This window comes from Natrix helvetica (assembly GCF_964273705.1).
Source record: "Natrix helvetica genome assembly, chromosome: 2".
Lineage (NCBI taxonomy): Eukaryota > Metazoa > Chordata > Lepidosauria > Squamata > Natricidae > Natrix > Natrix helvetica.
In genome coordinates, this window is record NC_138552.1 from 85032668 (window position 1) to 85154563 (window position 121896).

A 121896-nucleotide genomic window follows, 5' to 3' on the forward strand; every position below is an offset into this window, starting at 1 on the left:
AACTTGGAAACATTCATTGGAGTTTATTGCAAGCTTGGTCAACAAAATGATCTCAGATGGTATGATGTACAAATCACAAGGGTGCATTTCATGGAACATCAGTTCCAGGGCATTCAGTGCTTCTTCTAATTTGATAATTCCAGTTATACACAATTCAAGGCCAGCCAAAGAAACAGGATCTCTATATTTTTTAAAAAATAATTAGAACTGCCCTCAAAATACAATGGGTTCAGTGGTAGGATTAGGGTAAAATCTCCATTCCCTTCCCTCCTCACTCCAGGGCAAGGATACTGTAAAATCTCCATTCCCCTCCCACCCAAATCCAGGGTAAGGATATTGTAAAATCCCCATTCCCTCCCCACTCCGGGGCAAGGATACTGCAAAATCTCATTCCCTCCTCACTCCGGGGCAAGGATACTGTAAAATCTCCCTTCCCTTCCCACCCCAATCCAGGATAAGGATACTGTAAAATTCCCATTCCCTCCCCACTCCAGGGCAAGGATACTGTAAAATCTCATTCCTTCCCACTCCAGGACAAGGATACTGTAAAATCTCCATTCCCTCCCCACCCCAGGGCAAGGATACTGTAAAATTCCCATTCCATCCCCACTCCATGGCAAGGATACTGTAAAATCCCCATTCCATCCCCACCCCACTCCAGGGCAAGGACACTGTAAAATCTCCATTCGCTTCCCATCCCAATCCAGGGAAAGTATACTGTAAAATTCTCATTCGCTTCCCACTCCAAGGCAAGGATACTGTAAAATCCCCATTCCATCCCCACTCCATGGCAAGGATACTGTAAAATCCCCATTCCCTCCCCACCCCACTCCAGGGCAAGGACACTGTAAAATCTCCATTCGCTTCCCATCCCAATCCAGGGAAAGTATACTGTAAAATTCCCATTCGCTTCCCACTCCAAGGCAAGGATACTGTAAAATCCCCATTCGCTCCCCACTCCAGGGCAAGGATACTGTAAAATCCCCATTCGCTCCCCACTCCAGGGCAAGGACACTGTAAAATCTCATTTCTTCCCACTCCAGGGCAAGGATACTGGAAAATCTCCATTCCTTCCCCACCCCAGGGCAAGGATACTGTAAAATTCCCATTCCATCCCCACTCCATGGCAAGGATACTGTAAAATCCCCATTCCCTCCCCACCCCACTCCAGGGCAAGGACACTGTAAAATCTCCATTCGCTTCCCATCCCACTCCAGGGCAAGGACACTGTAAAATCTCCATTCGCTTCCCATCCCAATCCAGGGAAAGTATACTGTAAAATTCCCATTCGCTTCCCACTCCAAGGCAAGGATACTGTAAAATCCCCATTCGCTCCCCACTCCAGGGCAAGGATACTGTAAAATCCCCATTCGCTCCCCACTCCAGGGCAAGGACACTGTAAAATCTCATTTCTTCCCACTCCAGGGCAAGGATACTGGAAAATCTCCATTCCTTCCCCACCCCAGGGCAAGGATACTGTAAAATTCCCATTCCATCCCCACTCCATGGCAAGGATACTGTAAAATCCCCATTCCCTCCCCACCCCACTCCAGGGCAAGGACACTGTAAAATCTCCATTCGCTTCCCATCCCAATCCAGGGAAAGTATACTGTAAAATTCCCATTCGCTTCCCACTCCAAGGCAAGGATACTGTAAAATCCCCACTCCCTCCCCACCCCACTCCAGGGCAAGGACACTGTAAAATCTCCATTCGCTTCCCATCCCAATCCAGGAAAAGTATACTGTAAAATTCCCATTCGCTTCCCACTCCAAGGCAAGAAAACTGTAAAATCCCCATTCGCTCCCCACTCTAGGGCAAGGATACTGTAAAATCCCCATTCGCTCCCCACTCCAGGGCAAGGACACTGTAAAATCTCCATTCGCTTCCCATTCCAATCCAGGGAAAGTATACTGTAAAATTCCCATTTGCTTTCCACTCCAAGGCAAGGATACTGTAAAATCCCCATTCGCTCCCCACTCCAGGGCAAGGATACTGTAAAATCCCCATTCCATCCCCACTCCATGGCAATGATACTGTAAAATCCCCATTCCCTCCCCACCCCACTCCAGGGCAAGGACACTGTAAAATCTCCATTCGCTTCCCATCCCAATCCAGGAAAAGTATACTGTAAAATTCCCATTCGCTTCCCACTCCAAGGCAAGAAAACTGTAAAATCCCCATTCGCTCCCCACTCCAGGGCAAGGATACTGTAAAATCCCCATTCGCTCCCCACTCCAGGGCAAGGACACTGTAAAATCTCCATTCGCTTCCCATTCCAATCCAGGGAAAGTATACTGTAAAATTCCCATTCGCTTCCCACTCCAAGGCAAGGATACTGTAAAATCCCCATTCGCTCCCCACTCCAGGGCAAGGATACTGTAAAATCCCCATTCGCTCCCCACTCCAGGGCAAGGACACTGTAAAATCTCATTTCTTCCCACTCCAGGGCAAGGATACTGGAAAATCTCCATTCCTTCCCCACCCCAGGGCAAGGATACTGTAAAATTCCCATTCCATCCCCACTCCATGGCAAGGATACTGTAAAATCCCCATTCCCTCCCCACCCCACTCCAGGGCAAGGACACTGTAAAATCCCCATTCGCTCCCCACTCCAGGGCAAGGATACTGTAAAATCCCCATTCGCTCCCCACTCCAGGGCAAGGATACTGTAAAATCCGCATTCCCTCCCCACCCCACTAACCTGCTTCCCAGCTCCGTTCTCCTGTGCAGAGCAACAGAAGAACACCTAGCTGATCAGCTAGGACGCCAATCAGCTGGGACTCGGGAAGCAACAACTAGATGGGGGCAGGTCCAGCTAGAGGTGGTATTTGCTGGTTCTCCTAAGTACTCAAAATTTCCACTACCGGTTCTGCTGAACTGGTCAGAACTGGCTGAAAACCACCTCTGAATGAGTTGTGTCAAAGTCAATCATATGTGAAACATGCTTCTGCTGGTTTTCAGGACTCCAGCCTTCCCTAACCCCCCCCAAAAAAAGTGGTATAATTCAGGGTCAGATTATTCAGGAATGATGTTCATATGCTGAACAAATACCTAGCCAGAGGTCAGGGCTGTGCCAACTAATTAACATCTCATCTCATCTCATCAGGTTGGCCTGCTCATTAATGTGCAATACCTGTAGCTTGACTCTTATCATTGACAGATTCTAGAGCTTTCTGAACTTTCAATTAAACTTGTCTTTACTCCTTTACTCATAGCCTGCCCTACTAACATTATGTGACCTGCCAACCATTAGATAATCCTCTTATTTTGTAGTCCCCAGGATACACCCTATAGCCTTAGGACTTTATCTTGCTAGTCTATGGTGATACTTTTTCTCCAGTTTCAGAAGCCAAATCCTATTAAATATCAACAGGTGTCAAGTAAATCAGCTTCTCTGATCATTCACTCCTTTTCCACTTTGCCAAACTCTCTGTTTATTCTATTGCCAAACCTCTGACTCATGCAGATTTCCCTTTTCAAAGTTTGCATATTTACCTACTGTACTCTGTTAGATTCTTGGAAATGGGAATATTTATTGTATGTAGACTTTTGTATTATATGCATATGAAAAAGGGAGGGAGGGAAAAAGTAAGCAAGCAAGCAAGCAATGGTGGGATTCAAATAATTTAACAACCAGTTCTCTGCCCTAATTATTTCTCCCAACAGCCAGCTCAGAAAGTTAACAACCCGTTCTCCCAAAGTGCATCAACAGAGGGATAGAATCAAGATCACGTGAAGTGTTAATACCACTTTATAATGCCTTGGTAAGGCCACACTTGGAATACTGCATTCAGTTTGGTCACCACGATGTAGAAAAGATGTGGAGACTCTAGAAAGAGTGCAAAGAAGAGCAACAAAGATGATTAGGGGACTGGAGGATAAAACATATGAAGAACGGTTGCAGGAACTGGTTATGTCTAGTTTAATGAAAAGAAGGACTAGGGGAGACATGGTAGCAGTGTTCCAATATCTCAGGGGTTGCCACAAAGAAGAGGAAGTCAAGCTATTCTCCAAAGCACCTGAGGGTAGAACAAGAAGCAATGGGTGGAAACTAATCCAGGAGAGAAGCAACTTAGAACTGAGGAGAAAATTCCTGACAGTTAGAACAATTAATCAGTGGAACAGCTTGCCTCCAGAAGTTGTGAATGCCCCAACACTGGAAGTCTTTAAGAAGATGTTGGATAGCCATTTGTCTGAAATGGTATAGGGTTTCCTGCCTAGGTAGGGGGTTGGACTAGAAGACCTCCAAGGTCCCTTCCAACTCTGCTATTGTATTGTATTGGTGCGAATTGGCTGAATCCCACCACCTGAAGGAAGGAAGGAAGGAAATAAGGAAGGAAGGAAATCTGTACACTTTCCTTTCCTCAACATGCAGCTAATATGCTGACTTTTTTCCAAAATATCTTGCAGCCACTGACTGTGGTTGTGGAAAAAATGGCATGTATAATAATAATTTAATACTTAACTCGATGGCATCCCACAGGAGCCTACTTTCAGAGCTCTTGGAGATAAACCGTTGTAGCCTTTCATACCATTTGCATTAATTTCTTAGATACAAGCAAGGGAATGGTTGCAAAATAAACACAGACAAGCTCTGTCTCATTAAGAGTTCATTATGAAATATTTCTCCTCTCTGTTAAATGACTAATGCTTTATTAAAGCATGGCTAATGGCAGAAGCCCAAACATTGGGCTTCAGCCAGTCAAATCTTATCAAAGAAATAAAGTCACCTGCTCAGGAGAACACAGCAAGACATGATTTATTGTGTGGTCTTGGTTGATTGGCCCACTATATGTGGCTTTGAGAGGGGGGAGAAAAAAGTAGGCATTTCATGACTTGCCTTCCTCCAGCTGTGTGACAAAATCAGAAAGGTTACACATCGTTTAGGCATTCACAAAGGCAGTGCAAGTCAATCTTTAGTTTCAGGATATTGAAGGACATTGGGGTCAGTAGAGATCTTCTTAGAGAGGATGGTGTCTCCCATACTGGATTGACAATCAGCAAGTAGATAGATAGGTATCACTTTGGTGGGCACCATCTGGCTATCCTCTGCCCAATGGTTACCAGCTAATCCTTTCAACCAGATGCACCTTGGTGCTTCTACACAAATGTGAGCAAATGGCGTACTCTTCTCATTGTAAATAGAAACAAAGCAGTGACAGCCTCAAAGCTGTGAAGGAGGAAGGGAGGATATGCATCATCTATTTTTCTCAATTCTTCTCCATCTGGCACTGGGGGATTAACACTAACATAACTTAATAAGGCTGGGAAGCACAGCTTTGAAGTTCCTCAAAGTCTTGGCTGCAGCTCCCAATGTTCTGCCTACTAGTTTTTAATTCAACACAATAATATTTAAGTACCTTAAAATTAAATTGATATACAGGTATTCCTCGACCATAATTTAGCCCAAAATTTCTTTTTTTTTTAATACAATTTTTATTTCCAAACAAACATAAACACGCAAAACATATAACATAAAAACCTCTTCAACTACATACAGTGTGTCGATTGGTTATAAAATATTTCTCCGTCCTTTCCATAGTCATCACTTGAGCTTTATCAAAAACCACTTATTGTCAATCAAATATCTTTGTATACTTTATTATTGTACTTCATTTGTTTAATTATCACTATTATTACTTTATCTTATACATAGTACTCAAAGTTTAATTACATTTAACTAAATTTTATTGTGACATTTCCTTTCATCATCCTGTATCCTTCCAGAAATAGTGCAGTCCAATATTTATTTATTTATTTATTTTATTGAACTTATTAGTCGCCCCCTCTCCCCACAGGGACTCGGGGCGACGTACAGAGCAATAATCAAGATAGCACCATATATCGTACAGAGGAGGTAAAAATAAGTCCATAAATAAACATACTTACAAAATTTAAAACCCCAAAAATATTAAACTCTAAAAACTTTAAAACGCAAAATTTCCCGTTATAAAATGACCTGGGGTGGCAAGATTGTAACGTTATGCCAGGCCGGCTTGACAAAACAGGTAGGTCTTCAACTTCATACGGAAGGAGCGAAGGTCGGTTGTTGTCCGGATGTCTGGGGGGGGGGTCATTCCAAAGGGTAGGGCCCACCACAGAGAAGGCCCTACTCCTGGGCATCGCCCTCTGGCGCTCTCTAGAGGACGGCACCCGGAGTAGCCCCACTCTGTGTGAGCGAATGGGTCGCAGGGATGTATGGGGCAGGACGCGATCCCGCAGGTAACTGGGCCCTGTGCCATGGAGCGCTTTGAAGATGGTAACCAGTACCTTGAAGCGCACCCGGTAGGCCACAGGAAGCCAGTGCAGCTCGCGCAGGATAGGTGTTATATGGGAGAATCTCGATCTCCCCATAATAACCCGCGCGGCTGCATTCTGGACCAACCGCAGTCTCCGGGCGCACCTCAAGGGGAGCCCCATGTAGAGAGCGTTACAGTAGTCCAGGCGGGACGTCACCAGCGCATGAGTGACTGTGCGCAAGGCCTCCCGGTCCAAAAGGGGCCGCAACTGGCGCACGTGATCTTCTAAGGTCAGCCGATCATCAAGGAGGACGCCCAAGTTGCGCGCCCCTTCCACCGGGGCTAATTGCTCATCCCCGATGGTCAGCGATGGAGTATGCTGATTGAATCGGGAAGCCGGGAACCACAGCCACTCTGTCTTGGAGGGGTTGAGCCTGAGCCTGTTGTCATCCATCCAGACCCAATATCTCTTTCCATTTGTAGAATCTGTATTCTAAGTGTTTTCTTGGTAAGTCTTATGTGGACTTCTCTTGACAACTTGTTGTTCATTGGCTATCTTAAAAGAATTTGAAACCCTCCATCTGTTCCTTTCATCTGCTTGACTTTTGTTATCACTGGTGCTTCTCCCGAAATTACTCTCATTGTTTCTGCCAAATTTTCTCCCCTTTCTTCATCTATGTTTTGACATCTGAGATAGAGTTCCAGTTAATTGAACTCTCCTTTCCCTCCACACTCGATTTGCTGTAAATGTCAACAATTTTCTTATCACTTTCATATGTCTTTGTTTCATACTTTGTTTCAAAAAAAGAAAAAAACCAAGTTCTGGCTTCCGAATGGCAGATTCAACTTTCTCTTATTCGTATCAAACTTTTTGAACTCTGTCCTCAAATTTCATCGTTGTTTTATAAGTATTCTCAACTCTTCCCTCCGTACTTTCTGTGTTTTGATATTTTGTATTTTGATCTATAAATTCAAGACTCTTTTCAATTCTCTCTGTAGTTATTAAGAGTTTTTGAATTTCTAACATATTTTTTGCAATGTTAGTTCCTTTTCTTCTTCATATTGTGCCATTTTTCCAAGTTATAAACACTGCCAAAACATCCAAGGCTTTTGCTAGGTTTCAAACAAATTCAGTGAAATTTTTTCCACTGACCCTTTCAGTAAACCAAGCCAATAGCTTTGTAATATCAGATGTTGCCAAGCCTCTAGCCACTAGATGGCAGTGTTACATCTTTTTCCTCTGTTCTTTGCCTCTCTTTTCTAAGGTCCGAACTCCGGAGAGAGTTTTTCTCTGGAAAGAGAAAATAAATTGTTTAAAGATTACGATCCGGCTGAGCCTTGCGAGGAAAGAGGCTTTTAATCCACTACTACAAAAAAATGAGAAAAGTATAGAGGAAGTAGGGGGGAAAAAGACCAGTCCAGTTTAAAAGTAAGAGGCATTTGTAAAAAGTCCGTCCATAGAAAACAAACAAATTTAAAGTGGAAAAGATAACACGATAGTTTTAAACCAGGGTAAATTCGCTGCTTATTTCCTTCTGTCTTCAATTTTATTTTAACTCTGAGTCTTTTGGGTTTTCTTCTCTAATAATAAAGATTTTTCTCACCATTTCGGCACACTGTCTCTCTTGTACTGCTTCCGTTTCAGGGGCTTGTCCCAACCTTCTGCAGCCATATTGGCTGCTTCTCGTGTAGCTGGCAAAAAGAGCTTTTTCCTGGATCAATCAGGGGCTTTGCGATGCCCCTGAGATCAGCAGGACATGCCCTTCTCTATCACCATTCCTTCAGAACGGTTTAGATCCAAAAAGGATCATCCAGCAACAGAGATATCGACAGCAATCCTGGAACTCCAAGATTGCATGTTGTGTCATAGCGACGTCAAGCCCTGCCTCCCAGCCTAAAATTTTTATTGTTAAGTGAGACAGTTGTTAAGTGAACTTTTTTCTGCCTCGGTTGTTAAGTAAATCACTGCAGTTGTTAAGTTAGTAACATGATTGTTAAGTTAATCTGATTCTCCATTGCTTGTCAGAAGGTCACAAAAAGTGATCACATGATCCTGGGACACTACAACTGTCATAAATATAAGTCAGTTGTCAAACGTCTGAATTTTGGTCACATGAGATGCTGCAATAGTCAGAACTGAAAAATGGCCATACGTCTCTTTTTCAGTGCCATTGCAACTTCACACAGTCACTAAATAAGCAGTTGTAAGTTGAGGGCTACCAGTAATTATTTTTCCAAGCTCAACCTTGAAAAGCAACTGTGCCCCTTAACATCCCAAATTTGAAAACTACTGAGTGCAAGTAAAACTTAAATAATGATGGGTGTTTGGAGGAACTCCCATAACCTAGTTGTTGGATCTGGGCAACGAGAGACAGACTGCGGACACGAAGTGACTTAACAGCTCTTTATTAGTAGTAATAGTGATCCAGCTTGCTCTGTGGTCGGAGGGTTCCCCTTTTATAGGGATTGGGCATGGCTCTTGACCAATCAGAGGAATACCTGTTTCCCGCTGAAGGAGCGGACCAGAGGGAAGACTTCTCCCGATATATGTTAATATCTAACACCCCTCCCCTCCTAGATGGGACGTTACGGTAGGTGACATAGTCCTTTAGGTAGGTTGGTGTTTGTCTTGCTCGGGAGGAACGTCGTAATTCAGGTTGGGTTGAAGTGTTTGCAGGACTGGGTGCGTGTTGGTTTGAAGTAGTTGCAGGATCGGGTGCTTTTCTTATTTCCTGTTCTGGAGGTCTTTCGCTTTCGTTGCTTGGGCATTCCGGAGTTTGTTCGGCTGCGTTGACTGGGGGTTTCTCAGCTGTGTGCGTGTTGTCCTGTTCCGCGCTTTGCTTGCCGGTGTCGTTGTTTCCTGCGATGGAGTTTTCCTGCGGTTGGCTCTCTGTAGACAGGAAACTTTCGTCTTCATCCCTAATGTTGGAGTGTGCAAGGCGACCCCGAAGTTGATCGATGTGCCTTTTCCAATTCCGCCCATCTTCTAGCTCCAGCAAGTACGATCGAGGACCCGTGATACCAATGACCTTTGCCGGCATCCATAATGTTCCCCCCGTGTAGTTGTGAGCGTATACTGAATCCCCTACTCTGAAAGACCGGACCTTACTTGTAGCGTCTGGGGGAGCCGTGGCAGAGTAATTCGGGTGGAGCCGGTCTAGGTGAGACCGTAGGCGACGGCCCATGAGTAGTTCAGCGGGGCTCCTACCCGTCGTTGCGCTCGGGGTAATGTGTTGAATGAGGAGGTAATGGTCAATGCGTGTTTGCCAATCACCTGGACCCATCCTGGCGAGGGCTTCTTTTGCGAATCGCACCATTCTCTCTGCCTGCCCGTTGGATGCTGGATGGAATGGCGCGATGAGGGCATGCCTGATTCCCAACCCCGCTAAAAATGTTTCAAACTGCATGGCCGTGAATTGGGGCCCGTTATCGGATACTAACAGATCTGGTAGACCATGGGTGGCGAAAAGCCGCCGAAGAACCTTTATGACTGCCTCTGCCGTGGTTGACGTCATTAGGACCACATCTAGCCATTTAGAATAAGCATCTACAACTATGAGGAAGGTTTGGCCCTGGAATGGCCCTGCAAAATCAATGTGTATACGTGACCAGGGTGCCTTGGGTTTCTCCCATTCTGTGGCGGGCGCTTCCGGGGGTGCTGGTCTCGACTCCTGGCATGGGTCGCAAGTGGCCACCCACTCCTCTATTTCTTTGTCCATGTTAGGCCACCACACGTAACTTCTTGCTAACGCTTTCATTCTCACGATCCCCGGGTGACCCATATGCAAAGCATCTAATATATTTTTTCGTAGAACATAAGGAATAACAACTCGATCCCCCCACAACAAACATCCTTGTAATACTGAGAGTTCGTCCTGTTTTGACCAAAACATTTTGAATTCCGGGCCCACATTTTCCTTCGGCCACCCCCTCCATACCCAAGTTTGCACTTGCTTTATTACATTGTCTTTAGAGGAGAACCTTGCAACATCGTAGGACGAAACCGGTCCCGAATCCAAACAGTCAATGAGCAATACCGGTACTTCTGGAGTGGGGTCTGGCAAAATGTCTGGTAATGGGCAACAGCTGAGCACGTCTGCGTGTCCTAGAGTGGAGCCCGGTCGATGAATTAACTTGTAGGAGTACGCAGCCAGGAAAACAGTCCACCTGGTCATGCGTGGAGAAAGGGAGACTGGAGTGGGGCGGTTTCCCGCCAAAAGTCCCAACAGCGGTTTGTGATCTGTGATCAGTTCAAAGTCGCGGCCGTAGAGGTATTCATGGAAACGTTTTACACCAGCTACGGCAGCCAGCGCTTCTCTGTCCATTTGGCTGTAGTTCCTTTCGGCCGATGAAAGAGTTCTAGAGTAGAACGCAATGGGTGCTTCTTTTCCGTCGGGCATCCTGTGGCTGAGGACTGCTCCAACTCCGAAGGGCGATGCGTCGCAGGTCAATACCAGCGGTAGGGTCTGACTGTATTGAACCAGCAGTGAGTCAGCGGTGAGCAGGCGCTTTACCCCGGCGAAAGCTGCAGCTTCGGCTCGTCCCCATCTCCATGGTGCGTTCCTCTGGAGTAGACGGTGTAGTGGCTCAGCAACGGTCGCCTTCTGTCTCAGAAAAACGCTGTAGAAATTAAGTAATCCGAGGAAGGCCTGCAACTCGGTCTGATTTCGTGGTGTGGGGGCGTCCTGGATCGCCTTAATTTTCTTTGAAGTGGGGTGTATTCCCTGACCATCTATTCTATAACCCAGGAATTCTACGCTAGGCACGTTAATTTGGCATTTTTCTTTTTTAAGGCGGAGACCCTTCTCTCTGATTCTGGCCAAAACAGTTCTGACTCTTTTGTTTAATTGCTCCTCATTTGCAGCGGACACCAAGATGTCGTCAAAATAGGGGACGACTCCTGGTATCCCTTGCAACAGTCGTTCCATGACGCTCTGGAACAATCCTGGGGCAATGCTTACGCCAAATTGTAGCCGGTTGCATCTGAATGCTCCTCTATGCGTCACTATAGTTTGGGCCTCCGCTGTGGCGCTATCAACTGGCAGTTGCTGGTAAGCTTGTGCCATGTCTAACTTTGCAAATACCTTTCCTGGTCCCAACGAGTGCAATAAGTGCTGTACTACTGGCACAGGATATGCGCTCTGTTGTAGCGCGACATTAATTGTACACTTATAGTCCGCGCAGATGCGGACTGATCCATCTGGCTTGACTGGGGTCACGATGGGCGTTTCCCAGCGCACGTGATCTACCGGCTCAAGGATTCCTTGCTCCACTAACTTATCTATCTCTTTGTCTATTTTAGGGCGGAGTGCAAAAGGCACTCGTCTCGGTTTAAGTCGGATTGGCGCCACTTTAGGGTCTAAATTGAATGATATTGGTTTACCCACATACTTACCAAGACCGGGGCTGAACACATCCTCGAATTCCTTAAAAATCTGTTCAGCGCTGCTGTTTCTTACGGCGTTGATCCCGGTGACTTCTAACCCCAGGGCTTCAAACCAATCAAGCCCCAGAAGGTTCTGCAATGGCGCGCTGGCGATGGTCACGGGCAGCTGGGCTTCGATGTCCTTGAAACGGATGTGGAATGTGCCTTGGCCCACGATGGGGACTTGGTTCCCCTGGTAGTCTCGTAGCAGGACGTCTGGAGCGTGTAGTTGGCTCTTTCTGAGGCTAGGGATAGCCTGTTTCATGGATGCCCATGAAATGATCGTCAGGGTCGATCCTGTGTCGACTTCTAGCTCGCAGGGTGAGCCCTCCAAGAGGACTGTGACTCTCAGCCTTTTGGGCCGCTTAGGGCGGACTTGATGTATTGTGGTGAGATACGTTCGCAACTCCTCTCTCTGGGTCAACTCTATCTCATCATCTCCATCCTGAAAATACTCTTGTTGAGCGTCTTGATAGAACGCTCTTTCAGCTCTCTGTGTGTATTCTCTCTGGGGATACGCTCGCTCACTTCCTTGTGAGTAATCTCTCTGGGAATACGCTCGTTCAGCTCTTTGGAAATTTTCTCTCTGGGTAAACACTTGTGGATTTCTCTCTGGGCGCCCTTTTTGATTTCGCCAAGCCCCTGGGTTGGGCTTCTGTTGGCGGTACATGGGTGGCTGCCGTGAGGCAGGGACTCCGCTCCGGCACACTCGTGCGATGTGCCCAAGTTTGTTGCAGTGCGAACAAACAACGTTCCTGAACCTGCAAGTAGACCTGGGGTGATTTCCTCCGCAGCTTGCGCAGGGCGGCAAACGGGATCCGGGTCTCCCCCCAGGCCTCAAGTGACTGCTCTGCATCAGGTGACTGTCCTCGAACTCGGGATTTTCGTAGTCGGGGCTTGTGTCCTCGTAGTGAACTCTGGTTTGTCTCGGTGCTGGCTGGCTTGCGCTGGCCCCTCGTTGTATGGTCACCGATGATTTCTCCGCTGATTCTGACGCTCTTGCTTCGTTTAACGCTGATTGTAGGGTTAAATTCGGGTTTGCCAACAGCTTCTTTTGCACAGACATGTCTCTTATTCCACAGATGAGCTGGTCTAAGATGTGCTCATCCAAATCCCTGTATTCACAGTGGGCTGCTGCTTTTCGTAGGGCTGCAACATATTGATTAATGGATTCTCCCGCCCTCTGAGTCCTCATGTTGAATTCCTTTCGGCAGACATGGCGGGAAGGTTTTGGCGCATAATGCGTTTGCAGAGCCTGTTGCAGCGTCGCCCATGAAACTGCTTGTATTGGAGTAGGTGCGGTGAGGTCTCTGGCCGTATTGAAGACTTCTTTTCCGCAGTAGCCGAGGAAGATGTTTTTCTTCCTTGCATCGGTGATCCCCGTGTACTCGTTTGCTTCGAGAAAACACTCGAAGCGAATCATGAAGGCTTCCCATTCGTCGTTTGCTGGGTCGAAAGGAGCGGGGGGAGCGTGCATCGCCATCTTCTCGGTTTGAATTTGCCGCGCTGCGGTGATCTGAGATGGCTGTCGGAATTGCTGCCGAATTCCTGGGCTGGATCAAATCCGGAGATTCTGGAGGTAGCGTTCTTCGTCCTATCTGTCTCTCGATCCCACCTTCGTCGCCAATGTTGGATCTGGGCAACGAGAGACAGACTGCGGACACGAAGTGACTTAACAGCTCTTTATTAGTAGTAATAGTGATCCAGCTTGCTCTGTGGTCGGAGGGTTCCCCTTTTATAGGGATTGGGCATGGCTCTTGACCAATCAGAGGAATACCTGTTTCCCGCTGTAGGAGCGGACCAGAGGGAAGACTTCTCCCGATATATGTTAATATCTAACACTAGTTGGACTACCCAACTTTGTTGGCCTACCCAACTTCATATGTCTTCCTGACTTGCAGTGGCCCACCTAGTCCTAACTGGATATTCTGAAGATTGGGACTGAAGTCTTCTGCTCCACCACCATCCATAAGGTGATAACTTCACTGGAATCCCAAATAATTGTTTCCTGTAAATATGTATGGGGAGCATGATGAGACAGAGCTTGATTCTATGAAATTACACCCAAAAAGATGGTGGCTCCCCCCCCAAAAAAACAACAACATCTTAATGCAGTGTTTCTCACCCTTGGCAACTTTAAGAGTGTGGACTGCAACTCCCAGAATTCCCCAGCCAGAAAATGGAATTCTAGGAGTTAAAGTCCTCATGTCTTAAAGTTGCCAAGATTGAGAAACACTGACTTAACTGCATTAGGGCGAAACTGCACAATAGGAAAAACATAGAAAAAAAGTTATTTCTTGCCTGATATGATATTAAATTAATCCTAAATTTCATTATTCAGAAGGGAGCCCAATGAGAGTCACTTTGCACTTTATTGGAAGTCTGCATTTTGATCCTTCAGGAGAACTAGTTTTCTGCTGCAGTTCTGTCAGAGGCTATTTCTTCTGGAAATTTCTGCCAATTTATGTCTGTGATTTCCTCACCCTTTATTCTGTTTTTTTACCATTATTTTAGAACTGCGGCTTGCTTAAAGAATCAGGGTCTCTTTAGATTATTTTTCATAATAGCATAGGGTGGGGAGAACTGTGTTAATTTGTTCCAGATGTTGCATATGTTGATTTCAGATTGAGATCCAGCTATATTGCCATTTCAAAGTATTTAATTAATGAAGAAAAAGACAGCCAACTTAATTATACCTGAGAATGCAGTGGAGCGTGTATTTTAGTCTTACACTGCTAAGAACGGTAGCTAAAAGTGAGTTGAACTCAAAGAATTATCAGCTGTGAGTCAGAGGTCCTAATTAGTTAAAGGCAATTCAAATAACTGATACCAGAACGACATTTTGTAAATATAATTAAAAGAAAATGTCTGTTTTTGCTTAACACCTCTTGTAAATTAATTATATTATGTTATTTACTCTTTTTCTTTCACTTTTTCACTTTGCAGACAGAGAATGCAATTTATTTACTTGTGTATCAAAATACATTCTTTTAAAAGTATATTTAATTTTGCTTTTATTAAGAAAAATCCAATGTCTTATAAAGTATCTTTTTTATACAAAGTTTTATTGGTTTTTTTATATTTTACAAAGGGGAAAGGTAAGGGAAAAGTTACAAATTTTGGCAGCTGCGAAATACGGTAGATGCACCCCCCCTCCAAACTCATAGTAGACATTTGCATAAAATTCAATATTAAGTAATAACATGTAGTCAGTGTGGTAAATTCAATTGATAATTTCGATCAGTTTATATCAGATGGCTTTTCTTACTCATTTGTGTGATCTGAGCTTTCTTGTTGTCACCCCATCTCCCCCCGCTGGCAGAGCTCCGGCCCCTCCCGTGTCTTGTATGTCTGTTGAAGAGTCATCTGGTTTTTCTAGGAGCAGTTTATTTTTCTCCATAAAGGCCTGCGCCTCTATGGGTGTATAAATCCTAACTCTTGTCTCCTCCCAGAATATTAACATACCTTCAGGCATCAACCATCTAAACCACACCCCCTTCTGGTATAATTTATTCGCCAATTGCGAATAGTGTTTTCTTTTTTCCCTCACTTTCTTGGGGATCTGTTTCAGGATGGTTATCTCCTTATCTTTATATGTCAAGGCTTGCCCCCTTTGTGCATTCAGGATTTCATCTCTTGTACTTTTCCTAAGAAATTTAATGTGTACCTCCCTGGGAACATTGTGTGTTCTAGCATAAGCTGAGTTTACTCTATAAGCCAGGTCTATTTCCCACCCCATCTGTTGTTTCTCCTTCTGAATATACTCAGCCAAAATGTTTGTCATGATGTCCCTTATGTTTTCATCATCTGTCTCCATCACGTTTTGAAATCTAAGATAAAAAGACATTCTCTCAAACTCTATTTTCATTTGTTGGGTGTCAAGTTCTTTGTTTCCCTTCTGCACACCCTCTATCCCCCCCCTCATCTCAGCCGCCCCATCCTCCAAAAGATCCAGTCTCTGTGAGTTCTTATTAATTTTATCCTGGTTCTCTTTAATTTCTTCTTTCATCTCCTTCAGTTGTCTCTTTATTTCCTCTTGTCCCTGTAGAATTTGTTGAAACATTTGATGAAACTCCAGGTCCGTAGATTTAGGTTGCTTGAAGGCTGTTAACGTTGATTGTGTGCTAGGACTGGAGGTTGCAGATGTTGGGGCAGAGGCAGCAAAGCCTGACTTTCCAGGAGGTGGTCTTTTAGATGCCATTGTTTATGAAGTAGAGAGTCCAGTCAGTATAAAGAAGGATCAGTCAGAGGGGTAGAACAGCCAAGAGAGTCCAGGAGACAGAGAGTCCAGGCAGAGGGGGATTTTCTAATCACCCTGGCAGATGAGCAAAAGTTTTTCACTCCAAGGAGCTCAAAGGCAAACAATCAACAAGAGAGTTATCCAGGTAGCACGGAGACAAAGACCGGAAGCCTGAAGTTTGGAAGGTGGAGTCAAGTTTCACATTTCATAAAGACAACGGAAGTGTGCCATCTTGCCCTGCCAGCTTCGGGTTTCGAGGCAACAAATAAAGTTTTCAAAGTTCAAAAATCCCAAAGCTTCCAGGTCTCATTATTTTATAGGTTTAAGTCCGAAAATCCACTTAGTTAGGGTGTGGCATGTCTTATAAAGTATCTTAACATGATGGCAGCTTAATACCATTTTAAATGGCTCAAATGTCATCTTGCATGTTTACACAAAAGTAATTACAATCTTTAATACACAGTTATATATAAATATATTTATATACATGTTTAAATTAAAATGTATGTCAGAAGCAATACTGAAATTCTAAAAACTGGTCTCCTTACTCTTTGTATCCTATGTCTATTTATTTAGCAGTTGATTTTAAATAAGATATAACTTATTTCCTTATATAATAACATATTTAGGATTGCATGGTTTAAATGCAGTTTTTGGATGCACGTTTTCCTAATTTTATTGAATCTATAACCATATTGTGTTTAGTTTCCCTGGAAGACAAAAACATATGGGCTTTTTAAATATTTCTTTCTTTGAGGTGTTAACTAACATAGGTCCGTGTTTATCTTTCCCTAATAGGTAGTTATTTAAGATCAAAATGTGGATTACACTGATGCATGTGTTTAGACTGGTTAAATTCAGTAGAAATATTTTTTTTTCCAAAATGCATGTAGGTATTTTGTGTTTTTCTATCTCTTTTAGGGGTTAAGGGAAAAGCAATAAGTGGTTAATAATGCTATAACAAGAACGAGGAAATGCTGGAAAACCTGGCCACATTTTTTAAAAATAAAATATTTGCCTGGTGCCAGAAAGATATTAGATTTGGTGCCATGTGAGCTTCTGGGAGGAAAATCCAGATAAATGATTCAGCCTCCCAAGTGGTATAGTTCAGTGTGGCTTTAAAATGGGAAGCTGAATGGAGATAAACTGAACAATATTTGAATTCATCTTTCAAGCTGATAAGACATACAGGCTGTCATACAGTAAAGGAAACTGTTCGTGCTTTCACTTGGTGGATTAGTGCTTATTCAAAAATCATTTCATATTTTATAAAATAATGGATAGATGACAATAAAGTCCTAGATCTATCCCAGATGTTTACATTGTATAGTGCAGGAATTGGGTGTGTCTAGTCTAATGGAGGGACATGGGTGGCTCAGTGCTAAGACGCTGAGCTTGTCAATCAGAAAGGTCGGCGGTTTGGCAGTTTGAATCCCTAGGGCCACAAAATGGGATGAGCTCCCATTACTTGTCCCAGCTTCTGCCAACCTAGCAATTCGAAAGCATATAAAAATGCAAGTAGAAAAATAGGAACCACCTTTGGTGGGAAGGTAACAGTGTTCCGTGCACCTTCAGCATTTAGTCATGCCACTCACATGACCATGGAGACATCTTCGGACAGCGCTGGCTCTTCGGCTTTGAAACGGAAATGAGCACAGTCCCCTAGAGTCGGGAACGACTAGCACATATGTGTGAGGGGAACCTTTACCTTTTAGTCTAATGGAAAGAAGGACTAAAGGTGACATGATAACATGTTCCAATATTTGAAGGGCTCCTACAATGACGAGGGGGTCAAACTATTTTCCAAAGCACCAAAAGGTAAGATGAGAAACAATGGTTTTTCATCCAAGGAGAGAAACAATGTAGAACTAAGGAGAAATTTCCTAACAGTGAGAGCAATTAACCATAGAATAGGTTGCCTTCAGAATTTGTGAGTGTTCCATCACTGGAGGCTTTCAAAAAGAGACTGGACAACCATTTGTCTGAAATGGTATAGGGTCTTCTGTTTGAGCAGGGGTTTGGACTAAAAAACTTCTGAGGTCCCTTCCAAGTCTATTATTCTATGTTATTATTCTATGAATCCTTTTGGCTTTAGAGAAGCAAAACTGATTCATTGACATCCTCAATGTAAACATCCTAAATATCCTCACCATCTTTATCATCACCATCACTATCTAATAGAAGATTTCCAGTGCCTAATAAACTCAGAAGCCAATATAATAAATTAGAGAATTCTGTTTGGATTATAGGTGAGATGTTAGGAATTCCTTCAGAACAGTATAACAAAATCAGTGTCTTGCAGACAAATTATAATGATGCCCAAAGGCAAGCAATATAATAAGATAGAAAGTAGCCAGAGCTTTTTTTTTAGCAATCACTTATGAATCAAGGTCCATTTCATCTCTGGACAAGACATTTAAAACAGCTTTTCTCAGTGATGAACTGTACTGGATTTTGCTTGTCAGAACTCTAAGCAATGGTTTAGTGTTCAGCAGATTTGGGAGAACCAAAATTATTTGATGTGACCAAACTTGTTCTCCCATTTTAGCTCATGATTAAAGCATTTTTAAAAACCACACTTAAAAAAACCAACTAAAAAAATTCATAATCCTCTATCCGGCTGACTCATACCAGCTGTTAAATAACTAGATATTTAAGTAAAGCTGAACACCACCTATAATCAAAACCTATAATATAAAATAACCGTTCCCTTCCTGCACTGATTGTTGTGTCTACCATAATTTGATGGATGCTGACAAATTTATTGGATGTTCCTGGATGGTTTTGAGTAATGGTAGACAATGGTTTTAATGATGGCCTTATTCGGCATGGAAATGAATACTTTATTTGAAATCAATATCATTTATTCATTGGATAAATCACCTTTGTACCAAGTGTTCCACATGAACAGCCTACTGAGATAGGCTGAGGGAGTGACCCAAACCAGAGTTTCCATGGCTGAAAGTAGATTTGAATCAGTACATAAATGGTGGACTGTACTAGTTGTTCCTTAGAATCATTGTTCCCAACTCTAGGGGGCGGTGCTCATCTCCATTTCAAAGCCAAAGAGCCAGTACTGTCCGAAAATGTCTCTGTGGTCATGTGGCCAGCATGACTAAATGCCAAAAGCGCAAGAACTCTGTTACCTTCCCACCAAAGATGGTTCCTATTTTTCTACTTGCATTTTTACATGCTTTCAAATTGCTAGGTTAGCAGAAGCTGGGACAGATAACAGGAGCTCACTCCATTACATGAGGCTAGGGATTCGAACCGCTGAATTGCCAATTGATCGACAAGCTCAGCGTCTTAGCCAGTGGTGGAATTCAGCCGGTTCTATCCAGTTCGGGCGAACCAGAGGCAATGGTGGCGGGAGGCTCTGCCCATCCACCTAGACATCATCATGTCCCGTTTTTGACGCTCTCCGCATGCACGGAAGGTCCTGCGCATGCATGGAGGTGGTGTGTGCATGCGAGCAAAGCGAGTGCACATGCACGAGCGCCAGTGACGTGCGGTGAGGTTTATGGCTGATGAGGCACTGACATAGTGGTGGGTTTCAAATTTTTTTAGACTTGTGGACTTCAACTCCCAGAATTCCACAGCCAGGCATGCTCAGTTCCGATTTAAAGTGACAGCATTTGTTTTTCTCCTTTGCGAAAGAAGTTTCCTTCTTTCTTTTTCTTTTTCTTCTCCCTTACCCTCCTTCCTCCCTCTCTCCCTCCCTCCCCTCTCTCTCAAACACACACACACACACACACACACAAAGTTGGATTGGAAGGAAGAGCACCAGTGAGGAGACCACAGGAGGAGGTAGGAAGTCAGCCAAAGAGCCATACTGGAGCACACACACTTCCTCCAGCCCCGCAAGGATCCAGCCCAGCTTCACTGATTACAGGTTTGAAAAGGCAACGTGGCTCTGCTTGCAATCAAACTACACTCTAGGGAGAGCACAAGCGAGCCAGAGTCCTTCCCTCCAGCCTTTGCCCAAAGCCCCGCACCAGGAGGATGAAGTTTGAATTCCTCCCCCTCCCTCCAACCCACACATACCTTTTCCAGATGTTTCAGAGAGGATTTCAACTCTGCTCTTGCCTCAGGTCCTCTGAAGAAGCCCCGCCAAATGAGCACTCTCTACTATGAGGCAGGAGAACTGCATGCCTCACCTACGTCAGGAATTTTTAGGCTTTAACTCTTGCTTAACTCTGCTCGAGTGATCATAAAACGCCTAAAGTCAGACTAGGTGGCATGCAGTTCTCCTGCCTCATAGTAGAGGGCACTTTTTTAGAGGATTTTTTAAACATTTAAGCAGAGTCATCCACGGTGTGGCAGCAACTAACTCAGCCTGACCTCAGCTCTCGCCTTTTTCCTTTTACATTTTTTTTTCTTTTCATGATGACAGTGGTGAGGCTGTGCCTCCCCTGCCTCCCCTGACTGCACGTCACTGGCGAGCGCTCACATTTATGAACCAGTAGCGAAGGTAAGTTGATTTCATCCCTGGTCTTAGCCACTGAGCCACCGCATCCCATATCTAATATTTAAAACACTGTCATACACTGGCTGTCTATAATATTTCATATACTCACAGGATGTGTATATAAAATATAAAATAAATGTCAGGTGCTTCTTTTCTACAGAATCATCAATCTTGTTCAGACATTACCAATGTGCACTAGTTTTACATGCATACTGAATTAATCATAGGATCCAATCTCAGCTGATCACTGGGACCAAAGGTTTATTCTTCCAAGATTTGGGGCTTGTGCTGGAGCCCATCATCAGAGAACTTCTGTCTCTCCAGAACATTTCAGGCACGAGCCCAAAAGCTTGGAAGAATAAAGCTTTGGTCCCAGTGACCAACTAAGATTGAATCCTGCGACATTATCCTGGGACTTGAATATTTTCCTTTACTTGTGAATTAGTATATGGATCTAGGACTGGGACAATGCCCATCACTGACACAACCTAACTGACATTTCCTAAGTGTCTTCCCCCCCTATTTTTCTACCTCATTCTTAGGCTGTTTGACAATTTTGGGGTGTGAATTTGAACTAACTTTGTTTCATACAGAACTTTAAATATAAGCCTTTCAAGGTGGGCCAGACCAGGAAATTGGTTCCATCACATATTTGACTGGGACTCAATTGATTTAGGTTATATTAATGCAATCTTTAAAAACCTGGCTGCGTTTTCCCTTCTCCTCTAGCTTATTACCCAGGTAAAGCCAATCTGAGTTTCTTCCTAATGTTTTCTTTGTTTAAAACATGCTTGTTAGATGTTGTTGGCGCTCTCCGCCCCACTGTACAGTTTCTTCATGGCCAACTCTATGGTTCTCTACATGAAAGTTAACAAACAGCATTTTGAATTGGGCATGCTTCTTACGGTATGACATCATTACAAGTAGGATTCTTCCTGTCTGATCATCAATGTAGCTGCAGCATTTTCTGACCAGCTGAGCTTCATGGAGTGTGTTTATTTGTAGGGGAGGATTGTGTATGGTGGCCATGATTAAACCAGTCCCCCTAAAGCTCAGGGCTTGGAACTTGTTTCCCATTCTTCACAGTCACTGGCTCTGACTCACCTTCTATGGCCTCTGGTGATTCACCTTACTGGAGGCATGGGCAATTCAGTGCACGGCTGGCAGAGGGATCTTTTGGCAGCCTTGCAATGGGTATAAAAGCAAATTAAGTCTCTGTGCAGCAGACTTCTTGTTCCTTTCTTCATTTCCTCCACTTTGCTTGCATCTAGTCTCTATTGCAGTTTTCTCCATTGCAGCAAATCACCCAGATTCTACTCTCATTTTCAAATTCCTTCTTCTCCTCCCACTCTTCCTCCTCACTTATACTTCTGCTATCAATAAACCTGTCCTCTTTCTTCCCTCTATCCCCCTACATAAAAATGCACAACATTTCTAACCAAATCATTGGTGCTAATGCTAAACAACCACACTAGGAACCTTCCTTCCTTCCTTCCTTCCCTCCCTCCTTCCTTTCTTCCTTCCCTTCAGTTGCCAAAGTGATCCTAGGTGGTGCACAAGCATTAAAAGGATAAAGCGAGCACAAAACCAAAATAAAAAAGCATATTAAACTACCATATTGGGAAAGTAAAACACCATTAAAATCAAGTGGCAGTGAGGCTGACCAATCACCCTGACTCTAGGACTTGCTGAAAAAGCTACATTTTGAGCCCTTTCCTAAATGATGGCCGAGTTGAGCTATGCATGCTTTAGGAGGGATGCTTTTCCAAACAGTGGGAGTAGCTGCAGAAAAGGCATTGCCCCAAAGCCACACAAAAGTGACATATTGTGAGCCAGCATGTTCCAGGTGCTGTCTGGAACAGATGGCCAGATAGACAAACATGACTGGAGAAACATAGTCATGGAGATATTAGGAACCTGAGCCAGCATCTTGAACTGTACTATTTCTGAACTGTAAACCACCAAGAGTCATTGACTGAGATGGGCAGCTATAGAAAATGAATGAATGAATCAAGAATGAATGAACCCTGGCTGCATTATGGACCAGTTGTACCTCCTGAGTGATCTTCAGTGTAGAACACCTTGCAAAAATCCCAACATGAGGGAACAAAGACATGAGTGACTTGAGTAGAGCATAAGGGGCACACACAACATGGTTCTGGACAAAAGCCCTCCAGGTCATGGATGCCATTTCCTACTAGTCCAGGAGGACTCCCAAATTGCATTTAAGATCTATCTGTGGAAATGCAATGCCATCAATGTTAAGAAATTTCCAGACTTGAAGGTCCTTTGAATCTACAGCCTCTCAGTCCTGCTAGGATCTTTCGTTTCCATTTATGCTGGTCTGGGGTAATTTAGAGTTCACAAAGGATGAATTTTGCATATATATTGGCTTCTGTGTTTTATTGCTCTCCCTAGGGAAGGTTTTCTTCCTACTTCATTTCTTAATAAACTTGTTTTTGAAACACATGATTTTACATTTTCTGGTCACCTGAGGCCATTTTGGAGAAGCCAAGTTTGTTTAGAAATCATCCACCCATCACTCCAAGTGTTGAAATTTTAATTCTTTGATTCCCAGAGGGGATGGGTGGAGAAAATACCATCAGATAATTTCCCATATCTTGATCATATGTAGAACACACAAAAGGTCCGAGTAGCATAAAGCTCCATTTCCCTGTTACTTTAGAATGCTACATTTGATGGGGAGGCTCAACTAGATGGATGTACCTAAAGAACTGTCAAGCATGGGAAATCAGGAGTCCAGGCAGTTCAAATGAATATAAAGGTTTATTGCAAGTTTAAGCTTTCTACAAGAATCTGAACTACTAACAGTCAAAGCAAATTGATGTAGATAAGAGTCAGCCAAATTCAAGGTGGGCTAGACTTAGATATCTTGTGGACTCAAGACTGATGTTGCATTTGACCCCTCCCTCAAGGCTCAGCCTGGTCATCTCCTATAAGAACACAAAACTAGTGTTCTGGCTCAAGTTAAAGTCCAGCTTGGTTTGCCATTTTGCTTCTCACAGTGGCTGATCATATATTACTAAGTAGCTTGGAAGAAGCAGCTGGAGATACACCTTCTGTTGTTCACCTGCTCCTGGTTTAGTGGCATCCTGCCCCCAATCAAAGCTGATACTAATCCTTCAGACTAATAGAATGTGATAGACGTGTAATCAATGAATGTATTCAATCTTTTTAAAAGCCGTGGTTTGTGGCATGAATTTTGCATGCTATTATGTACTTTGTGAAGAAGTATCTATTTATTTGTTCTAAATCTCCACCCAACCAGCTTCATTGGATCATGTCTGATCCAAAGGTGGTATACTGCTGGTTCACACCAGTTTGCTTGAACCGGTAGTGGTAGAGGCGAGAGGATGGCTGGATTATATAAGGATTATTATATAAATCATCATAGTCAGTTTCATTTTATTCTCTTTATACAAAAATAAAGGTGAGGGAGGTACAAACTGAGACAATGAGATAACTACAAAGATTGGGTGGCATATAAATTTAATCAAACAACAACAACAACAACAACAACAACAACAACAACAACAACAACGTGAAAAAAGTTACCGAAAATGAGAAGGTGAAAATCTTGTGGGATTTTCTAATACAGACAGATCATCATTTGGAACGCAACAGATCAGATATCATGGTTGTAGAGGGCCAAAACATATAATTTATTGACATTGAGGTACCAGGAGATGCCAGAGTCGAAGAAAAAGAACTGGGAAAAAATCATGAAATACTGTGACCTGGCCATCGAAACTACCCGATGAAACATGTAACAGGGATACCCATTGTCATCAGGGCACTTGGTACCATGCCCAAGAATTTTATAAGATACATCAACAAATTGTAGCTTCCTGCAAAAACACCAGCAGAACTGCAAAAAACTGTGCTACTCAGAACATTGTATATTTTAATAAGGTACTTGGTTGATACCTAGGATGCTGGCAGCAACCAGTATCAACCATTAGCACCAGTAAATGATATTTATGACACATTTTTGAATGTTCAGTTGACTGAGTTTCATGTTTAATGAATAAAGTATATAATAAGAATAACAACAACAACAACAACAACAACAACTTTGGACTTGCAAATTAAAGTTGAGAGACTGTGGAAAAAGAAATCATGTGTTCTCCTGATTATAATTGGAGCCCTTGGAGCAATACATAAAGGGCTACCTCAATATTTGGAAATTCTAAAGTTATCGGACTTGAACATTCTGACTCTACAAAAACCACCCTACTTGGAACAGCTTATATCCTCCGTTGTTACCGTAGCAGTTCCTAGGTCCTTGGTAAGGACTTGAGCTGTTGAGCTACCAACCAGCCCCAAAGGCTGTGAATCTTACCAAAGATTTAATAATAATAATAATAATAATAATAATAATAATAATAGACCTCTTGAAGACAACCAAGTCGAAAGCTGAATACAAGAAAGAAGTAACTGAGAAGCAAGCTGAAAATTGGAAAAGCAAAGCCATGCATGGCCAATACTTGAAAAGTGTTGAAGGCAAAGCTGACCAAAAGTTAACTTGAAACGGGTTAAGATCAGGAGTACTGAAAAAAGAAACAGAAGGCTTTATTTTGGCAGCTTAAGAACAAGCCAGCCACAAATTGCATGAAGGCAAAAATTCAATGTGTTACCACCAACAGCAAATGCCGCCTCTGTAATGAGAAAAATGAGACAGTTGACCATTTGATCAGTGGGTGCAGCAAAATTTCACAAACTCACTACCTACAAACACTATGACCGAGTTGCTAAAATCATTCACTGGAAATTGTGCCAGAAGTTTGGATTTGAGTTCAGCAAAAACCACTGGGAACATCAGGTTGAGAAGGTTCTAGAGAATGAAAAAGTCAAGATCTTGTGGTATTTCAGAATTCAGACTGATAAGTCACTTGGCCTACAACACACCTGACATAACAATAGTTGAAAAGAAAAAAGTATGGTTCATTGACATTGCAATACCTGGTGATGCGCGAATTGAAGATAAGCAGCAAGAAAAAATCACAAAGTACCGGGAGTTGCAAATTGAAGTTGAGAGACTGTGGGGAAAAAAATCATGTGTTGTCCCAATTGTAATTGGAGCCCTTGGAGCAATACCTAAAGGGCTACCTCGCTATTTGGAAATTCTAAAGTTATCGGACTTGAACATTCTGATTCTACAAAAAACCACCCTACTTGGAACAACTTATATCCTCCAACGTTACTTTAACAGTTCCTAGGTCCTTGGTTAGAACTCGAGCTGTTGAGCTACCAACCATCCCCAAAGGCTGTGAATCTCACCAAAGATTAAATAATAATAATAAACCAAGTAATATCCAGAACGGCTGCAGTTATAACTGAAGATCTTGGATCAGAAAAAAACAAACAGTTGTGTCATCAATATGGTAGATTAGGTTGGAAAATATGATCGGCATGCTAAGATCAGATGCTAGCAAGATAAAACAGATAAAAGAAAAGAAGCTGAAGAACAAGATCAAAGAAAACCTGATCAAGACATATCATCTAGAAACCAGGAAGATCAAGGAAGCCCTAGAAATAAAAAAAAATCTGCAAACCGTAGCCAAGAAAATCAGCAGAAATGAAGCTCAAATTGTAGTCTACAAGCAGAATCTCCAATCAAAAGTGTTTCTACCAATTCATCAATGAAGAAATTGGAATGAACCGATCAGCATTTAACAAAGAAAAAACAGTACAGTTCTGGGTGCAACTAAGGAACAACTCCAAGAAATACAAGAATGCAGCTTGGAAAAGGAAAAATAAAGTAGAAATGAAAGAATTTGTAATAACAGCAGAAACGATGGAGAAAGGGACAAAGAAGATCAAGAACTGGTCAGCCTAGGTGCAGGTAAACTGCACGGTTTTTGTATAAAACCTCAGAATCCACTCACTGCCAAATAATTTCACCTATTGCAAGGAAGTGAAATGAAAGATTGATTAACATCTGGGGGGGAAAACTCTACCTAACAATGAAAGAGCCAACAAAATGGGCATCTCCAGGCAACTATAAACTAATTATCTGCCTACCAACAACTTTCAATTGCTAACTGGTGTTGTAGGTAATGCAGTCCAACAGCATTTATGTAGTTGAAAACTAGCAAGCAAAGCAGATAACACTAAGCCCTGGCAAAGGCTAAGAAAAGGAAAGTTGAAAAAGAGACAGAGGGGCTAATTCTGGCTGCACAAGAGCTTGCAAAGAAGTTGAAAGAAACAATGCAACAGAGGTGAGTTTCTGCCAGTTCGCAGATTGGGTGAACCAGTAATGGCAGTGGTGGAAGGCTCCGCCTACCCGCCCGGATGCTTCTGTGCAGAAGCTTCTGCGTGAGCACACGAACTGGTAGTAAAATAAATTGAAACCCACCACTGCAGTGGACCATCCAATTAGCTGCTGCAAGAAGTTTGCACAGACTGAATACAAACAACAGCATGACAAAACAGCAACAATGGTGCATTGGAATATCTACAAGAAACACCACTTGCCTGCAAGCAAAAACTGGTGGGACCAGAAAATATATAAGGTAATAGATAGACAAGCAAATGATAAACAAGTATTGTTACCACCACACGCACACACCAGACTTAAGAATTGTTGATAAAAAAAAGAGAGAAAAAAGTCTGAGAGTGAACACTGCAATACTTGCAAACAGTAAAACAGAAAAAAAAAAAACCTGGAGAAAATCACAAAAGACAAAGACCTTCAAATAGAAGCAGAACAACAGTGGTAAAAGAAAACAATGAGAGTACCAACAGAAATAGGCATCTTGGTTACAATCCCAGAATAACTGCAGCAGCACCACTTGAACATCATCGGCATTGACAAAATAACCATCATTCCATTGCAAACGGCATTTTTATTTGGAACCGCTCCCAATACCTTTAGTATTATCAAATCACAACATCTGCCTATCCCAGATCCTTGTGAAAGCCTCAATAGCTGGACAAAAACGCCAAATCCAGTCTCGACATCTGGTCGACTAGGCTACCAACCATAATAATAATGCCAAATCTCTTAGGTTCTGTCACCAGCCCCTTAGAACCGTGATGGTGAACTTATGACACAGGTGGCACACGGAGCCCTCTCTGCGGGCATGCAAGGGGTCGGCCAGCTCAGCTCCATCGCGCATGCATGTGCGTCTCCCGCTGGCCAGCTGAGTTTCGGATCTGTGCCGTGCATGCAGGAGGTGTGCGCACATGCAGGGGGGGCAGTCCAGAACCCCCCGGACCTGTTTTTGGTTCCAGAAGGCTTCAGGGAGGTCTGCTAGGCCCAAAATGGGCCGCAAGGGGGGTATTTCATGCTCATGCACAGGGGAGTGGGTGGTGTCGCATGTGCTGGGGTGGGGGCGATGGGGGGTGTCACCCACACATTGCATTATGTGTTCTTTCGGTACACGAGGACAAAAAGGTTAGCCATCACTGCCTTATAAATACTTCGGATGGCTACAGTGACCTGTCCCTGAAGCAAAAAAACCAGATAGCAAATATCAAACCAGGTTTTTTTTCCCTGCCAGCTCATAAGTAGGTGGAGAGATCTTCGGTCCTATCTAACATACAGGGTCATTGTGTGGACAACAATGGGAGGAAGAGTTCCTTGAAACCAGGTGAAATACAACTACCTTCAGTGTATTGGTGAGGCCACACTTGGAATACTGCATTCAGTTCTGGTCGCCACAATGTAAAAAAGATGTGGAGACTCTGGAGAGAGTGCAGAGAAGAGCAACAAAGATGATTAGGGGACTTGAGACTAAAACATATGAGGAACGGTTGCAGGAACTCGGTATATTCAGCTTAAGAGAAAGAAGGACTAGGGGAGACATGATAGCAGTGTTCCAATATCTCAGGGGTTGCCACAAAGAAGAGGGAGTCAAACTATTCTCCAAGGCACCTGAGGGTAGAACAAGAAGCAATGGGTGGAAACTAATCAAGGAGAGAAGCAACTTAGAACTGAGGAGAAAGTTCCTGACAGTTAGAACAATTAATCAGTGGAACAGCTTGCCTCCAGAAGTTGTGAATGCCCCAACACTGGAAGTCTTTAAGAAGATGTTGGATAGCCATTTGTCTGAAACGGTATAGGGTTTCCTGCCTAGACAGGGGGTTGGACTAGAAGACCTCCAAGGTCCCTTCCAACTCTACTATTGTATTGTATTGTATAGTATTAATAAATCCTATATACCAGCAACAACTCTTAAACCTTTTTTCATTTCTCAGGACAGCATTAAATTCTCTATCCACAAATTGGGGAAGTTCTCTCATTTTCCAATTGCTTTCATTCACATCCAGACCCTCTTATCTAAACTTGCTCCCTTGTACATTCCATCTGCTTTGATCTATTGTGGCTTTCACTTAGCTTTGGAAAATGGTCCTCCCATAACTAAATGGCTTATTACTTTCACATTTTAAGACCAGAGAGAGACAAACTTTTTAAAAGAAAGGGGGGGTTAGAGTGCTACACCTCTGCACAAAACAAAAAGATAGGCATCTACTGTAGCTAGAGATGGATTCATTGAAAATGCTTGCAGATTTAAGAATTCCTTAGAACTTTGCAGTACACAGGCCTGCTCAGTTTTATGAAGACAAAGGATTTACCAAAGGAGGATCCAGTTTCTTAATGTTAAGTGACTGCTGTAATAATTGACAAAAGAAATGCGGGTAAGAGCTGCCTTCAAGCTAGGTAGCTTCTCCTGCAATAAACTACTGCAGATATTTAGGATGCAACCATTGTAAACTCTCTTAGCAGAGAGCTGCTCCCTTTAAAAGCAGTGAATTGCACGGCCTATATTGACACTGCTGTCAGGCCTGTAGTTATGTTCCTTTTAGGATCTTTGGCCTGCCACACTTTTTAAATAAATTCTTATGCTGTTTCATTGGTATAGTAGTTGGGAGGAGGGAATAGAAAGGAGTAGGATTGTGGAATGTATTGTTATGGATTTTCTTAGAAGCTCAAGGTCGTCTTTTGTCTCCGCACCTCGACACCTGGCCGGAAGAAGAGGGGTGTAGATGCCAGCGTGGAAGATGAAGATTGGACCATGTGATGAATTATGGGGTGTGGGGATAGATGATGAACTTTCATCTGGGTGAACCCACAGGATGTACATTAGAGTTGAAATTTCATAGCATAATGCCAACATGTCTGTCTTATTAAATTGGAGCTTTAAGGATAACTTTGCCTTGGAAAATGATTTAATTCTGCATGATATTTGGAACGCTGACAACTGCCTTTACTCACAAACCTACTTATATATCTATTGAAGAAAAAAAAGATGCCTTACTAATCACAGGTGGATGTTCTATGAGTTGAGGTTGTTGGCTTCAATCTACTCCAGGGGTGTCAAACTGAAGGCCCACGGGCCAGATCCAACCCATGGGGTGCTTAAATCTGACTGGTGGGGCCACCCTGGAAACAGTGAAGGACTGACCCACGGTGCTTTTGCCAGCGAAAATAGACCTCGGGAGGACCCCATGCAGAGCTCCCTTTTCGGTTGTGATGGCCTCCTAGAGCTCCGATTTCGCTGGCAGAGGGCTGCAGGACATCGAGCTGGCCACGCCCACTGCAGCCATGCCTACCTCAACCACGTCCACTATGGCCATGCCCACTTGGCTCCACGAGGTCAAACACAACCCTGATGTGGCCCTCAATGAAATCGAGTTTAACACCCCTGATCTATTCCTTCATTATAAGGATTTTTTTTAATGTTTTTTTTCTGCAGTTGTTTATATCATTCTGTCTATGTCATCCCTTTCCATTGTTTCTGGTCTCAGTCTAGCAAAACAGCCAAAATTCTGTTGTGGGTTATTCATATTCATTTAGAACACTGATAATACTACAATGCTAACAATAGCAGCAGTAGTTGCAATTGTAATAGAAGCAATAACTATATATGACTTCATCAAAACTCATCACCAAGAGAGACTACGGGAGAATATCTGGATGAAATAGGAGTGCTAATCTGGATTTACTAGCCACCTGACATCCTTCCTGGTGACATAGTTTAAGAGATTTTGCATTATTATGGTTCATAGCAGAATAACAGAGTTGAAATGGACTTTGGAGATCTTCTATCTAGTCCAACCCCCTGCTCAGACAGGAAACCCTATAACATTTTAAACAAATGGTTTTCCGATCTCTTCTTTAAAATTTCCAGTGTTGGAGCATCCACAACTTCTGGAGGCAAGTCATTCCACCGATTAAGTGCTCTAACTCTCTGAAAATTTATCCTTAGTTCTAGGTTGCTTCTCTCCTTGATTAGTTTCCATCCATTGCTTCTTGTCTTGTCTTCAAGTGCTTTGAAGAAAAGGTAGACTGCTACTACTTTTGAAAAGACTCTTTGTAGAAGCAGGATGTGCCTTCAGGCTGAAAAGGACATTTTATGCATCAGAATAGTCTCTAGGCTGAAGAAGATTTTTGTCCTAATAAATATGCTAAAGTCTGAGGCCTTTGCTTGCTACTATGTTATAGCACTCTGGGCCTGTCCTTATGCAGGCAGAAAGCAATGCCAGCATGAATTTCTAATACACACACCCCTGCCGCCTCCATGGTCTACGTGTATCTTGTCTCCACTGTCTACTCTCCGTCCTGATCAGTCATCTGACTTCCTTCCAAGTGAGCTTCATGGGTTTTCCATACCTTGAGGCTTCCTTGGACAGCATCGAAATAAGGCAGAACTGATGACTGTAAGCTGGCACAGGTAAAAATGACTTAACCCTGTGTTACGTATGGGCTGGGGATGAGATGAAGGCAATAACACGGGGACCCGGCGGGAAAGATACATGTTGCCAGGGCATGTTCATGTTGCGGTTAGATGCAAGTGAGGGCACAACTTTTCATAAAATGCGGTAAGGCTTTTTGGTTGTTGTTGTTTTGTTAAGCATTTGATTCACAGGCAGTTTCCACAGAGAAGTAAACTTTTGGGAGCTCTCTGAAAAAATTAACTTGACATCTCATCTGATGGAGTCTATGATTTTGTTGCCTTGCACCAGAGGCGGTATTCAGCAAGTTCTGACCAGTTCTGGAAAACCGGTAGCAGAAATTTTGAGTAGTTCAGAGAACCGGTAAATACCACCTCTGACTGGCCCTGCCTCCATCTATTCTCTGCCTCCCGAGTCCCAGCTGATTGGGAGGGAATGGGGATTTTGCAGTAACCTTCCCCTGTGACACCCACCAAGCCACGCCCACCAAACCACACCATGCACACCAAGCCACGCCCACAGAACCGGTAGTAAAAAATTTTGAATCCCACCACTGCCTTGCATCTAGGCAAAGAGGCAGAGATTCATATGGCTTTCCCCAACCAGGACCCTTTCAAATAGAATCATAACAACCCTTTATTTTATTTATTTATTTCTTAGATTTTTAGACCGCCCCTCTCCCAGAAAGGGACTCGGGGCGGTGTACAGTCAATACAAATAAAATCAGTCATAATAATAAAATACATTTAAGATACATTTGGAGGGGGAGATAGGCTGTACTAAGAAATAAATATATTCTAATCCTAAAAACATCACAATTAAAACCCCAAACCCAATTAAAATAAAGTAAATCCCCGGGAGGTAAAACTAAGAAAGTGCCAGGCCAGCTGATTGAAATAGGTGAGTCTTTAACTTTTGCCGGAAGGAACGGAGGTCGGTGGTAGTTCGAATGTCTGGGGGGAGGTCATTCCAGAGGGTTGGGCCCATCACAGAGAAGGATCTACTCCTAGGTGTCGCCCGCTGGCATTGCCTAGCAGACGGCACCAGGAGGAGCCCCTCCCTGTGTGAGCGGATAGGTCGCAGGGACGTGTGTGGTAGGATGCGATCCTGCAGATAACTAGGTCCTATGCCATGGAGCGCTTTAAAGATGGTGATCAATACCTTGAAACGCACCCGAAAGGCCACAGGTAGCCAGTGCAGCTCGCGCAGGAGAGGTGTTACGTGGGAGTAACGTGTACTTCCCATAATAACCCGCGCGGCTGCGTTCTGAACTAGCTGCAGTCTCCGGATGCGTCCCAAGGGAAGCCCCATGTAGAGGGCATTGCAGTAGTCCAGGCGAGACGTCACCAGCGCATGAGTGACCGTGCGCAGGGCACTCCGGTCCAGTAGGGGGCGCAATTGGCGCACCAGGCGGATCTGGTGGAACGCCCCCCTTGCCACGGCTGCCACATGGTCCTCCATTGACAGCCGGGCATCGAGGAGGACGCCCAAATTGCGCGCCCGCTCCACGGGGGACAGTTGTTCGCCCCCTATGGCCAGTGATGGAGTCAGCTGGCTGAACCGAGGTGCCGGTACCCACAGCCACTCGGTCTTGGAGGGGTTGAGTTTGAGTCTGTTGTCCCCCATCCAGACCCCGACGGCTTCCAAACACCGGGACATCACTTCGACAGCCTCGTTGGGGTGGTTTGGGGTTGAAATGTACAGCTGAGTATCATCAGCGTAAAGATGGTACTCAACCCCAAAACCACGGATGATCTCACCCAGCGGCTTCACATATGCGTTGAACAGGAGAGGCAAGAGGACCGACCCCTGTGGCACCCCACAAGTGAGTGGCCTCAGGGACGACCTCTGCCCCCCTGTCAACACACATTGCTTCCGGTCGGAGAGGTAGGAGCCGAACCACCGCAAAACGGTGCCTCCGACTCCCATCCCCTCCAACCGGCGCAATAGGATACCATGGTCGATGGTATCAAAAGCCGCCAAGAGGTCTAATAGGACCAGGATAGAGGAACAACCCCTATCTCTGGCCCTCCAGAGATCATCTACCAACGCGACCAAGGCTGTCTCAGTGCTGTGCCCGGGTCGGAAGCCGGACTGGCGTGGGTCTAGATAGTCGGATTCGTCTAGGTGTCGTGGAAATTGCTGCGCCACCACATTCTCAACAACCTTCGCCAAGAAGGGGAGGTTGGAGACTGGATGATAATTAGCTAGCTCCATTGGGTCGAGCGAAGGTCTCTTGAGCAAGGGTCTCACCACCGCCTCTTTCAAGGCGGTTGGTAAGTATCCCTCACCCAATGAGGCATTCACCAGGCCCAGGAGCCAGCCTCGTGTCACCTCCCAGGCTGCCAGTACCAGCCAGGAGGGGCACGGGTCCGTTAAACATGTGGTGGGTCGCAGCCGTCCACACAACCTGTCCAAATCCTCGGGGGCAACAGAGTCAAACTCCTCCCAGAATGGTCTCTCAAGACTCGCTGTTGGCGGCTCATCTGGTCCACTGACGGAGGTCCACCCGCTCCGGATCTGATCGATTTTGTCCTGAAGATATTCCCCAAACTCCTCTGCTCTACCCTGTAAGGGTGTCTCCCACGCCCCCTGCGATAAAAGGGAGCGGGTCACCCTAAACAGGGCGGCAGGGCGGTTATCCGCGGACACAATAAGAGCAGCACAATGTCTACGTTTGGCCGCTCTTATTGCCACAAGGTAAGTCCGCAAATAGGCTCTTACCTGTGTTCGGTCAGATTCGGAGCGTGAGGACCTCCACCTGCTCTCTAGACGTCTCCTGTGGCGCTTCATCACCCTAAGCTCCTCAGTAAACCAAGGAGCCCGGGTGGGTCGATGCCGCAGGAGAGGTCGCAAAGGCGCAACCCGGTCCAAGGCCCCAGTCGTCGCCCTATTCCAGGCAGTCGCCCTATTCCAGGCAGTCACTAGGTCCTCGGAGCGGGAGCGGGACAAGGCTACAGGTATTGGCCCAAGCTCCGTCTGGAATCTATCAGATTCCATCAGGTGCCTGGGGCGGTACCAGTTTATCGAGTCTGGTTCCGCCTCCTCGCGGTGGGGGATAGCGCCAGGGAAGTCCAGCCGGAGGGATGAGTGGTCTGACCATTTATTTTATTTATTTATTTATTATTCGTATTTATAGACCGCCCCCTCTCCCGAAAGGGACTCGGGGCGGTGTACAGTCACTAAAATGCGTTATAAAATACATAAAACAGTTAAATAATTAAATACGTAGGTGGAGGAGGTTACAAGACTGTATATAGAATAATAAATATAGTACATTAAAAACTCTAATAACCCAAAAGTTAAAATATTACCCAAAATTACCCATTAAAATATATCCATCGGGAGGTAAAAACTAAGAATGTGCCAGGCCAGCTAATCGAAACAGGTGAGTCTTTAATTTTTGACGGAAGGAACGGAAGTCAGTGGTAGTTCTAATGTCGGGGGGAGGTCATTCCAGAGGGTTGGGCCCATCACAGAGAAGGTCCTACCCCTAGGCGTCGCCCGCTGGCACTGCCTAGTGGACGGCACCAGTAGTAGTCCCTCCCTGTGAGAGCGGATTGGTCGTAGGGATGTGTGCGGGAGGATACGATCCCGCAGGTAACTGGGTCCTGTGCCATGGAGCGCTTTAAAGATGGTAATCAATACCTTGAAACGCACCCGAAAAACCACAGGTAGCCAGTGCATGACCATGACAGGGGCGTGATGACTAAATCCCCTATTCCCAGGTCACTCGTCCACTGTTCAGATACAAAAATGAGGTCCAGTGTGTGGCCCCCTTCGTGAGTGGGGCCCTGCACTAATTGGGTCAGGTCCATGGCCGTCATGGAAGCCATGAACTCCCGAGCCACCTCGGAAGCCGCTCCCGTTGACGGCAAGTTGAAGTCCCCCATGACCAAAAGTCTGGGAGTCTCAACTGCCGTCGCTGAGATTAGCTCGAGGAGCTCGGGCAGGGCTGCTGATGCATAGCGAGGAGCCAAGTATACAATCAGCAAGCCCCACTGCCTCCCTGGGCCCCAGTTCACACCAAGGGACTCACACCCGGGTATCTGAGGGACAGTGAACTCCCTCGGCTCTAAACATTCCCGCATAACCACCACCACCCCACCACCCTTACCCAGGGCCCGAGGCTGATGGAATGCACGGAAACCCGGTGGGCACATTTCCACGAGGGGTAAACCACCCTCGTGGCCCAGCCAGGTCTCCGTTATCCCTGCAAGGTCTAGCTCCCCCTCTGAAACCCTGTTTTCCAACCAGTAAGATACCAGGAATTTTAATCCCAACACATTGGAGGGTAATGAGATTGGATAGAGCTGCTCTAATATCCTGCTTCCAAGAACATTTGCATACTTCAAATATCTGATTAAAACTGAAATAGGCTTCAGTAGGATTACAACACCTGTCTTTCTCTCTAATTCTTTCCTGCTTTCCTTGCTGCCAAATGGATAAATTAGATGAAGAATTGCTAATTTAAAGTATTTTTTTAAGTTAGCTTAAAAAAAAAAACCTTGGTCTGTGCGATCTCCAAAACCCTCACAATAATTATGTGGTTTGAAGCAAGGGAAATGCGTTAAAATTTTGAACTGATTAGAAGTAGGAATTGGAGAAATTTATTTGGCATTTTGCTATTCTCTTAAAAACAATTTTATTTTGGAAATGAACCTATGAAGTTTATTCTGAACATGAACAGAAGCATTCTCACCTTCCGTATTTGAAGACCTGCTGTTCCCTACCCAGCAGGAAAAAAAATTAGGACGATTGCAAGCTAATTTGGGTTTTTTTAGTAGCTGAAATTTGGAACTCACTCATTCTGTGATCTATTTATCATCAGCTCATCTTATCTTTCTTACAAATCTTTGCCAGTATCACCATATGGTGGCCCCAAATAAGCATCCCGTATATGCGTAAATTTCAATGGCAAAAGGCCACAAAATGCAATTGAATGACATGCTGACATATACTATGACTAGCCATAAAGGGAGGGATGGGCTTTGTTGTGTGTAGGATTTTTTTTAACATTTATTTTTGATTACACATTTTTTCTTTACATATCTCCATCACATATTTAACAGATCTGCGGCATTATTCATATAACTAGAATCAATATTTGACAGATTATATACATTATGTTTTCAAATGTTCTAACCCTATGTACATTTTCAATTCTTATTTCTATTGTCTATCCATTCATACCATTTCTCCCATACCGCATAGTATTCCAAATCATCCTTTCCCTTTAACTCTAATGTGAGTTTGTCCATTTCTGCACAATCAAATATTTTTTGGATTGCTAATCCCTCTTCTTCCAATATTGAGCAAAAGCAATCCTTGCTGCTATTATTATGTGTAATATGAAGTACTTTAACTTTCTATTGTATGTCACCCTAATTATCCTCAGGAGAATCATTTCCGGTTTGAATTCTATTTGACATTGTAGTTAAATCCTGCAGCCAATTCTGTATATTCAGCCAATATCTTTTTGCTTTGGGGCATGACCACCATGACTGAAAGAAGGTATCTTGTTCTTGTTTGCATTTCCAGCATTTTGGGTTTAAATTTGGACACATCGTGGCCAGTCTCGTTGGCGCCAAATGTCAACAGTAAAAGATCTAATATTGATTTTTCCTTATAAGCTACAGATTTCGTGATTGTATTATTTTTGTTCCAAAAATTTTCCCAATCTTGTAATTTTATGTTATGTCCCAAATTTTTGGCCCAGGCAACCATGGGTTCTGTTACAGCGTCCTCTGCCCTAGCAAATTTTAGTAGGTAATTATATAATTTAGTTATTAATTTTCCCTCTGGGCCTACCAACAGTTTATCTAATTGTTGTGGTTGAATATCAAATCCATATTCTTCTGCATCCTTTTCATATCTAGATTGTAACTGTAAATATGGCCACCAGTCAATACATATTCCTTGTTCTTTTAACTCCTGATTGTTTTTGAGTTTCCCTTGGCTATCTAAAATTTCATTGTATCTAAACATTCTACCTATATCTAATGTATTGGAGTAGATCATTGTTTCCATGGTGGATAGACACCCCAGGATCTTAATATAGTGTTTTCTCTTTATGTCCTCCCAAGTTTGTATCAACGCAAACTAGGATTTAATACATGTAGTCCTTGCCGTACGGCCACAATTAAGCTCAATATTTCTATCCCTAAGTAAGAGAGTTGTCAAGTGAAATTTATCCCATTTTACAAACTTTCTTGCCACAGTTGTTAAGTGAGTAACTGCAATTGTTAAGTTAGTAACATGGTTATTAAGTGAAGCTGGCTTCCCCATTGATTCTGCTTGTCAGAAGACTGCAAAGATGATCACATAACTCAGTGGTGGGATTCAGCCAGTTCGCACCATTTTAGGAGAACCGGTTATTAGGTTTCTGAGCAATTTGGTGAACTGGTTGTTGCGAGAAATCATTAGGGCAGAGAATCGGTTGTTAAATTATTTGAATCCTACACTGACATGACCCCAGGAGACTGCAACCATCATAAATATGAGTCAGTTGCCAAATGTCTGAATTTTGATCATGAGTCCTTGGGGATGCTTCAATGGTTGCAAGCGTGAAAAACTGTAATAAGTCACTTTTTCGGTGCTGTTGTAACTTTCAATCAGTCACTAATTGAACTGTTGTAAGTCAACCTGTAATCTAAATGTCTGGACATGCACATAATTACAAGAGCTCCATTTATTGTTCTGACTTTGAAAATGTGTCCTTTTCTTTTCTACAACAAAATGCTCAGCATAGTCATGTCAAAGCAGGGAAGGGGATATCCATAGGATAAGGACTAGACCTAAAATGATATATTTGCGCCATTAATTTCAGTTTCCCCACCCCCCCTTTTGAGGTATTTTAATCCATCAACAGGTAAGGCTCATTCACTCATTTTCTATACTAAACAGTTGACCTAAATACTTTCATAAAACTCCTGCAAGAAAAAAAAAACCCTACCAAACAGGAAAAATTACTGTACCGTGTTTCTGGACATGAAAGGAGCGAATTATTTTACTTCTCTGATGTTGGTTTTCTTTTTAATCTCCATTATGTTCTTCAATCTTTTTGAAATCCTAAATGTTTTCCTTTTCATCTTTCCTCTTTCTCACAAGGTGGGATTTTGTCGTCATTGTTTGGAAGGAGGTTGGTTCATTTTCTTTGTTTTTTGCCTTCTTGGCTGCTCCTGATAGCAGACACACCAAGATAATGCTGTTTTGTCTGACATTACTTTCCAAACCATTGATGACTTAAATAGCCTGACATCTGGGACTACAGTTCGTCTTTATGATACTGTTAGTCTGTTATATTTGTTTTTTAATCTGAATGCTGTATGGAGGAACTATAAGCCCTTCAGAGCTGGGCCAGCAGGATTGGCATATAAACTGAAGTATATAAACAATGTAGAATCATTTTCCTTTGTTCTGGGTGGATTTTGTTTCTTCAAATGGAAATTAGACTCTGGGTAAACCTGAAGTGGTGAGTGTGTGCCCAAGAAATCAGGCAGACAAAAGTAGCAGAATGGTAGAAATCTCAGCGCCATATCTATTTTCTGTCTAGAGGCCACCTAAGCAATATTAACCTCAAAGCACGGGGAAAAAAAACTGATGACAAAGCAAGTTCACGTTAGAATTATTGTTATTATTACATTGACGTAGGGGAAATGTTCTTTAGGCATCATCATACTTCATTCACGGCAATGCCAGCGTTTGCCAATTGGCTCTTTATCCCAATTAATTAAATAAAAAGGATTGCATCTGAGGGTTTTAAGGCTTCGGGAGCAACTTCCTATATATTTTTTATCTGATTAAAGTTACAGGAATGCATCTCAACGGCTGTATGGAGATGTTTGCCTGACCATAATATTTCTGTTAGCAGGCGTAGTTAATGAAGGTCATAAATCTGCACGACGACTACACAAATTGTTAGCTAGCTCGATCAAAGCCTTCTCTTAGTTCTTCACTTATAACATGGATTGTCAAAGATCAGAGGAAGTATCACAGATAATCATGGATACTATCAAGCTGCAGCTCACCATCTTTACCTAACACTGCGATGGCGAACTTATGGCATGCATGCCGGAGAGCCATTTCAACAGGCACATGAAGCCATCACCTGTTGGGTACCATATGGTACCAGAAACTGGCTCCTCTTCTTGTTTCCAGCATGCGGACGTGTGTATGTGAGCATGTGCTCCCCTTTCAGCACGCGGTGCCTAAAGGTTTGCCAACACTGACCTAGCTGGTTCGAGAAACATTTGATACATAATCTTCCGTATCTATGTTCCTTCAGATTTTTTGATAGGACTCATAATGAATACAATTGATAAAAAGTATCTATAGGTAATCCTTGACTTACAACCATTGGTTTAGTGACGGTTTGAAGTTACAGTAGCACTGAAAAAATAGCAATAGCACTTAGACATATATCGCTTCATAGTACTTTACAGCCTCTCTAAGCAGTTTACAGAGTCAGTATATTGCCCCCAACAATTTGGGTCCTCATTTCACCGACTTGGAAGGATGCAAGGCTAAATCAACTTTGAGCTGGGGGCACTCAAACTGCCAAATTGCAGGCAGTCAGTAGTCAACAGAAGTAGCCTGCAGTACTGTGTTCTAACCACTGAGCCACCACAGCTTGTGACCATTTTTCACACTTGCAACTATTGCAGAATCCCCATTGTTACATGATCAAAATTCAGATGCTTGGCAACTGGTTCATATTCATGAAGGCTGCAGTGTCCCAAAGTCATGTGATTGCCTTTTGCAACCTTCTGACAAGCAAGCCCAATGGAGAAGCCAGATTCATTTTACAGCTGTATTATTAATTTAAGAACTGCAGTGATTCACTTAACAACTGTGGCAAGAAACGTCCTAAAATGGGGCAAAACTCACTTAACAGCAGAAATTTTGGCCTCAATTGTCAGCGTAAGTTGAAGATTACCTGTATTAGGAGAATGTATGCATGAAAATGTGCATATGGAAAGAGGAAAAATGTGTTATATGAAGAGAACGTGTTATAATAAAGAAATTACTGGGGAAAGTATGCACAAAAATGCATACAAATGCACTTTTTAAAAAAAATTCAAATTAATGCAGGAAGTTTGGCTTGCTGCCCAGGAAATAGGGGGAATTAGAGTTCATTGCATCTAAAAGCTACGATCAAATCATGGAAGGCTGGGATAGAGGTTCAGGAACTATGGGGTGAGTCATCCTGAGTAGTGAACTGAATTCATTATGAGCAACCTGGTTTCCCATTCTTGACGATGTCTTCTCCCTTCCTCTCCTAAAAGAAACAAGACTTCAGTCTGCTCCGCTATACATATCCAGGCATGTTCTATATATTTATGCAGCAGGGAAGAATCATCATCAGGTTTATAATATTGCTATATAGGGAAGGCTGCAAAGTTGGGATCTGCAAGAATGAGAGTTTGGCCCAAGTTCCGTTTCTCATCCTCTGGTGATATAAATTTTTGACTAGGCACAATTCTGCTTTGAACTGTCTCATAAGCAACCTACTCTGATGTTTAGGGCAATTACATATTTCCTCTGTGTTTTTGTTATTATAACAAATAATAATAATAATGTAAAAAAATATCTGGCTCTTTTCATCTTCAAAGAGATTTGGGAACATTTGGCTTGCTAATCCACATGCTTTTGAAATGTACATGCACAGTATTATTATCCTCATTACATTACCAATGACAAAAGCCAAGGGAGAAAGAGATTTGCCTAAAGACACGCCGTCAAAGGAAATCACGATCAGCTGGGGGATCAAAACATTTGCCAGTTGTTGTAGCTGCTTTGCAGACAGCGGCCTTGTCTGCAACACTTCCTGGGGCTCAAGCTAGAGCCTGAGTCTCAATATGTAACATGGAAGTCTCAGAACAAGAAGTTGCAATCAACTGGCATCAGTTGTCTCAACTTCAAACTCCCAGCTGTCCCAACTTGGCTGGTGGCAAGATCTACAAGATCTGAAAGGAACTAAGCTATCTACTCCAGTGGTGGGTTCCTACCGGTTTCGACTGGTTCGCCCAAACTGGTAGTAGCTTGGCGGTCTGGGTCGCTAGATCCATGTCTACCATGCCTCCGAAGCGGTTTTCCCAGCAGCACTGTAAGTGCTGCCATCTTGTTTTTTTCTTCTGCTTATGTCCACAGCAATTTTACTTGTACTGCGCTTGCACGCCCAGCACGCATCAAGCGTTGCACGTCCCTGAGTGAACCGGCAGTAGACTCTGCCGGAACCCACCCCTAATAAGCTCCTATTTGTAGACACAAGGCTCCTTCTGATAAATCTTTCATGGGCTGTGCAGAACACACATGCATAGTTCTTGCCAAGCTAAACTAACCCATCAGCTAAATCCAATGACTTCCCTAGTGCCTAGTCCACACTTCTGCCGCTTTGAAGTTCCAGATAGGTAGCAAAAGAGGAAAATGATGGAGAAATCGATGAGATATCACATGTGGTCTAATAGACTTGTTTTATCATAAGTTGTGCAGAATTGGGACAGAGCATTACAGTAGAAGACATTCAGATGCACGCAGCCAAATGTAAGACCTTCTCCCTAGAACAAGCAAGATGTAGGCTTCCTGTGACTGATACTTTTCTTATGTAGACTTCACTTGGGATTATAAAATCTGCCTGAAGAATAAAAACAAGACTTCATTTGACGTCATCATGCATTCTCAATATCTCAATATCCAATATCTCAGGGGTTGCCACAAAGAAAATGGAGTCAAACGATTCTCCAAAGCACCCGAAGGTAGGACAAGAAGCAATATAACAGATATAACATAAAACATACACATCATTACATCTTCACTCTTAAGATAAAACATCTAATATGATACAAAGTCTTTCCATATTTTTGGTTTAATAGCTCAACCATAGCGAGAGAAAGTAACTGCTGTCTCATCAGCAGTAGGATTGCTGCCCAAGTTGAGAGTTACTCCCAGCATTGTCACATGCTGATGTGCTTACATTATCCTTGGTGTCCTCGGTAGACTGTATATCCATGTTCAGGTGTTTTGTGTCATCATGCATTTACGCTTCATTTTCCTTGTTATTTGCTTCTTCTGATGAAGTATCAGCGGCAGTGTCTGGACGAAGATGACGCCTGTTTCTTCTCAGTTGCTGTCCACACTTGGTTTCAACTACATATGATTTTGGTGAATTGGCTTCACTGACAATTCGATCAGGTTCCCATGTTCTCCCAGTGACTCTGTGTCTCACAACTTGCCCAGCATACAGTGGACAAAGAGACTTGGTAGATTTATCAAAATACTGTTTTTGCTTTCTCATGTTTATGATCCTCTGAGCCGTTACCCACTCATGTGGGATAGAATAAGGCGGCAGTTTATGCGGTGCAATAGGCACTGTGGTCCTCAGTATTCTCCCCATTAGCAGCTGTGCAGGTGAGTATAAACCCTCAATGGGTGTTGCACGATAATTTAACAGGCTTAAGTACACATCCTGCCCTGGTGATTGTGCTTTCTGTATAATGAATATGGCTATGCCAACATACGTCTCTGCTAGGCCATAGGCCTGTGGGTTTGGGTTTGTGCCTGATTCCCCATTCACGCAGGAAGCATTGGAATTTAGCACATGAGAATTGTGGCCCTTTGTCAGACACAAGTTCTTCACACACTCCATGTCTTGAAAGTATTGTCTTAAAAGCCCATATTAGTGTTGATGCTTTTAGACTTCCCAGCTGCACTAGTTCAAAGTATTTGCTGTAGTAGTCTACTACCACCAGGGAGTGGATGTCTTCAAAATGAAAAATATCTGTAGCCAGCCTCTGCCACGCCCGTGAAGGAGCATTTCATGGTGTAAGAGGTTTTTTCGCATTGTTTTTTTGAAATGTCTGGCAGGTGTCACACTTCTTCACAAGTATCTCAATATCAGAGTCCAAATTAGGCCAATAAACCACCTCCCGTGCTCTGCGCTTACACAGAGTAATGCCCAAATGTCCCTGGTAAATTTGTTCCATTACTTCTGCCTGCTGTGACTTAGGAATAAGAATACAGTCACCCATTAATATGATATCCTCATGAATGGATAGTTCATCTTTCACAGGCCAGAATTCCTGCAGCTCAGCAAACAGCTTCTTGCATTTTTCTGGCCAGCCATTGCACATGACACGAGTTAGTTTCACTAGTACTTTATCCTGTTTGGTATCTTGTCTTACCTTCTCCAGCCATACATCTGCTATTGGCATGTTCACTAGTACTGTATGTACCTGCTGTTCCAACTCCGGTTCATCCCTGGCTTCATATCCTTCTGGAAACACCCTTGACAGGCTATCAGCCATTGGAATTTCCTTTCCAGGCTTATACTTCACTGTGAGATCATACTGCTGTAATTTCATAATCATTTGTTGCAAGAGTGGAGGTGTAGAAGCTAGCGGTTTTTGTAGTATGTACTCTAACGGCTTGTGGTCGGTTTCCACAACTACTGGGCGACCATATATGTATTGGTGAAATTTCTCACATCCATTCACAATGGCCAGCATCTCTTTCTCAATTTGAGCATAATTGGCTTGTGTCATGGTCAGTGCACGTGAAGCATATGCCACAAGATGTCCTTGTTGAGTCAGCAACGCACCTAACCCAAACTGGGATGCATCCACTTGAAGCACAGTGTCAGCATTTACGTCAAAATATTTCAGTATTAGTCATGGATGTTTAGTGATCAGCTTCTTCACTTTGTCAAAAGTCTTTTCCATGTTTGCATCCCAACACCAAATAGCATCCTTCTGGAGCAATGCACGTAGCAGTGCTGTCTGTTGAGCGAGGCTCTGAGAGAATTTGGATAGATAATTGAAAATGCCCAGTGATGTCTCCAGCTCCTTTCTGGAGGTTGGGGCCTTCATGTTAAGAACTGCTGTAATATTCTTTGGATCAGGCTTCAAGCCCTCTTTGGTTAGTAGGTGTCCAAAATATGTGACTTCTTCTTTGCATTTTGTTTGGATTGAGTTTAAGATTTTTCTCACGACATCGATTGAGCAAAGCAGTAAGGTTTCTGTCATGCTCTATGCAATCCTTTCCAAAGACCAACAAATCATCAACTATTACTTCAACAGACCAGCAATTAGTTCGTGTGATTTCTTTTGAAATATTTCTTGTGCAGACACTATACCGAAAGGTACCCTTATGAAGCACCATCGACCCGCAGGGGAGTTGAAAGTGGTGAGGTAACTGCTGGCTTCATCAAGACACAATTGCCAATAACCAGACTAGGCATCTAGTACACTGAACACTGTTGCTCCTGCAAGCTTGTGTGCTATGTCTTCCATGGTGGGGAGTTTGTAGTGTTCTCTCATTATCACTTTGTTCAAATCTCGTGGGTCAATGCATATGCAAATTGCACCTGTGTTCTTCTTCTCCACCACAACCATAGAACTGACCCATTCCAATGGTTCAGTGACCTTCTTTACTACTCTCAGCTTCTCCATCCTAGTGAATTCCTGTCTAACTTTATCCACAAGAGTTAGAGGTATTTTCCTTGGGGCATGAATGACAGGCTGTGCACCCTCTTTTATAGATATGTGGCTTATACCTGGAAGGCACCCCAGGCCCTTGAATAGATCACAGTACTCACGTTTAATGTCAGCCTCCGTCAGACCTCTATGCCCACCATCCACAGTCATTATGATCTTCACAAGTCCAATCTCTTTACTTGTTTTGAGACCTAGTATGGATGGGGCTTGCGTTTCTGTCACAAACAATTGTAAAACTTTTTCAGATCCATTGTAAGGGCATTTTGCATGACAGCGACCCATTACTTTCAGCTTTTCTCCACCATATCCCATTAGTTTCGGTAGGCCCAGAGTCTCTAAGGGGGATTCATTTCTGAGGTGTTCCAAGTATATGTGGCTTGGCACACAATTTACTTGTGCTCCAGTATCTATTTTGAATCTGGCTGGAGTTTTGTTAGCCCCTATCTGTAATGTTACATTTGCTTCATCTGCAAACTGATGTGCTTTCTGTACCGCTGCAAGATATATCGGGGAGCAGCCCGAGTCTGAACTGGCATTGTCATCATTGTCCTCTATGGTGTGTACAGCCTGTGTTTGTGACCTTCCAGTTTGTGAAAACAGTTTATACACCCTAGCAAAGTGTCCTCTTTTCTTGCATTTATTGCATATCTGCCCCCTTGCAGGACAGACACTATTTTTATGGTGCATGTTTCCACAATATCCACAAGCTGCTTCTCTGTTACTTGTCCCAGTGCCATAGGTGCCTTTTGTTTCTTTGTGTGCCCTTTCTTGACTGTATCTACTGCTTTAAGTTTCTATAGCATTGATCTGGTGCTGTGTTCCTTCCAGCACCTGCATGTCCTTTCTTGACATTTCATATGCTCTGGCAATCCTTATGGCTTTCTCAAGATTTAAGTCTTCTTCCTGCAGCAGTTTTTTCCTGAACTTCCTTAAACTTACTGCCCATCAGAATACGGTCTTTAATCATATCTCCAGCATCATAAAAAGCAGAGTCTTTGGCAAGCAAGCGCAGCTGTGTCACCCATTCATCCACAGATTCACCTCCACACTGGTTCCTCTCAAAAACAGTTTTCTTTGCACTATGGAATTTTTCCTTGGGTTGCAATATGCTTCAAACTTTGCAAACAGTACCTCTGTTTTCTTTTTGTCCTCTGCAGTGATCTCCCCACTTGCGTGCCAGGCTCTGCACACATGACGTCCTTTCTGTCTCACACATATCAGAAAGTGTGCTGCTTTCTGCTGATTAGTCCATTTGTCTGCATCAGGTCCTGCAAACACAAGCTCTATCAGCTCCCTCCACTTTGACCAGTTTTCAGATATGTTCCCTGACTCCAAATCCAGGGAAGGAATGTTCTTTGTGTTGCTGTTTGCTGCCATGACTCTTCTCACCCCACTCCTGGTACCATTCTGGTTGTCATCAAAGGTTACCTCAGAATATACGGTCATCTTCAGAGTGAATCTTGATGTGTCAGTGTGATGACTTAACACAATATAAAAGCAGACAGCAAGGAGCTTGAACCAAAGCTTGTCTTTACTCAGCTGCAGCTATCTTACAACAACCTCCTGCCCCCAGATCACATGACTAGAAATGTTAACTGTTTCCTAACCTGCATAAAGAACTGTGCATAACAATTGAACATGAGATATAACATAAAACATACACATCATTACAGTCAGTAATGTTAACTGCTGATTTACAGCTCATTAGAAATCCAAGTTGCTGCAGAAAAGATGAGCAAGCTCTTAACATGCACTGTGAAAATACAGCAGCTGCAGCTCTGAAAACTGGAAGCTGAAGCTCCTGGTAATCATTTTCCAAAGAATGATTCTTTTCAAGCTCAAAATAAAAAAATTTAATATCTCGGGCAGGTTCTTAATATCAACTGTAGAGACTGATAAGAGATGCACACTCATATCAGAGGTGGAATTCACAAAAGAAGGATGTATGTAAAGTTATTAATATGAAAGATGTTTATTGGAATGTAACTATTAATATCATCAATATTAAATGGAGTTTGCTCAGACACTGAAATACACCATGTAAGCTAAGTGGAGAAAGTGGAAGAGAGAAAGGGAGAGGAAAGGAGGGAGAGAGGGTTAGGAGAGAGGGAAGCAGAAGGGAGGAAAAGAGTAGGAGAGAGAGAAGGAGTGGAAAGAGGAGAGAGGAGAAGGAGAGAGGAATGGGAAGTAGAGAAGAGAGGGATGGTAGAGGGAAGAAAGGCAGTATGGAGGAGGAGAGAGGGAGAGGAGGTTGAATAATCATTTATATATTATATAATATGCTGTATGGAAAGCAGAAGAGCAAATGATAATTGTTGTGGGTTGATATTAAGAGGAATTGATATAATATTGGATAATATAAAATAGTCTTGGTTAAGATGTAATGGTATACTTGTGATTACTTGTATGAAAATGAAAAAAAAACTTTTCACAAAAGAAAAAGAGGTGGGATTCACTTACCTTCCCTACTGGTTCACAAATGTGAGTGCGCTCGCTTGTGCCACACATGCACATTGTCTTATGTGTATGTGCAGTGCTTGCGCATTACATCGGGCAAGTGGACAAAGTCTCCTGCAGTCACCGCTTCTGGTTCGCCTGAACCATCTGAACCGTCTGAATTCCAACTCTGACTCATATACTGTACACCCGGACTGTCCAGGTCTTGTCTCAGTATCTTGGGACCTTGATCAAGTACAACTGTAGCAAGGTTGACTGGCCTCTTCCACCCGCAGCTTGGGGGATTTGACACATTTGGTCCTGAATGATGGGACTGTTTGTGGCTAGTGCCGAAGTTGGGAGTCTTTCTGAATTTTAGTTCCTGCTTGAGGAGCAGGTGGCAGCTGTGGTCAGACCCACCCTTTGCACAGACCCACCTTGTCTACCAGTTACTCCATTCTTGCACAGGAAGCCTTTCTTATAGACACTTACCTCTAGGTCATCCTGCCCAGTGGTGGGATGCTGCTGGTTTAACAACCAGTTTGGTGAAGCACATGTGCTTTGCGCATGCGGCCAAAGCACTTGTGCACAGTGCTGAAAATGGAGCATTTAGAAGCTTATCTGCTTACCTTCCAAGTCAGCAATGGTAAGTAGAACAGCGGGGCGGGGGAGAGAATCAGCTGTTCTATGTGATTGAGATGAGCTAGAAAGCAGGAAATAAAGGACAGGGGTGGGTAGGCAGGGCCAACTGATTGTCTGCATTATCGGTTCGCTTAAACCGGTCCAAACCACCTGAATACCACCTCTGATCCTGCCTATGTACTACTGCAGTGGTTCTCAACCTTTCTTTCACCACAGACCACCTTTGAATGCCTTTTATGGCCATGGATCACCAAGATTTAACTCAAGATTTAAATCATAACATTTCTTCAGGCCTTTGTGGGCCCCTTGTGATGATATCACGGCCCCCTGGGGGTCTGTGGACCACAGGTTGAGAGTCAATGGACCATTTTATTGCAATGCATTCTACATGGGGATGTTCTTGAAGGCCACTCAAGTTGGAGTTGATTCATAATAAGGCAGGATGAGCAGTTGAGTGCTCCTGTTTTGCCCAAGTAATATCTCTGCTCCATGAGTTGCATTTATTACTACTTAGGCTTTCAGGTGCAATTCAAGATGGTGGTTATCACCTATAAAGATCTACATGCTAAAAGCCTAGTTAGCAGAAGGATCTTTTGCCTCTTGTGGTTTCTACCCATCCTGTACAATCGAGAGAATTGGCATAATCAATGAGACCAGTGGTAGGATTCAAAAATTTTACTACCGGTTCTGTGGGCATGGCTTGGTGGGCGTGGTGTAACTTGATGGGCTTGGCAGGGGAAGGATGCTGTAAAATCTCCATTTTCACCCCACTCCAGAGGAAGGATGCTATAAAATCTCCATTTTCACCCCACTCCAGGGGAAGGATTCCGTAAAATCTCCATTCCCTCCCCACTCCAGGGGAAGGTTACTGTAAAATCTCCATTCCCTCCTGATGAGCTGGGACTCGGGAGGCAGAGAATAGATGGGGGCAGGGTCAGTCAGAGGTGGTATTTACTGGTTCTCCAAACTACTCAAAATTTCCGCTACTGGTTCCCCAGAACTGGTCAGAACCTGCTGAATACCACCTCCGACTGTTGCCCTGGGATGCCAGTTCTGTCTGATTGTATAGGATACACAGAAACCATGAGAGACAGAAAGTCGTCACTCTCATCTAGCAAGACTCAGAAAGTGCAGCTTCTCTATCACAACACTCACCCTCTGGAACGGCATCTGCCCAGAGATTGGGATCTATCCTTCTCTTAGTGTTATCCCTGGATGATTATTTTCTTTCCTGATGCGGGCAAGTTTCTTGCTAATGTGTAAGCATATAAGCATTTATGTATACTTATAAACACCTACCGTGTACATTAGTATCAGTCTGTTTTCCAAGAACTGCTCCTTTCATTGCCTATAAATCTATAAACAAGCATCGGCAGTCTCAATAAAACTCCAAAGAGTGAACAAATATCTTCCCGCTCCAAATATATTTAAAACAACAACACTTTACTCACTACAGGAAAAACCCTTCTCAAGGAAAATTGAGTATGCTTAGAAAATGTGGAATGACGGATGCTGGAAGTGGAGCAAAAGGGAATGGAGTGCCCCAAACAAAGTCAGACTCACTTTCAACATTTTTTCTAGCCATCCTTTTTGTTGATCCCTTGCATCCAACTAATTCTATTTTTTCGCTCTAAAGAAGCACTCTGTCTGATAGAACTCCCTTTATCTACTATTTCTTTTATGAAAAGATGAAAAAAAATGTGAAAACTATTTGGAGAAACAATTGTAGAATGACGAAGGCTCCATTTACTCATCAAGCAAATTTGCTCCACGTTGCAATCTATGACAAAATTTATGATGCCTCCAAACAGAGATGGAATACAGAGAACAAACTGTACCTGCCAAATCTCATCTTCTGTTAATACTACAGAGTATCAAATAAACAACAAAGAGTCTCATGGCTCCTTAAAGTCTAAGAAATTTATTAAGACTTAATTTTCATGGATTGCAGCCCATTTCACAACTGTTCTTTAAGTTAAGTTATATAATATTTGGGGGGTTCAAATCTCAGTGCAGTATGCCTGCGTTTATTACAAAATCTGCAATAAACTCTATAGATCCATGATAGCGAACCTATGGCATGTGTCCCAGAGGTGGCATGCAGAGCTCTCTCTGTGGACACATGCACCATCGCCACCTGCTGTTTGAGGGCAATGGAGTGCCAGAAAATGGCCCGAAAAATGGTCAGAAAGAAGGCCATTTTCTGGGCCATTTTTGGGGTTGTTTGGGGGGCATTTTGGGAGGCATTTTTCAGGCCATATTCAGACCAAATGTGGTTTGAAAATGGCCCCAGAAATGGCCTGAAAACGGCCCCAAAAACGGCCAAAAACCTGTCATGCGCATGCCGGCCAGCTGGTATTTAGGTTTCCGGTGCTCTGTCATATGTAAATACCAGCTGGCCAGCGATGTGCGTGCCAGAAACCCAAAGACCAGCTGGCTGGTACGTACATTGTGGTCCGGCCAGATAGTCTTTGGGTTCCCAGCCCTCTGGCGCATGCACGGCTTAGTTTAGAAGAACACCTGATGGCCGTGACCAGGGGGGCCTTTTACCAGGTTCGCCTGGTACGTCAGTTGCGCCCCTTCCTGGATCGGGATGCTCTGTGCATAGTCACTCATGGCCTCGTCCTTTCTCGCCTGGACTACTGCAATGCTCTCTACATGGGGCTGCCCTTGAAGAGCACCAGGAGGCTTCAGCTGGTCCAGAATGCGGCCGCGCGGGTTGTCATGGGGGTACCTAGGTGCTCCCATGTTACACCCCTTTTAGGCGGCCTGCACTGGTTGCTGGTTGTTTTCCGGGTGTGATTCAAGGTATTAATTATGACCTTTAAAGCGCTCCATGGCTTAGGCCCAGGGTACCTGCGAGACCACCTACTGCCACCAGTGCGATCCCACAGAGTTGGCCTCCTCAGGGTGCTGTCGGCCAAACAGTGTTGGCTAGCGACCCCCAGGGGGAGAGCCTTCTCTGTGGGAGCGCCTTCCCTCTGGAATGAGCTGCCCCCGGAGCTTCGCATAATCCCTGACCTCCGGTCCTTCCGACGCGCCCTAAAAAGTTGGCTTTTCCAGCAAGCCGGCCTGGCCTGTTAATTTCAACTTATTTTAAATGTATTGTCTTTTAAATTCGGTTTGTTTTTTCGGATATGTATTTAATTTTTTTTTTAACTTTTGGGATGTATGTTTTTTTTAATGTTGTACGCCGCCCTGAGTCCTTTTGGAGAAGGGCGGCATATAAATCCAAATAAACAAACAAACAAACGTATTCCGGTTTGGACACTCAATGCCAAAAAGATTCATCATCACTGCTATAGATGGTGGTAACAAGGTGAGGTAGCTAAGTTTCAACAAAAGACATACACTATATTGTCAAAAGTATTCACTCACCTACCTTTACTCGCATATGGACTTACTGTAAGTGACATCCCATTCCTAATCCATAGGGTTCATATATGACATTGGTCCACCCTTTGCAGCTATAATACCTTCAACTCTTCTGGGAAGGCTGTCCACAAGGTTTAGGAGTGTGTTTATGGGAATTTTTGACCATTCTTCCAGAAGCGCATTTGTGAGGTCACACACTGATGTTGGACGAGTTTACATGGCCTTCCACTTTGTGGCTGAGTTGCTGTCGTTCCCAAACACTTCCACGTTCTTATAATACAGCTAACAGTTGACTGTGGAATATTTAGGAGGGAGGGAATTTCACGACTGGATTTGTTGCACAGGTGGCATCCTATCACAGTTCCACGCTGGAATTCACTGAGCTCCTGGGAGCGACCCATTCTTTCACAAATGTTTGTAAAAACAGTCTGCATGCCTAGGTACTTGATTTTATACACCTGTGGCCATGGAAGTGATTGTTCCAACACCTGATTCTGATTATTTGGATGGGTGAGAGAATGCTTTTGGCAATATAGTGTATTTTGTATCCGCTAAGCATGATAAATTAAGGTTCTAAGAAATCTTTGGAACTGAGATACATATTGTAAGCAGGCTTTCTTCCAATAGATTTTAGAGACAAACTAGTAAATTGCCAATACATTTATAATCAGAGTGCCAAGAAATTCATCATCAGAGTGCTGAAATCAATGAGAAATTTTGAGGAAGTATATTTAAGATATCTCATAACTTCATAGCAGGTCCTGGGACCCCTTTTGCTGATATAGTATCAAAGAAAAAAGAAATGTAATTTGAAACAAAATGTTTAGAGGAGAAGTTCACAGTTCTGCAGACTTTTACTCCAAAGTAATAATAATTTATTAAATTGATATGGCTTCTGATCCCAGATATTCAGAGCAGAAGTAAGTCCCACTATGTTTGGTCTCATTTATTTCCAAAAGTACATATGAGTACATTTATGAACTACAACAATTTACCCTAGTGTACTGACTTCCAGTCAGTTGGGATTACAATTTCCAGAATTTTTTGCCATATATTTAGAGGTCTTCTGGCTGGAGAAAACTATAGAATTATATATTCTAGGAGAATCTAGACAAAGATATGAAAAATAAATTGCTTAAAAAACCCTAAACGATATTATCTAGTCAAGTAAACTAAAGACAAATTATTATACTGCCTTCATTTGTAATACAATGATATGTAAATTCAGTGCCACCTTCAGGAAAATAAACTTATTTATATACAGAGATACATAGCGGATAGTCTTCTGTCCCTGCAAGTTACTGTATTTAAATGTGGCTGCAGGTTGCACTTTCATTCACAAAGTTAATACTTCCAGAATGTTAAAAAGACAGATAATTTTGCATGCATTATGATCTACTGGTTGTAGGAGCAGGGGTGAAATTCAGCAGGTTCTGACAGGTTTGAGAGAACCAGCAGCGGAAACTTTGAGTAGTTCGGAGAACTGGCAAATACCACCTCCAACTGGCCCCAGAGTGGGGTGGGAATGGAGATTTTGCAATATCCTTCTCCCAGGAGTGGGGAAGGAATGGGGATTTTGCAGTATCCTTTCCCTACCACACCCACCAAGCCACACCCACAGAACCAGGTTGTAAAATGTTTTGAATTTCACACTGAGTAGGAGTAGGTAGTAGGAACCTGTTTCATTGGAAACCTGTGATTGTAAAATGCGCAAACATCTACAAGCGTCTGAAAAAGAAAATTGTAGTTTGTAGATCCCTGCAAGCATTGCAAATGTGGCTCTCATTAAAAATATTCTGTTTGGTATGTAAGTCCCACGCAAATTCACAAATCCCTTAGCACTAACCCCTTTGTGTTATATATTGTACCAAAACAATGCAATATATATGCTATTTTTTTAAAAAATGGTTATATGCCAAATCCTATATATGCAGCATACTAGTGGCAAAATCAAGCCCTTTGAAAATGTTCATGAAAGCTTTGATCCATTTTTTAGACTGGAAGCATAAAGGCTGCTAACATGTAGACACATCTTTTAGGAACTACAAATGCATTTTTAAAAAAGTTTGCTATGACAAGCTCCCATAATTTGTTATTTCTTTGTTGAAGAAATTCAAAGCAATATACATTTATGTTTAGTTATTTATCTAGATTTCCCATTTTTAAACTGTTTCTCTCCCTCAGAGATATTCCTTCTTCTCATTAATTCTCATTAAAATAATTTGAGGCAGTAACTGATGAAAGTTACGCAGGGAGCATCCATAGTTTACTTTGGATTTGAACCTGACACCCCCAGAAATCAAACTCTGCTGCATATTTTGCACTGCAATGCCTGGAATCTCTCACTAATAGCAATGCTGCTGAAACTTTCAGTGATGTCTAATGGGTGTTCCTTATTTCTTTGTTAAGCTTCTGAAAACCAATGAATGAGGAAGCTGAATTATTCAAATTTGATCCAATAGAAAATGTCCTCAGATTAAAAGTTGCTCAACATTGACTAGCATATTTTAATTTTTTAGGTTGTGGGAGGGAGGAGTTGCTCTTAATTGAAGTAAAATGTATTTTATTCAGAGCTTATTGAAGGAGGAAATCTTCATTGGCTTGTGCGAAAAAATAATAGAAATAATAGCTGACACCAGGGTCCAGTCCACTCAGCCACAATATCTCACTGGATGATTTGGGGTACATATTTGTCTCCCAGCCCAGCCAATTTTATGGGATGGTGATTGCAGAGAAGAAATGGGAGAGTAATAATCAGTTAAATGCATTTCTAATTGATTATGTGCCATCAAGTCTTTGCCAACTCTTAGTGCTGGCACAGATAGCTTTTACCAGAGGTTTGAATATCACCCAGGTTTTTCTGTCCTATTAAAATCTTTGCCTGCAGGCCGGTCAGCATTTACAGAAATCAGTTTCATTCTGAAGTTTGAATACAGCCAATATGCCAGGACTTGCAGAGGGAACCATCTAGTGGAGTTTGGAGGCAATGCCTATTTCTTTAATAATATGGGAGAACAGGATCTCCCAAAGTCTGAGATGCTATAGAGCAGCGATGGCTAAACGTTTTGTAAAGACATGCCAAAATTGTGTGCCCACACCCACAAATCAATGCTCCCCGCCCACCTGTATATGCTCATGTGACCAGCCCATGCAGTGGGGGAGTTTTCACCTTCCCCAGGCTCCCAAAGCCTGGGGAGGGCGAAAATGGCCTCCCACGGCCCCCTGGAGGCCCTCTGGAAGCCGGAAACAGAAAGTTTCTGAACTTCTGGTTGGCTCCTTGGGTCTGGTTTTTGCCCTCCGCAGTCTCCGGAGGGTTTCCTGAAGCCTGGGGAGGGTGAAAATGTCCCCCCCGGCCCTCCAGAAGGCTGAAAATCAGCTGACCGGTGCCAGAGTTGACAGCTCGTGTGCCCGCAAATATGGCTCCGCATGCCACCTGTGGCACGCATGCCCTAGGTTCACCATCACGGCTATAGAGGTAGTCGACTTACATTTGTTTAGTGATTGTTTAAAGTTACAACAGCACTGGAAAAAAGTGACTTATAACCGTTTTTCACACTTATAACCGTTGTGGCATCCCCACAATCATGTGATCTAAATGTAGATGCTTGGCATGTATTTATGACAGTTGCAGTCATGTGATCCCCTTTTGCAACCTTCGGACAAGCGAAGTTCATGGGGAAGTCAGATTCACTTAACAACCATGTTATTAACTTAATAACTGCAATGACGCACTTAAAAACTGTGGCAAGGAAAGTTATAAAGTGGGGCAAAACTTAATAGCTGTCTTGCTTGGTGTTAGATATTCACACAAGCTACAGTGGTTTCCACTCCAGTCCTCCATTTAGGCGGGAGCCTAGGTTTAAGCTGATTGGTTGAGAGGCCTGACAGCTCCCTATAAAAAGGGAGCTGTCAGACCTCACAGTTGCTGGATTGTACATACTTGTCTGATAATAAAGAGCTGTTGTTGCCTTCAGTCTGGAGTCTGTCCTCTCATTGCCCTGATCCAACACTGGCGACGAAGGTGGGATTGAGAGGCAGATAGGACGAAGAACGAACAACCAGACAATCCAGCAAGTAATCCAGCCCGGAGCATCGGCGCAGCTTCGAGCAGCCATTTTAAAGTGGCAAATTCAAACCACAAAACAAAATGGCCATGCACGCTCCGCCAACTCCGTACGACCCAGTGGCCGAACATTGGGAATCCTACATTCTGAGGTTCGAATGCTTCCTCAAGGCAAACGACCTCATGGGAGTACCGGACTCCCGAAAGAAAAACATGTTCCTGGGCTACTGCGGCCGGGAAGTCTTCGAAACGGCCAAAGACCTGTCAGAGCCAACACCGATCCAGGCAGTAAAATGGACGGCCTTGCAGCAGACACTACAGACGTACTACGTGCCCAAGCCTTCCTGACAGGTCTGCTGACATGAATTTTACATGCGTAACCAAAAAGAAGAAGAATCCATCAATCAATATGTCGCAGCCTTGCGAAAGGCGGCCACATATTGTGACTTCTGTAACCTAGATGACCAGATCCTGGACCGCCTGATCTGTGGAGTGCGGGACATTTCTCTGCAGAAACGCCTGCTAGCAAAATCAAATTTAACTCTGCAGATCGCACTCGACGAGGCCAGAGCATTGGAGTCAGCCGACAGGTCCACGGAAAAACTGCAACGCCAGCACTACGCGCCCCAGACCGCCACCAAACAGGCGCGCGTCCACCATGAAGCCGCAGACCAGGAGACAGATGACAGGGAGTGCGATGACAGCTACTGCATGCGCAGCAGCCGCACGAAGCCGGCGCGAAAATTCGACTCCCATTTGCCGCCGTGCGCAAGCTGCAGAGGGAACCATCCCTGGTCTACCTGCAAATTCCGGGACGCAACCTGCCAGCATTGCGAGAAGGGGCACATCGCAAAAGTGTGCCAGAGCGAAGTCCCTGCCACCACTTGGCAGCCTCAAACACAACGCCAACAGAGGCCCACCCCAGGGGCCTGGCAAAAATACAAAGGGTGCCCATAAAGAGAACCAAGGGAGACAGCCCAGAGAGAGTATTCCCAGAGAGAGTACACCCAGAGAGAACCATTTAGAACCTATCTCACGACAACAGGTCAAGTCCACACACGGCGGCCCAAAAAGCTGAAGCTCACGGTCCTCATTGAGGATGCACCATGCGAGCTAGAAGTCGACACGGGATCGTCATTAACGATCATCTCCTGGCCAACCCTCAAAAAGGCTATTCCTAGCCTCAAGAAGAACCAGCTTCGTACGCCAGACTTCATGCTGCGCGACTACCAGGGGAACTGAGTCCCCATTGTGGGCCAGGGCACCTTCCGGGTCCAATTTAAGAACATCACAGCCCAGCTTCCCGTGACCGTGGCCAGCGCACCGCTGCAAAGCCTCCTAGGGCTTGACTGGTTCGAAGCCCTGGGTCTGGAAGTCACCAGCATCAACGCCATCGCGAACTGCAGTGCCGAGGCAATATTTAAGGAGTTTGAGGATGTCTTCAGTTCCGGCCTTGGTAAGTATGTGGGGACACCAATTTCTTTTAATTTGGACCCCAACATCGCGCCTATCAGGCTGAAACCCAGGAGAGTGCCTTTTGCCCTCCGCCCTAAAATTGATAGGGAAATTGACAAGCTGGTGAGCCAGAGGATCCTAGAACCAGTCGACCATGCTCACTGGGAGACCCCAATAGTGACCCCGGACAAGCCAGATGGGTCAGTTCATATCTGCGCAGACTATAAATGCACAATAAACGTCGCAGTGCAACAAAGTGCCTACCCTGTGCCCATTGTACAGCACCTACTACATTCGCTAGGGCCAGGAAATTTTTTTGCGAAATTAGATATGGCGCAGGCATACCAGCAGTTGCCTGTAGATGGCACCACAGCAGAGGCCCAAACCATCATGACACATAGGGGTGCATTCAAATGCAACTGCCTACAATTCGGAGTTAGTATCGCCCCTGGACTGTTCCAAAGCATCATGGAACAGCTTTTGCAGGGGATACCAAGAGTCGTCCCCTATTTCGACGACATCTTGGTATCGTTTGCAAATGAGGCGCAACTTTTAAAACGTGTTAGGGCCGTTTTGACTAGAATTAGAGAAAAGGTCTCCACCTCAAAAAAGAAAAATGTCAAATTAATGTGCCCAGGGTAGAATTCCTAGGGTACATGATCGATGGTTCTGGGATCCACCCAACATCCCAAAAAGTCAAAGCAATCCAGGACGCCCCTACACCTCGCAATCAGACCGAGTTGCAAGCTTTCCTCGGGCTCCTTAACTTCTACAGCCTCTTTCTCAGACAGAAAGCGACCATCGCTGAACCTCTGCACAGACTTCTAGCGAAAAACACCAAATGGACCTGCGGACGAGCTGAGGCCGCCGCCTTCGCCGGTGTCAAGCGCCTTCTTACTACAGACTCCCTGCTGGTCCAGTACAGCCAAACCCTGCCGCTGGTTTTGACGTGCGACGCTTCACCATTCGGCGTCGGCGCAGTCCACAGCCACAGAATGCCAAATGGCACTGAAGCCCCCATTGCCTTCTACATGCGAACCTTGTCTCCCGCTGAATGGAACTATAGCCAACTGGACAGAGAAGTCTTGGCTGCTGTGGCAGGAGTCAAGCGTTTCCACGAGTACCTCTAAGGCCGCGATTTTGAACTTGTGACGGACCACAAGCTGCTGCTGGGGCTGCTGGCTGGGGACCGACCCACCCCAATGTCATTCTCCCCACACATGACCAGGTGGACTGTTTTCCTGGCTGCCTACACTTACAAATTGGTTCACAGACCTGGCTCCACGCTTGGACACGCTGACGCGTTGAGCCATTGTCCCCTGCCTGAACTGTTGGCCAACCCCACTCCAGAGACCCCGGTCCTCCTAATTGACTGCTTGGACACTGGACCGGTCTCCTCTGTTGATGTTGCCCGCTTTTCAGCGAAGGACAATGCAATTAAGCAAGTGCTTAACTGGGTATAGAGGGGGTGGCCCAAGGGGCCTGTTGGGGCGGAATTTAAAATGTTTTTTTACCAAGCGTGACAAACTGTCGGTCTTAAAAGGTTGTCTACTGTGGGGGGACTGAGTGGTTGTTCCTAACAAACTGCGACGTGCAGTATTAGAGTCATTGCATTGGCTAGGAGCTACGTCTGGTGGCCTAACATGGACAGGGAAATTGAAGAGTGGGTGGCCACTTGCACTCCTTGTCAGGAATCCAGACCAGCTCCCCCAGAGGCGCCCGCTAAGGAGTGGGAGCGCCCTCAGGCACCCTGGTCTAGGGTGCACATAGATTTCGCAGGCCCCGTTCATGGCCAAACATTCCTCATAATTGTGGACGCATATTCGAAATGGTAGAGGCGGTCATCAAGGTGCTACGGAGACTTTTCTCCATGCACAGCCTGCCTGACGTCTTGGTCTCTGACAATGGGCCCCAATTCATGGCCATGCAATTCGAGACCTATCTAGCTAGCCAGGGAATTCGGCATGCCCTAGTCACGCCATTCCATCCGGCCTCGAATGGACAGGCGGAACGAATGGTGCGCTCAGCAAAAGAGGCCCTCGCCAGGATGGGCCCGGGTGATTGGCAAACACGGGTTGATCACTATTTACTAATACAACATATTACTCCTAGCACCACCACCGGGTGAAGCCCCGCTGAGCTTCTTATGGGTCGCCGGCTAAGGTCTCACCTAGACCGGCTACACCCAAATACTTTGCCACATCGCCCCCAGACTCTACCAGCAAGATCAGAAACTTTAGCATAGGGGATTCAGTATACGCCCACAACTATGCAGGGGAAACTCTGTGGATTCCTGCCACGGTGATAGGTATCACCGGGCCTCGCTCTTACCTCTTAGAGCTAGAGGACGATCGAAATTGGAGAAGGCACATTGACCAACTCCGCGGTCGCCTAACCCACTCCAACCTTAGAGCACCAGATGAAACTCTGACGCCAACAGACCAAGGCCCTACCCAAAAAGAGCAACCAGTCACTCCTTCCACAGACTTCTCAAACCCGAAAGAACCGGCAGACTTACCTGAGTTTGTTGCAAGCCCACAGCGAGCCCCGAGCGAGCGAGCTCAAAGGACTCCAGCCGCAGCCTGGGGTAAGTTCCAGCAGTTTCCATCAGAAGGAGCTGAGGAGCACAAGGGTCCCTCCGACCTGCTCCAAGAACCGGTTCAAAGTGAACTGCGCAGGTCTGCCAGAGCTAAGCAAAGACCCGCCTACCTAAAAGACTATGTAACCAATTGGAACGCTCCTACTAATAGGGGAGGGGTGTTAGATATTCACACAAGCTACAGTGGTTTCCACTCCAGTCCTCCATTTAGGCGGGAGCCTAGGTTTAAGCTGATTGGTTGAGAGGCCTGACAGCTCCCTATAAAAGGGGAGCTGTCAGACCTCACAGTTGCTGGATTGTACATACTTGTCTGATAATAAAGAGCTGTTGTTGCCTTCAGTCTAGAGCAGGGGTATCCAAACTTGGGAACTTTAAGACTTGTGGTCTTCAACTCCCAGAATTCCCCAGCCAGGCTGGCTGGGGAATTCTGGGAGTTGAAGTCCACAAGTCTTAAAGTTCCCAAGTTTGGACACCCCTGCTCTAGAGTCTGTCCTCTCATTGCCCTGATCCAACACTTAGCAACAAAAAATTTGGGCTCAGTGTGTTCATATGTCCCTTGACTACTGCACATTTTGGGGGTGGGTGGGAAATAGGCAACAGTTTGTTTTTAAATTACTTAAAAATAGGTGTGGGAGATCTATTTCTATCAATTGGTCAGTAGTACGGGGAGCTCATATGAGAGGTCTAAACTTCAATTCCTTATCCCACTACAGATTAGGGCTGTGATGGCGAACCTATGGCATGTGGGCCACAGCTGGCACGCATAGCTATTTGTCAGGGCACGCAAGGCGTTGTCCTGTAAGCTGGCCAGCATGCATGCATGCGCTGGCCAGCTGACTTTGGCCTTCTTTTGAGGCCATTTTTTGCCCTCTGGAGGCTTCATTGAAGCCTCCAGAGTGTAAAAAACCAGCCCTATGGACAAAGCAGAAATTCAGGAATGGATTTCCAGTTTGCTCGAAGGGCTGTTTTCGCCCTCCAGAGCCTTCAGGGATCTTCAGGAGGCTTCCCTGAAGACTCCAGAGGGCTAAAAACAGCCCTACAAGCAAACAGGAAGTCCATCCCTAAACTTCCGGTTTGTCTGCAGGGCCGGTTTTTCACACTCCGGAGGCTGAAGGGAAGCTCCTGAAGCCTCCAGGAGGCCGGGGGAAGATGTTTTCGCCCTCCACAGGCTCCTATAAAGCCTCTGGAGCCTGGGGAGGGTGAAAAAAGCATGGCAAAAATGGGGGGAGCGCTGATCGTGCGCGCATGCACGCTGGGGTTGTGTGCATAGCATTATGGGTGTGGCATACCCGCGCACAACTCCCCTGAGCTCCTCCCACTTTTGGCACGCGAGCCAAAAAAGGTTCGCCACCACTGGATTAGGGCCTCTAAATGAGTTTTTATTGTACCATGTTCTTCCAATGTTCAGACAGTTGAATAGAAATGGCATTTGTAGATAGAAGCAGCAGTTCCAGAGTTTGACATTCCTTTGAAAAAATCAGATATAATATAATAAAATGCTCTACAAGTAGTCCTCAACTTACAATGGTTTGTTTAGTGACCATTCAAAGTTCCAACAGCACTGAAAAAGGTGCCATATGACCATTTTTCATACAACCGTTGCAACATCCCTATAGACATGTGATAAAAATTCAGATGCTTGGCAACTGGTTCATATTAATGACCAGTGACGTGCGGTGAGGTTTATGACTGGTGAGGCACTGACACAGTGCTGAGTTTCAAATATTTTTAGACTTGTGGACTTCAACTCCCAGAATTCCACAGCCAGGCATGCTCAGTTCCAATTTCTTCTCCTTCCTCCCTCTCTCCCTTCCTCCCCCTCTCTCAAACACACACACACACACACACACACACAAGTTGGATTGGACTATCTCTCCTACCCCTTCCCTCTCTCACTCACTCTCAAACAAACCCCCCCACACACAAAAGTTGGATTGGATATCTTTTCCAGTGGCTTGAAAGCAGCTCCTCTGCCATCCCCCCCATTCCCCTGCTGCCTTTCCCAAACACCTCCACCATTGCAAATGCAGCCTGCTGTCTGGGTGGGAAATGCCTGGAACACAATAAAGCCCACCCACCACCTCCTGCTGGCAGGCTGGGGTGAGAGGAGAGGCAGAGAAGCCGTAGGGGAGCCGATCTGAGCCTTCCAAAAGAAAGAGGCTGGGGGGAAGTGTGTGTACTACAGCATGGCTCTTTGCCTGGCTTCCTGCCTCCTCCTGTGGTCTCCTCAGTGCTCACTTGTGCTCTCCCTCCCCAAGTGTAGTTTGATTGCAGGCGGAGCCACGTTGCCTTTTCAAACTTGTAATCAGTGAAGCTGGGCTAGATTTTTATATAGTTTTATCCAGCTGTGTGTGTGAGAGAGAGAAATGAATGGGGGCTTGGGGAGGAAGTCACTACACTTGGGGAGGGAGAGCACCAGTGAGGAGACCACAGGAGGAGGCAGGAAGCCAGGCAAAGAGCCATGCTGTAGCACACACACTGGCCCCACAACGTGGCTCTGCCTGCAATCAAACTACTCTTGGGGAGGGAGAGCACAAGCGAGCCAGGGTCCTTCCCTCCAGCCTTTGCCCAAAGCCCTGCACAGCACCAGGAGAATGAAGTTTGAATTCCTCCCCCTCCCTCCAACCCACACGTACCTTTTCCAGCTTTTTTTAACAGTTAAGCAGAGTCATCCACGGTGAGGCAGTAACTAGCTCAGCTTTTTCCTTTTACTTTTTTTTCATGATGAGAGTGGTGAGGCTGTGCCTCACTTGCCTCACCTGACTGCACGTCACTGTTAATGACCATTGCTGTGTCCTGGGGTCATGTGACCACGTTTTGTGGCCTTTTGACAAGCAAAGTCAACAGGAAAACCAGATTCACTTAATAACCATGTTACTAATTTAACAACTGCAGTGATTCACTTAACAAATGTAACAAGAAAAGTCCTAAAATGGGGCTAAATTCACATAACAAATGTCTTGCTTAGCCACAGAAATTGTAAGTTAAAGAATACCTGTATTCCATCCCTTTTTTGGGTGGAGACTGGCAGGAAAAGGACATAACGTCTCAAACTGATATTCTGCCTTTTACAGTCACTATGGAAATGTTGAAAGCATGGGCAGCAAAGACACTAATTTTGAGGAAGACAGACACACATGAAGGGAGGATATTATTATTTTTAGTTGTGAAGCATTCTCATATTATAACATTTCCCACTAGGGAGATACGGTTGAAGTGGAGAAGATAGTGATGACACCAGGTAAGATCAGAGATAACTGGATAAGTCCTTTATGTCATAAGGAGTTGAAACAAAAAAATGATTCACTTTAAGACAGCTATTAAAGATAGAGAAGAGGACTTGGAATCAGAAAACCAGCTCCCTTTGGATGATCTTTGGCCAACTCACTTCTTCATACTTTTCCTTTCCTTGAAAGGTTGTCAGAAGACCGTGGCTGGGAGAAGACTGAAAAAAATATTCATGTGAAGAAAGGGACAAGGTATTACAGTGAGTTACAGTTTATCCCTTAACAGAGAAGTTCAAAAAGATAGTGGTACCCAAAAAATACATGAAGAAAATTCTCCAGTTGGCCCTTGACAATCCCTTGAATGGACATATAGACAGGGATTAGATTCTTTATCTAGCCGAGGAAAGATTCTACTGACGGGTCTTAGCTAGAAATAATGCTATTGATGACTACTGATGACAACTGATGTAACAAAAAGGATTATAAAATAAGCCACCCCAAAAATTCCTCTGGTCCTTTCACCATTTACAAAAATGGCATGGATATAGTCATGTCATTTCTGAAAGTGAACAAAGCACATTGATGTATTCCATTTGTATATAACAACAAAATTCAGTATCCTAAGGCAGACAAGCTTGCCAAATTAAATAACTGGTAAACTATCCAAAGTCTTCAGGATGGAAATCCCTGAATTATATTGATAGATCAGGAGACAAGCTTTGGTCATCAATATTAAAACATTTCTAAATTATGTGGGATTAAGAATGTAGGCACTAGTCCACAGGTGTCAAATTTGCCACGTCATGTTGCCATCACATGTTTTGTGACATTTTTCCCATTTGCGGAGCTGGGGGTGGCCGTGGCCTGCGTGTGACGGATACAGCCCATGGCCGCCAATTTGACACCCCTGTACTAGTCCACATCATCCTGAGTTTCCTGCTGCCTACCCTCTGCTTGAATACCTACAGTGAAGATCTTATTATCTATGGAGATTCTCAGTCATCCAGGTCATGGTTGTCTCAAAGGTGATTTTTCAAGAGGCAACGGACATTCTTTATTTTTCCTTGAAGAAAGGAAAGAAACTTCATTCAAGAAACTTCTTCATTTCTTCTTCAGTCTTATCACTTCTCTGGATAATCAGTTCCACTGCCAAGCTGTTCTTGCCATAGGTTTTTGTAATATTTAATGAAAAATTGCCTTCCTGCAGTCTATATCCTTTATTTCATGTACTGTATTTTGAGAGTGATGGGCAACACATATCGTTCAGTTGTTTTGGTCGATACAGTTTCTACGTAAAAAATAGGCTGCTCATACATTGTTGAATAATTTCCTAGTAAACTCCTATCTAAATACTAACCAGATCCAATCCTTTTCAGTATCTCACATCAGTCAAGGTTAGCGATGCCACCTAGCTGTTCCATCCAAAAGCCACATACAATTTTAAATAATTATCTTCCAACAATATGATCATAGGTTGCTATTGCCATCTTCTGGAATTTTTCTGAGTTCCTGCTACAACCATGAGATTTTTGATTCTCCTATTCAAATTCAAATTGTCTGTTTTAATGCTTCTTCCCCCGCCCCGCCCCCAAGAACATAAATAATGTATCAGTGATAAAACAAACTTTATTCAAGAACAGGCTTCCACACCACCAAATTAAAACATTATATTAGATTATCCGAGATGCCCATAAACACTGTACAACGTCCCAACTTCTGTTTGCTTATAAGCTTTCCCTTCATTTTATTCCTGAAATGAATAAAATTCATTGGTCAAAGAAGACACCCTAAAGAAGTCTTGATTAAACCACCCCGAATCTTCGTCGCATATTTGTGAGAGAATTTCTTTCTTTTCCTCTGGAACCGATTTGATCAGAGCCCCAACTGAGCTCAGCAGAAAATCAAAGCCAGGATACGTCCACTGGATTCCTTTTTTCCCCTCCTTTTTCCAAATCGATTTCCCCCACTTGGGCGGCTTTCAACGTGTGCTGGGGTTGGAAATCGGCTCGGCCCGACGAGGACCTCTAATGCAAAGCAAAGAGAGCTCCGTCAAATAATAATAATCATCATCTTTTTATAAAGCGCTGCAAAACCTCCGCCCATTCCCCGCCACCGAAGAAAGAAAACCGGGAAGCGGGGAGGACGGGGGACGGACTCGCGCAACGATATCGGCGCAAGGCGAGACGCTGGGATTTTTTCCCAGATTTTCAGGCTCCCGGCACGAGGGACCATCCCTGGGCGGAGAAGTCGGCACCGCCTCCTTCCTCTTTCTTCAGGCGAACATGGCTGCAGCCGCTGTCTGCTCGGCCGTGAAGGTAAGGCGCCTTTTGCCGTCGTTTTCGTCAAGCGGGGAAAGCCGGATTCGCGCTCCTTCGGCTTTCCCCGTTTGGGGAGGAGGTGGGGGGGGCCTTCAACACCCCCCACCGCGGGGGGGGGGGGATTTCCTCGGGGCTCCCGCGCCGCTGCAAAGAGGCGCCGGCGGGGCCTCGGCACGCGGGAGAAGCTCCGAAAACCGACTCCCCGCACCTTTTGGCCGGCCTAAGAATCAGCGCTTATCTCCGGCGGCGGCGGTGCCTGGCGGCGCGGGAGGAGGTGGGAGGGGGGTACTGTAAAGCTTCCGCTGTCCCGTGCTGCAAACGGGGGAAGCCCGGCTGGACGCTGGAAGATTTACTGCAGAGCAAAGGCGCGCAGGTGTGAGTTGTGTAAACGTTTGTTGCTGCTGCGGGCTGGAAAAGGGGGAAGAGAGCGCGCCTCGATCCCGGGGAGTGAGATTGTGGCAAGAAATCCGGTTTTCGAAAAGGGTTTGTAAGCTTGCCACTGTTGATCTCCTACTCCTGTAATCTCTTTTTTCTCTCCGCTTGTGCTGGACTTTATTCGACCTCTTTCCCCACCCGCTTTGATCCTTCTGCGGCCATTAGGCTGGATTTTCTCCAAATTTTCAGATGAAAGGGCAGGAGATAGATAGATCGTAGGGCTGCCTGCTTGCCTGCCTCCTTCAAGCAAAATGCAACGGGCAGAGAGCTCCTTACCCCCCCCCCCTCCAACCTCTGAAACGGGATCACCCCCAGCGTTGAACTGGAGGCTTTTTGGAAACCTTGGAAAGCAATACGGGTAGTTCTCCACTTACAATAGTTCACTTAATGACCAAAGTTACAACGGCCATGAAAAAAATGACTTGCAACCATTTTTCACACTTAAATGATTGTTGTGGTCACATTCCTGAAAACTGATTCATGTTTATGATGGTTGGATTGTCCCCCACTCATGGGACCCCCTTTTGGTGACCTTCTGACATGCAAAGTCAACAAGGAAACCAGATTCACTTAACAACCATGTTACTAATTTAACAACTGCAGTGATTCGCTTAACAAAGGTGGCGAGACAAGTCGTGGAATGGGGCAGAACTCCCTTAACAAATTTCTTGCTTGGCAATTTTGGGCCTCGATTGTGGTTGTAAGTCGTGGGCTACCTACCTGTACAATGGAAACAAAGCCCTACCTTTGCGATTGAATTCTTTTCCTGCCATTCTGCTAATGCAGAAAGCAGATCTGAATAAAAACAAATCGCTATACAAATACATAAAAACTTATGGTAACAAAAACTAGCACCTATACCTGAACGTGCCTAAACCCGAGTAATTTTCTTGGGTACATACCCTCATGGAAATCTGTTGGCTATTTTGACATATGTATATGATGGCTCTACTGATATTTCCCTATCTTAACCAGGTTCAACCCTGACTAGCTTTTCATAATGTGCAAGATTGCTACCAGCAAAAATTCATTTTTCTATCAATCAGAATAGAGTTGGAAGGGACCTTGGAAGTCTTCTAGTCCATCCTCCTTATACCATTTCAGACAACTGACTGTTCAGTCTCTTCTTAAAAACCTTTAGTGATGAAGCACCCACAACTTCTGAAGGCAAGCTGTTCTGCTGGTTAATTGTCCTCACTGTTAGGAAGTTTCTTCTCACATTTACCAAGGAAGCCGATAGTCTCTTCCTGTTGTTCTTTGTGATCAGACAAAAATGTACTTAGTTAGGCAAGTATGTGGTTTATAGTAGTGAAATCCGCTAGCCTGTCTTATATTACAAGGAAGTCAAAAGACACGTTGTAGAGAGCATTGTCCACCTTGCCAAACTGTAGCTTGATCAGTTAAAGAATCCATAGTTTGATGTTTGGATGGAAGAACATAGATTAAACAAATTTGTCAACCCATGTTCATTCAATAGCAGAGTTGGAAGGGACCTTGGAGGTCTTCTAGTCCAAACCCCTGCCTAGGCAGGAAACCCCATACCGTTCCATACAAATGGCTATCCAACATCTTCTTAAAGACTTCCAGTGTTGGGGCATTCACAACTTCTGGAGGCAAGCTGTTCCACTGATTAATTGTTCTAACTGTCAGGAAATTTCTCCTCAGTTCTAAGTTGCTTCTCTCCTTGATTAGTTTCCACCCATTGCTTCTTGTTCTACACTCATGTGCCTTGGAGAATAGTTTGACTCCCTCTTCTTTGTGGCAACCCCTGAGATATTGGAATACTGCTATCATGTCTCCCCTAATCCTTCTTTTCATTAAACTAGACACACCCAGTTCCTGCAACCATTCTTCATATGTTTTAATCTCCAGTCCCCCTAATCATTTTTGTTGCTCTTCTCTGTACTCTTTCTAGAGTCTCCACATCTTTTCTACATTGTGGCAACCAAAACTGAATGCAGTATTCCAAGTGTGGCCTTACCAAGGCATTATAAAGTGGTATTAACACTTCGCGTGATCTTGATTCTATCCCTCTGTTTATGTAGCCTAGAACTGTGTTAGCTTTTTTTGGCAGCTGCTGCACACTGCTGGCTCATATTTAAATGGTTGTCTCCTAGGACTCCAAGATCCCTCTCACAGTTACTACTATTGAGGAAGGTACCACCTATACTGTACCTGTGCATTTTGTTTTTCTTGCCTAAATGTAGAACCTTACTCTTTTCACCATTGAATTTCATTTTATTAGATAGTGCCCAATGTTCATGTTTGTCAAGATCCTTCTGTATCTTAAGCCTGTCTTCTGTTGGCCATTCCTGCCAGCTTGGTGTCATCTGCAAATTTGATGAGTTCCCCATTTATTCCCTCATCCAAATCATTGATGAAGATGTTGAAGAGTACTGGGCCTAAAACAGAATTTGGGGTACTCCACTGCATACTTCCCTCCATGTAGATGCAGTTCCAATGAGGACTATACGTTGAGTGCGGTTGATCAGCCAATTATGAATCCATCTGGTGGTGATGCTGTCCAACCCACATTCTTCTACTTTATCTAGTAGTAGGTTATGGTCTACCTTATCAAATGCCTTACTGAAGTCCAAGTAAACTATATCGACGACATTCCACTGGTCCACTAATTTTGTCACTGTCAAAGAATGCAATAAGATTAGTCTGGCATGATCTGTTTTTGACAAATCCATGTTAGCTTTTGGCTATTACTTTGTTTAATTCTAGGTGTTTGCTAATTCGTTGCTTGATTATCTTTTCCAGAATCTTTCCTGGCATTGAGGTCAGGCTGATAGGTCTATAGTTTCCTGGATCTATTTTTTTTCCTTTTTTGAAGATGGGAACCACATCAGCTCTTTTCCAGTTCTCTGGCAGTTTCCCGGTGCTCCAGGATCTCTGAAAGATATAGTTCAGTGGTTCTGAGATCTCATCTGCCAGTTCCTTCAGAACCCTGGGGTGTAATCTGTCCGGTCCTGGTGATTTGAACTCGTCTAGGGTAGACAAATGCTCACTTACCATTTTCTTCCCTATTTCAAATTGTGTTCCTAATCTGATATTTGTGGTGCTGTTTTTGATAGGTTGGACTGTTTTATCCCTTTGTTTAAAGACAGATGCAAAAAATGAGTTAAATAGTTATGCTTTCTCCCTGTTGCTTATCATCGTCTTGCCACTTTCTCCCAACAATGGACCAATTGTTTCCTTAACCTTTTCCTTGTTTTTAACGTTGGAAGAAGCTTTTTTTGTTATTTTTTACTTTTGTGGCAAGACTTTCTTCATTGTGAGCCTTGGCCTTCCTCACTTCATCTTTACAGGCTCGGGCTATTTGCTGATATTCTGCCTTAGTTATGTCCCCCTCCTTCCACTTTTTATACTTAACTTTTTTGTCTTTTAATTTATCAGAGAGTTCTTTATGCAGCCATGCTGGTTTCTTTTGGGAGCTGTTATTTTTCTTCTTCATTGGTGTTGTGCTAGACTGAGCTTTTGTAATCTCATTTTTCAAAATTTCCCAAGCTTCTTGAGATGTTTTCCCCCTGAGGATTCTCATCCATGGAATTCCTCCCAAAGCTCTCTCTTAAGTTTATTGAAATTAGCTCTCCTAAAGTATGACTTTGTTCTACTACTTGTGTATGCATAATGTTGAATTCCAATATTGCATGGTCACTTGCCCCCAGGGTTCCTGTGACTTCAACACCTTCTATCATTTCCTGTCTCTTAGTAAGAATTAAGTCTAATATGGCCTCTCCCCTTGTTTCCTTCTCTACTTTTTGGGAAACAAAGTTGTCTGCTAGGTTTGTTAGGAACCTGTTGGATCTTCCACTTGGTGCAGAGTTTGTTTCCCAGTTGATGCCAGGGTAGTTAAAATCCCCCATTACTATTGTGGTGTGCTTCCTACATACCTTGGTTAGCTGACTAGCAAAAAGTTCATATATTTCCTCTGCTTGGTTGGGTGGCCTGTAGTATAGATCTATGGCAATGTCATCCCCGCCCCCCAACCTTTAATATTGACCCAAATGCATTCAAGATAATTCTCATCATTATTGTGCTCTATTTCTGTAGAGATGTGGTTATTTGTTATATATAGTGCAACTCCACCTCCTCTTTTATTTGGTCTATTTCTTTTAAATAATTTAAATCCTTCTAGCTGTATGTTCCATTTGTGGGTTTCATCCCACCAAGTTTCTGTATCTGCCTTCATTTACTTGAATTTCTAATTCACCCTGTTTATTCCTCATACTCTGTGCATTGGTGTATAGATATTTGAGTCCATTTTGATTGACCCCGTGTTTACTGTCTACATAACCTGTGTTATGCCTGACTGCCCCTATTTTCTTGCCATTTGTATGATTCATGCACATGGTATGGCACTCACTATTACATGCTTGGTTTTGCATGACAGCAGGAGTGATAACCTTACCCGCACAAACATCTATGTTACATGCACTGATAACCCTATGAGTTTTAGATTGCTGGGGGCAGAAATGTTCTGTATCAATTAATTCTCTGTCCCCGCTGTTCAGTTTAAATGTTTATCCAGAAAATCTGTGAATTTAATGCCAAGTAACTCAGTCCCTTTCATGGATGGGTGCAAACCATCTCTTTTGTACAGTTTTTCATTAGACCAGCTGCAGGCATCATGACTAATAAAACCAAAGCCTTCTCTTTTACACCACTCCTTTAGCCACATTAAACTCTGCTACACGCTGGCCCTTCCCTTTTTGTTCCTTATATACTGGTAAAACCTCTGAAAAGATAAGCCTACAACCTACACTACTAAGTTCATATCCCAAGCTCTGGAAATCATTCTTCACAGAAAGTACATCTTTTTGGGACAGATCATTTGTGCCAAGATGTATAATAGCATCAACGTCACAGTCTTTACTTACATTCTTGACCATCTTAAGAATACGCCTCTTGTCTCTGCTGGCAGTAGCACCCGGCAGACACCTGACCTCTTTTAAAACCTCCATATCCTTTTCTAAATTTACATCCCTTACGATTGAATCACCAACCAGAAGGTGACTTCTCTTTTTACATACCTTGATCTTCTTATGCGAATGATGTGTGATACCTGGGTCCCCATTTCGCCTTTCCAAAGAAAGTTCTTCATTTTGGACCATGATCCCCTGCTTATTTGAGCCATCATTATCACAACTACCTTGACCTGTCTCTTTAGTGTCCCTATTAAGGTCAGCAAAGGCTCTATATCTGTTATGCTGGGTCACAGCAAAAGCTTTGTGTTTATGGTTCACAGCTCTCACCCAGCCAGATCCCACGGTTGTCCAACTGCTCTTCTCCTGCAGGATCTTTGCAGTAGTTTTTATAACATGAAGTTGCCATGGACTAAAATAGGGCTTCATGGCTTATCTCCCTTTATTGTACAAGTAGTCCTTACTTTACGATCACAATTGAGCCACAAATTTCCATTGCTAAGCAAAGTAGTTGTTAAGTGAACTTTGCCTCATTTTATGACCATTTTGCCACAGTTGTTGATTGAATCTTTGAAGTTGTTAAGTGAATCACACAGTTGTTAAGCAAATATGGAGTCCCTCGTTGACATTGCTTGTTGAAAGCCAGCTGGGAAAGTTAACAAATGGTGATCATTTGACCATGGGGATGCTGCAGTGGTTGTGAAAAGGTTAAAAATGGTCATAAGTCACCTTTTTCAGTAGGTCACTGAACAAATGCCTGTAAGTGGAGGACTACCTGGGATCAAAATGCAGAGTGTCTTATATGGTATTATCTATTTACCGGGAGCAATTAAGTCAGTGATGTTAGAAAATATTTTTGAGGGTAAGACTGCATAATAAAGTTGGTTATATCTGGTTCACCCTTAAAAAACAGAAAAACAATTACTTTGCCAAGCTCATGTCATAAACATTAACTACTGCATGGAAATTTTGAATCAGAGTTTACATAATTCTTATCCCCTCTGCCTATTGCTTTGTGGATTTCTTGTTAAATCAGCACATTAACTATCAAATTCCCATTATGCGATAAGATGTTACACAGAATCCATGGCAAATATCAAAAGACCTTGCCTTCTGTGCTAATGAAAGAAATTATATATAATGTCATAAAAACTATATAGTTAAAAATAGAACAGGGTATTTTTAAAAACTTCTGTAGGATCAATCTCAAATAGGGCTTTGCTTTTTTTAAAAAAAATATGTGTATCACAATCAATGGCCTCTTTACTAATTTGATTTTCAAGCAATGTTTCAGGGAATCTTGCCATTCTTAGACTTCTGCACAGGGACTAGAAAAAAGTAGCCTATCCTCCTTTAAACATACTGTATTTTTCGCCCTATAAGACGCTCCGGAATATAAGACGCACCCAATTTTAAAGGAGGAAAATCTAGAAAAAAAAGATTCTGAACCAAATATTGTAGTAAAATATTTTATATCAACTGTATAAAGTTAACAGCAGTTTAAGAACAATTTTATGCCTGCCCCATTTTTAGATGACCCAGGTGGCTACATTCGGCGTATAAGACGCACCCAGATTTTCACCCTCTTTTTTGGAGTAAAAAAGTGCGTCTTGTAGGGCAAAAAATACGGTAGTTTATTTACTGCTCTTATGTTCTAAGTAAATTTGCAAGTGGGAATTAGGTGCTATAGGATTACTGCACTTCCCTGGAGAAGCATGGGTGGTGGAGAATCCCAGTAATATACAGAGTCAATGATGAGACAACGTGATAGAGTGGTGTTGGCGAATCTTTTCGGCACCGAGTGCCAAACCAGAAGAGCAGCCCCCCAGTGCACATGTGCGCGCCGGGAAAATGATGTTCCAGTTTCCAGCACACGCGCACCCACCCCGGCTACCTGATCTTCCAATTTCTGGCATGCATGCGCGCTAAGACCAGCTAGCCGGCATGCCGGAAACCGGAAGAGCAACGGGTGACAGCTTGCGTGCCCGGAGAGATGGCTCTGGGTGCCACTTCCAGCACGTGTGCCATAGGTTCGCCATCACAGTGATAGAGGATAATTTCCATACCACATGAGTGGGCAATCTTTGGTTTGGAAGTTGGAGCCATGTGCCAGTGATTTGATCCTGAGGGGGTTGCAGGCATGTCGGTCAACCCTACCCACCTCACAAGGTTGTGGATGTAGGGAAAATAGGAGAAGGAAGATATGTTGGTTATGTTCGCCATCTTGAGATATTTCTAAAAATAATAAAGGTGGTATATAAATAAATATTTTGGCCTAGATTTTTAAAAGTTTTATTTTAAGTTGAGTTTTTAGCTTTCTTGAGGGGCAGTTAAGAGACAAGATTTATTGAAATACTCTCATTGTATTCCTTTTCACTGTTTACTTTATTCTTTTACTTTCTTCTGTTTACACACCTTTCATTTTCTTCCTAATTTATTGTAAGCCGCTGAGAGCAACACCATAGTGAGGTAGGCAGCAAATAAATTTAAGAAATTAATAAGGTTTAAGACATCAACTTGCCAAAAGAGCTAGTTGAGTTACGGGTGAAATGCTGTGGACTGGGATTGCCCATTCTATCTCATGTAGTAGAACGATCCAGAAGCTACTTCACTAATATTACATTGGAGCTTTCTCCAGCCTTGGTGCTTCTGGGATGTGTAGATGTTTGACGAATTGAAGTCTACATATCTAGCATGTGTCTGGTTTAGGGAAGACTGCATTAGAGACTTCTAGAAGTTTTTCAGTTTTTAAGAGTAGAGATTTCCTGTTCATTCAACGAAAACATTACCAGCGTTGCTAACTGTATGGCTTCATTGAGCAATCTAGAACCAAGAAAAGAAATAAGGAGGCAGGCCTGTTCCTCTCAGTGTTGTTGTTGAATTATTTGTTCTTCTGGGCTTCTGGCAGCTTACAAAGGAAGTGAGGTTTGCTACCGTGCCTGTTTGGACAAGAATGGCCTACAGAAACTCTTGATGGCCATCTGTTTCTAGTACTTTTCCCATCTGTCCTGCATTGTGATTAAGGGAGTCGCTTAAGGCTAAAGCAGGGTGGGTTTGATTTAAATCACAATTTAAATCACTCGTAAAAAGGCTTGATTTAAATCAACTCGATTTAAATCATAATTTTTAAAAATCAACTCTCATCTCTGTCCCGCAGCAGCTCCTCCTCTGACTTGCTGTTGACTCACTGACAGTTCCAATATTGCAGAATATACAGCCTCATGCTACATAACTAAGCTCCATTTCATGCTGAATGAACTAAATTATTAATGTATCTTAAATAGAAAACTAGATAGATTTTTACTCCAAACGCATTTATTAAAATAAATGTAATAAAAAAAATTTAAAAACTTTTTTTAAAAAAAAACTCATCAATTTTTATCCACCCTGGGCTAAAGAGATGTGTTAGCTAGCCATATCAAAATAAATAAAGCAATAAAGAAATTGTGATGTTAGTGGTACATTCCTGAAGAATTTATCCTTTTATATTGTCTTCTAATCTGTATTTCTTCTTTGGAAGATTGGAATTATCGGAGGGACAGGTCTGGATGATCCTGAGATATTAGAAGGTCGAACAGAGAAATACATTGATACACCATTCGGAAAGGTGTGTATAGCTAACAAAGCCATTTTTGTTTTGTGTGTGTGTATAGTATGCTAAGGGAAAACACCTGAAATAGAGCTATATTTCCAAGAATTCCTCATAGGTTTCTATGAAAAAAAACATCCAGTACCAGTTTGACTGGATTTTTAATACAGCGTGATTAACATTTTCAAGGGTTGAATGAAGAAAGATAAGGAAGTCCTCATAAAACATTATAGTTCTCTGAATGATATCCACCATGTGTTTTTCGGGTGCCCATATTATTTATACTCTCCTGGCAAATGGCTGTGATTTCATGGCAGCTGGCTATGGGTCCACAAATTCAGCTCTCCTTATGTACACGTGAAAAAGGCTTGTACATATTGGGTCTATTTAGTGGAGCAGGTGTATTCACAAAGTGTGACTTCATATAAGTTTCAGATTTATTAGATTTACTCCTCATAGAATATTTCTCATAGAATCAGAGCTCATCCTGCTGTTTAAGGATGATGCAAAATTGTCTTTCCGGAATGTTCTGTACTTTGAATTAGTCCCATACCATTCACTAAGAAACCCAAGCAGTCAGGTCCCAGAATAGCCATTACTGGTTGGTGGCCTGTTGCTATTGATCCTGTAATTCTGCTGTCTCCAACCTTTCTAGCTCGGCAGAGATGGTGGCGTGGCGGGGAGAGGGGATGGTTTCGTGTGCATGTTACTTCTACAAATGCAGCTTTGTGCGTGCGTGCGTGCGTGCTTACCCACCAGTTCTATGGCCCAATTACAAATGGGCTACTGCCCTGCACCAGGATGTGGACCGGGGGGTTGGGGAACCCTGCTGTAATTGTAATATTCTGAAGAATGTACGACATAACTTTGCAGTTGTTTTTTGTACATCAAAGTCTGTCAACCTATTGAGATGTATTTCTGCATATGATTTAATGTGTAGGATTGTAGTGCATAATGGATTTCCACTTCGATTCTGCATTAGTGGCAGTTCAGATTTTTTAAAATTTGTTGGTGGGGTTTTATGATGCTTCTGAAGTATATGTTTGAATGTGTGTTGTTTTTAATTCCAGCCATCAGATGCACTGATTTCAGGAAAGATAAAAAACGTAGACTGTGTGCTTCTATCCAGGTATGTGAAATCCCTTTAAAACACATGAATTAGAGTTGCATTAGAAAATGTGATGTGCCATTTATCATAATCAAGCCAAACCTTGAAGCTTGCTAACTATGCAAATTGGATTGAGAGCTGTTTGGCAGCTAACCGAGGAGCTCTGCAAGAGTTTCCATGTGCCATCATCTCTTCTTGCTTCCTAGAGCAGTGATGGCTAATCTTTTTGTCGTCGCATGCCGAAAGCGCCCGCACCCATAATGCAATGCAACCTGCGCGTGCGTGCACAACCCGCCGCCCCCCACATGCACACATGACGTCTTTGCCCTCCCACATGTGTGCGCATCTCCTGCATGCACCCTGACCCCTTCACATGCACGACACAGACCCAAAAATCAGCTGGACGGCAGGAGGTGTACATGCATGCGTGGTGGAGCTGAGCTGGGGCGACAGCTCGCATGCCCACATAGAGGGCTCTGCGTGCCACCTGCCATAGGTTCGCCATCACAGTCCTAGAGGCTCACCAATCAGGCAGTTGATAGAAGGCATAGTATGGGTGGTGGGAAGTAGCAACTTTCACAATAAATTACATAATCACACAAATTGCCCATCTCGAGGTTGAGGATTATATCAATTACTCATGAAATTCTTCCAAATATAGGATTATATACTTTATTGCACTGAGGACACGATGGTTCCGTGGTTAATGACATTGAGCTTATCAGCTGGAAAGCTGACAATCCAAGACTTGAGCGCCACGTGAAGGGTGAGCTCCCATTCTTTGCCCCAGCTGTGGCCAACTTAGCAGTTTGAGAAGGTGCAATTAGATAAATAGGTACCACTTTGGTGGGAAGGTAACAGTGTTCCCTGCCTCTCAGCGTATAATCATGCTGGCCTCAGGACCATGGAAATTGTCTTCAGATAACAGTGGCTCCCTTGGTTGAGGAACAGAGAGGAATACCACCCCCTAAAGTCGGACATGACTGGATAGGGGAGACCTTTGCTTTACTTTATTGAATGGATTAAGTTTCTTAACTTATTCTTTTTCATTTTCTTATGAGCTTCCTTGTCAAATGAACTGTGATTTGGGATAGAGAAACCTAAGGACTGAAAAAAAAAGTCCCTTATGGGTATAAGCATGATAAAGGCTCTTAGTCCAAACACATTTTTTAAACAAAATCTAATATATGAACCAAGAACCTCATGACCTGCAGCTGATGTCTGCTCATCTGGCCTACAAGGTGAGTAATATAGATAATCTGGACGATTCTGGATTGACCAATCTAGAAGCTTTTCCTTTTTGCTTACTCAAAAAGCTGCTTTTTCCCCCTGTGCTTCAAATTGTAGCTGTAGCATCAAGCACTAATAAGATAGTTGAGGGATTCTGAGAAGGGGCCACCATGTTTAGATCACAGTTTGACTTCTTGTCACCCTGGTCTTGGTGTCCAGTATTCTCCTCAACTCACATTTGAATAAGGTTGGGATAAATTATCCATAGCTCCAATGAAACTCAAAGCCCCCTAAGAAAAGTGCTCTGGGGTATCATTTCAATAAATGATCATTTTCATTGCAATTGTAATGAAGTGGATTGTAATTTTTCTAGCCCACCTCACTTTTTGAATGTGCCTATTGTCCTGTTGCTCAAAAAGGCCAGTTATGAACCTTCAACCTGAAAAAAACCTTCAGCATCTTTAGCTGAAATGCGTCAGAGCAAATCACAATTTGCCATATCGCTTCCTGATTGCAGTGCAGATTTAACTGCCCAAGTAGCTTGTCCCATTTATTATTCTCCATTATTCTATTATGTTTTTAGGTTTAACCAGATTCCTTCTCTCTTTTTTTTTTCCCTAGGCATGGGAGGCATCATTCTATCATGCCAACAAACATCAATTTCCGTGCCAATATGTGGGCACTAAAAGAAGAAGGTTGCACTCATCTATTAGTGACTACTGCCTGTGGCTCATTACGAGAAGAGATTCAGCCTGGAGATCTTGTTATAATTGACCAGTTCATAGACCGGTAAGGAGAGTGGGGGGGTGGAATCTGGTTCTGTATAGAGTTAGAACTAACAGAAATAGAATCAAGTCAAATTTGGCAAGAGATTCTGCTACTTTGATATAATTCCAAAAATCCACTTCTGTCAAATGCATTAAGCACTATTTTTAATCAGTAATGGCAAGCGCATTGTTTTATTCCAATAAGAGAGCCAACCTCTCATGCAGAAGTACATACAGGAAGAGGAGGAGAGATCTCAGGGGATTAAGAAACTGCCATACATTATACCATATCACCACCATATGATGATACTTCACCCCAGAAAAACAATCATCATGCTGCCTGCTTTATTGAAAGACTTCTTGTCCTTTGGCGGTGTTGAAAAAAGATTGCACTATTTGTCTTTCTCCATTGTGGTGGAGATGGCATCCAATTGTCTTTTTCTCCTTCTTAGAGAACAAAATGTCTTGGATAAGTCTATTCTGCTGAGATTTCCCCAGCTCATCTGCCAAGTTTGCAGAAAAGGAAAGTACAAGGGTGGAGAAGCAAGAGATATCTATGGTTAGGAGGAGAGAGTAGGTGGACAACAGAGGGAGAGAGGTTGGAAGCTTTAAAGGCATCAAGATGTTTTGAATTACTTTTTAAAGTAATTGGGAAATTGACCCCTCTTTTTGCACTGTTCTACACTGACTCTTTAATTTACAGTTGTTCATAGATGCAATTTATTTTTAAAAACCCAGACTTTTCTTAATTTACTACTTTTCATAGATGTAATTGATAAAAAATATGAATTATTATTAAGCCAATCACAAGGAAAATGTGTCATATGTCTCTTTAAGGTTTATCCGTTTAGCTTTTAATATATCTGATGCACAGGAAAGATTTCTGCGGTTTTTTTAGCCTAGTTTTCTAAGCTAGGTTAGACCAGCATTCAAGTCACAATACAGACTGTGTATTTTGGTGTTTTAAAGCACATTGATACCATCGCTTGGTCTCTTTTTCCTTCCTTTACTTCTGCACAAAAGGAATTACTGTTGGAGGAGACAGCATGAAGAAGGGGGGGAAATAAAATGAAAAGTGCAATTGACTTATCAGATTTCATTTATTATTAGGTAGAAACAATTACGGTATTTATTAAAGAAACTGGAATGGATCTTGAATGTTTTTATAAAGTGAGCTATTCTATTCTAAAAGCCCAGCTCTACAGACAGTCCTTAGTGCCTGATTTCTTCCACCATTGCCATGGACCCAATTCATGCTTCCTGCAATTCACATACCCAAACCCATCTGTGTCAGGCTCAGCCCAGGAATGACATAGTCATAGAACAATCCAACCAAACGTCAGGTCTTTATTTTCTTACATCATATAGACAGAATCTTACCAGACTAAAGGTATAGTGATGGATTGTGTCTGTGAAGGGAGAGGTGTTGTGATGGACTACAGTGAAGCGGTAGGTTCCCAAGAAGGAGGAGACACATTCTGGAGGGGGAGGGGGAGCGAGGCCAGAGAACAACATAGGTCTGGAACTGCATTGAAGAAAGAAGAGATTTAGGACAGCCATTCCCTAGCTTCTCCTCAATGGAGCTACCCTGGGAGAGTCTAGGCCAGTGATGGCTAACCTTTTTGTCATTGCATGCCGAAAGCATGTGCACACACCCATAATACAATGCACGCGGGCCCCACACACCGAACCCTCCCCCCACATGCATGTGCAACCCACCCGCACACAACCAGATCCCCACGTATGCGCATGTGACCCCTGCACATGTGCCCTGCACATATGCGGCAGAGACATGAAAACCAGCTGGCTGGCGGGAGGTGCATGCGCGGTGGAGCTGAGTTGGATGACAGCGTGTGTGCTCATAGAGAGTGCCATAGGTTTGCCATCACAGGTCTAGGCTGTGGCTGTCTTAAATCTCTTCCTCTTTTTTTCAATCCGAATCCAGACTGTGTTGTCTCTGGTCTCTGCCCCTCCTTGGAATGTGGTCTCTCCTTCCTGGGAACGCACTGTGCTTCACTTTAGTCCATTACTACACCTTCCCCTTCATAGTATCAGGCCTACAGTTATATTCCTTTTTAGGATCTTTGGCCTGGCACACACTCTATTATTTCATTATGCTGTTTCATTAGTGTAGTAATTGGGAGGGGAAATAGAAAGGAGTAGAATTGTGGAATGTGGTGTTGTCATTCTTTTCTAGAAGCCCAAGGTCATCTTTTGTCTCCGCACCTCTGCTTCTGACCGGAACTAGATGGGTGGAAATGCCAGCATGGCCGAAGAAAATTGGACCATGTGATGGATTTACGGGTGTGGGGATAAGATCATGAACTTTCAACTGGGTGGAATCCTAGGAAGCTTTTAGATTTTGGATTTTCCACAGATGTGCCAACATGTCTGTCTTGTTAAATTGGAACTTTAAGGATAGTTCTGCCTTAGACTCTGATTTAATTCTGCATGATATTTGGAACGCTGACACATAGAGCTTTCCATCACCATCTGTCATATTTTCTGCATCCTCTCTTCTGAAAGCCACTGAGTCAACTGGCATCTTATATCCCCAAAACAATCCTATCTCCTTATCCTACTAATATAGATAGTCCTCGACTTACGGCAACAGAGCCCAGAGTTTTTGTTGCTACACGAGGTCCACTTTATAGCCGTTTGCCACAGTTGTTAAGCAAATCGCTGCAGTTGTTTAGTGAATCTGTCCCATTCTCCCCCCCCCCCCAAAAAATTGATTTTAGATGTCAACTTGGCTGAGATTTCGGCTGGAAGAAATGAATTGAATAAATTTCCCAGTATTAAAATACAGGTAATCCTCAATTTACAACAGTTTATTTAGTGAACATTTGAAGTTACAAAGGCACTGAAAAAAGTGACATATTGTTTTTCACACTTACAACCATTGCAGCATCTCCATGTTCATGTGCTTAAAATTCAGATGTTTACCAATTGACTCACATTTATGACCATTGCAGTGTCCCGGGGGTCATGTGATCACCTTTTACGACCTTCTGACAAAGTCAACAGGAAGGACAGATTCACTTAACAACTGTTGTTACTAAATTAACAACTACAGTGATTCACTCAACATCTGTGGCAAGAAAGGCAGTAAAATGGGGCAAAACTCACTTAACAACGGTCTCACTTAGCAACAGAAATTTTGGGCTCAGTTGTGGTCGGAAGTCAAAGGCTACCTATAGCTGGCAGAACTGTTTATAATAGCTAGACTTCATAATATCCAATTTTAAAATCCTGTTTCTAAAAGTTTAACATTTGTGATAGTTTTCTTTTTTCAACTGCTCCTCCAAAGGCTACATTTTGAAGGGAAGTTGATGGGATTCTAGTTTAAAAGTACACATCCCATCACAAGAAATCCAAGCAGAGTTCTTGAGCCACACGCGAGCAACTGATTTAAACATAACTTTGGCTTCTTGAAAATCAAACCATGAGCTGAAATAATTGATTTCCAGGGTAAATGCTAGTTGCTGAAGAAGACTGTAATCCAAGAGTAGCTGTAATCGAATTCGTTTATTGTCACAGCAAGATTTATGCAGCTTTATTAATAAAATAGGCACTGCATCACATTAGTTTTTTGTTGCATGAAGTAGGGTGGTATCTTCATTCCCCCGTCCCACAGTCAATGCTGCAGCTGTACATTGTGCCCCCTCCCTGATGCCCACCGCATGTTAGAACTGCAATTCCCAGAATCCTAGTCATCACGGCCATTGCCAGAGAATTCTGGGAGTTTTAATCCCATTGGAGTGGTCTATCGTTCTATTGCAAGCCTGCATATTTCTCATGTGCCTCATAGTTGCTCAGAACTTTGCAGCAAAGCTATTGAAATGTGTTTCTTACTCATTTAGCAGAGTCATTTGTCAAGAGGCCATATCTTATTGGCAGGAGTGGCAGATGTTCCTGTTCATTCCCTACACATTGCATTATGAGCGGCCATCTGATCCCTTCCAGATGTTTGGATTTAGCAACTATTCCCATTCTTTGCCCTTGGTAGCGCTGACAGGGTTGGTTTGAGTTGAAATTCTGAAGTCTTGGCAGGAGTGCATTGAGGCTATTTTTAGCTACACTCTCCCTTCCCCCCCCCCCCGGGTCCATTTGCTATGTATGTTCACAAATGTATTCAGCTGAATTTTGCTGACCGAACAACATTCTTTGTGCATTTTAGGGCATGACACAGTCTTCATGTTTTTCTTGCTGGTTTTGTTTTACAAATTGAGAAGCATTTTGTTTCTTTCCATCTTTTTTTTTTTTGCTTCTGGTCTACTAATCATCCGTTAAGATGATGGTCTCTTTTCTGTTTAAGGCCTCTTTCTAATTGTGTGTCCGAATATGTTTCACTTTTTTCCCCTAGAAGAAACTATAATTCTGTTACTGTGGTTGTTCAATATAATTTAGGGAGGAAGAATACCTGCTATTACAATCTTCCCAACTGGAAGGATGTGGGTATGTTTTGTTTCCATAATGTCTGGTTTCAGTTGGAAAGTACTGTGTGCCCTGCTTCGCATTCATTTGCCTATGACAATATTATTTCTTCTAACCTTAAGGATACAGGTAGACCCTGACTTAGAACAGTTCGTTTAGTGATTGTTTGAAGCAACAAAAAGTGACTTATGACTGTTTTTCACACTTACGGCCATTGTAGCATCCCCATGGTCACATGATTAAAATTCAGATGCTTGGCAACTGGTTCCTATTTATGACAGTTGCAGTGTCCCATTTTGCAACCTTCTAAAAAGCCAAATCTAGTGGGGAAGCCACAAGATCCTAAACTCTTAACATTATTACCATGTTTCCCCGAAAATAAGACAGGGTCTTGTTTTCTTTTGACCCCTGAAATAAGCGCTTGGCCTTATTTTCGGGGAGGTCTTATTATTTTTGAGGTGCAGGAGGCTGCGAGCGTGGTTACCTCATGGCTGCTGTTGGGTTGCAATATTTTCAGGGAGGGCTTATTTTAGCGCATGAGCTCAAAAGCCCAATTGGGCTTTTTATGCAGGGGGGGGGTCTTATTTTCAGGGAAACAGGGTATGTGATTTATATCATCCTACATTAGCTATATTATATATTTGAGATGCAGCCCAAGACAATTCCTGTTCAATCAAGGCAAGCCAAAAGGATGGACATGCATGATTTACATTATCTTTACTGATTAGTGTTGTTTTTCCTTTGCAGGACAACAAAAAGGCATCTCACTTTCTATGACGGGTCTAATTCCTGCCTCCCAGGAGTGTGCCATGTTTCTATGGCAGAACCTTTCTGTGCCAAAACAAGAGAAGTTAGTAAATCTTATCTTATGGATGTTAGCCCAGGTCGTCCTCAACTTACCACCATTTGTTTAGTAACCGTTCAAACCATTCTAAGTTAAAACAGCACGAGTGACCTATGATTATTTTTCATACTTAGGACCGTTGCAACATCGCCATGGTCACGCCATCAACATTCAAATGCTTGTCAACTGAGTCATGTATATGACGGTTGCAGTGTCCCAAGGTCATGTGATCACCTTTTGCAGCCTTCTTGACAACCAAAGTCAATGGGGAAGCTGGATTCACTGTACGACAGTGTTACTAACTTAACAGCTACAGAGATTCATTTAGTGGCAAGGAAGGTTGTAAAATGAGGGAAATTACCTAAGCAGCTGTCTCACAATAAAAATGTTGGGCTCAATTGTGGTCGTAAGTTGAGGACTACCTGCATAGGATCCAATCTGTGATTGAGCAATGAATATTTTCCCACCATTTTCCTACCAGTCTGTTACTAATACCGTGTTTCCCCGAAAATACGCCAGGGGCTTATTTTCTTTTGCCCCACGAAATATGCCCTTGGGTTTATTATCAGGGAGGGCTTATTGTTTTGGGGCTGCCGGGCGGCTGCTCCCTTGTGAACTGGCTCCCGAAGTGCCGGGCACAGCCTCAGGGGCAAAGCAGCCATGAGATAACCATGCTCACGAGCTGCCGCCCGGCAAATCCCCTCTCCAGCCGGGAAGAGCGCCATTCACTGACCTAGGAGGTAATCCCTAGGGTGCCAATCCATGTGGCGCTCTGCCCGCTCCCCAGCTCCTGCGGCTTTGCACATTCGGGATACCACCTAGGTCAGTGCATGGAGCTCTGCCTGGCTGGAGAAGGGGGTTGCGCGAGCGCCTGTTCCGCTCGCAGCTTCACCAAGCCCTTGCCAGGCTCTCCCAGGCCACCGCCGCTGGCTGCTGCTGCCCGCCGCCCCGCTCCGCTCCGCGCAACTTCAAAACTCGGGGCCGAGTCTTTCAGCATCGGCCGCTCTAGGAGTGCTCTCTATGGTGGGCTGGCTGCCGGACAGGGAATCTTCCAGCAGCCGGCCCACCATAGAGAGCACTCCTAGAGCGGCCGATGCTGAAAGACTCGGCCCCGAGTTTTGAAGTTGCGCGGAGCGGGGCGGCGGCGGGCAGCAGCAGCCAGCGGCGGTGGCCTGGGAGAGCCTGGCAAGGGCTTGGTGAAGCTGCGAGCGGAACAGGCGCTCGCGCAACCCCCTTCTCCAGCCGGGCAGAGCTCCATGCACTGACCTAGGGGGTATCCCGAATGTGCCAAGCCGCAGGAGCTGGGGGATGGGCAGAGCGCCACATGGCTTGGCACCTTAGGGATTACCCCCTAGGTCAGTGAATGGCGCTCTTCCCGGCTGGAGAGGGGATTTGCCGGGCGGCTGCTCGTGGGCATGATTACCTCATGGCTGCTTCGCCCCTGAGGCTGTGCCCGGCTCTTCGGGAGCCAATTCACAAGGGAGCAGCCGCCCGGCAACTCTCCCCTTCGGCCAGGCAGAACGCCACTCCCCAACCTAGCGGTATCCCGAAGGCAGCAAGCAACGTGAGCGCTCCCCCCCCCCGGCTCCTGCGACTTGGTGCTTTCGGAATAACGCTAGGTCAGTGAGCGGTGCTCTGCCTGGCCGGAGGGGGGGTTTATTTTCGGGGGTGGGCTTATATTTTTGCCCACGCGAAAAATGTGGCATGGGTTTAGTTTCGGGACAGGTTGTATTTTCGGGGAAACACGGTATATGCAGTTAGATGGATATTAAATAACACATATAGCCCCCCCTTCTTTGCTGTACACAATCGTGCTAGATGAATTATCTTATTATTTTTCATATGATTGAAAATTGCACTAAAGCTGGTTCTCCCCTTAGTTATTTGTCATCAGAAATTATAGCAGTGAGATAGCTGGGCAGTCAGTAATCTCTAGGTCAGTGTTTCTCAACCTCGACACCTTTAAGATGTGTGGACTTCAGCTCCCAGAACTCCCTCGCTAACCTGCTCTCCAGGGAATTCTGGGAGTTGAACTTCACACATCTTAAAGGTGTCGAGGTTAAGAAACACTGACCTAGAGATTACTGACTGTCCAACTATCTCACTTATGGTTGAGAAATATTGCAGTAAGTAATGTAAGGTTCCCCAAGGTCTTTATGACTATAGTTCTCCCTGTCTCTTCCCCATTTGCCTACCTTGGTTGATTGATTTGGAAAATGTATATTGCCGCCTTCTCACTCATTGTGACAAAAGACGGCTTACAGGAAATAAAAACACAATATAAAAGAAAATAATAATAAGAAATAAAAATAATAAAGTAACCCTCACTCTGGCGTCAACACACACTCACTCATATCAACTATTTAATGGGCTTCATCCCGCTCTGGGTTCCCCAGGCCTCTTCAGGGCCTTCCAAAAGAATGTCAGAGTGGGGGCTAGTCTAATTTCCAGAGGGATCATGTTCCAGAGGGAGGGGGACAGCACGGAGAAGTTCTTCTGGGTCCCACCAGATGTACCTCCTTAGGGAATGGGACTCACAATATTCCTTGCCTCCCCACTCTAGGAGGTCGGGGGGGATGTGATCGGCAAGAGACAGTCCCTCAGATAACCTGGTCCCAAGCTATGAAGGGCTTTAAAGGTGACAACTAGCACCTTGAATTGCACCCAGAAGCAAATCAGCAAGCAGTGCAGCTCCCACAGGATAGGTGGCACATGTGCATACTGAGATCTCCACAAAACCATGTGGGCTGCTGCATTTTGCACCAGCTGGAGCTTCCGGATGCTTTTCAAGGGCAGCCCCATGAAGAGCGCAGTAGTCAAGATGGGAGGTGACTAAGTAGGGATTTGCCAACATTGTAGGTGCTGCCTTTTTTCTGCAAAATCCAGAAGTCTCTTGGAACGACATAGAAAATGCTTTGGGATAGAAGCCAAAGCATTGAATTTGCTATCCTGTACTAAAAGGAGTCTGTGGTCTTAAGCCTTGCAAGAATGAGTCTTAGGAAATGAAAGGCAGGTTAGCCATAGGACATTTTCCATACAGAAATCAGAGCTTCCAAAATAAGGCCTTAAGCACTGAGAGCAAGCTGATCCTCGGCCTTGAAGAAATAGCCTTGCAGAAAAATCAATGGCCATGATATAAGTCAAGAGAGAAGGAAGCAAATAGGGAGAGAACAGATATTTTAATCTTCCCTCTTTCAGAATCCAAATTTTGTCAGAATTGCAAGGTGGGGACAGGGTTGCCTTAACTGCTATAAAGCAAACAATGGATATATCCATCCATGTTTAGATTTTCAGCATGTGGCAATATGATTTACAAACATTTTTGAGCTAGGAAATGAAAATAACGTGAGAATTGCATTTCCTTGAAGAAATCTATGAAGTGATATATATATATATATTGATGATTTAGATCTGGGGTTATGTTACCTGAGCCTTCATGCCTACAAGGGGCCCTAACTGCCTTCCGTGTGTGCCCAGCATCCTTCCAAACAATTTGATCAACCTCAAATTCTCAGAGCAGCAGAAATAGAAGTATGGGGAATAATGCTCACATTTCAATTAAATATCAACTTCCCTTTTTTTTCTTAGCCTCAGCCACTGGATTATTCTATTTCCTAGCGTATCATTTCCAGGTCAGATGAGGCTGCTATTAGCTTGATCGAAAACCAAGTATGTTCCTAGGAGAAATAAAGCAATAACTTCTTTTTAAAGCATTAATCTATTAAGTTAATGTATTTTTGGTTGTTGTTCTCAAGCTGTACTTTGATACTTGAACTTCATCACAGGTCCAGGAAAAAATTGAGATAATAGAGATGACCTTGATATGCCTCATGAGATATTAGTTAATATTTGGAGGGGACTCAAATGACACACACGAACACACACCAGGGGAATAAAGTAGTGGTGGCTTTTTATCTCCCTTGATGATTTCAGGTTCTTCTGGATGTTGCCAAAAAGCTTGGAATCAAGTGCCACTCAAAGGGAACAGTAATTACAGTCGAGGGACCACGTTTTAGTTCTCGGGCTGAAAGCTTGATGTTTCGCAGCTGGGGAGCTGATGTTATCAATATGACGACAGTCCCGGAAGTCATTCTGGCAAAGGAGGCGGGAATCTGCTATGCGAGTATCGCCATGGCAACAGATTACGACTGCTGGAAAGAACATGAGGAAACGGTGAGTGAAAGTTGCTGTTTTCCTTGGGGATATGCGCTTAGCATAGACAAGAAAATTGGAACGATGCTACTTGCCAAATAGCTTGGCTGAGCTGTTCATTTTCTGTATATCTTTCTCCTAAGTTGGTGGAGACAGCGGTCATCCATGGGTTAACTCAGCCAGTAAGCAATAGAACTGAGTCTACCAAAGTGATGTCATCGCCTCTGAGGAGTGTCCTCCCGCTTTTTTAGACTCAGTTCAATCGGAACTGCCTGTGCTAATTGCTCTCTCCCCAACTTTTCTCTCAAGTATTTCTAATTAACTAAACTAAATTGATTTCATTGGCTTAATCTACAAAAGATTGACTTCTAAATTCCTAGGAAAGGACACATCATCATCCATAGCTCCTCTTGGAGCCTGGGTCTCAATTAGCCCCAGGGCTTCTTGGAAGGGACTGCCAGGGTTTATTTGGAGGATTTTAGTCTCCTGACCTCATCGAGGCTTTGCAAGGCTTTCCTGGATACAGTGCTGCCTAGCACTGGCTGTTGGAGGCCCCGCTGAGCGCTGCAGCCTCCGCTGGCTCTCCCTCGCCGCCAGACACCGCCAAACACCGCCGCCATCACCAGGAATGCACCGCTGCTGCCACTACGCACCAACGCTGCTGGCAAGCGCTCCCACCGCCACTAGATCACCGCTGCTGCCCCCAGCATCTTCACAGCTTCTCACCGCCCTCGCTCCTTCTGCAGCCTCGGCTGCCTCGTGGTGCCCGGCCCATAGGCTCTGTAACCTCAGTGGCCATTTTGTTTTGGCGCGAAGAAGCTCCGGTGGCCATTTTGAATCCCTTCTTCAGAACTTCACAATCGTGAGTACAGGCCATGGCCTCCTCTCCTGCCCAGGACCCACAAGTGCCACCAACCACCTTGGCTCCTGCTCCCACCACCGAGCCGCCCTCATCTGGGGCCCATAGGCGCAGGTCTGCTCCGGAGGCTTCCCCCACTGGACCCCCTTCCAAGACTCCCAGGCCTAATCGCAGGAACGCAGCCAATCCATCTTCTCAGGAAGATGGCAATGCCACTCAGGTTCCTCCTAGAAAGGCCAGAGGCAAGTCCAAAAACACAGAATCCCATCTGTTTCAGCCTCAGAGGCCTGTCCGACCTAGCCCTCCTCCTGACCTATCTTCTGATTCGGAGGATGATCTCTTCCCTGCAGCTTCCATTATCCAGCCTGAGGAAGCCAGGGGCGCAGGCCATCTGAGCTATAGTGGGGAGGAATCCGAAGGTGACAGGAGCATCACTCCAGATGGGGAGCCCTTGTACCAGGAGGACATCTACCACCCCATTCCGCCGCCACCGTTCTTACACACCTAGCACAGATGATATCTCTGAGGCCATTGAGCGGGGCATAGCAGCAGACCTTAAGTGCATGACTTCTAACCATTCTACTCCACGCAGGTCTGCTTCTTCTTCTAGCTCCAGGCACAGGAATGGTGATCTCTCGGCCTCTTCATCACACAAGTTACCAGGCACATCCAGCCAGCCATCTGTTTTCGGAGAGGAGGAATGCCCTGCATGGGATTCAGATCTTTTGAAAGACGAGGGCTTCCCCCCGACCCACCTACCTTTATCGGTCTCTTTAAGCCTGCTGTCCTTCGTTCTCTTTTCTTTAAGGCCAAAAAGATCGCTGGCATCCTTTTTCGCCCAGACTCTTCATAGACGTGGTCCAGAACCAATGGGCATTAACAGGTACAGGTCCTCTCCCCAATACCCAATATAGGCACGAAAGGGACGGACGCCCTAAGGTGCAGGTGCCTCAGGGTCTCCTGTATGCCTTCCCTCCCTTCCCCCTGATACAGAGGGTGATCCGGAAAATGATAGAGGAAGAGGCCGAACTCATTCTAATCGCCCCTCATTGGCCGCGCCGACCCTGGTACGCTGACCTGGTCAATCTCTCAGTAGGTCCAGCATGGTGTCTCCCAATGATACCGTTCCTTTTCCATTAGGGCTCCATTCACCATCCCGACCTGCCCTGGCTCTGCCTGACCGCATGTAGGCTGAGCGGGCGGTCTTGAGGGCAGCTAACCTCTCTGAGACTGTAATTCGGACTATTCAGGCTTCTCGCCACCCAGCCACTAACAGAATCCATGAATCAACATGGCAGACTTTTATTACTTGGTGCCTTTCTCGGGATACCAACCCCCTGGGCGCTGCAGTCCCCCAGGTTTTGGAATTTTTACACCAGGGGCTTGATAAGGGACTCTCGCCAAACACTCTGCAGTGACAGGTGTCAACTCCCTCTTCGGAACTCTCACTTCACCAGGATGAGCCTCTTTCCTTGCACCCTCATGTTTGCCGATTCATTAAGGGCGTGTCTAATCTCTGCCCGCCTGTCATACACCAGTTCCCCTCATGGGATCTTGCCAAAGTCCTTGACTTTCTCACGGAATCAGCCTTCGAACTCTCAGGTCTGCCTCTTTGCATCACCTTACACTGAAGAAAACCTTTCTGGTGGCCATCATGTCTGCACGGCGGGTCTAGGAATTGGCGGCTCTTTCCATCTGATCTGACCTGTGTGTATTTCACCCGGACCGTGTGGTCCTTCGCCTTGATCCCACCTTTGTCCCAAAGGTAAATTCGGCCTTTCATCGATCTCTAGACCTCACTCTTCCGAATTTCTGCCCTAATCCCTCCCACAGACTTGAACGCAAATGGCACAAGTTAGACGTGAGACGGGCTCTTAAGATCTATATCGCCAAGACGGCTGCCTTCTGGCGCACCGAAGCTCTCTTCATATCTTTCCATCCCACAAACAAGGGGATTAAGGCTTCTCCCTCTATGATTTGGGGGCTAGATCCGATCTGCCATTTCAAGAGTGTACCTGGCACATCACATCACTCCTCCATCCAACCTCACGGTGCATTCCACACGCAGTGCGGCCACGTCAGCGGTGTGGGCAAGACAGGCCTCGGGGGAGGAGATTTGTAAGGCGGCCACCTGGACTACTCCTACTCCCTTTATCCGCCATTATAAGGCGGGCTTCGGCGGATGCGGCATTTGGAAGGCGTGTCCTGCAACACGTTCTGTCCTCTTCAAGCTCCTAGCTCAGTCTCACTCACTCCCTGGGACAGGCCTAGCTTTGGTACGTCCCATGCATGACCGCTGTCTCCATCAACTTAGGAGAATGGGGCGTTGGTTCTTACCTGATATGCCCCTTCTCTGGGCAGGTGGAGACAGCGGTCATCCCCACCCTTCAGACTCTGACATAGTTCGCAGAGGGACATCCGGGAGGTAGGCTGGAGCATCAGGGGATTGAGAGCAATCGAATAGCGCACAGCAGTCTACTTATCTCCTTCGTCAAGAAAAGCGGGAGGACACTCCTCAGAGGCGATGACATCACTTTGGTAGACTCAGTTCTTTGGTTACTGGCTGAGTTAACCCATGCATGACCACTGTCTCCAGCTGCCCAGAGAAGGGGCGTATCAGGTAAGAACCAACACCCCATTTTTTATATGAGTCCCTCTCAAAAAATACAGATGGAAAAATTACAAATTCTGACAATCTCTGTGGGGTGCAGTTTTTCCCCCACATGTCAACCTTCAGCTTTCCAGATGTGAGAAGAAATTAGTGCATATGACATACTTGTAAATATGTACGCATGTCTTGTACATTGTGGTCGTGTATGTATGCTTGCTACAAACCACACAGCCGGAAAAGAGTAGTGTGCATGTGTGAATTTTTTGACACGGTAAAAGTATAAATAAAGATAGTAAGAAAAAAAAAGGGAACGAAAAGAGAAGAAAACATTTAATTATGTCTTCCACCCTTCTTTTTATAAGTCATTACCATCTTACGCTTGTCCCCATTCTGTTTGGCCTTTTTTTTTAAATTAAAAAGTTTTAGTAGAATTTACAGATATTTCTCCTTCCCTCCCTCCACCCCAACCCTGCCACCCCTCCAACCCTCCCTCCCCCCAACTTCCCAGAGCAAAATACAGGGTATAAACATTTAACAATCATACACTAACATAAGCTAACTAACTATAACATCTTACCTCCCTCTTGTACTTTAACTCTCCTTTTATTAAGCTAAATTTGGATAAACTATAACATTCCTTATTCATTTATAAGCTAATTGAAGTTCCTTAGTCCAATGTTTATTTGAATATAGTCAATCCATCTTCTCCATTCCAACTTGTGTTTCTCCTCTGAATAGTCTTTCCAATATGCTGAAATTTTAGCCGTCTCTGCTAAATTAACTACTTTTAACTTCCAATCTTGAATAGTAAACAATTCTTCCTTCTTCCAGCAATCTTGTTGCCATTATCATATTCAGAATCAAATTAGTCTCTATAATTGTAGTCTGTAATTATACCTAGCAAAAACAACTGAAGAGTGAACTTTATCCTCTTTTTGAAAATATTTTTAAAAATCCACCATACATAATAATACATAGCATCAACACAATCACATTTCCAACATTTAAATTATAAATTGGGATACACACAAACTAACTTTTTAAGATCTAAAGACCGTCTATAAAACATCTTATAAAAACTGTCAAGTTTTAATCTTGCATAAATTTTTCATTTCTTACCCAAATCTTTTCCCATATTCCCATCATTATTAGACAAAATTATCAATACCTTTCTATCATTCTTCCATATTTGCATCTTTTTTTCCTTTTTTAAAAAATCTTGGTATCATTTAAAGAAAAAATAAAAACAAGACTTTCATTTTACTACTATTATCCTTCACAGCAAAAACTATTGTAAATTCTCCCATTTATCCATCTCTATCTATATTTTCTGCCATAAGTCCCTTTTTGGGAGAGGGGCGGTCTAAAAATCTAAGAAATAAATAAATAAATAAATAATGGTCATAATTATACTTATGTAATCTCCCATTTAAAATTGTAATATAGAGTCCTAAGTGGATAACCTTTTTTACTATCTCACATCCTGTTTTTTTCTGATTCTTCTTTGGGATTTATCCTGGGGTTGGTGGATATCCAGCCTTTAGTACATTACTGTAAAAATCTTTTGCCTTCCAAACTGAATTAAGACGATATCTTTCTTCTAAATAATTCACCACCAATCCGGCTGGGGCCTCCCATCTATACTGTATCTGGCGATTTCTAAGTTCATCAACTAGGAATGCATAATCCTTTCTGGATCTTAATATTTTAAAAGGAATTTCCTTTAGTACTGCCACCTCCTGTCCTGCCACCCGTAGTTTGCTTTAGTAAGTCGCTTGTAATATTCCATTCCTTGTTTTCCTGGTAACAAAGTAGATTACAATATCTCTTGGTAGTTGTCTCTGTCTGGCAATCCTTGAATTAACACGATAATTTTTTTCAATCTGCCAATCATATTCTGCTTTTGGTTCACCAATTAACTGAGCGAAAGCTTCTGCAAAGATTTCTTTCAAATTTTCTTGGTTATCTTCTTTCAGGCCTCTTATTCTCAAAGCAAATTCTATCGCTCTGTATTGTATCATTGTAACTTCTGCCTCTGATTTTTCAATCTTGATTTGAATCTCATCAATTTTATTCTCCAAATTCACATTAGACTGAGTAATTTCTTCCACCCTGTCGTCCAATGCTGTTACAAAAGCAAACAAACCCTTAAACGCATCCACTATATCCTCTCTTATTTGTTGATTACGGGTTTGAATTAAGTCCTTAATTTCAGACATTTCATCAGACATATCTTTAAGGGCAGATGTAATTTTTTCTTGCAGAAACAAGGGTTGTGCCTTTAAAGCGCCTTGGAGAGCTTCAAATGTCACTGTTTGTGTATCCGCTAAAGATAATAAAGACTGCAATTTAGGTGGCTGGACCGGGTGACTTCCAGCACTCTTAGAGGCACTTATTTTGATTTGTTTTGAAGGCATTTCCAAATATTCAAATCACACTTTCCAACAACCAAATTATTGAGTCCAAAAAATCCACTTAATCCCCAAACTTGTTAAATCTTATAGCTCATTAGTAAACCAAAACTGTTTTCTTTAATCTTGAGCTCTTAAGTCTTTTAACAACGTTAACAAACACTTAACAAATACTTTCCTTTTAAGTTTCGCTTTGATCACACCCTTTGACTTGCAGACACCATCTTTATTACCCTTTGTTCTCCTCAATCTTCACAGAAGGAAGTGATACTGCATCGGAGTTAAAGTTTATTCTTGCAATTATAATCGCTCCTGTCTTTACTCTGCCTGCTTATTCAATTGTAGATTAAAACATTGATTGCAGGGGTAGTCGTGGCGTTTTGTTTCTGCTGCAGCAGAAGCGTCCCGAGATGCGGAGCCTTGTCAGGCTGCTGGGGGGCTCTCATCCTTCGAGCCCCAGAATTGCTCCTGGGGGTTTATGGGGAGCTCTACCCTTGCCCGACTGCTCTTCTCCCCCTCTTTTCCCGAGGGGAGAGTTTTCAAGCCGCTTGACAGCTGATTTACACTGTTCTAGCAGCTTAAACACGATCACGAGGCTGGCGTTCCCTACGGTGCCACCGGAAGTCACTGTTTGGCCCTTTTTAATTCCCAAACTACCAGTTCAGTTTTTTCCTCCTTCAACAAAAAGACAATGAAGGTTATGCTGTTTTTTCCCTGATTGGTCAGATTCACCATAGATTTGCCATTTCTGTATGTTCAGTTAATTTTATAATTCAGTCTGTGTATGCAATAAGCTTGCTGCTTTGACTGGAGGCCTTCTCAATAGCTGCTCCCTTGATGTGAAACAACTTGTCATCTGAAGCCTGTATGGCTCCATCCTCATGTTCTTTTACAAGTAGATGAAAACATGGTTGTTCCAGAAGGCCTTTGTAATTATTCTTATTTACTGTTTGACTTCTTACACCATATTTTTTGTGTTCTGCTTTTAGTAATGTGCTATTTATTTAACACATTGTGTGTGTGTTGTATTGTGTATAGTTCATACATTCTGGATGCTGCCTAGAATCCAGTTGGTTTCAGGCCATCAGATAAATTTCATAAATAATATACAGGTTGCTTTCGTACATTTAAATAAACAAGCACATTAGAAAAACATAGTCAAAATGGGGGGGGGGGGGAGAGAATTGCACCATTGCACTAAGGTTAATTGCACCAAGGAAGGAAGGAACAAGTCTGGAGGGAAATGAGATGAGAGAATAACAGAAAAGGCAAGAGTATGAGGTCTTTATTAAATAAGGGATTATTAAATAGCATACAAATCCGCCAGGGGAACAGCACCTTCAACAGCTTCTGTTTTTATCCAAAGCTTTACTCCAGCAAGTGTAAGACTAGCTCACTTGCCAATCCACTCTAATTAGTGGATGGGGAAAACCTTAGCTTTCTTTTATTTATGGTAAATTCAGCAAAATAGGTAGTCCTCACCCAAAATCTCTGTTGCTAAGCAAGATGGTTGTAAAGTGAATTTGGCCCCATTTTACGACCTTTCTTGCCACACTTGTTAAGTGAATCACTGCAGTTTTCATATACAGTCTATTTTCCCTTTCCATGTAGACATTTTCATGCATACTTTCTCCTAATACAGGTAGCCCTCCATGGGCAAGTGAAACCAAAAACTGTTGCTAAGTGAGACAGTTGTTAAGTGAGTTTTGCTCCCTTTTATGACCTTTCTTGCCATAGTTGTTAAATCGCTGCAGTTGTTAAGTTAGTATTAACTGTAAAGGGAATCTGGCTTCCCCGTTGACTTTGCTTGTCAGGAGGTCACAAAAGGTGATCACATGACCCCGGGACACAGCAAAGGTCATAAATTTGAGTCAGTTGTTGCCAAATCTCTGGATTTCCAAATCACTAAATGAACTATTGCAACTCAAGGGCTACTTCTGTGCCTTCACTCAATAACCTAGGAGATACGTTGGGATAAGAGATAATAAATAACCTGGATATTACTCAGTGAGCTTCTATGGTTGGGTGTGGACGCATGCACGCTCCCTTTTCGGCACTCGCTGGCAAAAAGATTCGCCATCACTGGCCTATAGCAAGTCTCCAACCTTTCCAGCTCAGTGGTCTGGTGAAGACACCGGAGGAGGAGAGGGGGTGGAGTGTGCACTCTGCCTTCACAAATGCAACTTTGCACACTTGCATGCTCACCCACTACTTCCGCAGCCCAGTTCCAAATGGACCGCAGCCCAGCATTGGGCTGTGGACCAAGGGTTGGGGACCCCTGGTCTATAGAATGTTAGATGTTTTACATACAGTGGTGATGGATGTTGGGAATTGTAGTTCAGCATTATTTGGAATACCTTAGGTGTGCTAGTTAGGTGCAGTTGCAGCCAAGTAAGGTTTGCCCACACCACATACAGGAAGTTACTTGATATTAACAGAATCCTTCTGTTCACAAAAGTACAAATAATCCAGAAAGAAAAATACTTGTGAGTGGGAGGATGATTTTTTTTAAAAAAACAACAACAACAAATATCCAAGGAAAAATTGGCTGCAGAATACACACCTTCTGTTAGGGGAACAGAAATGAAAAATCAATGGAAATGGAACTACAAACTGACTAGGAGTATTCCGAACTTTAAAACTTTGTGTCACTCTCAGCTCTCTCAAACAGTTGTGGATAATTTTAGGCAATCAGTCTTTTTCACAGCTGAAATTAAATTTGGAGGAGAGTATGAAAGTGCTGAACTGCAACTTGGAAAGCAGTTTAATTTTATCTCCTCAGTACTCAGTGCCAGGAAATTTGAGTGGTCTACATACACTGTTTTGGTCATGTCCAGAGTTAATACCGTAATATGATGATCACTGCCTGTATTTTCTACACTTTGTTTTCCTGTGATCATCTTGTGGGTGCATGTATCTGCAGATCACTGGTGAAGTCTAATTTTTTTTTTTAAAAAAAAAAAATCTTCTCATGTAAATCTGTCAGCCTTTAAGAGTCCACATGGGTGAGGATGGAGTCCTTACCATACTAATATTTTTGCTAACACAAGCTAACTATTTATTTTGAAATAATTTCACTGGTAAAGTGACATGGGCAAGTTATTGTCAACCTCATACTTGTAATATAATGATAACATGGACTTTTTTGTAGGGTTCTTTGTAGAATATAGTAAAGAGCTTAAATGTGCTAAAATTGTAACTGGGTTCCATGTTGAGTTCCATTTAAGAAATCTATAATTGAAAAATCGTAAATTACAGCCCTCTCTAAAGGGTTTACAGAGTCAGCATATTGCCCCCAACAATCTGGATCCTCAATTTACCAACCTCGGAAGGATAGAAAACTGAGGCAACCTTGAGCTGGTCTGGATCAAACTCCTGGCAGTGAGCAGTGAGTTAGCCTGCAATATTGCATTCTAACCACTGCATCACTAGAGCTTTATGGAGTATGTGGCGTTCCTTTCTATTTTATCCCCATTTCAATGGCCCTTTGAGGTAGGCTGGGCTCAGAGAGAGTGACTGGCACAAAGTCTCCTAGAAAACTTTTGTACTTGGGGGTACATTTGAATTTGAATTTGCCTGGTCCATGGCCATGCTAACCACTATATGCTGCTTGTCTGAGTTTGTTGCAGAAATCAACTCCAGAAAGCACACACAGGTAACTGATGCAGCAGGATTCATTAATTCCTCTTTATATGTAATATAACACACGAGACATATATACAATATCGAGTGGTTCTTTCAGCGTGGTAGAGAGGAAAGTTGGTTTCAGCGTGGTAGAGAGGAAAGATTGGTTTCAGTTCCAGCAGCAGCCTAGTTTTTAGCTTTAGCACAGACTCAGATCTATAGTACTAAGCCATACCCAAGCTCCCATTGGCTGATTGTTGCTATGGCCTATTCCAGTTCATGAATATATCTACTCTTGACAGTGCTGACTACTATTTATTAGTTACTGGTATACGTGTTTGTGCACAGAACTACATTTTGCCTAACCTTAATCCTATTTAGGTTTTGTTTTTTTACTGTGGCTATTGACTTTTTAAAATAAAATTCTCTTAAATGTGCTTAATATATTAGGCAGGGGTTTTTTTTCCTTTAGAAGGAACTTGCTGAGGATGTTCATAATAAAGTTACTTGTCATTGTGATAAAGAACATTCGCCTGCATCTATCTGAAAACTTTTCTGAATTGCTTTGGTTGAAATTATACTAGAGCATACCTAATGTTTGGCATTATTGTCCTGCATCTCTACACTCTATATTTTGTTTATTGGGATTTATTCTAATGTAAATGGGAATAAGATCAAATCATGAGTGTTCCTGTTGGTGCAAATCAAACACACACACAGGGGTGGGTTCCTGCCGGCATTACTACCGGTTCAGCACACAAAAAAATTTGTTCTGTGCACATGCGTATTTGCACCTTAAAAGGTCTGCGCATGCGCACATTAGAAAAGGAAAAAATATATAACATTTTTCCAATGAAGATTGTTCTGCGCATGTGCAGAACAGAAAATCATGATGGCGTCGCCGAGCATAGAACTGGCTCGAGCAAGTGTCCGGCTGAGTTACTATCTACTCGACCTCTGCTTGCATGCGCGCACACACACAGAGGGATTGATTGATTGATTGATTGATTAGTTGGCTAGTTTAATTTCAATTTCTATGGTAATCCACTCATAAAGGATATGTATGTATGTATGTATGTATGTATGTATGTATTGTTAGGGTGTAACCAACAAGTTGGGTAGACAATATATTGCACCAAGCATGTTATGTATCTTTAAGAGAGGAGCTCTGCTAATTAGTAGATTACAGCATTTAAATTGCAGCTGATGTTGTTGCTCTCTCTCTCTCTCTCTCTTGATTGATGTATGATAACTGCTGTCTAACTGTTACTACTGTTGCTACTACTTACTGTGTGTAAGTTATTTGCTACTTGTATCCAAGTTATCTTGGTAGTATTGGACTGTTTTTTCTGTGTATGACTTTTTGGCTGTGTTTATGGATTTTGCTATATTCTTCAAAAAGTAAAGTTTATTTTGTTACTTTACTATCCATTATTCAGTGTGGTTGCTTTATCTATCGCACGCTGCGTATACTTTACAGGGTTGCTCTGTTATAACCTCGACCTGGGGTTCATTGCTAGTGCTTAATCGCACCAGTACCTAACATGTATGTATGTATGTATGTAATGAATGAATGAATGAATGAATGAATGAATGAATGAATGAATGAATGAATGAATGAAGAAAGCCTAATGATTGTCTTGTTCTTGTAGGTCTCAGTGGACAGAGTTCTAAAGACACTGAAGGAGAACGCAAATAAAGCAACTAGTTTGCTACTCACTGCCATACCTCAGATTGGATCCATGGAATGGTCAGAAACCCATCAGAACTTGAAAGTAATGTGATGTTTCTATTTAATTTATTATTTAAATATATGTGTTTCTTATTTTTAAAAAAGTTTCCAGGATACTCTTAATGAGGGAAGCCCCAGTCCCACTCACCCCCCCAGTGGAAGTAGAATTTATATTGAAAAGCTCTAATGCCATAAAAACTAACTACGGTTGGTACAATACAGGCAGTCCTCAACTTATAACCACAATGGAGCCCAACGTTCTTGTTGCTAAGTGAGGTAGCTGTTAAGTGCACTTTTCCCCATTTTATGACCTTTCTTGCCACAGTTGCTAAGTGAATCATTGCAGTTGTTAGTAACACAGTTAATCTGGCTTGTCCATTGACTTCGCTTGTCAGAAGGCCACAAAAGGTGATCACATGACCCCAAGACAATGCAACCATCATAAATATGAACCAGTTGCCAAGTATCACATGACATTTTTATCACATGACTATGGGGATGTTGCAATGGTCATGAGTGTGGAAAAATGGTCATAGATCACATGTTTCAATACCATAAATTTCAGACAGTCACTAAATGAATGGTTGTAAGCCATAAATTACCTACAATATTAAAACATTGCAGCAGTAACATAGGTAAGATTGATAAAATCTAGAAAATCTAACATTTAGAACATGCTATAGAGTTCTAGTTACACAGTTAAAATCCAGAACAGCCCAATTAAATCTTTAAGAGCAAAACGTCATTCAAATTATTAATTTGGAGGCAGGTATATACAGTTTTTTTTTTTAATGAACTTGAACCTTTACATTAAATAGAGCTCATCAGCTCACCCATCAACGGTGCACTTCCTTGCATTATCAATAAGAAGCTGCCCTAACATATTCAGATGACCTAGACGTCAACTTTAAAAAAAATAAGTTGTGTGATCCAGACATCCACTCCCACCTATTCTTGGACTTGTGGTTTTTGCAATTGCCAAACAGTTTGAAATATATTGATGTTCTAACTCCCTAGAAAACGTTTTAAAAATCCTGGACATTTTGCAGTAGATACAAGTTATAATCCATGCTTACATGCATGCACCTCCATGTGTCCACATCATAATTAAGAACTTTTGTTTAAACACTGAAACAGACAGCTGAAGAATTTCAGAGCCACAGTAGTAAGAGTCTGGGTAAGTAAATACTGATTCCTGAAGCATACAACTAGGCACCAGATCTGTACTGTAGGCCCAAGAAGGACATTCCATGAATTAGTTCAGGGGTCTCAAAACTTAGCAACTTGTAGACTTTAACTCTCAGAATTCCTTAGCTAGCTATGCTGGCTGGCCAGTTCTAGGAGTTGAAGTCCACAAGTCTTAAAGTTGCCAAGTTTGAAAGTCCCTGAAATAGACGGTCTTTAGAACAGAGCTTCCCAACTCTTCTGGCTTTGCGGACCAGTGGGGGGGAGTAGAGGGGATGGTTCCACATAAGAAACAGGCACATGCACCTGCTGCTCGCATAAGTTGGGATGCATGCGTACATTCGCCCACCACTTCCACGGCCTGGTTCTGAACGACTCACAGTCCAGTAGTGGGCTACAGCCCAGGGTTTGGGGACCCATCTTCTAGAAGGTGATAGCTACAAAAGTTTGATATCTCTTATGATGGTACTTGCAACACTGAAGGAATCACCTGGAGAATTTGTATCATGACAAAGGCTATAAAAACTGGAATCAATCCATATCTTATAGATGGCGAATCTACAGTAAAATTGGTGAGGTGACTTCCAAAACATCTAAGCCCTTCTTTGGGCCGTTATTCTTCAACCTGGCTTTATTTGCAGCAAATGTCCAAACAATCAACTATATTTAAATACAAGAGTAAAGTTGTGTAAATCTTAAACTGTACATTCTTTAGCCCAAAAACAAGGAAACTATGTCTCTTACATGTTAAAAGGTAAAGGTTCCCCTTGCACATATGTGCTAGTCGTTCCCGATACTCATCTCCGTTTCAAAGCTGAAGAGCCAGTGCTGTCCGAAGATATCTCCATGGTCATGTGGCTGGCATGACTGAACACCGAAGGCGCACGGAGCGCTGTTATCTTGCCACCAAAGGTGGTCCCTATTTTTCTACTTGCATTTTTACATGTTTTCAAACTGCTGGGTTGGCAGAAGCTGGGACAAGTAATGGGAGCTTACTCCGTTATATGGCACTAGGGATTTGAACCGCCAAACTGCCAACCTGTCTTAGCCACTGAGCCACTGCGTTCCTGGCTTACATGTTGTTAATGTTTTAATCCCAGGTTGTTAACCAGTGGTAAGACATGCCAAGATGTTCTTCAGCAACACTTGGTAAATCTCAAGTTTCCTTTCTGTATTCTAGAAAAAAGAGAGAGTGGCAAGTGTGATTAATATTTATCTCCTCCCCTGGATAAGAAGAAATGTTGTAGATTTGGAACACAAAATATGATATTTTGTAGAGAGAAAACACACTTTAATTGACCTCTTTCCTTACAGATAGTCCTCGAGGTACAACCACAGTTGAGCCCAAAATTCCTTTAAAAAAACATTTTAGATTATAGAATAAAATACAAAAATACAAAATCAAATAGTAAGACGGGGGGGGGGAGAAGGGGGAAGAAAAGGGAGGAGTGGAAGAAAAGGGGGGGAAAGCATTGACGTCCAACTCTCTCTGTTGCAGTAGAACAAAGCATTAACATTGAACCTCAACTTTTTACTTTCCATAATAAACTAGCCATTTCTATAACAACAACAATCCAATCAGTAAAACCCAAAATCAAACTTTCATTTTTTTCCACACCTCAAGCACAAAGTCCAGAAGCGGTTTCCCTGTAGCAACAAAAGTACTTACATTCTTTTATTTGATCAAAATGGTCAATTTAGCCATCTCTGCCAACTTCATCAACTTCTGTAGTCATTCATCCATGGTGGGAGTCACAATGTCTTTCCATTTTTGTGCATACAGTAGTCTTGCTGCCGTCAACATATCTAAGACCAAAAATGTCTATTGCTGAACACTTAACTTCAATCGGTCACTAAATGAATTGTTATAAGTCGAGGTCTGCTTGTATTAGTTTCTGACTCATAGCAATAATGACGTAAAGCACTAATATTGTTGTGTATAAAGCAGGATTCAAGCAACAAAGCCTTCAGATTCTGGGTTAAAGTGAGTTAAGGCTCCTAATTGGCACCCCATAACTTCTGTGCATATTTTGAATGTTATCTTTTACCAAAAATCTGTTGCTGTTTTGTAGTGCTTTTATTTACCTAGATCGTAACTTTGTATAAAACAGTAATTACAAACCTTAAAGAATTGTTTCTTAATGCAGCATTTCCCGCCCCCCTACACCCTTGTTCTGATTCTTGTATTTCAGAATACTGTGCAGTTATCTGTTATGCTACCAAAACATTGAAAACCTAGCAAGCTACAGTACTTGAAGATGAGAAGTTATCCGTCTTTCCTTTTAAAGAATGCCTTGGATGGATGCAGCATTTTTCATTACCATCTGCTAATATGCTTCTTTTGGAATAAGATTTTGCAAAGGCTGAAAAACAGAACATTCAGAGCAGATTTGAAAAGTAATTAATTCTTAAAACTGACATTTCAGACTGTGAACACAATAGCTGATACTTGATAATCATGTTCCACTGATGTGAAAAAGGTTTTTTAAAAAGGGTTATTAGCTCTAATATTCAAATATTCGATCATAACTCAATTCAAAAATGGCAAAATCCATAAAGAGGTATGTTTATATGCCCTTGCTCACCCATCCCAAATGATCACTCCCCAGAGGGGTTATAGTGGTGCATTGCCATTCAGTAGCATTTTTATAATGCAAAGAAATGGTTTTGAATGGGGATTAAATGCATTTTTATTATGCTTTTTAATAGAAAATTACTGACTTTTAAAAAATAAGGGCAATTAGCAGATTGCACTTTTTTGTTTTTAAAGATTTCTTGGCTAAGATTTTCCAAAGTGACATGATACGGTTTTTATGTATTTAGCCCATTGTTAAGAAAATATTTGGTGTTATTACGAATGTCAAATCCGTTTTCTTTTGTGTCTTCAATTTAATATGCTGGACTTCATGAATCAGAATAGAGTAACAGAGTTGGAAGGGACCTTGGAGGTCTTCTAATCCAACCCCCTGCTCAGGCAAGAAATCCTACATAAATTGCTGGATTTATTTTCTTTTTCTACGTTTGTTTTGTTTTAAAGATCTGTGTGGTGGATGGGTAGACATGGTTGATTTATTATGTTTTTAATTGAATGGCTTTGAGGAGGTTTTTGGACAGCAAAACAGCAGGATATGTGGCTTTTGTGTGGAAAAGAAAAAAGACATTTTAAGACCACAAAGGACTCAATCATGAATCCCCCCAGTTGCTAATAGTGAGTGTTGAGTAACTCCATTTCCGTTAGAAGTTTTCTGGTGCCCTTATGGCTGTAGTAGCTCCTCCAAACCAAGTCCACAATGTCACTTCAGAAAAAAATATCCTCTCAGTTTTGCAACTCACTTTTTATTGAAGACTCCAATACACCATTTACTTCTAGCAAAAGCAGCAGAGTAACAGAGTCTAGGTTGGTGATGTTTCTGAGTGTTTGAAGGCATCACAAACCTGTTTGAACAGGCTGCGTACGGCCTCCGATACAATTCTGTCTACCAAGTCATTTGGGACTTGTTTTTTGCTAAATATTTTGAATATTGTGAAGAACAACTACCATGTCTCTGAACAACATATTCACATTATTTGGAATGCTGCTGATGAATGTTTACAATACACACTGTACTGTTGTATCCTTGCAAATTATGCCTTAGTTACGTATGTTAAATATCCCCTTTTCTTTTCTTTTTTTTAAAAAAAAGGATCCAATGCTGCTTTTCTGAAATAAAACTTAATGTAACCTCTTCTGTGTTTTATTGATTTGAAACTAGGCATACCTACTCCTAGGTATTCTTTAGGTTGGTCTGGATGAGCAGAAAAACGATCAGGGTTTTAAAAAAAAAATGGATTCTTGAATTATATAATCATCCTTTCTTCCCATAAATGTCCCCATCAAACAGTTTGAGAGATGTTTCTTAGCCTTCCAATCTTTGGAAATGGAAGTATGACATTTTAAGACTTAAATAGCAATAGCATTTAGACCTTTCTACCACTCCAATAGCGCATATCTTTAGCATCCCTGACAAAACATTCCAGAAAGTTCTCATTTCCTATACCCCAAGAAGCAGAGTAGCAATTGAAAAATGAGAATATTTGTAGTTCAGGGTTGAAATGACTTCAGCTTCACAATTTCTGAAGGCAATACCGTTGCACTGGTTAATTGTCCTCACTGTTAGGAAGTTTCTCCTTCATTCCAGGATGCTTCTCTCCTTGTAGTTTCCATTCATTGTTTCTTGTCTTGCCTTCTGGTGATTTTGGTGGACACCCAAGTAGAGGTAGTTTCCAATTGGGAGATAGCAAGCTGAAGTTGGACAGACGTATCCCCTTTATTACCATATCTCTACTATAGTTAAGGAACTATACCATATCTCTACTATAGTTAAGGAACTATCCCATCCAGTTTGTTGGGGTTTCAACAATAGTAATCGGCATGATAGGGTGGCCTGGGTGACTGATGAGAACATGCCCAACACTTGGGTTATTACTAATAAAAGGTAAACGTTCCCCTTGCATATATGTGCTAGTCGTTCCCGACTCTAGTGGGCGGTGGTCATCTCCATTTCAAAGCCGAAGAGCCAGTGCTGTCCAAAGACGTCTCCGTGGTCATGTGGCCAGTATGACTAAACCCTGAAGGCACGCGAAACGCCGTTACCTTCCCACCAAAGGTGGTCCCTATTTTTCTACTTGCATTTTTACATGCTTTCGAACTGCTAGGTTGGCAGAAGCTGGGACAAGAAACGAGCTCACTCCGTTATGTGGTACTAGGGATTCGAACCACTGAACTGCCGACCTTCTGATTGACAAGCTCAGCGTCTTAGCCGCTGAGCCACCACATCCCTCTAATTACTAATATTACTAATAGCTGTGGTTATATTTAAAGATGCTAACCACAAATTCATTTCCCACCCCGCCTCCAAAATCTCAACACTGGTGCTGCACGATCAAATCAGTCACAACACATCCTGTCCAGCTCATTTTAGAAATTAATTCAACAGCCATGAATGCCAAAAGATAGTTGGATTTGCTAGTCTTTCATCAGCAAAGCTTTCCTTTACCTGGGAAAGATAGTTAAAGAGGGGAACATTTTTTTTAGACTGGTGGATTCACCATTTAAGGGCAGGATACTTAAAAATTTGTTGATGTAGTCAGTAACACCTAATAAAAACCTCTTCACCTAGGATTTAAAAAAAGTTTTCCACTGGTGTATTTTAATAATCTCCACTTCCTTTATTGAGACTTTGTATATAGCTTCGGTATTTTTATTCTGCTGATGGATAGAAATTAAAGCTTGCAATAAGGAAAAAATTCAATATCCACAAAACTGAATCTGGTTTTATTACTGAAACACTCAGTGGAGTGTGTATACATTATCCCATAATGACCTCATGGAGTGGAAGCCCTACTGTTCCACTTGGTTAATTACAAGTACTCATTAAGGCTAATGACTGGGCACTTAGCCAGGACAGATTGCAGTCTTGGGTGACTAGCCCATTTGTTTTTCAAGACCCTGCTTGTTCCATCAGAAGAGTGGACTGTGCAGAAAGCTCACAGAACATTAAGATCTAAATTCAAGGATTTTCCTAAAGCAGAAGTGGCATTATTGATGAAGAGGGTTCCACAGCCAAAGGATAGGTGGAAGATCCCATACTTAAAAGACCAAATGATGTAATAAGACTTTAGCCACTGCCATGGCATTAGTCTTCCGTGTAGGAAAGTCTTCCATTCCTTCAGAAAGCGCACACATGGAAACATTTTGTTTGCATCTTGATAAGGGCAATTCCATAAATCTAATTATAGGTCCTCAAAGAGCCAAGCAGGATAGCCCAATCCCTGTGGAGTAAGTGCCACTGTCTGCATTAGTTGCTAGGCATAGAGTACAAATAATAAGGTAAAGGTTTCCCTCATACATATGTGCTAATCGATCACTAACTCTAGAGGGCGGTGCTCATCTTCGTTTCAAAGCCAAAGAACCAGGGTTATCTGAAGATGTCTGTGATCATGTGGCCGGCATGACTAAATAATGAAGGCACAAGGAATGCTGTTACCTTCCTACCAAAAATGGTCCCTATTTTCCTACTTGCATTTTACATGTTTTCAAACTGCTGGGTTGGCAGAAGCTGGAACAAGTAACAGGAGCTCACTCTGTTATGTGGCACTGGGGATTTGAACCTCCGAACTGCCAACCTTTCTGATTGACAAGCTCAGTGTCTTAGCCACTGAGCCCTGTCTCACATGTTAATGTTTTAATCCCAGGTTGTTAACCAATGGTAAGACATGCCAAGATGTTCTTCAGCAACACTTGGTAAACCTCAAGTTTCTTTTCTGTATTCTAGAAAAAAGAGAGAGTGGCAAGTGTGATTAATATTTATCTCCTCCCCTGGATAAGAAGAAATGTTGTAGATTTGGAACACAAAATATGATATTTTGTAGAGAGAAAACACACTTTAATTGACCTCTTTCCTTACAGATAGTCCTCGAGGTACAACCACAGTTGAGCCCAAAATTCCTTTAAAAAAGCATTTTAGATAATAGAATAAAATACAAAAATACAAAATCAAATAGTAAGATGGGGGGCGAGAAGGGGGAAGAAAAGGGAGGAGGGGAAGAAAAGGGGGGGGGGGAAGCATTGACGTCCAACTCTCTCTGTTGCAGTAGAACAAAGCATTAACATTGAACCTCAACTTTTTACTTTTCCATAATAAACTAGCCATTTCTATAACAACAAATCAATCCAATCAGTAAAACCCAAAATCAAACTTTCATTTTTTTCCACACCTCAAGCACAAAGTCCAGAAGCGGTTTCCCTGTAGCAACAAAAGTACTTACATTCTTTTATTTGATCAAAATGATCAATTTAGCCATCTCTGCCAACTTCATCAACTTCTGTAGTCATTCATCCATGGTGGGAGTCACAATGTCTTTCCATTTTTGTGCATACAGTAGTCTTGCTGCCGTCAACATATCTAAGACCAAAAATGTCTATTGCTGAACACTTAACTTCAATCGGTCACTGAATGAATTCTTGTAAGTCGAGGTCTACCTGTATTGGTTTCTGACTCATAGTAATAATGACGTAAAACACTAATATTGTTGTGTATAAAGCAGGACTCATGCAACAAAGCCTTCAGGTTCTGGTTAAAGTGAATTAAGGCTCCTAATTGGCACCCCATCACTTCTGTGCATATTTTGAATGTTATCTTTTACCAAAAATCTGTTGCTGTTTTGTAGTGCTTTTATTTACCTAGATCCTAACTTTGTATAAAACAGTAATTACAAACCTTAAAGAATTGTTTCTTAATGCAGCATTTCCCCCCACACACACCCTTGTTCTGATTCTTGTATTTCAGAATACTGTGCAGTTATCTGTTATGCTACCAAAACATTGAAAACCTAGCAAGCTACAGTACTTGAAGATGAGAAGTTATCCGTCTTTCCTTTTAAAGAATGCCTTGGATGGATGCAGCATTTTTCATTACCATCTGCTAATATGCTTCTTTTGGAATAAGATTTTGCAAAGGCTGAAAAACAGAACATTCACAGCAGATTTGAAAAGTAATTAATTCTTAAAACTGACATTTCAGACTATTGGTATCCTATTGCGCCGGATGGAGGGGATGGGAGTCGGAGGCACCGTTTTGCGGTGGTTCGGCTCCTACCTCTCCGACCGGAAGCAATGTGTGTTGACAGGGGGACAGAGGTCGTCCCTGAGGCCACTCACTTGTGGGGTGCCACAGGGGTCGGTCCTCTCGCCTCTCCTGTTCAACGCATATGTGAAGCCGCTGGGTGAGATCATCCGTGGTTTTGGGGTTGAGTATCATCTGTACGCTGACGATACCCAGCTGTACATTTCTTTTTTTTTTTTTTTTTTTTTTTTTTATTAAAAGAGTTTTGTACAAACAAATTTTCCCCCTTTTCACCCCCCCCCTCCATACAATATAAATCTCATACAAATGCTATACCCCCCCGCAAAAATTCACATTCAAATATTATACCAAACACTTTACCCCCTCCCCACCCCCCATCTTAAAATAGATTACTCATAACCCCTCTCCTCCCAACAAAAACTATAGAGATTAGTCTTAAATTAATAATAACACATTGATCATTTTCTAAGCTAATTTAACATCTATAACCCTTAATATAAATTTCTCCTAGCCTAACAATGTTTCATTAGTCCCATCTTCTAATTTATTCATACATATATATTGCCCCACCCTCCACCCTAACCCTCCCCCACCTCCCGCACAAACCCACCCCCCTGACTTCCGCTGTATACCACTCTAATAATTCCAAACATCCCATATACTATTTACTCTGATCATCTACGGTCAAAACATTCTTACCTAAAGGCTAGATAATAACTCCTAGTCTGATATTTATTCTGTATATAATCAATCCATTTTGCCCATTCCTGTGTGTAATCCTCCTGTTTCTGAGCTTTTAAGAAAGCTGAAATTTTTGCCATTTCAGCGGACCCCGCCACCTTCTGAATCCATTGATCAATTGTTGGCAAAAAATCTTTTTTCCAATGTTGCGCAATCAACAACCTAGCTGCTGTAACCATATACAAGGCCAATTTTGTTTCCCCTTTGGTAAAATCCTTAACTATACCCAATAAAAACATTTGTGGAGTGAATTGTATTCTTTTCTTAAATACATTCTGCATAACCCACCATATTTTTATCCAAAAAGCTTTAACCTTGTTGCAGGTCCACCATACATGAAAAAAGGTAGCATCTAGACACCCGCATCTCCAACATTTTGGTTGAACATTTGGGTACATGCATGATAATTTTTTAGGATCTAAATACCATCTGTAAAACATTTTATAAAAATTCTCCCTTAAATTCTGTGACTGTGTAAATTTAACATTCTGAACCCATATTTTTTCCCACGTTTCCAACATAACCACTTCCCCAAAATTCTGAGCCCATTTAATCATACAATCCTTAACCAATTCACTTTCTGAGTCTCTTTCTAACAGTACATTATATATTCTTTTAACTTGTTTTGGACCAGTCTCTTTTATCTGCTTAATCAGTTCCACTTCTTTATCCATAAAGCCGACCCTGCGATCTTCTTCCCATCTCTTCTGAAGCTGTATGTAATGTAACCAATTTAAAGTAATTCCTTCTTCCAACAGCTGTTCCAGAGTTTTTAACTTCCATTCGCCCCCATCAGCAATAAGCACATCTTTATATAAACAACCCCCGAGTGACTTAATATTCATAATCCCCATGGTGTCTGCAAGATCCAACCAAAGCGGTATTTTATAATCCCAATTGGGCCGGTGCTTCTTCCATATTCTCATCAAGGCACTACGGAGAACATGGTTGTTGAACACTTTATCCACCCTGTCTTCATAAAAAAGATATGCATGCCATCCCAGAACAAGATCATGGCCTTCTATATTGAGCAATTCCATTTTTGTTTTCCCAAACCAATCTGCTACATGCGTTAATACCGCAGCTTCATAATACAATCGAAGGTTTGGGAGTCTGAGGCCACCTCTTTCACGTGTATCTTGCATAATCTTCATCTTTACTCTCGGTTTTTTCTCCTTCCAAACAAATTTATTTAATGTTGTTTGCCAATTTAACAAGGTTTTATCTGACTTGAGCACCGGAATCATCTGGAATAGAAAGATAAATCTAGGTAGAATGTTCATTTTAATTGCTGAGATCCTTCCAAGCAAAGACAATTGTAACTTTTTCCACGCTTCAAGATCTTTCTGTATCTTTTGCCACAACACTTCATAGTTATTTGAGAAAAGTTTTGTGTTTGATTCTGAAATTTGTATTCCTAAATATTTAACTTTAGAAACTATTTCAAAACCTGCTAAACTTACAAGTCTCTTTCTTTGAGTCTCTGTCATGTTTTTAACCATCATTTTCGTTTTGTTTTGATTTAGTCTAAACCCAGACACCATGCCAAATTCTATTATGATATTTTTCATCTGGATTATTGATTTCAAAGGATGTGAAAGGGTAACAACCAGATCATCGGCGAATGCTCTAGTTCTGTATTCCTTTTGCCTGATAGCTATGCCATCTAAGGATTTTGAGTCGCGAATTGCGTTCAACAAGACTTCCAAAGTTAAAATAAATAACAATGGGGATAATGGGCAACCTTGTCTTGTGCCTTTTTGTATCTCGAAAGTTGTTGACAAATTTCCATTAATAATAAGTTGTGCATTTTGTTGCTGATAAATTGCTCCAATCGCCTGCCGCAATCGTGGTCCCATATCCATCTTTTCCAAAGTCTTGGTTAGAAAGTTCCAATTCACTCGATCGAAGGCCTTCTCTGCATCCAAGAAAACCAGCACTGCAGAGATCTGCTTATTCTTATCAAGATAGTCAATTAAATCTATGAGTTGCCTTACATTCTCCTTCATATGTCTGCCTTCAATAAATCCTGCTTGATCATGATGAATAATCTCTTGAATAACCGGCATCAATCTGTTGGCTAATACTTTAGCAAATATTTTATAATCTGTGTTCAGAAGAGATATCGGCCTGTAATCCTCTGGTTTCTTAGGGCCCTCTTTATCTTTAGGTATCAATGAGATAAAAGCCGCTTTCCATGAGAGAGGTATTTTACCTCCTTGTTGTATATTACAAAATAGTTGTGTAAGATATTCAATCATTTCCATTTGTAAAGTTTTATAATACATTGCAGTCAAACCATCAGTCCCTGGAGCCTTAGCTAATTTAAGTTGATTTATAACTAAAGTGATCTCATCAGCGGTTATAAGACGTTCCAAATTTGCCTTTTGAAGCACAGAAATTTTTGCAACCCTTTTTCCTTCCAAAAAATCAGCTGTACATTTCAACCCCAAACCACCCCAACGAGGCTGTCGAAGTGATGTCCCGGTGTTTAAAAGCCGTCGGGGTCTGGATGGGGGACAACAGACTCAAACTCAACCCCTCCAAGACTGAGTGGCTGTGGCTACCGGCACCTCGGTTCAGCCAGCTGACCCCATCGCTGGCCATAGGGGGCGAGCAATTGCCCCCCGTGGAATGGGCACGCAATTTGGGCGTCCTCCTAGATGCCCGGCTGTCAATGGACGACCATGTGACAGCTGTGGCAAGGGGGGCGTTCCACCAGGTTCGCCTGGTGCGCCAATTGCGCCCCCTACTGGACCGGGATGCCATACGCACGGTCACTCACGCACTGGTGACATCTCGCCTGGACTACTGCAATGCTCTCTACATGGGGCTTCCCTTGGGACGCGCCCGAAGACTGCAGCTAGTCCAGAGCGCAGCCGCGCGGGCTGTCATGGGGAGTACTAGGTACTCCCACGTAACACCTCTCCTGCGCGAGCTGCACTGGCTGCCTGTGGTTTTTCGGGTGCGTTTCAAGGTTTTGATTACCATCTTCAAAGCGCTCCATGGCACAGGACCTAGCTACTTGCGGGATCGCATCCTGCCACACACATCCCTGCGGCCAATCCGCTCTCACAGGGAGGGACTTCTCCTGGTGCCGTACACTAGGCAATGCCAGCGGGCGACGCCAAGGAGCAGGGCCTTCTCTGTGATGGGCCCAACCCTCTGGAATGACCTCCCCCCCGACATTAGAACCACCACCGACTTCCCCTCCTTCTGACAAAAATTGAAGACTCACCTATTCCGATTAGCTGGCTGGCACATTCATAACTTCTACCTCCTGGCAGATACATTTTTAACTGGTTTTTTAGGGGAACTGTTTTTAAATTTAATCTATGGGATACTTTTTAGGGGTTTTTTAAAACTATATTTTAGATACTTTACTTAGTTGTACAGTTCTTTTTAACCTCCTCCATATCTATATATCTATTTATCTTTTTAACAATTTAACTATTTATCATTTAATTATTCATGTGATGTATTTCTGTATGGACTGTACACCGCCCCGAGTCCCTTTTGGGAGAGGGGGCGGTCTATAAGCGCAAATAAAAGTAAAGTAAAGTAAAAAGACTGTGAACACAATAGCTGATACTTGATAATCATGTTCCACTGATGTGAAAAAGGTTTTTAAAAAAGGGTTATTAGCTCTAGTTCAAATATTTGATCATAACTCAATTCAAAAATGGCAAAATCCATAAAGAGGTATGTTTATATGCCCGTGCTCACCCACCCCAAATGATCACTCCCCAGAGCGGTTATAGTGGTGCATTGCCATTCAGTAGCATTTTTATAATGCAAAGAAATGGTTTTGAATGGGGATTAAATGCATTTTTATTATGCTTTTTAATAGAAAATTACTGACTTTTAAAAAATAAGGGCAATTAGCAGATTGCACTTTTTTGTTTTTAAAGATTTCTTGGCTAAGATTTTCCAAAGTAACATGATACGGTTTTTGTGTATTTAGCCTATTGTTAAGAAAATATTTGCTTTTATTATGAATGTCAAATCCGTTTTCTTTTGTGTCTTCAATTTAATATGCTTAACTTCATGAATCAGAATAGAGTAACAGAGTTGGAAGGGACCTTGGAGGTCTTCTAATCCAACCCCCCGCTCAGGCAGGAAACCCTACATAATTGCTGGATTTATTTTCTTTTTATACGTTTGTTTTGTTTTAAAGATCTGTGTGGCGGATGGGTAGACTTGGTTGATTTATTATTTTTTTAATTCAATGGCGTTGAGGAGGTTTTTGGACAGCAAAACAGCAGGATATGTGGCTTTTGTGTGGAAAAGAAAAAAGACATTTTAAGACCACAAAGGACTCAATCATGAATCCCCTCAGTTGCTAATAGTGAGTGTTGAGTAACTCCATTTCCGTTAGAAGTTTTCTGGTGCCCTTATGGCTGTAGTAGCTCCTCCAAACCAAGGCCACAATGTCACTTCAGAAAAAATATCCTCTCAGTTTTGCAACTCACTTTTTATTGAAGACTCCAATACACCATTTACTTCTAGCAAAAGCAGCAGAGTAACAGAGTCTAGGTTGGTGATGTTTCAGAGTGTTTGAAGGCATCACAAACCTGTTTGAACGGGCTGCGTACGGCCTCCGATACAATTCTGTCTACCAAGTCATTTGGGACTTGTTTTTTGCTTCTGCTGAATGTTTACAATACACACTGTACTGTTGTATCCTTGCAAATTATGCTTTAGTTACGTATGTTAAATATCCTCTTTTCTTTTCTTTTTTTAAAAAAAGGATCCAATGCTGCTTTTCTGAAATAAAACTCAATGTAACCTCTTCTGTGTTTTACTGATTTGAAACTAGGCATACCTACTCCTAGGTATTCTTTAGGTTGGTCTGGATGAGCAGAAAAACGACCAAGCTTTTAAAAAAATGGATTCTTGAATAATATAATCATCCTTTCTTCCCATAAATATCTCCATCAAACATTTTGAGAGATGTTTCTTAGCCTTCCAATCTTTGGAAATGGAAGTATGACATTTTAAGACTTTAATTTTGGTGGACACCCAAGTAGAGGTAGTTTCAAATTGGGAGGTAGCAAGCTGAAGTTGGACAGACGTATCCCCTTTTTACCATATTTCTTCTATAGTTAAGGAACTATCCCATCCAAATTGTTGGGGTTTCATGATAGGGTGGCCTGGGTGACTGATGAGAACATGCCCAACAGTTGGGTTATTACTAATAAAAGATAAAGGTTCCCCTTGCATATATGTGCTAGTCGTTTCTGACTCTAGTGGACGGTGCTCATCTCCATTTCAAAGCTGAAGAGCCAGTGCTGTCCGAAGACGTCTCTGTGGTCATGTTTGCCAGCTTGACTAAACACCGAAGGCACGCGGAACGCTGTTACCTTCCCACCAAATGTGGTCCCTATTTTTCTACTTGCATTTTTACATGCTTTCGAACTGCTAGGTTGGCAGAAGCTGGGACATGTAACGGGACCAAATGATGTAATAAGAATGTAGCCACTGCCATGGCATTAGTCTTCCGTGTAGGAAGAAAGGGCACTCATGCAAACATTTTGTTTGCATCTTGATGATGGCAATTCCATAAATCTAATTATAGGTCCCCAAAGAGCCAAGCAGGATAGCCCAATCCCTGTGGAGTAAGTGCCACTGCCTGCATTAGTTGCTAGGCATAGAGTACAAATAATAAGGTAAACACATATGTGCTAATCAAACACTAACTCTAGAGGGCAGTGCTCATCTTTGTTTCAAAGCCAAAGAGCCAGGGTTATCCAAAGATGTCTGTGATCATGTGGCCGGCATGACTAAACAACAAAGGCGCACGGAATGCTCTTACCTTCCCACCAACGGTGGTGCCTCTTAAACTATTTATAGCTTAACACTGTATGTGTTAATCCTGCCAAAAGAGACAGCCATCTAGAGGCATCCACAGGCCTTCTATTTGTGAGTATCCACCCCACAGGCAAATGCTTTGTCTTCCTTTTCCACTAGTGACTGAAATTCTCTGATTTTGGTTTTATGCAATAAAGAGGGGAAAAGCACAAAATAATTAATGGCTCTGCCAGGGCTGCTTGCTTAGTTCCTGCATCATTGCTAGAATGTCCTATTACCCTAACAATTGATAGCAAAGGCAGATATAAATAATCCTGAAATGCTTATACTACTGTTGTGGCCAGCAAAGCTGGCAGCAGATTTGGACAGTGAGGAGGTTGGGGAGGAACATGGGCCAGTCCTGGAGTCTGGGACAGACAGGAAGTTCCGTGGCAGTAAACCACCACGACAAAGCTCACAAATACAAGACACGAAAGCAGCTATCCAGCCTGCTACGTTTCAAGATCAAAACTTCTTGCAGGAGTCCTTTGTTGACTGCTGCAAAGTGCGTATGCACAGTCAACCCTTTTATAGCCAGAAGAGGAGTCTCCTGATCAACAGCTGAGAGCCCTTAACGCTGATAATTATGCCCTCGCTCCTTGCGTCTATGGGCGCGGCGATAACGGGCGTCCAGGAACTCCCTGTTAATCTCTGACTCACTGTCTCGTGACTCCTCCCCACTGCTCCAAGGCATGACATCAGGAGCCCTCCTCCTCTGGCTCTCACCGCTACTCCATGCCTCAGGCGCCTCCTGGTGGCCGACCAGACTCTCCTATCCCTGCTAAGAGTCGGAACCCTGTCCAGGGTCCTCCACATCCTCCTGAGCCGACTCATAGGGACCCTCACTCTCGGAGTCTGGTGGCAACGGCAACGGCTCCTGCTGGGCCACAACAGGTTAGCATGGGAAAATGTCTACTTAAGTGAAGATCTCAAGCATTTGGACAGAGATGCAACAAATCAACTTTAATTGGCGTGTCACTGATAATGAATTACCTGGCTACTTGTTAAAAATAACAGGAGAGTCCAAAACCATACGGTTATAGGCTATATACCCATGATGGCGAACCTATGGCACGCATGCCACAGGTGACATGCAAAGCCCTCACTGCGGGCATGAAAGCTGTCACCTCACCTCAGCTCCACTGCGCATGCGCCTCCCGCCGGCTAGCTGATTTTCAGGTCTCTGCTGCACTTGCACAGGGGACAGGGGGCATGCAGGTGATGTGCGTACATGCAAGGGGGCGGGGCAGCGTGCCCCCCTCGGCCCATTTTTGCTTCCGAGAGGTTGCAGGGAGGCCTACTAGGCCCAAAATGGGGTGTGTGGGGGGGTCATGCGTGGGGTAATGGGGGTTGTGTGTGCATGCGCAGGGGGTGAGGTGGGGGTGTCACGTGCACATTGCATTATGTGCTTTCGGCATGCAACAACAAAAAAGGTTATTCATCACTGCTATTCTGAAAGGATTCATTGGATTTTCAAAGCAGTGTACACTACACGACCTTTATTCCAGGAATACAGGCAATCCATAACTTACACAATTGAAACCAACATGTCTGTTGCTAAGTGAGACAGTTAAGTCCCATTTTACGACTTTTCTTGCCACAGCTTTTAAGTGAACTGTTAAATGTTAAGTGAATCACTGCAGTGGTTAAGTAAATCTGGATTTCCCCGTTGATTTTGCTTGTCAGAAGGTGACAAAAGGTGATCCCCTGACCTCAGGAGACTGCAAATGTCATCTTTTTGAAGATGATTCCAAGTCACTCTATCCATTGATATTAGCAGTTTCTAACACGAAAAGTGCCCTTTCCCATGCCAAGGGAAAGGCAACAAACTGGTTTTTATTGTAGTCTGTCCCTTCAGGATCATTAAGTTATGCCAATTTGCCTGCTCTTTCTAAGATGCACTTCAGAATCATATACGTATGTAAGAACAGGTTATTATTTGTCCCTCGGGTATTCTTCTAAATTTTAGATTCTTTTAGAATCTAAAAAAATTTTTTTTTCCATAAATATGAATATGCATGTCTCATTCTTGCAAGCCATTGGTAGAGAATCAAGACCAAAACCATAAAGTAATGTTATAGGACAGTGTTGGCGAACCTGTGGGAGCATGCGCATGGGGGGAGCCCCGGAAACCGGAAGAGCAGTTCCCCAACGCTGAGCTTCCAGTTTCACGGCATGCACATGCACGCTGGTCACCTGCTCTTCCAGTTTCTGGCACACATGCAAAGTGGATGCCCTGAGTGTTCAAATTTGGCAACTTTAAGACTTGTGTCCTTAATGTCAAAATTTTAAGACATTAATATCCCAAACTTTAGTTGTCCAATATCCAAATTTAAATGTCTTACATCCTTAAGGCTTACATCTTTAATGTCCAAATTCGGGGCATTGAAGTTGGTTGATTGGTCAGTAATTGTGGGGTCCTCGGTGCAGTCTGAGGTTGGTAATTTTCTTAGACATTTCATTACCAGAATAAGTAACACCATCAGTGCACCAAACACCAAACTCAGAAAGCACCAAAGACCCCACATTTCAACCCTGAGCTACAAATATTCTCTTCTATTGATCCATAAGGGTTAATTATTACAGCTATTAAAATTCTCTAGGCAAGAAATTAAGAGGTTGTGTATGTGTGTGTACTCTGTGTGTGTGTGTGTACTGTGTGTGTGTGTATACATACATGCATACATACGTATGTACGTATGTATGTATATCATACACCATTACAATGTGACATTTAGTCATAAGGCTAAAACAATATTGCTGAATTAATCAGAAATCTTAACCTGAAGGGATCTCTGCACTGATTTCCTTTGCCACTTGGGGTCACCATTCTGTTGATAATATATCTATTTTTTAAACTATGACACACAAGTACATTTGAAAAAAGCTTTTAACAAAACGTAACATTCTCCGGTCAAACCGCTTACAAACGCCAATTTTTTTTTCTTCCTATGGGAGGAGGGGGTGTTAAATTAATCTTCTTTAAACTCCAGAGCTCATGCCCATTAGAAGGGTTAGCTCTGGGTTTTCCCCTAACGTATTGTTTTTGTTGCTCTTTGATGAAAGGAAGGTTGCTCAATGTACTGGAACTTGTGAATCCCCTGTTGACATCATTCCTATAAATATGAGAGATTTTTTGCACCCTCTAAAAGTTAACTATTTTCAGTACGGTGGAAGAAGAGAGTGGAAATAAATATATAACTTTTCTTGCTCATGAATAGGAAGGCTCTCCCCATACTGATCATGTATCGTTTATTACATAGATGCGATTTATCGCAAGAGGAAGGAATGGATGAGACCGATGTTTTTTGAAGAAGGAAATGCAAGGAATCCTCAACCTATGACAATTGACCCCCCCCCAAAAAAAATTCTTTTGCTAAGTGAGACATTTGTTAAGTGCCCCATTTTGTGCCCATTCTTGCCACACTTGTCAAGTGAATCACTGCAGTCGTTAAATTAGTAACACGGTTGTTAAGTGAACCTGGCTTCCCCATTGACTTCGCATGTTGGAATGGGGTTGGCATGTTCGTAGGATGCCGTGGCCATAAATATGAGTCAGTTATGACGTTTCTGAATTTTGATCACGTGGGGATACTGCAATGGTTGTAAGTGTGAAAAACTGGCATAGATTACTTTTTTCAGTGCCGTTATAACTCCAAACAATCACTAAATGAACAGTTGTAAGTCAAGGTCTACCTGCATATCATTTGAGATTCTAGAGAGCACAAAGATCTTTTTCAATGTTTAAGGAGCAGTTTGTGGATAACTTTATTTAAATACATTTTGTCCATGATTATTAATCTTGGACAATGAATCACCTATAATGCAATGCATGTGGAATTCCCATGTGCCCTGTCCCCCTGTGCATGTGCGCACCCCTCTGCACCCTCCGCCCCGATGCATATGCATGCAACCCCCACGCATGTGCATGCTAGCCCCCATATGTGCGCCCCCATGCATGCACGCGCAACCCCCTGCCCCTCCCCCTCACATGCATGGCAGAGCCAAAAGCCAGCTGGGTGGCGGGCGTACATGCACGGTGGAGCTGAGCTGGGGCGATGGCTTGCATGCCCACAGAGAGGGCTCTACGTGCCACCTGTGGCATGCCTAAGTTTGCCATCACAGGCTTAGAACATGTCCCAGAATTCTCAGGAAAGGGCCATGTTTATTGATTTATGGATTAATATTATGGAAATTAACCAATTCTGATTTATTCAATAAATCATGATAAAACAAGCCATGTTTTCATATTATATGAATTAGACTAAAATGAATTTTATTTCTTGAAAGTACAATTTGTGAACATTACTGTTTTCAAGGTGTACATTTTAAATTAATTTATAATTAACTCCAGATCATTAATTCATCATTAAATTGTTCATGGTAAATACAAGTCCTTTTTATGATGACCCTGTAGACTCCGCAAAGCTCATTCTGTATAATATGTTCACATGCTAAACTAATCCATAATATTATCAGCCCAATTTTACCTATTACTTTAGGAAAGGAGGGTCCAACCTTTGCAACTTGTAAGACTTGTGGACTTCAATTCCCAGAATTCACCAGCCAGCAGGGGAATTCTGGGAGATAATACAAAACAATACAATAGTAGAGTTGGAAGGGACCTTGGAGGTCTTCTAGTCCAACCCCCTGCCTAGGCAGGAAACCCTATACCAGTGATGGCGAACCTATGGCACACGTGCCACAAGTGGCACGCGGAGCCATTTGTCAGGGCACGCGAAGCGCTGCCCTGTCAGATGGCCAGCGTGCATGCGCGCGCTGGTCAGCTGAGTTCACCTTTTTAAAAGCTATTTTTCGCCTTCCCCAGGCTCCAGAGGCTTTATAGGAGCCAGGGGAGGGCGAAAAGAGCCTCCCCCGCCCCCCCGGAGGCTTCAGGAACCGTCCCTGAAGGCTTCGGAATGCTTAAAACCACCCTCCGAGCAAACCGGAAGTGACTTCCGGTTTGCTCGGAGGGTGGTTTTAAGCGCTCCGAAGGCTTCAGGGAAGCCTCGGACGGTCCCTGATGCCTTCGGAACGCTTAAAACGACCCTCCGAGCAAACCGGGAGTGACTTCCGGTTTGCTCGGAGGGTAGTTTTAAGCACTCCGATGGCTTCAGGGAAGCCTCGGACGGTCCCTGATGCCTTCGGAACGCTTAAAATGACCCTCCGAGCAAACCGGAAGTGACTTCCGGTTTGCTCGGAGGGTGGTTTTAAGCGCTCCGAAGGCTTCAGGGAAGCCTCGGACGGTCCCTGAAGCCTTCGGAGGGCCTCCGGGGGGGGCGGGGAAGGCTCTTTTCACCTCCCCAGGCTCCTATAAAGCCACTGGAGCCTGGGGAGGGCGAAAAAACTATGTAAAAATGGGGGGGTCGCGCGTTGTGCGCGCATGCGCACTGGGGGGGGTCGCGCATTGCATTATGGGTGCAGCACGCCCGCACATGACCCCCCTGCGCTCCCCCCGCTTGTGGCATGCAAGCCAAAAAAGGTTCGCCATCACTGCCCTATACCGTTTCAGACAGATGACTATCCAACATCTTCTTAAAAGACTTCCAGTGTTGCGCCATTCACAACTTCTGGAGGCAAGCTGTTCCGCTGATTAATTGTTCTAACTGTCAGGAAATTTCTCCTCAGTTCTAAGTTGCTTCTCTCCTTGATTAGTTTCCACCCATTGCTTCTTGTTCTACACTCAGGTGCCTTGGAGAATAGTTTGACTCCCTCTTCTTTGTGGCAAACCCTGAGATATTGGAACACTGCTATCATATCTCCCCTAGTCCTTCTTTCTATTAAACTAGACATACCCAGTTCCTGCAATATATTTTAGTATTAAACTAGACATACCCAGTTCCTGCAATATGTTTTAGTCTCCAGTCCCCCTAATCATCTTTGTTGCTCTTCTCTGCACTCTAGAGTCTCCACATCTTTTCTACATCGTGGCGACCAAAACTGAATGTAGTATTCCAAGTGTGGCCTTACCATGGCATTATAAAGTGGCACTAACACTTAATGTGATTTTGATTCTATCCCTCTGTTTATGTAGCCTAGAACTGTGTTGGCTTTTTTGGCAGCTGCTGCACACTGCTGGCTCATATTTAAATGGTTGTCTACTAGCACTCCAAGATCCCTCTCACAGTTACTACTATTGAGGAAGGTACCACCTATACTGTACCTGTGCATTTTGTTCTTCTTGCCTAAATGTAGAACCTTACTCTTTTCACCATTGAATTTCGTTTTATTAGATAGTGCCCAATGTTCAAGTCTGTCAAGATCCTTCTGTATCTTAAGCCTGTCTTCTGGAGTGTTGGCTATTCCTGCCAGCTTGGTGTCATCTGCAAATTTGATGAGTTCCCCATTTATCCCCTCATCCAAATGATTGATGAAAATGTTGAAGAGTACTGGGCCTAAAACAGAGCCTTGGAGTACTCTACTGCATACCTCCCTCCATGTAGATGCAGTTCCATTGAGGACTACACATTGAATACGGTTGGTCAGCCAGTTACAAATCCATCTGGTGGTGATGCTGTCCAACCCACATTCTTCTACTTTATCTAGTAGTAGGTTATGGTCTACCTTATCAAACTCCTTACTGAAGTCCAAGTAAACTATATCGACGGCATTCCTCTGGTCCATTAATTTTGTCACTTTGTCAAATAATGCAATAAGATTAGTCTGGCATGATCTGTTTTTGACAAACCCATGTTGGCTTTTGGCTATTACTTTGTTTACTTCTAGGTGTTCGTCAATTCGTTGCTTGATTATCTTTTCCAGAATCTTTCCTGGTATTGAGGTCAGGCTGATAGGTCTGTAGTTTCTGGGATCTATTTTTTTTCCCTTTTTTTGAAGATGGGAACCACATCAGCTCTTTTCCAGTCCTCTGGCAGTTCCCTGGTGCTCCAGGATCTCTGAAAGATATAGTTCAGTGGTTCTGAGATCTCGTCTGCCAGTTCCTTCAGAACCCTGGGGTGTAATCTGGTCCTGGTGATATTAACTCATCTAGGGTAGACAGGTGCTCACTTACCATTTTCTTCCCTATTTCAACTTGTGTTCCTAATCTGAAGTTTGTGGTGCTGTTTTTAATAGGTTGGACTGTTTTATCCCTTTGTGTAAAGACAGATGCAAAACATGAGTTAAATAGTTATGCTTTCTCCCTGTTGCTTGTCAACTTCTTGCCACTTTCTCCCAGCAATGGACCAATTGTTTCCTTAACTTTTTTTCCCTTGTTTTTAACATGTTGGAAGAAGCTTCTTTTTGTTATTTTTTACTTTTGTGGCAAGCCTTTCTTCATTATGAGCATTAGCTTTCCTCACTTCATCTGTACAGGCTCGGGCTATTTGCTGATATTCTGCTTAGTTATGTCCCCCTCTTTCCACTTTTTATACTTAACTTTTTTGTCTTTCAATTTGTCAGAGAGTTCTTTATGCAGCCATGCTGGTTTTTGGGGGGGGGAGCTGTTATTTTTCTTCTTCATTGGTGTTGTGCTAGACTGAGCTTTTGTAATCTCATTTTTCAAAATTTCCCAAGCTTCTTGAGTTGTTTTCCCCTTGAGGATTCTCATCCATGGAATTCTTCCCAAGCTCTCTCTAAGTTTATTGAAATTAGCTCTCCTAAAGTCCAAGACTCTAGTTTGACTTTGTTCTACTACTTGTGTATGCATAATGTTGAATTCCAATATTGCATGGTCACTTGCCCCCAGGATTCCCACGGCTTCAATACCTTCTATCATTTCCTCTCTCTTAGCGAGAATTAAGTCTAATATGGCCGATCCCCTTGTTCCCTTCTATACTTTTTGGGAAAGAAAGTTCTCTGCTAGGTTCGTTAGGAACCTGTTGGATCTTCCACTTGGTGCAGAGTTTGTTTCCCAGTTGATGTCAGGGTAGTTAAAATCCCCCATTACTATTGTGGTGTGCTTCCTACATACCTTAGTTAGCTGACTAGCAAAAAGTTAATCTACTTCCTCTGCTTGGTTGGGTGGCCTGTAGTATAAACCTATGCCAATGTCATTCCCCCTCCACAACCTTTAATATTGACCCAAATGCATTCAAGATAGTTCTCATCATTATTGTGCTCTATTTCTGTAGAGATGTAGTTAGTTCTTATATATAGTGCAACTCCACCTCTTTTATTTGGTCTATTTCTTTTAAATAATTTAAATCCTTCTAGCTGTATGTTCCATTTGTGGGTTTCATCCCACCAAGTTTCTGTATCTGCCCTCACTTACTTGAATTTCTAATTCACCCTGTTTATTCCTCATACTCTGTGCATTGGTGTATAGATATTTGAGTCCATTTTGATCGACCCTGTGTTTATTGTCTACATAACCTGTGTTATGCCTGGCTGTCCCTATTTTCTTGCCACTTGTATGATTCATGCACATGGTATGGCACTCACTATTAAATGCTTGGTTTTGCTTGACAGCAGGAGTAATAATCTTACCCGCACAAACATGCACTGATAACCCTATGAGTTTTAGATTGCTGGGGACAGAAATGTTCTCAAAAGCCCTTTCAGCTTAAATGCCTTCTATTCCCGAGGGAAAAGGAAGACATCAAGAATGTGGTTACAACTCACAGCAGCTAGGTTGTTGATCGCGCAACATTGGAAAAAAGATTTTTTACCGACAATTGATCAATGGATTCAGAAGGTGGCGGGGTTCGCCGAAATGGCAAAAATTTCAGCTTTCTTAAAAGCTCAGAAGCAGGAGAATTATACACAGGAATGGGTAAAATGGATTGATTACATACAGAATAAATACCAGACTAGGAGGTATTATGTAGCCTTTAGGTAAGAATGTTTAGACTGATAGATGATTCGAGTAAATAATACATGGGCTGCTTGGAATTGTTAGAGTGGTGTATAGCGGAAGTCAGGGGGGGGGCTTGAGTGGGAGGTGGGGGTGGGTTAGGGTGGAGGGTGGGGTAATATATATGCATAATTAAACTAGAAGATGGGATTAATGAAATATTGTTATTCTAAGAGAAATTTATATTATGATTTATATATGTTTAATTAACTTAGAAGATGGGATTAATGGGCTATTGTTACTTTAAGAGAAACTTATATTATGTTTGTTGGGAGGTGAGGGGGTATAA

General features: G+C 43.0%; 1 protein-coding gene across 2 annotated transcripts; it reads left to right on the forward strand.

The window, feature by feature from the left end:
- Positions 1-64488: 64488 nt before the first annotated feature.
- Positions 64489-111755, forward strand: MTAP (methylthioadenosine phosphorylase). 2 transcript variants are annotated; one of them, XR_014174368.1, is made up of 9 exons: positions 64489-64679; positions 73569-73655; positions 74708-74766; positions 76597-76764; positions 81927-82029; positions 85957-86196; positions 97333-97455; positions 100790-101077; positions 110587-111755. XR_014174368.1 is itself a non-coding variant. In XM_081941361.1 (8 exons), exons 1-8 carry the CDS (start codon positions 64647-64649, stop codon positions 100826-100828), a joined length of 852 nt encoding a protein of 283 aa, XP_081797487.1. In that variant the 5' UTR covers positions 64489-64646; the 3' UTR covers positions 100829-102322. The 2 variants fall into 2 exon arrangements, 1 of the variants encoding a protein (XP_081797487.1); XM_081941361.1 differs by lacking the exon at positions 110587-111755 and having other exon boundaries at positions 100790-102322.
- The last annotated feature ends 10141 nt before the right edge of the window (positions 111756-121896 follow it).

Bases quoted from the DNA above. Each gene is read 5' to 3' on its own strand.
- MTAP (XM_081941361.1), top strand. From the start codon at position 64,647: ATGGCTGCAGCCGCTGTCTGCTCGGCCGTGAAG. The intron at 64,680-73,568 runs GTAAGGCGCCTT...CTTCTTTGGAAG, and splicing joins CTGTCTGCTCGGCCGTGAAG to ATTGGAATTATCGGAGGGAC. The intron at 73,656-74,707 runs GTGTGTATAGCT...TTTTAATTCCAG, and splicing joins TTGATACACCATTCGGAAAG to CCATCAGATGCACTGATTTC.